Source organism: Mytilus californianus, unplaced genomic scaffold (assembly GCF_021869535.1).
Source record: "Mytilus californianus isolate M0D057914Y unplaced genomic scaffold, xbMytCali1.0.p SCAF_2, whole genome shotgun sequence".
Taxonomy (NCBI): domain Eukaryota; kingdom Metazoa; phylum Mollusca; class Bivalvia; order Mytilida; family Mytilidae; genus Mytilus; species Mytilus californianus.
This window is the reverse complement of record NW_026262668.1, coordinates 67,056,118-67,167,883: the sequence shown is the minus strand read 5'-3', so window position 1 is coordinate 67,167,883 and position 111,766 is coordinate 67,056,118. Positions and strand designations below refer to the sequence as shown.

General features: G+C 31.6%; 2 protein-coding genes across 9 annotated transcripts; both read right to left on the bottom strand.

Moving 5' to 3' along the window:
* Positions 1–4,263: 4,263 nt before the first annotated feature.
* LOC127728027 (transient receptor potential cation channel subfamily M member-like 2) lies at positions 4,264–98,832 on the bottom strand. 8 transcript variants are annotated; one of them, XR_007993980.1, is made up of 40 exons: positions 98,711–98,832; positions 87,700–87,902; positions 84,748–84,833; positions 81,452–81,496; positions 76,426–76,597; positions 75,425–75,605; positions 74,577–74,740; positions 73,198–73,393; positions 71,331–71,437; positions 67,825–67,922; positions 67,174–67,385; positions 65,254–65,354; positions 64,578–64,712; positions 61,210–61,266; positions 60,507–60,645; positions 58,905–58,999; positions 57,764–57,864; positions 57,019–57,244; positions 56,204–56,320; positions 54,352–54,366; positions 52,673–52,737; positions 48,285–48,378; positions 46,226–46,354; positions 43,821–43,910; positions 39,791–40,045; positions 37,287–37,461; positions 36,080–36,236; positions 34,653–34,846; positions 32,045–32,171; positions 31,398–31,542; positions 29,457–29,571; positions 25,861–26,018; positions 24,211–24,302; positions 23,636–23,833; positions 16,571–16,676; positions 13,775–13,918; positions 13,054–13,167; positions 11,670–11,684; positions 5,958–9,889; positions 4,264–5,790 (listed from the first exon to the last, which is right to left on the bottom strand). XR_007993980.1 is itself a non-coding variant. In XM_052235178.1 (39 exons), exons 2-39 carry the CDS (start codon positions 87,844–87,846, stop codon positions 9,773–9,775), a joined length of 4,884 nt encoding a protein of 1,627 aa, XP_052091138.1. In that variant the 5' UTR covers positions 87,847–87,902; positions 98,707–98,832; the 3' UTR covers positions 4,264–9,772. The 8 variants fall into 8 exon arrangements, 7 of the variants coding, with proteins under 7 accessions (XP_052091138.1, XP_052091136.1, XP_052091139.1 ...); XM_052235178.1 differs by having other exon boundaries at positions 4,264–9,889; positions 98,707–98,832; XM_052235176.1 differs by having other exon boundaries at positions 4,264–9,889.
* Positions 98,833–103,358: 4,526 nt separating this feature from the next.
* LOC127728073 (E3 ubiquitin-protein ligase TRIM71-like) lies at positions 103,359–107,545 on the bottom strand. The gene is made up of 2 exons (XM_052235267.1): positions 107,452–107,545; positions 103,359–105,145 (listed from the first exon to the last, which is right to left on the bottom strand). Exon 2 carries the CDS (start codon positions 105,084–105,086, stop codon positions 103,413–103,415), a length of 1,674 nt encoding a protein of 557 aa, XP_052091227.1. The 5' UTR covers positions 105,087–105,145; positions 107,452–107,545; the 3' UTR covers positions 103,359–103,412.
* Positions 107,546–111,766: the final 4,221 nt, after the last annotated feature.

Here is a 111,766-nt window from a genome sequence, read left to right as displayed (position 1 = left end):
CTTTATTATTGTGTATAATTTTCAAGTTTGACTATATAGATATATCTTCAGTGGTAAATTCAGTTTAATGAATGTGTGATTGCATCAATCCAATTGAACATAAAATGGACGATGCCACAAAGTCTGCTTCATGCTTTATATTACAACTTGATGAAAATTGTTAGTGAGTGTCGATTGGGAACTTTAATTTTCCGTTGTGACTTTACCAAAAAGTAAAATAACAAAAATACCGAACTCCAAGGAAAATTCAAAACGGACAGTCCCTTATCAAATGGCAAAATCAAAAGCTCAAACACATCAAACGTATGGAAAACAACTGTCATATTCCTGACCTTGGTACAGATATTTCCTTATGTAGAAAATGGTGGATTAAACCTGGTTATTTAGCTAGCTAAACCTCTCACTTGTATGACAGTCGCATAAAATTCCATGTGTGAACAAAACAAACAGACATAACAGGTAAAAAAGTAAACAAATAGTGGCACAGCAGTCAACACTGTGTTATAATCTTAATCACCATAAAAACAAACAAATATGTCACCAAAGAAAAACAAAATGGCATATAGACAAAGCACATAAGCAAAAATGAAAGACAGGAATACAAAAAATGACTATAGCACAATAACACAATTGCGGGATGTATAAGTACCGAATCACGCCAAAAGGATATTACCAAAAATGGACTAAACAGTAAAGGTTCATAATTTACAAAGACAAATAAAAGAACACTATAACACGTAATTAAGATGATAAACAACGTCAGTACTTAGAATCAGTACTTCAAGACCATCATGTATTATTTGTGAAGTTGATATGGAATATTTATCAACAAGGTCTTGGTATCTTCCGATGAATTTTTTCTAGAAAAAGGATGAGACGTTCTTTAACATTACCCTGGTTCATCAACTTTCTGCTCAGACACTGGTGACGTTTTATAAAGTCTGAGTAGCAGCTGCAAGCTCTTAAATACCGAATCAGTTGGGAAATGTATAGCCCATATGCAGGTGAAGTTGGTATATTGCTACTAAGGTGAGGAAAATTTATAATTTCAAAGTTAAATAGTCTCGTTTGTCATAGATACTAGTTCTGAGATGACCGCTTATGTCAAATTCGAGGTATAAGTCTAAAAAATGAGGCAGAGGAAGCCGTTTATGTTGTTTCTTAATTTCTAGTTCTGGAGGATATATTAATGGAACCCAATCAGAAAAGTTTGGATTGATAATCGAAAGATTGATTGATTGATTGACTGGTGTTCAACGCCACTTCCAACACTATTGTGCTATTTAATGGCGGTCAGTTTTTATGGGTCCCGGAGAAAACCACCGACCTTCGGTAGGAAAACTAACAATCCTCGTCAATTAAGATTAAGATTAATGGAAAGAACAACATCAATATATCTGAATGTGAAATTAAATTATCTGGCTTCTTTGATCTTCTTTTTGACAAGTGTCTGATGGAACTCGGACTCCTATGAAAATAAGAAGAGGTCGGCAAGGAGAGGCGCAGTTCGTTCCCATAGGAATGCCGACAATTTGTTGAAAAGTCTACCTCCAAATTCAACAAATATGTTGTCAATCAGAAACTCCAGCATACTGATCACGTGTTCCTCTGTGTAGCATGTTTTACCTTTCGTTCATTATTAACAAAATATGCCAGCTTTTATGTAACAACATTCCAACAGAACTTTTATATGGAGTTTGTATCTTATAGATGAAAAAATATTCTAGAGCGTATGTTTCATATAACAATTTCCTAGACGGGAAGATGCCACTGAAATAAGTAAACACTATTATATAAACTTGGTGCGTCAAAAGCACTTTTCTTAAAACAACTTCATCAGAAACAATCAAAACAAAAGCTAGAGGCTCTAAATAGCCTGTGTCGCTCACCTGTATCTTCAACAATAGCAATTTTTGGTAAAAATCATCATGAAAGGGCAATAACTCTATAAAGAGTTAACTGAAAATTTCAGTCATGTTGACATACTTGTAGATATCTCGTCTTGTTTATAATTGAGAGAAATCGTTATTCAAGCGCAATAACTTAAATGAGCAGTCAGTCAACTGACGATTTCGGTCATGTTTGACTTAGTTGTAGAAATTGACTTGTTGATCATTTTTGCAGTTTAAAGTTTCTTTCTATCTAGTATAGATTTAAGGCATAAACGCAAAAACATGGTAAAAATCGTCATTAAAGAGCAATAACTCCAATAAGGAGTCGTCTGATGATTTCAACCATGCGGACTTATTTGTAGATCCTGTATTGCTTATCCTTTTCCTAATAAAAATTTCTCTGTATCTATTATAGTTTCCAAAATAATAGACAACTAGAGGCTCTAAAGAGTATGTGTTGCTCACGTTGGTCTATGTGCATATTCAACAAAGGACACTCTCCAACATTGTAGACAAGAACAGAATTCATTACAAAAATCTCTGTTTTGTTGATCCTGTATTGCTGATCATTTAGTCTGTTTAGTTTCTCTCTTTATCTTCTTTAGTTTTTGCTCAAACACAAAAGAGGGTAAAAAAAATCATCATTTAAGGGCAATGATCCTATAAAGAGTGACAGTCTACTAACTATATCAACAAAATTTGACTTGTTAGTAGATCTTTCCTTGTTGATCATTTTTGTGGTTTAAAGTGTCTATTTATCTATTATAATTTTTATCATATAAGGCAGAATGCAAAAAAATGATAAAAATCGTCATTAAAGAGCAATAACTCCATTCCTCCATTCCTCTTTATTGAAGATCTTGTCTTGCTGATCATTCTTGCTTATTTAAGTTTCTATCGATCTATTATATTTTTTGAAATATAAGGCAAAAACAAAAAATTGATCAAAATCGTCATCAAAGGGCAGTAACTCTAATAATGAGTCGACTGACGATTTCGACAATGCTACTTGTTTGTAGAACTTGTCTTGTTGGTCATCTTTGCCGTTTAAAGTTACTCTCTATCTATTATAGTTTTCAAGATAATAGGCAAAAATGAAAAAAAAAATGGTAAAATTTGTCATTTAAGGTCAATAACTCCTATTAGAAGTCGTCTGACAGTTTTGACGTGTATGAACATTTTGTAGAGCTCAACATTAGGAACATTTTTGCTCCGTCTGATTTTCTCTATTTATAACGGTTTTCAAAATAATAGACAAAACTTGCATTACCCTTATATTCAATTTTGAGCCATGTCGGCCATCTTGGTTGTCAGGCGGGGTTATTGGACACATCTTTTAAACTAGATACCCCAATGATGATTATCACCAAATTTAGTTGAATTTGGCCCAGTAGTTTCAGAAGAGAAGATTTTTGTAAAAGTTAAGGACGATGATGAAGGACGCCAAGTAATGAGAAAAGCTCACTATCTGCCCCGTCAGATTTTCTCTATTCATTGCAGTTTTCAAGATAAAAGACAAAACTTGCATTTCACCCCATGCGACACTTCACCTTTTCGACAGGTGAGCTAAAAATGAAAGCCAAAGATGTATAAACACTTCAGGAGCTTTATGACTTAAAGAAACCTTTACAGATGAGATGATGGCTGGCTGTTTGGGGAGTTAAATCTTCCCCAATTGGCTTTCAACTTATTTTGCAGGATAAATTTTACAATTAGGGATATTTCATTTTACTACTTATGATTTGAATAGTTTTTATAAACTATAATTCCTATACTTCACTGTTTTGCCTAATTCAAAGTAGCATGAAAACAAGATATTTGTACTCTCGGTTTAACATTATTTTTGTAGAGATATCTAAGATGTACATACTGTCCCAATCACTTAACTTCTTGAACCACTGAACTATGAACATGAGATCATCATCAAGACCATGTGTTACTGTCAGAGAAACATATAATTCTATATACAATTTGCCTGTTAATTATAAAAATTCGATATCTATGACCACTTACTGCAAATGACCTACCAAACATGAATATTACCATGTGTAAGACTGACATGGGACCTACTGAAGCAATAATGGAGTACTAAACTGTAGAGAAGGTATAATATTTTGTTAAAAACGGTCAGTATGGACTTTATCATCATCACTTAACATTAGGATGTTACCAGAGCCATAAAATCTATGTTACCCAAAACGGACATTTGCAAGACAGAAATTTCAAAACATACAGCAATTTTCAAAGAATGCATTATTTAGGGCATCTGTCATTTGAAAAATAAATGTTTGCACAAACAATTAAAACTGCCATTACAGCAATACTATGGCTCATCTTCAACAACATTTTTGCAAGGCAAAACAAAAACAACTTATAATGTGTAAAACTTTAATTATTGTGATATGTCATACCTGACTGAATTGACTTACATGGATAAAGCCACAGATGTAGTTAAAGACTGAAGATTTCTAAGTGATTTATTTGATAAGAAAAATTGATTTTCATGAAATAAAGAAATACAAATATCTTTTAATTGAAAAAAAATACTAGTATCTATCCGTGTTTTGATTCAAAATCTAAAATTTATTTGTAATCCAAACATATAAATAGAAGTGTTCTTTTTAAAACAAATCAGAATTTGTTAAATTCTAAAAGTATTTCTATAAAAAAAACCACTTTCTTTACATCATTTTTATTGTATTACTACGTCTTTTATTATTACAAATTTAAATAGAAAAAATCACTGTACAGTTTTTTTTTTTATTTTGAAAAGTATATTAGTATGTGGAAACACATTGGCAGACTGAGCAACTGTACTTTTTAATTTTAAATTACAAATAAATTATTATAAAATAAATACTTGATGAAATATATAAAAACAAATAACAAATAAAAGTTTAAAAACAAATAAGAAAAAAAATTGGTCTTGCCTACTGGCAGATTCTCAAAATATTGGCAATTTAAGGAAAATAGATTGCTTTCACAATAAAGAAACATATATATATATATATATATGTATATGTTTGAAATGTATATGGAAATTTTATGTAAACAGCCAGAGCTTTAGAATTATAACATAAAAGCTATAAGTTTACTAGTAATACCTGTAAATCTGATAGTCCTAGTCCAAATCAATGAAGGAAATGTTCATGTTTAGCTATAGACAACCTTAAATCTATGCCAGAAGTGTGAAATTTTGATTTTTATATATAATATTTACACTGAGATTCAGAACTATAAATCTACTGTCTTAAAAATATCACAGCTTTCATACAATATTTCTAATTATAAACTATTGACACAGAGATATGTCTCGTCTGTATGTAGTTTTGGCCATATTATAAAATAAGTAAACTGTTAACACAGGGATATGTCTCGCCTTTTTGTAATTTTAATAATGCAAATGTTGAAATTAAAATAGCAATACTTTAACATGTAAGTTATGCAAATATTCAAAGTCAATGAACCATGACTGAAGATACAGGGCTAAACAATCTCCATCGAAATGAGATGTGCCAATGCTAATACCATTGACTTATCATAAGTCGTTCCCTTTAAACAAACCTAAACAGAAACATTAACTTGTAAAACTATGTAAAAGTTTCAAAGTCAATGAACCATGATGAGGGGGTGGGGCTATATAATCTCCATGGAAATGAGACTTGCAAATGCCAATAAATTTGCATACCAAATATCATTGACTGAACATAAGTGGTTCATCTTAAACTGATCTAAACACAAACTAAGACATGTAAACTAAGCAAAAGTTTCATAGTCAATAGACCATGACTGAGGGGGCAGGACCACATATTCTCAATGAAAATGAGATGTGCTTATGCTCAAATAACTGCATATCAATTAACATTGGCCTACCACTAATGGTTCTCCTTGAACTGACCTAATCACAAACAAATATATGTAAACTAGGCAAAAGTTTCAAAGTCAATAGACCATGACTGAGGGGGCAGAGCCAAATAATCTCCATGGAAATGAGATATGCCAATGCCTATACAACTGCATACCAAATATCATTGACCTACCACTAGTGGTTCCCCATAAACTGACCTAATCACAAACTAATACATGTAAATAAACTAAGCAAAAGTTTCAAAGTCAATAGACCATGACTGAGGGGGCAGGGCCAAGTAATATCACAAACTAATACATTGTTGACGCCCCCAACGCCATAAACAGCATACATGTCTTGCTTTTTGACTCCACCAAGGCGAGACAAAAATAACAACACTTTAGCATGCTTGTAAACTATTCCAACCTTTTAAAGTAATTAAGCCATGACCGAGGATGTAGAGCCAAATAATCTCCGTAAATTAAACATTTTCATGCTAATACAACTGCTTACCAAATGTCATTGACCTACAATAATTGGTTTCTTTTAAACCCATCTCATCACAAACTTTAACATGTAAACTATATGCAAATGAAAGTGTCCATGCTTAAACTACCCCATACTGAATATCTTTGACATACTATGAGTGGTTCCCCTTAAACTGACTTAATCCCAACTTTTAACAAACTGTTGACAAAGCTGATGCCTCCTTAAACAGCAAGCCTATGTCTCACCTTTGTGACTAAGTCAAAATATAAATATAAATTGAATAATACATTGTAAAACAATATATGTAAAGTTTTAAAATATAAAAACTCCTGTCATTCATAAATCATATTCATCTTATATATCATGTATAATTAAAATATATGTAATAAAGCGAATAAATTTTTTTCCATAAATAATAATAAAAACTTACAAAATGTACAAAGGAGTAAGTTCGGTAAGGGCCATATTTGGCCCCAATTATAAAGTTCAATGTTACAAGATAAAAAATGTTTTAAGTTGACTTAAAGACATGTGAGAAAGTTAAATAGAACTATTTGTGTCAAAATTTTATTCTAAAGCGTTGATTTTTACATCCCAAATAGGTCAAAATAAGAGATTTTGGCGAAATTTTACAAAATCAGCCTGATTTCAACCAAATTTATGACAAAGAAACATAGAGCGCAGGCGTCGACAAACTAAATATTCAAGTAAGACATTATAAACAATATTGTCAAAGATCTTTATTGTCGACATATGTGCTCTATGTTTCCTGTCCAATAATCAATGAAAATTTACTCAATTTCAGTGATTTTTCGTTGAAAATCAAAATGAGTACCATTTATGACCTCATGAATAAAACGCAGGAACATAAATTTTCAACAAAAGAATTATTTCCTATCTAGTCACTGTATTAGCTATGATTCATTGTGATATTAGTCAATAAATCCTAATTTGAAATTTAAGCTAAAAAAAGGGGCCATTTTAGGGCCTTATCAAATGTAACTTTCCTCAAGTACACAAGTCCCTATGTGAACAGATCTTAGCAATTCTACAAGATTTTGAAGTTTTCTTTCTTTCTAATAATTAATTTAAACATTATTCATATACTTCCTCCAGTTAAAATAAACTGTTAACATAGAGATATGTCTTGCCTGTCTACAGAAATTTCAGAAAAAGACAATCTGATGGACAGCAACATTGCTAATTAATTTAAAGTCGCTGGACCAACTAGTGGGCAGGGCCTTGAAATGGTTGACAAACTGATATGTACTGATAGTAAAGCAACTTTATACAAATTATCATTGATCTATCACAAGTAGTTCCTATCAAACTAACTTAAGCAGAAAACTTAACAATTGTCGTCAAATATTAATGAAAAATTTCTCCAGAAAAGCAATCCCCATCTCGCTTTCCACGACTTTCTTCGCAATTGAGACAAAAACACATCAACAGCATCTTTCACATATTTGAAAATCCACTGAAAATTTATCATCTGGATAAGACCAGAATATGCTACTGTATGCTCTCTAATTCTTAGCTGATTTATACTTGCCCCAAACATGTGATTGTTTATAATCAACATGCTTTTTGCTTGTTCACAGTTCTTCATTGGTCTAAACACAATTGACATAAACTTTTCTTTCTTTCAACTGATTTCCCTATTGTAACATCTCACAGAAAAAGCTTGATTGTTCTGTTGATCATTGAAAAATAAAAATAAAGTTTGCCTTCATATTGTCTAAATTTCATAAGAGAAATCAATTCCACCACCATAGATTGTGTAATACTATATTTCTCCACTCTTGACAATAAATATTTGACTGTCTTGTATTGGCAAATATAATGTTGCACTAAATCCACTGGTAGAATCTATATTTACGCCACTGGTGACGTAAAATAGAATCACTTTCTATTGTCTACATTTGATTGAAAGATATGTTAGATTAAATACTATTTCACACAGGTTAAAAGGACATCTGTCAGTAAATGATGGACAATGTAGAAATATATTTTTCCTATGAGACGAAGCATCCATATCTATATATGTTGATTGTTAAACTGAACAGCATAAAACAGTGCGATTTTTACACCTAAGATATCAATTGATTAAACTCAATAGTATAATTTTTCATATAGATATAACTGAAAAATCAAACAAGTTATCATATATTCAAACATTGTTTTTCTTCATATTTTTTGAGCAAATGGTGTATTTGAAAGCTTCATAAACATATTTAAAATTGGCTTGAAGCAATGTTCAAGTTTAATTACAGGCTAAAAAAATATTAGATTAAAAGTTGTCTTTTCAGTTCATGATTTCTGACCCTTATTTAAACAGTTTATCTTTATATTTGTAAATTTAAAAATAAAAATAACATTTTTGCTTTAACATCATCAAAACAGTAATAATCTTAATATACCATGGAGATTCTACACATCTTTGGAAAAAAAGACACAAAATGTCTTTAAATGACTAGAAAATGGTATTACGATAGCACTTTAATTTTGATTTAATATATATGAAAGCTAAACATTTATTACTTCCTATGTACAATTATCATGAAACTCTATTTTAGAAAGGGCTTGAATTATTCGAGTTATTTTAGAATTTGAAATCATTTCCAAATACAATGTATGTGCCCCTTTTTTGAAGAATATTCTAATAAATAATATAAAATTATACATAATAAATATACATGTATAATGTTCTACAATACATTAATGCTTTTCTATTATATTTTATGGTCTTTTGAAAGCACATGCATATGTTTCTTGTTTGGATGAAATTGTGAACTCCTGGTTTCTTACATAACAAATCAAATTTTTTTTAATTTTTTTTCTGGGATTTTTTTCTTTTTCAAAAGTTGGAAGCTGCCAAATTAATCCAATACACATTCAGTTACAAGACAACATGTTTTTAACTGATATATTTGCTGTCTTTGATAAATTAATATTTGACGAAAATGCTACTGCAACAGCACACACAATGTTCTTTAATAGTTTGTTCTTCAATACACTAATATAAAACTCATCTTTTTTTTATCATCATAAAAACATTTAGAAAAAAATGCCTTTTGGAACTCTTTTTAATATAAGGTATGTCTCAACATTTCTCACCTGAAAATTTGCCTATATGAGTAGCAGACCTCCATAATGTTTAAAATTACATTTGATATGCGTAATAATTATTCCTTTGTAATGTTGAAATCTATCCCTTCTGAAGTTCAAAAATGATAAGAATGCCATTTGGAAAGATTGGAAAATTGAGAAAAGGCGCCTTTTATGAAGAAAAACAATGTAACCAATGTTACATTTAAAAATAATTATTTCCTGAGCATAAACTGAACTAACTAAATCACAGTTAATTGCAAAAAGTAAAAAATAAATATCAATGTAAGTTTATAAAAAAACAAGTTCCTCTTTCATTCTTCTAATGAACATTTGGGTACAACATTATTATCAAAAGCATGAAAAATATGCTTTCAATAAGGACATATATACTTTCCATTCACATTTAGCTTTATTCTTAAACAATTTTAGAAATTTAAAAAGCAGCATTTAACTTGTCTGCCACCAGCTTGACATAGTAAGCATGGGCAGCATGTAATGTCATATTAGCTCTAGCTGTTAACCAAGTCACAGCATCTACACTTTCACCAGCCTGAAAATAAAAATTTAATAAATTATTAAAGGTTCACGAAACAAAAAGTTTTTTGTGACAACTAAATGTTAATAATGAAAACTTCTATCTTTGACAAACAAATTTATAGGAACAGGATATAAGAAAAATGCTTCATTCTAAAGCAATTTTAAAAGATCACTGCCAAAATAGAGAAAACTTGTTACATTAATGGTAAATGTACCAATTTTATTGCACCAGATGCACATTTCAATAATTTATGTCTCTTCAGGGTCTGCTCAAGACCAAAATATCTGAAAATTAAAAAAACCTAATAGACCTTTGAAGAGCTCATATAATCATAAAAAATAGTTGCAGTTGATGACCAAATCTTATATAAGAAAAACTGGTAACAATCCACACATCAGATGAGATCAAACACTGTCTAACACAAATAAAGAATTATCACTATCATCTCCTTTTACCAGAGATTTTACATCTTGAAGAAGTTTAGTTGACGGTTTAAGATATTGTTTCTTATTTCTCATATACAAATATTAGTTACCAAATTACAAAATATAGCCCAGTATTCCATTTTTGAAGTTGATAGATACCTAAATAAATGACTCAATAACATCAAATATTGGAAATCCAAAACTGGGCATACAATTAAATTAATACAATTTATAGTCAAGGCAGAAATGCTTAACAGAGTCCAATCATAGAAAAGAAGTGCATTGACTTCAAAAGATATATCAACATTAATTAAAGGTTACAACATTTTCCACCATACTGAGAAGCACAAATACTGACTTCAAGGGGTTTGTATTTTGGTACTGGCATGGTTAATAATATACTTTAACTTTAAATTCAATGTTTGAAAATGTCTACAAACCCTTAGGTTCCTGTTCCTAACAAAACATTTGATTTTCTGTAGCATGAGAAAGATATTTTCCTTAAACTATTGTTAAAGTCATCATTTAGTTTAGCAAGAATTGAAATTATCTACATCAAAATTAAAATGTTTCCTGATTTCAGGTCATAAAACTGCCATAGATAAGAATTATGCCAAATAATTGACACTATTCTCTTACAAACATATACATGTAGCAGGAAGTCAGTGATTGCTACCTGATAGTTAAAAGTTCAAATGTCTTAAGTCAAATGGTTTGAATGGATTGATGAATGTCATCTGTACTACAAAATTACATCATACAATAACAATGTATGTATCTTATTGAATATACAGGAAATAAAATAGATGTGCATGACAGAAGTACATATAGAGATCATCCTTATACTAACGAGTACATTCAACTACTATACAATATTAAATTATACAAATTTAAGGCAAAACCATTTTAGTATTAATAAGCTTTTTCTTTTCAAATAGCAATTAAAAATGTCTGCGGATAAATAGCCAAGCATCAAGTGAGCAATTATATGTTGTCAATTTCTTTTGTGTGCATTGTCATCTACTGTGAAATCACATATTTTCGTTGGTACCAACTTTCGTGGATAATTTGTGGATATTTGATATCATAGTTTAGCCAAAGTCTTCAAGTCTCTTGAAAATTTATACTTGGTTGAAAAATTAAATTTGTGGTCTTAACTAAACCCATGAAATCAACGAAAATTGGTATCCCACGAATAATGCTAAATCCACAGTAAAGATTATTATCCTGTTTATGCTAAAGAAATCATAGCCATTTAAATTATATCATATAAGGATGATGGGTTAATAATTTTTATTGAACTATGATTCCAACTGAGAGTAATTTATGATAGTTTTGTCGTGATTACAACAATTGCATGTACTTACACGTAGTCCTTGATTCTAATAACATATACCATATCAAAATTCAATGTTTAAAGCAATAACAGAAAAACATATCTTAAGCTAACTAGTAAAGGCCTTCTACTGATCAGCAGGATACAACAAAATTGACATGACAAGGGCTGTTAGAAAACATATAAGTTGAATTACCAAATATATCCATCCCTCTTAATTTGGCACAGAAGATCATTGTATTTAATACCAGAATAATGTCAACTTGACCAGAAAAAAGATATATACATAAACATGATAAAATAAATGGAGAATGTGTCCACAGGACACAGATGATGCCTCCCTTGCATATAATGTTATAAAGGGACATAACTAAAGAACAGTAAAAGTGTGGACACCAAAATTTGAACTTGATGTGAGTTTTGTGGTAATAAGCATTGTGTATAAGTTTCATAACATTTGGTTCAGGTAAATTTAAGTTAGAGAAAGGAAACGAAAAATTCAGCAATATTTCCATTTGTAAAGGGACATTTCTCTAAAACTGTAAAACTGATGCCACCCAAATTCAAACCTGATCTGTGTTTTGTGGTAATAAGCATTGTGTATAAGTTTTATAACATTTGGTTGAGGCAATCTAAAGTTAGAGAACAGAAACAACAGATTTAGCAATTTTTCCATTTGTAAAGGGGCATAACTCAAGAACAGTAAAAGTGATGCCACCCAATTTCAAACTTGATCTGTGTTTTGTGGTAACAAGCATTGTGTATAAGATTCATAACATTTGGTTGAGGCAAACTAGTTAAGAAAACGGAAACGAAAAATTCAGCAATTTTTATGTTTACAAAGGGGCATAACTCATGAACGGTAAAAGTGACACCACCCAAATTCAAACTTGATCTGTGTTTTGTGGTAACATAAATAAGCATTGAGTAAAAGTTTTATAACATTTGGTTGAGGCACACTAAAGTTAGAGAACGGAATCCAATTTTGTGGACGTACGGGACAGACGGATGGGACCAACAAGGGTAACACTTAATGCCCCCTTAGCCTAGCGGCGGGGGCATAAAAATTTGGATAGATGTTTAACATATAGTATTATAAAATTAATAAATCATCATCAGGTATGATTATATACAATCTAAGTCAATGGATAGACAGGTTGGGGCTTACATACACTGAAAGATCAAGTATATAAACAAACAAAATATAACTGTTGATTGAGATTAAATATGTTTCAAATGTTTCCCCGATTTTTTTTTTTAAGGGGGCTGCCTCAATAACATTCACCCAACATTTTCTTTTATTTATAATTATAGTTGTGAAATGCAAATTGTACTGTCAATGCTAAGTTAACACATTTAACAGAATTATGATATGTCTAAGATGTCAGGTTTGGCAAGATCCTGAAACTAATTACCTGGATTTGAAATGGGTGCAAGACTGTTCCTGTGTCATCATGGTAATTATACACCAGTGTTTCTAACCAAGCATTATCTGTATTTCTTGGATCATCAGCATAACCTTTATACATCTAAAATATTAAGTTGTATGTATACTTTATAAGTATGTTCAGGATGTGTGCCATTAAAACCGAAGTATTAACTGGCATACAACTGTATAGAGTACTAATTGACTGAGAGAAGTTTAACTATCATATGCAATGTACTGTTGGAATATTTAATTGAATGGAATCATGATAAAACAGGCAGCAATATGGCACTTAATTTATATGTACATACAATTTTATATGATGCAATTTAAACCCCCAAAAATGTAATAACATAGAATAATTATTGTTATACTATTACAGATTCTGATCATTTTTATTGACCCTCTACCCTTCAGAGTTTCAGGAGCAATTCCTCTAACCTTGAATCAATTAAGAATACAGTCAGTTAACAACACTATTCTTACAGAGAATTGGAGTTGTACAGATGGTAATACAACTTCAACTGGTACCAAAGATGAAGACTTTATTTCCTTCATTTGAGGTTTACAGATGGTAATACTTATTCAAATATCACAAACCAAATCCTAATCACAAAACTAACAAGCTAATACTAAATACTAATATCTAGTCAAGTGATATTGTTTAAGCCAAGACCGAGCAATTGAAAGAATACATTTTTTCTATTTACCAATTCTCCTTCCTCAAACATGATTTTTAATTTATCTTTAATTTCCTTTTTATGTTCTTCATTGTCCATCAGACTACCAAGAGCCTCTTCTTTAAATTCTGCTTTTAAGCATTCATAAACATTTTGTCCTGGATCAACCATACCCTATTAATACAGAAAACATATATAGTTGTATCAAAATATGCAAGATATATCTGATAACTTTCACAATAAAAAATAATTCTAACTTAAAGTGTTCCAATACATTAGATGTGAATCGGTCGATCAGGAGTTGTCTCCCATAGGCCTAGGTCTATAAATTGATTAAGAAACGTATTTTCTCCAGGTCACAGTGGCTTCTAAAATGACTGAATGTTTTGTCAATGACATTGTTTATAATTATGTTACTTTAAAAATCAAATTGAGAATGGAATTGGGAAATATGTCAAAGAGACAACAACCAGACCAAAGAGCAGACAACAGCCGAAGGCCACCAATGGGTCTCCAACGCAGCGAGAAAATCCCGCACCCCGAGGTGGTCCTCAGCTGGCCCCTAAATAAAATTGTGTACTAGTTCAGTGAAAATGGACGTCACACTATACTCCAAAACATATAAATGAACTAAAATTAAAAAACATACAAGACTAACAAAGGCCAGAGGCTCCTGACTTGGGACAGGCACAACAATGCAGCGGGGTTTAACATGTTTTATGAGATCTCAACCCTCCCCCTATAATGTGTATACAAGTTTTTGTTTAAATGTACTTTATTCACTCTAATTATTCTAATCATTTATTGTGCTTTATATTTGTATAGCTCAAATTTTGGGCACCATGATTGGTTAATAAAAATATCTTGTGAAAGCACAATCAATGACTTAATAGTAAGCTTTGGTAAACAACAATTTTTTTAATCGGGGCATTATCTTAAACAGCTGGTAATCCTGTATCATATAAAAAAAATCTTTTAAATATTCTTTCAAAATATATAAACATTTTCAGTTGGGAAAGTCCAAAAAAATATTAATCTCTAGTACATAGTGATGTAGGTAGAACAGTAACTTTTAAGCTTACAACCATTATCAAATTACTAAAACCTTACTATACATCTACACTGGTACAATCTATTTTCATATGAGAGTTTTTACAGAACATATCAATAAACACTAATTTGAACATTTTTGTTTACATACACTAGTATTTAGTTCAAGTAATATCATTATAACATCACATTGACATTTATTTTCTTATCTCTGCTTCCTGAAAATTAGATGTGATAATAGCCATTATTTGTCCCCAGAAATTGCAAAAATAGTAAAAAACTTCTAGTCTTTCAAAATTATGTTAATTTCTTTGATAAATGAATATGGAGACCTAATCTTGGATAACTAAGGGCACATTTTACATATGTGAAGACAAAATGGAACATATTAATCTAAACTTAATCACAGTTTTGGGAAAAATTAATATGAGCAAAAGGCCTTATCAAAAAGATATACACATTTACATCTTTGTATAAGATACCTTGTAGCAAAATATCTTTCTGGCTTAGGCTTTAGCTCATATTTAACAAGATCTCAAACTGAGCCTTTTTGAAACTTTTGCCGTTTTGCATTACATGAAGCCATAATAAAAATATCAGTGACAAAATTGAAACATAGTGAAACAGATATTTGACAAACTAAAGTCATGTGAACATCTGCAGGATGTTATTTACTAGATGCATAGTTCTTTTATATTTTCAAATTCAAGTGGCAATAAAAAACTACTTCGCTGAGCGCAGCTGGATACGCCCACAGAGGTCCAACCCTTAACAGTTGGGGCAAAAATGGACACAATATTCAAGCTTGATACAGGTCTGAATTTGGATTGTAATTAAATATTTGACATATTATAGGTTTCTGAATAATTGTAGTCAAAGAACTTGAAATTGGTTATATGAATTGAATTTATATTCAATTAAAGATTTCTTGCTGTTGTGCAATACACTGTGCTGTTGGGCAATACTTAGTAAATCTATTCTCAGACTATAAACAAATAAAGTTCAATTAATTCTAAATGTCATATTAGAAATTTATGAAAATCAAAAGGGATCTTACATCAATAAATATAAACAATTCACCAAAGTTTCATGAGAATTGCTGACAGCGTTTTTGAGTTACTGTCCAAAAACTGGAAAATCCCCCCTTTTTTAATGAATAAAACCCCATAACTCAGAAATGTAAAATGTAAAATTTATAAAATTCTAAAGGGAGCTTACATCAATAGATATAAACAATTCACCAAAGTTTCATAAGAACTGCTGAAAGCATTTTGGAGTTTTTGTCTGAAAACTGGAAATCCCCCTTTTTTTATGAATAAAACCCTGTAATTCGCAAGCGTAAAATCTAAAATTTATAAAAAATGAAAGGGAGCTCATGTCAATAGATATAAACAATTCACCACAATTTCTTGCAAGTTGGTGAAAGCATTCTTGAGTTATTGTCCGAAAACTGGAAAATCTCCCTTTTTTTAATGAATAAAACCCCATTACTCGGAAACGTAAAATCTAAAATTTATGAAAAACGAAAGGGAGCTCACGTCAATAAATATAAACCACTACCAAAGTTTTATGCAAATTGGTTAAAGCATTTTTGAGTAAATGTCCGACATGTTGACGACGGACGGACAGAGGTATACCATAATACGTCCTGTAAACGGGCGTATAAAAATGACTGTATTATATACCTTCTTATTTTGTGACAAATACAAACACATGAACTTTTATTGAATATACATGAAACCTAACAACATAAAAAATCTATTGACAAATACTTACGCCAGGTAAACTGCATAATTTGTTATCACTTCGAATAATGGCAATAAATTCAAACACATATTTTCCATTCTCCTGTATTTTTTCCCCATTGGCATTTCTCTTCCATCTTTAAAAAATAATGATAATTCCTGTGAGCTTACTACATGTACTTAAGGATGTAGTCAGGTTAAATTAAAAAATCTAGAATTTAAAATTGATACTATAAGTCCGAAGAGCATTAGTTAAGGAACAAAATAAGCTAAAATATTGATAGGTTATGGAACTCCTTTTTGAGATATTTGATTTTAAAACAATGGTGGAAAAAAGGCCGACTCTGACTTTTACCTTATATTTAGTATTGGCATTATTTGGGTCTAAAATCGTAAGAAAAGAAATCTAGAGTCTGCTTAAATTTTGTTAATGACCTTTTATTAGCTATTGAAGTCTTCTATGAAAAGAAAAGTGGGTGATATGGGGCAAAATATTGTACCCTGTATTGTAGGAAATTCCCAAGAAGTCCGAACATTTGAGAAAAATTAACAAACCTGACATGACTACATCCTTAATAACATTTTCAACATAAACAGTTATAAACTGTATCCTAATTTTCTGGTCTTTTTGAAAGTATCATGTTAAACAATCAAAGTGATCAACATCACTGATGTAAAGATTGGATGATTTGTGTACATAATCAAACTAGAGGCTCTAAAGAGCCAGTGTCGCTCACCTTGGTCTATATGCATATTCAACAAAGGACACTCTCCAACATTGTAGACAAGAATAGAATTCATGACATCTCTGTTTCGTTGATGTTGTATTGCTGATCATTTAGTCTGTTTAGTTTCTCTCTATCTTCTTTAGTTTTTGCTCAAAAGTGGGAACTAAAACAAATCCTAATTTAAGGGCAATCTCTCCTATAAAGAGTGACCTTCCACTAGCTATATATCAGCAAAATCTGACTTGTTAGTAGAAATTGTCTTGCTGATCATTTTTGCTTATTCAAGTTTCTATCTATCTATTATAATTTTTATCATATAAGGCAAAAAATGGTAAAAATTGTCATAAAAGAGCAATAACTCCAATAAGGAGTTGTCGGACGATTTCCACCATATAATTTTAATTTTAGATCTTGTCTTGCTGATAATTTTTGCTTATTTAATTTTCTATCTATCTATTATAATTTTTAAGATATAAGGCAAAAACTTTAAAAAAATGGTAAAAATCGTCATCAAAGGGCAATAACTCTAATAAGGAGTCGACTGTCTATTTCAATCATTAAATTAATTTGTAGAACTTGTCTTGCTGATCATTTTTGCCATTTAAAGTTTCTCTCTATCTATTATAGTTTTCAAGAATGTAGGCAAAAATGAAAAAAAAAATGGTAAAATTTAAAAGGAGTAGGCCCAGTAAGACCCCTTTTTGGCCCCAAAATATAGCAGTTCTACAAATTTGTTAAAGATGTAAACTTTTAGCTATTATTGAAAGTAGAATACTTCTATTACACAAATATGGGCTGTTTTTGACAATACAATGCACATGCATCAGGTACTAGCATCATTAATTCATGTAAAATTACTTCACAATTTTATCATTTGTGCTCATTTTTAGGCGGTATTTGTCTAAAACGGAAGTGGACGCATTTGTGTTCAGTCTCAATATTTAAATGTATGTTGTATTTGATGATAATACATAACATATATAAAGGTTTGAGACTGAACACGAATGCGGCCACTAAAATTTTTGACAAAAACCATCTGAAAAGTGACATTTTATGGCATATCTGTTAGATTTTTCACATTTAAGCTTGAAATTGAGAATCCTTAATGACCAAATCAGTTCAAATCTTTCACAGAAACTAATTGAATCGACTGAAGTAGACACTTAACTGTTTAAAAAATGTCAAAATCTTTCATCAGATGTACCTGACATTTTAGGCCAAAATTGGCCCTTACCGGACCTTCTCCTTTGTCATTTAACCTTGTCATTAAAGGCAATAACTCCTATAAGAAGTTTGTCTAACAGTTTTGAGGTAAAAAAGACAATTGATATAGCTCAACATTCCATACATTTTTGCCCCTGTCAGATTTTCTCTATTTATAACGGTTTTCAAAATAATAGACAAAACTTGCATTTTACCCCTATGTTCAATTTTTAGCCATGTCGGCCTTCTTGGTTAGCAGGCAGGGTCATCGGACACATTTTTTAAACTAGATACCCCAATGATGATTATGGCCAAGTTTGGTTAAATTTGGCCCATTAGTTTCAGACGAGAAGATTTTTGATAAAGGTAACAGATGACGACGGACGACAACGATGGATGATTGTCTCCAAGTGAATAGGAAAAGCTCACTTGGCCCTTTGGGCCAGGTCAGTTAAAAAGAAAAATGTGTCTGAGGACACGAATGCCCTGATCAAGCTTTGTAATTTTCCAAGTTAAAAAGCGCATAACTCTAGAACGGTTAATGACTTACTGGCAAAATTGGAACTCTGTCTGTGTGTTGTGGTTTTTAGCATCGTGTATGAGTTCATTAAATTTGCATGAGGCAAACTGAGTGTGAAAAAGAAAATGGGTCAGACAGAAAGACGGAAAGTCAGAAAGAAGGAATGACGGAAAGACCGAAGGACGGAAGATCAAGGGTAACACTTAATGCCCCGTTGCCTGAGGCAGGGGCATAAAAATATTCTTCCATTAAGGTTCGTGAAACAAAAAACATGATATAGCACTATATAGCAAATAGTTGCATTACTGCCATTCTTCAGAAAAAAGAGAATTTTTTTCAGTAGATAAAATGAGCTTAATATGTTTCAATCTCTGAAGGTTGCTAAATTTGCATAAAATTTTACCAAATAAAGAAATCTCTAAAAAAACAAGATTACATTAAATGTATGGGAAATAATGCATAACATGTAAATGTTCATTGTGACTTCTTTCAATTTTCCATAAATCAAATCAAATAAGTCTGCAAGTGAACTTTTGAAAACCAAGGTCTCAATAATGACCACTTGCATGCATTTTTTTTTAATCTTAAGTTGAAGTGCATATTTTTTTTTTCAAAAATATTGCTATCTGAGTCTTCAATCTTGTGCTTATACATAACTATTGGTCACAGTTCTAAAGGGGCATTAGCTACAATTTTGACAAACAAATAACTTACTATTCTATTTGTTTCATGTACACCATGTATTAATAATTACATTACATGTATGTTTCAGAAGAATCCGTTATTTTGATTGGATAACAACGCTTGCACGTCATACTAAAATTAACCTTCATATCCCAATGAAGTGTAACATTCATGATGACATGTGCCATCACAATAAAGTGCACAGGTTAATTAAAGAAATAAATGATAGAAATCGATTTTTCATGACCCTAGCATAAAAATGTAATTATAAGAATTGAATGCTTCTTTTAGTAATTTTATATGGTTGTAAAAGTGTTGATCGTGAACACATTTCTAGAATGAAGCGCTTCCGCGCTTCATACAAAATGTGCTTCGGTCAACACTTTTACACCCCAATAAAATTACAAAAAGAAGCATTCAATTCTGAAATAAAAGCGAAATTTTGAAATAATATTTCGTTATAAGCAGTCAGTTTGGCCTAAATTTGCTGATGTATTATTGACTTGCAAGTCAATAATTCAATCTCATTCAAACTGTATTCTAATGACCTTCAATTTAACCCCTTAACTGAAGATGAGTTACACATGTACAAGGCATGTTCAGCTATTAAAAGGAAAAGAATGCCAACAAAGAAAGTGAAACAATGGTGAACCATTTCATTGACTGATTCGATCCACAATGATTCTAAAACGATGATTCACCTATTTTTTAACCTATAACATGAAATTGTAGAGACCTAGAATAATCCAATTACAGGTGTTTGCTATCTCTTCATATTTATATTTATGTTTATATCAGGTTATATGACTGTCAGCAGTCTTCAGTGGTCATCTCGATGATTGATTAGATGTTGAGACCCTGTATATATAATATGGGGTTAGTAGGCATGGTTTATTTTAATACATGGTTAGTAGAGATGTTACGTCCCTTTATAAAAATAACATGGCGTTGAGGAAAAATCTGAAACATTTCACCTCGACAACAGACAAAGAAATTGATGATGAACGATTGAAATAAATGAAGAAAACATATTAAAAGCTATCAAGTTGTTATTGTTGGCATTTTTTTGGGGTACAGACCAATGGAAGTAGGTTCTTTATATTGAAGACTTGATCACTTTGATAGGCCACTAGTCTAAATGCCACATGTTAAGATAGTTGGTAAGATAAATTCTTTCCACAGTGCGCTAGGTGACCTAAAAGGATATATATGGGGTCAGTAAATTCCTGACTGAACTTAATGACCCCGTATATATCGTATAATGGTCCGAGTACACAGTTATCGTCCTTTGATTTTCGTTGTCCACGAATATAGTCCCTAGTGTGGACAGTGTGTTACTTGCTAATTTTTTTTATACCCCTTCCAAATTTATTTCTCCATGTTTTATGACTCAAATAGCAAGTAGGGGGGTGAAATGACACTGTAAAACAATTTGGGTCATGAATTTTAAAGTAAAGTAGTGATTTGGTCCAGCTGAAAAATGTCAAAAATTAGCACTTCGGAAGCTGTCAAAAGATTTGAAGACCCCCTTAACATAAAATTGTCCATATTTTGAGTTAGAGCCGATGAAGTTTTCTATAATTTTGATATAATTTGTCCCAAAAGTAGTACAACACACTGTAAAAATATTATTGAGAAAGCGCAGGTGGGATTTTTTTAATTTTCATTTATTGTCTAAAAGAAATGCACTACGAAATAACTGTGTACTCGGACCTAAGAGGTGAAATCAGGAAATATAGAATCTGTACTTTGGCAACTTCCCCGAATGATTTGATGGTGTCAATTTGTCAAATAGCATAAAACTAAAGTATTTAAACTTTTATTTCATAGAATTTCTGCAAAAATGACCGATTTGGGCATTTTATGGTCAAAATAAGCATTTCATAGCTTTTTCAATTTTGATGCATAAGTGGCATTCTGACTTTCTATCTGACAGGTTTTTATGTGTCAATATTTGTGTTTCTATGCTTCAATCCAGTTGTATTACTCATTTGTGAACTCTGAATCTACAGAAAAGAAGATTATCTCATACAATATGTGCAAAATGTGTTGTATATATGACCCTCGTCTAACGCCCTGTTTGGATCAAGTTAAATGTGAGGAGCTTGGAACATAAAAGTTGAAGTCCATAATAAAGACCTCACTAAATTTGTATAAAAAGCACTTAACAATGTCTTTTGTAGCTGTTTCATGTCACATAATATCTTTCTTTTCTTCTGTAGGATAGCAAGTGGTTCAAATATAAGCCTGTTGAGACTAAAATTGCAAGCATGTTTTTCACTAAAAAGTGAAAAATCTTTGTATCAGACCATACTGTCTGAAAAAAAAGTTGAATGCAAGAGTCTTTTTGTGCTCAGATTTATTGTATCATGTCACCTGAGTATAGAAATGATAGAAAAGACACAAATTTTTACTTCCTATAGCTTCAATATGCATTTTTAAATGTATATATGTGCTACGGCCTAAATTGACCCTAAATTATTTTCAGTCTTACTTGGCCTGAGACCCTTTTAAACTAATATGATATGTTATTTGTAAGTTTTCTTTCCATTTAAAGTACATTAAATACATATGTAAGGATTATTTATAGCCAAAAAGCTTTACAAATTTAAAATTGCTGGAAAATATTACATCTTCATGTAAGGCCCCCCTTCATTGGAAAACCTCCATTTTTAGGCACAGGCTCATATAAATTTGACTTTTTAATAATTATGTTAAGTCTGATAAATCAAATGAGTACTCTATTGCTTTTAATACATAATATATTATATATTAAGGCATTTCAAAAGTTTTTTTTTGCAATATTTTAATTTTTTAAGCCCTAAATGTTGATAGTTGAAATTTTTCAATTTTAACGTCTAAGTTTAACACACAAAGTGGAATATAGAATTAGTCATATTGTCTATAATATATATCCTATTGCCATGACACTTTGTAAGCAGTGTTATAATTTATTAAGCTTTGGTCATACCAAGTTTCATTAAGATTGGTCAACTTTTTCTACCCTATTAGGTCCGAGTACACAGTTATCGTCCTTTGATTTTCGTTGTCCACGAATATAGTCCCTAGTGTGGACAGTGTGTTACTTGCTAATTTTTTTTATACCCCTTCCAAATTTATTTCTCCATGTTTTATGACTCAAATAGCAAGTAGGGGGGTGAAATGACACTGTAAAACAATTTGGGTCATGAATTTTAAAGTAAAGTAGTGATTTGGTCCAGCTGAAAAATGTCAAAAATTAGCACTTCGGAAGCTGTCAAAAGATTTGAAGACCCCCTTAACATAAAATTGTCCATATTTTGAGTTAGAGCCGATGAAGTTTTCTATAATTTTGATATAATTTGTCCCAAAAGTAGTACAACACACTGTAAAAATATTATTGAGAAAGCGCAGGTGGGATTTTTTTAATTTTCATTTATTGTCTAAAAGAAATGCACTACGAAATAACTGTGTACTCGGACCTAATTCACTAGCACACTGTGTAACTAATAATATTAATGCAGGTTAAGTAACAAATTGCATATGACCCAATCAATCATCCAAAGAGATCTTTTTTTTAAAACAATATTTTCTATCCACACTGCAGATTCTACAGCCCCTAAGTTAAATTAAAAAAATGAACCATTTTCAACAACAATTAGTCCTAACAACATTTGTCATATGCAGAGAAGAAAAATCAACAGTGTAAAAAACATCTATGCTATGTTTGGTTTTCAATCATTTCAATTGCTTAGAAGAGACACAACATGAAATGCTAATAGTAATTAATGGAAAGACAGGCAGCAGAATAGGAAAAAACCTCTGAAATATACAAGATTTATAACATTTTTCAAGTGAGGAAGAACTGCTATATTTTTTCATTAGATGAAATACAGCAGAAACTTTTTAAATCTATTTTATTTTAAAGTACAAAGGTACATAACCATACGCAAAAAATAATCCTCTTTTTTATCATAATTACCTTGTAACTATAGGATCACCAGCATGGTTTGGTCCCCATCTACCAAGCAGACCCCTTCCTATCATTCCTGTTCTACCCATTGGGTTTCTGGGTACACCATCTATTATTTGATATTCACCAAGATAACTGGTTCTGTTGTATTTACAAGACTCATCATATTCATTAAACTTAATTTTCTTCAACCTCTTCTTTGGTGAACTACAATTAATTTATAAATTAATAGATTTTTAATCTTAATGTTTCCGTTTGATTAGAAAATAACATCTATATTGAGAAAATATCTAATGTGTCTAGTGGTTCAAATGAAACATGAATTTAATGCCTAACATAAAAAATACATATTTTCCATTGATTTCTAATGTTTCTGTAGAAAACATTTTCAATCTTTTGCTGTTTACGGAACAGTGAAGTTATACTTATTTGCAAAAAGGGGAACTGTAAAATGTGCTTTGTCTATGACCTTATAAGGAATGATTCTACTATATGATTTAGGAATGCCTAGTGGTTCCAAAATATGTTCACTAAAATTGAAATTAACAGCTATTATTTGTATAATATAGAATATCATTACTTACAGTTCTAACAGATTAACATGATCTGCCCAGGAAGGATTAGCTTTAACCTCAGGAGCCTCATAATACACAGGCTTGTACTCTGACCATGTGATCTACAAAACAATTCTTACACTTATGGTGTGCTTGCTTAATTAGTTTGTAGTGTGTTATTGGAACACTATCTTCAACATAAAATCATTCATTAGTAGTACAATTTATTTCATAATTGATCAATTATGTAATTATCATTTCAACATTTGCCTTTATTCTGACAGTTTCGACAAATAATTGTATGGGAGGTGATGCTCACCCAAAGGCACTTAAAATAAGATGTGATTGGTGGTGTTTGTTAAGACCCCTCAATCTGTCAAAAAGAAAATAATAGCTAACATGTAATACATTGCGAAATAAAATAAAAAATGGCTTTCAAGCCAATATTCTTATACATTGTAAATGTTCATGGTATTCATGACAACTAAAGGCAATAATTCAGAGCTTAAATTCAAATTAGCCACATGGTTTTAGAAAATAAATATTAATGTATTTTTCAATAACAACCTTCATAAAATTATAGTACTATTAACTATCATTGAAACCTTCATGTAACAACATACAATACAGTAGCAAGGGTAGATAATTAGGCATCTAAATTCCCAAAGTTGTTAATGATTTGCATAAAATTTTGTGGAAATTACTTTTGTCTTCAAATCTGTTACAAGCATTCAAAATCTACTGTGGAGGTAGAAAATTTGAGACAAATGAAAACTGTTTACTTTTCTATCACCAATAAATTCGCACATGGCAGTAATTAATAATAGTGTTTTGATATAGCTGGAATAGCTGCATGACAGTGAACTTGCATTTAGAATACACTGGGACATAAAGCGCCAAAAAAGGGAAATGTGATCTCCATTTTAAACACTAGGTTTTCTATTTCTAAGCTAAAAATGAGCACATGGACTCCCATATTTTTCTTTGGCAATCAACTATTTACTACTTCAAAAAATGTTATATCTAATTTGCCTTGAAAAAATCAATGGAAAATTGTTCCTGTATGCATTTGTATTGGCAAGAAAATTGTCTACAGATTTTTATTACCAATAATTGAAAGATTTCACAAAAAATAGTTGGAAATCAGAATATTTGTTTAGAAAAAAACCAGAACACCCATGATCGGCAATGACCACTTGCCAATACCAAACTAAGTAAAAGTTGGCAATAGCTTAAATGGGACCCATTTTTTAAACTAAGATACCCAAAGGATAATTGTAGCCAATTTTGGCCATGTAGTTTCAAAGCAGAAAATTTGGGAAAAATTAAAGAACGACTGAAAACTAACACTAAACACCAACTGATAGCAATAGCTCACAATGGACCTTTTCTTTCATTCATGTTACATTAAATTTGATTAAAGCATATTCTTTCTCACAGTCAAATCCAAATCTATCATGGGCTGTTAAGAAAAGTGGTTACGGAATACACACAAATTTGACATCAACCAAACAACACAATAAAACCAGAAAAAAATCACACTGCTTCTTCCTGAGCTATGTATGTATACTTTTGAACTCATTTTTTCCTCTTATGAAAGTAGTTTTTATTGTATAGTATGGTTTTATTTGTAAAGTGATTTTCTACTTTCAATTTATCATGTGTACACTATAAACTTACTTCCCAGGAAGCCATATCTTCTGGTACAGGGAATTTCTTTATTGAAGTACCACCATAATTAACAATACGAGACTTAGTCTGAGTCTCTGTCTGCTGGCTAATCATACTCTGTACATACATTGAATCTTGTTCTTTCTGCAGCTTTTCCATCTTCAACTCTGAAGAATAGATATTATTCAAATATTGTACAAATGTAACACCATTGTTGACATAAATAAAACAAAAAAGGTATTTTGATACAACTAAAAGCATAGAGGTAGAAAGTGTTCCATTGTCTTATGCAATGGGACACATTCAGGCTTTATTTTGAATTGGAGATCTTTCTTTGACCTTGAGCCTATTTTAGATCAGATAGGTTTTAATAAAATTATTTTCTTGACAAGTATGATCAAAGTTCAAACACATACACATCATTATGTTACTTGAATATCTGTGTATTTTATTATTAATAAATTGCTTGACATGGGCATGGATCAAGGCTTCCAAAACGGTCATATATTCCGGACATTTGTATAATGTCCGGTAAAAGTCCGGCTGGGAAAAGCATGAAACGGTCATCTACTTTTTAGTTTTCAAGGCTTTCTTAAGAGACGGTCATTTTAACATAGTTCGCGATCTTTTTGACCCAACCTTTTGCCTTTAACAGCCACACATTTCCGGTCATAAAAGTGACATGATCATTAAGTACTATCAAAACAACCCCTACTTTTAATACCTTCTCATTTTAATCAAGGCTAATTAGTTGTCAAACAGCTGAAATTTACCTGTTCAGGTGACAGGTAAACTATTTTGAACCGGACATTGATCGGTCTATTCAAAGTTATTTTCGGCGGTTTGCATCTAATTAATTTAGTCAAAAAGATTTAAATTATCAGAAATACGTTTACAAATATGATTTGATGAAAAAATTAAAAAGGTGAAAATGAAAGAGACATGTCTCTGTTTGAACTAGTACATGTGTGCGCATGTGCGCAGGTGTGAAATTTAATTATGCATCCTAATTTCTTCAAAAAATGCTTAAATTATCATTGATACCTTTATCTCACGTTTATTTCGAATATTTTCTTGAAGAAATAACGTAGAAAGAGCTACTTACACTCATTCATGCTTTGCAAAAGTACACAGAATTTACGTATCTGTCTCTGGTCCATGTTTTACCATTGTCAGGATAACATCAGGTTTTAGATTTAAAAACAAAAGTAAAGTTTTTGACAACATTATTTTGCACAAATAAAGAGTCTAAGGCAGATATAAGTACGCTGATGTTGCACACTTCGAAAGATGCACTGCCAATTAAACAGTTTACGTCAGAAATTCGAATTTGAATCAAAGGAAGTTTAATATCGTTTTTTTTTAAAGTCAATCATTCGAATGGCCAACTCGGCAACTGATTACCATAATTGCCTTTGGTTATTTAGTCTTTAGGGATTAAAATCGGGATAATATATAAAATGTCCAGCTGGCTGAAAATACTTTTGGAAGCCCTGGCATGGATAGGATCTGAAGAAAATTGCCACCTTGCTGTACCACGATGTTTGAACTCTCAAGGCCTGAAAAAATCACTATCAAGCCAGTGATTATAGGGTTACCAAAATAAAAGAAGAATGTGTCTGAGGACACAAATGCCCCTGCTCAAGTTTTGCAACGGGCGGAAAGACGAAAAGATGGACGGTCAAGTGTAACACTTAATGCCCCCGTCGCCTATGGCAGGGGCATAAAAAATTATGATTTCATAAATTTCATATTCAGGAGTAATTTTGAACTGATGATCATAAGTATAATGACCTGTAGGTAACACAAATATACACCTATACCTTGTGATAATATCTGTATCAGTATTAGAAATTCGATGAAAAAAGTGAGGTTTACAAATCTTTTTCTTTCCTACTTTATTACAGTAAAATGAACATACATGAGTTTTGGAAAAGATGCATTTTTCGACTCATTTTTAATCATAAGCTTGAAAACGTATGCATTGACCACTATTTTTTAAAATGATATTTGACTTGATATGTATGAAAATTGTTTGTATCAATTTTTTTTTAACAAATCACCTATGGAAATTTTTTAAATTAGATATATATACCACAAAAAATACTACTTTTTATCTTAAAGTATGAAAAGTAAATAAAAAAGAATTATTTTCAAAGAATTGTTGCTCAAATTTAGAGCATACTTATGTCTATAAGATATTCCCAATGTTTTTATAAAAATCCTTTTGTGTTTGTCTTTTAAAAAAAGTTAGGTATGGTATCCAATGGATAGAAATATCTGAAAAACCGAAATTTTGAGTAAATGTCTAAAATTTGGACCTCATTTATCTCTAAAAGTATCACATGAAGGTATATTTATATTATATATTTCAATTGACTAGGTGAAAAATTGCTGGTATGCAAATTTGCTTAAAAAATCACTGCAAGATCAAAACTGTATTGTATGCCCTTAATTCATTGTTAAGTTGAATAATCCACAATAACTCACAAAACTTCTATTGCAAACCAAATGATACTTTTCCACAGATTCACTTGAAGGTCACCTGTCGATTTAAACTTTTGCAAGTTCTTTTGTCCCATTGAATAAATACAATAGCTATTGTTATCTGTGTAGTTTATTCACTGGGACCTTTAAATTTCTTCTAGGAGAAATCTATCACTCATTGATTAATTTACCTGAGTAAAAAAATTATCTTATAAATAGACAAAATTACATGTTTTATACTCAAAAACTGCAAGTGATGTTGTGTTTATTCAATATTAATAATATATTTTCAATCTGTTCAATATAAACACTGATTTAATCATAAAAAGTTTATTTCTGACAAAATTTTTAGCATTGTTCCTATTGAAATTTTTATTTTTTGTTGTTATTTAGTAATAGTAAACTTTTAAGAAGGCCTTAATTTGAGCATCATAATTTTCCAGTTTTTATTTGTCAAACACAAAAAAAAACCAAATCTAAATAGGAACAATGTTGAAAGTTTTGTCAGAAATCAACTGAATCACTGTTTACATTCAACAGATTGAAAATATATTATTAATATTGAATAAATACGACATCACATGCAGCTTTTGAATATAAAACATGTAATTTTGTCTATTCATAAGATAATTTTTTTACTCAGGTAAATTAATAAATGAGTGTTAGATTTCTCTTAGAAGAAATTTAAAGGTCCCAGTGAATAAACTACACAGATAACAATAGCTATTGTATTTATTTAATGGGACAAAAGAACTTGCAAAAGTTTAAATCAACAGGTAACCTTCAAGTGAATCTGTGGAAAAGTATCATTTGGTTCGCAATAAACCTTTAGAAATGATTGTAATGGGAGGAAATGGTCTAGGAAGGTCCTTATAATGAAAAATAAGTGAGTGGTTCTAATACATGGTTTAAAAGTGTCTATCACATCATGTCAATAGGCAAAATTAGAAATTCATTTATTGAAGTATAGCAAAGTCTAAAAGGAAAATGGAAATTGGATGCAATAATGTGGTGGTATTTTTCTAAATGTAATTCTCTTGTGATTTATATTTAGGCAATTATTCGCTGCATTAACAATGCATGGCTTCATGAAAACTGCAACCAGCAATAAAACCTACTTTCCTTTTCCTTCTTGACAGGATCATAGGCCTCAGGAGCAGGATCATCCAGTGATAGTTTACTTTTCTTCATCGCATTTACAATCCATTGAAGTGATTCTGTTGTAGTCTGAACCTGTTAAATAATGTAGAAATAAAACTTGTTGTCTTTATTTATACCTTCAAGCTTTAATTATTATAATTAAAGTTTTGGTCATTTGCAATATTTGTATTTGTATATTTGCTTGCCTTGATGACCATTAAACTAGAGGCTCTCAAGAGCCTGTGTCGCTCACCTGTATTTACTGATGCTTTGGAAATCATGTAAAATAAGGTTAAAATCATAATTAATAGTATTAGATATTAGATATTATAATGATATCTAAGATAATAACAAAAAACTGCAAAATTTTTGTAAAATTACTAAATCAGGGGCAGCAACCCAACAACGGGTTGTCGGATTTGTCTGAAAATTTCAGGGCAGATAAATCTAAATCTGATGAACATTTTTGCCACCTGTCAGATTTGCTCTAAATGCTTTAGTTTCAGAGATATAAACCAAAAACTGCATTTTACCACTATGTTCTATTTTTAACCAAGTCGGCCATGATGGTTGGAAGGCGGGGTCATCGGACAAATTTTTTAAACTAGATACCCTAATAATGATTATGGCCAAGTATGGTTAAATTTGTCTCAGTAGTTTCAGAGAAGAAGATTTTTGTAAAAGATTACAAAAATTTACAAAAAATTGTTAAAAATTGACTATTAAGGGCAATAACTCCTAAAGGGGTCGACTGACAATTTTGGTCATGACAACTTATTTGTAGATCTTACTTTGCTGAACATTATTGCTGTTTACAGTTTATCTCTATCTATAATAATATTCAAGATAATAACCAAAAACTGCAAAATTTCCTTAAAATTACCAATTCAGGGGCAGCAACCCAACAACAGGTTGTCAGATTTGTCTGAAAATTTATGGGCAGATAGATCTTGACCTGATAATCAGTTTTACCCTATGTCAGATTTACTCTAAATGCTTTGGTTTCAGAGATATAAACCAAAATCTACATTTTACCCCCATGTTCTATTTTTAGCCATGGCAGCCATCTTGGTTGGTTGGCGGGGTCATCGGACACATTTTTTAAACTAGATACCCTAATGATGATTGTGGCCAAGTTTGGTTAAATTTGGCCCAGTGGTTTCAGCGAAGAAGATTTTTGTAAAAAGCTAACGACGACAGACGACGAAGATGACGGATGACGGACGCCAAGTGATGAGAAAAGCTCACTTGGCCCTACGGGCCAGGTGAGCTAAAAAGAGCAAACAGATGTTTCCCCAAATTCATATGGATTACATATTCAACAAAATTGACCATTTAGCAGAAATTCTACAATAATCTTTTTTAAAGGAGCAAAACTTGTGGATGTAACATGTCTTAAATTCTATGCAGTTAAACAAAATATTCTGCATGTTATTCTTTCGCTCTTGAAGATAAACTGGTATTTTAATATTGGAAAATCAATTTTTGTGTGTAAATTTTCATTTATTAAAAGCACATGAATTAGTTGAAGCAATCATGGTGAAATCTTAATTCCAACTATAATTGATGATAATTTATACAAGTAATGTCCAAAAATATCAAGGATAATTATCAGAGACCTATTATATGAGGAAAAATAAATCAAATGTGTAATCTGGAAAACAAAAGTGAAGTTTGGAACAATTCAACATATGGATGAGAAGGCAAACAGACAAAGCAATGACTTTCTTATCCACCAATCATTTTTTCAGAGAACTAGTTACATTTCAAAGAACTATTTCAAAACCAAAAAAAGAGAGTAACACTGATGAATGAACCTAAACATTGCTTCAAACCAAATGAAAACTTAAAAGATCAAACAGCATTATTGTCAATTCCTCCCATATTTGCAGTATTAAAATTACTGAAATATTTTATACCTGTTCTTCTAAACTTCTGAGTCTTTTATCAAGTTGTTCAGGCATTTTAACAATAGGCTGAATATCATAATTTCTAGCTACTGGTACATGAGATGGTTGACTGGTTTCATGAACCTCATCCATCCTTACAAGTAGCTGGTCTAATCTGGGATACAAAATTATTAAAAAATAGTTAAAACAAGTGTGGAGACACAGAAAAGTCTTGCATGCTGACACAAGCAACTGTCAGACTGTTATTATTCTAAAGAACTTAAGTCTTTAAATAAAGTAATACCTTATTGCATGTATGTGTATATGTATGCATTCTGTTAAAATCCAAAGTTCTTTAACTCATAATTGTAATTGTATTAAATATGTAACATTGAGTTAATATATATATATATATATATATATGAGATATAATAAATATAATTTTTATCATAAATATATAATTATTAAACTTTTACAGAATATATATATCTGAATATCATTTATTAGGGGTTTATATGTTAAATCTGCACCATAAATCTCAATATCATTCTTTAAAGTGTTTACATATTGTCATCGAAATTTAATTTTAAATGGACTGGATACAATTGTAAGTGTATATGCTAGAGACTTTGCCTATGACACCCACCAGGTAAGATTCACTAAACAATAGTTGATACCTTTCATGTGTTAACTGCATTTTTATTTCGAGTCTTTCTAAATCCATCATTTCTAGTTTGTGCAGATATGCATCTGCAATCACATTTTCCCACTGTATCAACTGACGTTCATTTGGAAATCTCTTTACTGTAAAATAAAGATTGAATGTGAAAAATAAGGAATTCAAATACTTCATAGAAATGTTGGAAATTTTACATCTGTCTTTGACTCTTCATTTTGTAGAATTTGCAATTTCTTGCAAGAACAATTCATGTCATAAATTTCATATCAAAATTACGTATTATACAACTCTTATGCAGAGTTTAAAATATTTTGCTGTTTTTTGTAGTCTTATTTTATCCTATTCAACATTAAAAAAATAAATTCATACTAGGAAACATAAACAAAACCTTATTTTTTGTATCTGTAAATTTATTGCAAGTGTTATGTTATATTTTTTTAGGTTATGATTCTCTCAAACTGTTAAATTATTTGGCATTCCAAACATAGAGGGTAGGAATGCACTTTACCGTCAGGCATTAAACGGTAATTTTTTGGCTACCATTAGTGTCAAATTGGTTAAAATTTTATCCTGATTCATCAAAGTATCCTTATCATGATTCATCAGAGGTCTCAAAAAATTCTTTGGAAATAAAATATAATTATAAGGAGATGTCCAAGAAAACAAGATGTTTAACCCCTACTGTAGGTCTAGTAAAGCCCAAGATTTGTTAAAGGAAAACTCAAAAATTATTTGAATAACAAATAAGTCAAGTAAACAATGTCATGAGATATCAAAGATTCTGTGGAAGTTTCGGACATTGAAATCTAACATCTGATTAAGGAAGACTTGTGGATAATCAGTGTTCTCCCCAGGATTTTTTTAAGGCGCAAAATTCAAGGGCGCGTAACTCTTTTTTTAGAGTGAACGTTTGTGATCTGAAGCAATAAGTCATAAATCAAGACATGCAATATGAATTATAATGCTTTGTGTTATGTGTTTAATAATGCAGAGTATTAATGAATTACAAGAACATATATATGAAATAAATTGATTTTAAACACAAAAGTTATTTATATTCAGTCAATTAAAGAAGTCAAAATATAAATATTCATCTCTACTCTCTGCTCCTTCTAGGGATATTGTTTCAAGATAGTGTTATTTTGTTGGACAGTCTGTTCCTCAACTTTGTCTTTATCCTCTTCAGGGTTAAAAATTAAACCCCCACTCACAATAATTTTTGTTCTGCTTATACCCCCTTTAACATTTCTAAGGCATGAAAACTCAGTCAGCCACTTGTCATTGAAACCAGAAACATGGTGCTTGCTTTTATCAATTGCTAAAACTTGAGCGTGGTTGGGATTAGGAGAAGCAATGAAATCTGCTTATACTGACAGTGTAGATGGAGGTGTATTCCCCTTTTCATTAGAAGTCATTGGTCTGAAAAAAACTTCTACTTCCATCATCTACCTTTTGCTTATAATTCACCCCTTTGTTATTTGCAGAGAACATGTTCATTCAGAATTAATAAAATCGAATATGGTTAAGATATTTGGTATACAACTTTTTAAAACAAATTTTTTTTATAAATGAACAGCTGACCAGTTTCCGTAGTTTCACATTACGCTTCCGTGCCTAATATTGTTTAATCCTATCTTTGGCAGATAGATATAAACGAAACTTTACAAATTCGTTAAGTTAAAATCATTGAAATTATTTACCAGTGACATTTTACAGAAGCTGTGGCGATTCTGTACCCGTGTTGATTGTCACATATTTCCTGACGCACGGATTCACGATCGATGTTCAATGATCATTTTATTTCTAAAAATATGACAGTTTCAGACGAATTTACCTTGCAAGCAACAATTTTTTCACTTTCTATTAAAATAAATCACTCATCCTTATTTTTAATCAAACTTTATTTTAATTTTTTCAACTACTAATACTTTCATTCATAGTTTTCATCGTAAATATCTTTAGCAATGTGTATTCAAATTTATCATGTGTATTCAACACGTTCATTGGTCGTGTTTAAATAGATTCTTCTTCTCGACCAATGAAAAAATTTGTTATATAAATGGTCAAGTGATCACACACACGATGCGTAAATACAATGTATTTGCGATCTATTTCTTCAATTTCTGCACTGAAGTTTTTAAAACTTTTAGTTTTCTTCAAAAAATATCTATCTTCTTGATGATCATTTACGCTATTACCTGATAACATAGTCCGATAAGGCTGAGATAAGCGTGGCTCAGGTAAAACTAATTATCAGTTATTGCATAAAACACTGACCGACCCATCAGCAGTGATCAGTAACATGACAATTTTAACCAACATTTATAATGAAAATGTGACAATTAACACGCTGCGGGATCAAGTATTAAGGAACAGCGGCCAATTAAGACGCTGCGGGATCTACAAAAATATTATGAAGGCGCTGCGGCACGGCAGCGTCATATCAGCCTGGGGAGAACACTGTAATAAGTAGACTAACAAACAAACACGCAAACAGACAAACTCAACAATCTACTGCTGCTTACCGTAAATATGCTGTGGTATAATAAAGACCACATAATTAAATATAAACCTTTAGGAAACACCATATCTACAGAGGAACTTACTGAGGTCTGATTGATTAGTTGATAAGCATCTTTTACAACATTTTCGTGCACACCAACGGATGAATAAAAACATGTGACTTATCAATATCAATGGTGAAGGCAATGGTGGCTTGGAGTAATATTCATAAATTAGAATATAACGTTGGAAGTTCCAGTGCTGGTCAGTACTGTCTTGTATCCTCTGTATGGTGTAACTGAAATTAAGATAAATGTTGAGAGGTTCCTTCATTAAAGAGTGAAAATATGTATATACATTTAAAAAGTAAAATAACAAAAATACCGAACTCCAAGAAAAATTCAAATTGGAAAGTACCTTATCAATTGAATGTTCATCTCTGCTGTGAATAATGTATGATGTTTATTTTCAATACTTTGGTGAGAAGAAAAATAACATGAATATAAATAGTTGCTAAATATGTCAAAGTAAAGTTTAACCCACCATTTTCTTCAGAAAATGCCTGTATGAAGTCAGGAATATGATAATTATTTTCTGTTTGTTCCATTGGTTGTTATCGTCTTACATTTGATTTTGTCAGCTTTTATGGACCTCCCCCTTTTTTAATTTAACTTGGAGTTCTGTATATGTGTTAATGTTATTTTGGATCTTCTCTTATGAATAAGAATACACAAACAAAGTTAGAAAATCTGGAACTGTTACATAAATTGCAGCGAAAAACAGCTGAAAAATCTAACTTAATAAAAGTATCTACAATAAGTTGGTTTACAGTACATTTTTGGCTGAAATCACAGACAAATTACAGTATTCTCTGGTATTCTAAATCTTTGTTGATCAACAAATGACAAATAAAACAAGTGAAACTGCGAGCTACTGCTCACTGATAATACCCCTGCCCAAATACTTGAGGGTAAACAGGAAGTTGTTGAGTGATGAATCTGAAAACACATCACACGGTATAGCTGACTTATATAAACCCTGAAACCAAATTTCAGAAATCCTTTTAATGTAGTTCCCGAGGAAAATGTGACGAAAATTTTCAACTTGGATGTCATGTGTAAAATGATGTAAGTGTTCGGTAAACAGGAAGTTGTTGAGTGATGAATCTGAAAACGCATCACACAGTATAGCTGACTTATCAAAACCCCGAAACCAAATTTCAAAAATCCTTGTAATATAGTTCCTGAGAAAGATGGGACGAAAAATATTCATGGGACGGACGGACGGACTAACGGATGGACTGACGGATGGATGGACGGACAGACAGGGGTAAAACAGTATACCCCACTTTTTTAAAGCGGGGGTATAATTATTAGAGTATTGATTTGACTTATAATGAGTATAAGAGTGTATTGTAAATATTAGCTTAAAGTGATGTAATTCTTTTCTTTAAAACTTTATATATGTTACATTTGTCCTTTGTGTTTAAGGTGACATGTTTACAATAAAATCATATAAATATTATATTAACCTGAACATAGCAATAAGTAGATTGAGCAATAGTATATTGACAAATAGGACATATATTCCCATTAATACTGGTGTAGCATATCTTCCTACTTCTGTTGGACATCTTGGCATTCCATTGTTGTATGATGCCGGATCAAAACTACAGTCAGGCTCCTCTACTATAAATAAAATACAAATTTTGAACTTCATCATATTTCTTTGAGTGGGTGACGGCATGCTCACATTACGTAAATATACCATTAAAACCACAACTCAAACATGTAACCCTCTCATTTGAAGGCATTAATCTTGTATGTTTAGAATGTTCTCCCAATGAAAGGAATTGGTTAACAAAGGGTTTATAATGACCCTGAAAATCAAAGGTATTCCAAACTTGCACTATTTTGACAGAAAAATAATTAAACATATCAAATTGAATCAAAGATTGATTGAATGTTGATTGCTTAATGTCCAGTGGCAAATATTTCATGCATGTTCAGGACGAATAAGAATCAAAGTGAAACAACTCAGCTAATGCCATGCTTAAGACATCACAAATATGTACTCTCTACTAAGAAAATGTTATTTGTTATAAATCTTGGATTATTTATCTTTATAGTTTTTTATTTATGATACACTGGCTGTCAGATCTCACCAAAATGATTTGTGCGGTGAAATATATCATGATAAAAGTTAATTCCTACCATTTGAAAAGATATAAGAAATATTCAATAATGTGGTAAAAATGTAAATAAATACTAATATTGTATAATTATAATTATATGAAGTAATCCTTTCACCCATATTAGTTCATGGAGAAATTTATTTCCTGGGAATGCCAAATGATACCTCATAGAGTTATTTTGTATTGTTTTCCAAATCGGTATAGCAACAAAATGACAGGGCATATATTCTTGGAATATGATGCAAGTCATTTCTAGATGTCATATTGTACAATTATAGTATTGATAAAATGAAACAAATGAAATGGATTCTTTGTAGCAGCTATGTGAAAATTCATAGCTTCGTACATGGAGCAATATGGGACTATAAATGCTTCTTTTCGTGTTCTCCTTGCCATAAAAAATGTTTATTATGTAAATAAATGCATACAAAAATAAAAATAAATAAATACTCTTTCCCCTATAAAGTATAGAAACACAAAAAGAATTGCGAAAAAAAGATACAAACAAAAGTTTTCTACTTTGAATACCAAAGACTTGACTTACATTCTATATCCTCTATAAATAGTTCCCCGTATAAGTTCCAGTAACTCATTCTCAACACCTTCAATACTATATCCCATGACCAACTAATGTTTGGATACAAAATGGAGTAGGAAGCAACAGCATAAGATGTCACAAATACCATCAATATTACCATAAAATACGACAAATCTTTCACCTGAAATTACAAATAGAGTGAAACCTGTAAAATCAAAAACTTGTCTCAAGTGAACTTTTGTATCAAGAAAAATTTTCTTCAATCTAAAATTCTTTAATTATTTGACCTGAGTAAAGCAGATACTGTTGATTCATTGATTTTTGTTGATTGAGGAAAGATTGTACTTCTCTGGATAATTGAATTCGTGGTATTCAATGCAAATTCTGCATACACACCTTTTTGCATTTATATTTTATTGAAAACTTCATGGTTCACCTAAACCCTAAAATAATGTTGAATCCACAGTACTGGTCTAACTTGAGCTAAACCTTAAGCCATATATTATTTCTAAAATAATGTATATTTAATGAAATCTTAAAAAAAAAATCCTTCACCAAATATACTTATAAGATTTTGAAATTAAGATAAGTTCATTACATTTTTTTTTTCCAGCTAATTCTGAGAACTAAAAAATAATTATTGTTCTTAACGATCAGTTTATAATTTGTAATCGAAACAAAATGTTTTACATGAAATATGTGTTCACTCACAAACCCTTTTGACATGATAAAAGTAACAAGAGTGCACACACTGAAATGTCTCGCCTTCTTTACTAATCATTGATATTATGTTGATAGTCCTAAATATAAAGCTTTATTACAACTGTCACATAAACTTAACATTAACCAAGAAAACTAAACATTGACCAATGAACCATGAAAATGAGGTCAAGGTCAGATGAACCATGCCAGGCAGACATGTACAGTTAACAATTCTTCCATATAACAAATATAGTTGACCTATTGCTTATAGTTTAAGACCAAAACACAAAAACTTAACACTGAGCAATGAACTGTGAAAATGAGGTCAAGGTCATATAAAACCTGCGCGACTGACATAAAGATCATAAAATATTTCCTTACACCAAATATAGTTGACCTATTGGATATAGTATTAGAAAAAAAGACCAAAACTCAAAAACTTACCTTTGACAACTGAACCATGAAAACGAGGTCAAGGTCAGATGACACCTGCCAGCTAGACATGTACACCTTACAATCATTCCATACACCAAATATAGTAGACCTATTGCATACAGTATAAGAAAAACAGACCAAAACACAAAAACTTAACTATAACCACTGAACCATGAAAACGAGGTCAAGGTCAGATGACACCTGCCAGCTAGACATGTACACCTTACAATCATTCCATACACCAAATATAGTAGACCTATTGCATACAGTATAAGAAAAACAGACCAAAACACAAAAACTTAACTATAACCACTGAACCATGAAAACGAGGTCAAGGTCAGATGACACCTGCCAGCTAGACATGTACACCTTACAATCATTCCATACACCAAATATAGTAGACCTATTGCATACAGTATAAGAAAAACAGACCAAAACACAAAAACTTAACTATAACCACTGAACCATGAAAACGAGGTCAAGGTCAGATGACACCTGCCAGCTAGACATGTACACCTTACAATCATTCCATACACCAAATATAGTAGACCTATTGCATACAGTATAAGAAAAACAGACCAAAACACAAAAACTTAACTATAACCACTGAACCATGAAAACGAGGTCAAGGTCAGATGACACCTGCCAGCTAGACATGTACACCTTACAATCATTCCATACACCAAATATAGTAGACCTATTGCATACAGTATAAGAAAAACAGACCAAAACACAAAAACTTAACTATAACCACTGAACCATGAAAATGAGGTCAAGGTCAGATGACACCTGCCAGTTGGACATGTACACCTTACAGTCCTTCCATACACCGAATATACTAGACCTATTGCTTATAGTATCTGAGATATGGACTTGACCACCAAAACTTAACCTTGTTCACTGATCCATGAAATGAGGTCGAGGTCAAGTGAAAACTGTCTGACGGGCATGAGGACCTTGCAAGGTACGCACATACCAAATATAGTTATCCTACTACTTATAATAAGAGAGAATTTAACATTACATAAATTGTTAACTTTTTTTTCAAGTAGTCACTGAACCATGAAAATGAGGTCAAGGACATTGGACATGTGACTGACGGAAACTTCGTAACATGAGGCATCCATATACAAAGTATGAAGCCTCCAGGTCTTCCACCTTTTAAAATATAAAGCTTTTAAGAAGTGAGCTAACGCCGCCGCCGCCGCCGCCGGATCACTATCCCTATGTCAAGCTTTCTGCGACAAAAGTCGCAGGCTCGACAAAAACACAAAATAACAGAAATATTTCATGGAAGTTTCTTCAATAACAAATCTTTGTTCAACATTCATATTTCAAATCCATCATTTATTTTGACAAAAAAGTTAACTTACCATATTTCCTATCATAACAAGCTTTGGTCCTAATTCTCTGTGTACGGAAAAAATATGCAGGATACGGAAGAAAAATACTATAAAATTTATAGCATAAACTACTCTAGCTGCTTCAAATGTATCATCGTCGGGTATAAATCGTAAAACTAATGCACATATAAATAGAATGATTGTCAGTACATCTACCAAATTCCAACTGTCTGATAAATAACTTTTTAACTTTGCATTTATAGTTGCTGAGGAACCAGTAACAAGCTGTAAATAAAAAATAAAATAATAAATAAAACATGCATTTTTTTGTAAATATTTGAATTATCTTCAATATTCAATAAAGAAATTTAAACTATTGCATGTCATTCTTACTTCAGAGAGTGATTTTTTTAATGAAAATTTAATATTTAAGTATGCTGACATATATTGCAGCCTCAGCCATATTTTAGTTTAGAAATTGTGTATTCAATTAAAAAGATGAAATAACTTTCAATTATTTGAGCAATAGTTTGTACTAATGCGTTAAACATCATCTGCATATGAAAGAATGAAGATATTGGTTTTCAGGTCAATAAGACAGCTATCAAACAACACAAAAATAAAACACAAACACAACAGAGGTCAATAAACAGTTGTCAATAATCGACAAGTGTCAGTGCTATCAGTGCAGTTGTCAAATTTTTTCCACACACAAAAAAATACAATTAAAACATTTACATACTGAGAATGAATTTTTTTAAAGGATTTTAAACATCTATGCTTTCAATTTAAGTGGATAATTATAGGTTATTAACTTGATGAAAATAAAATGTAAATATGAGTTCATATTTTTTTTTGTTAGGTATAAAGTTTTTACTGTGACTTGATTGTAAGTGTTTCTCTCCATCTGTTGCAGTTTATTTAAAATTCTGACCAAATTGCTATTTATTTTATCAAACCAAACTGTTCAACTGGTCAGAAATTTTATCAAACTGCTGTAGAAAAACACAGTGAAGTGGTGAAAGTGCAAGGTGATAAAATAAAGCATACTTATAATCCTATAAGACTTTAATTCCATTTCATTGATATTATGAAAAATCGGTTTGACAATTTCTATGCAAATTTTATTGTAATTGTCATGCTAAAGGTGATAGGTAGTAATTTTTAAATTGCTATAAAAATGTCCAAACTAAGCTTTCAAACAATTTTTCTTTCGAAAAGTCTTCTATATTCATAAGAATCAGACATCATTTGAATTAAAACATCTTATATTCAGTAAAATATATGTGAAATTACAATACGTTGTTAATAAGTTTCCATGGGAGATAATCTTTTGAAATAATGATCTTATCTCCCTTTAAAACTTTAAGAGAATATATTAAACTTTGAGTATATTTCACCAAGCATTTTAGAGATTAATTAAAAAAAATCTTTGTAGCATGCATAGAAAAACACCATTTTATTAGAAATAATTCAAAACTTAAATTTGGACATTTTTTTTTTTTTGCAATTAAAAAATTACTAATTTACTATCTATCCCTTTTTGCATGACAATTACAATAAAATTTGTATAGAAATTGTTAGACTGATTTTTCATAATATCATTGAAGTGGAATTAAAGTCTTATAGGATTGTAAGTATGCTTTAGTTTATCACCTTGCCCTTTCACCAATTGACTATGTTTTTCTACAACAGTTTATTTAAATTTCTGACCAGTTGAACAGTTTGGTTTGATAAAACAAATTGCAATTTGGTCAGAATTTTGAATAAACTGCAATAGGTGGAGAGCAACACATACAGTCAAGTCACAGTAAGTTAAAAAAAAACTTTTTGGAGACCATTCAACACACAATAAAAAGAAATTCAAATATTACACATATTATTGTCATTTGATTTTCAATTGCACAAACAAAAATGTGCTGGTAAATATAGTAAGTCATCCATTTTAATTTTTACATTAAGAAAACAAACAAAATTAAACAAATCTGTTAAAAGGTGATAATTGGTTAAATTTAAAAACATAGAGCTGAAAACAAAATAAAAATATGACATCAGTCATGTAAAATAATATCACTCATTATTATCTATTTTTAATGAAAACAAAATAAAATATAATATGAGACAATACGATAAAAAGGCATCTTCAATTTGATACATCAAATGATATGTCAAACCCCATACAGTATTATCGTTCGGGTCGAGAAACATAAAATTATGTCACTACTGTTTCAGAGTCTGATGATAAGTACGTATTAAGGCCTCAGAAATGTATCATAAGATATTTTTAAATCCCCCTTTCAAAACGTTATAGATGGGGGATGGGGTGTATTCACCTTAAAATAATATTAGAACGTAAACTGATATTTTGATTTTAAAATAAACATTTTACACAATTTGGCAATTATAAATAAAAGAAGATATGGAGTGTATGTCAACAAGTCAGTTTTTTCCATTCTCTTGGTTCTTAAAATAACAGAAAAGGGATTATCAAATTTCATAAAAAATTGCAGGTGGTCCCGTCCTTATGCCATCTGTCCAATAAAGCTTCTGGTAAAAACTGGACAAGATTTTAATATCAAAAAACATAAAATTCAGTTTAAAAAAATAACCAAATGCCTACTTATTTATTAAGTAAAACTACATATATTTAAACTAAAAAAACTGCAAAACAACAATGTAAATAAGGCATAGAACAAAAAGTACATGCAATATTTGTTATGACAAAAGACATTTTAAAAGATTATAGAATAACTGTACATATAAAACAATGTTGATACATTTATAAATAAATTAAGGAAAAGGAAATTTGAAGAGGATTACAAGTATCAGACTTCAGTTACGACTTTTCTTCACAATTGAGGTTACTTCCCCTGTTTTTGTTTTTTTCATGAAGTAAGGCTAAAGGCCTATCATAAAATTCATAATGCTAGCAGATTTTGTATTACCCAAGATCTATATGTTTTTTCCAAACAAAACCATACACTCATCAAAACATTCCACTGAATTTCGTAATTTGCATCAAAGTATATCTGTGTGTTCACTTTTTAAATTTATGGACTCCTTATTTTGTTTTTAAACCTTTTCAAACATTATGATCATGAATTTGTGACAACAAGACTTAGTAATACATAGTAAACCCTAAATAGATGAAAAGACTGTTGCCCTAATCAAACATGAAAATAAGATAGCCCAAGAAAAAATCCAACAAGAAGTTTTTTTTAAATAATTTATATTGCTTCCACTTAACAAATGCTTATCATTATATTTTTTAATATAATTCTAACATACATAATAAATTGCTATATTGTATACCAAATTAAATCATTGGGAACATGGTACAATGTAGTGCATAGTTTCTGTTGAAAAACTATCTCAAATGGTTCATTTTAGTAATTACAAATGAAATTCCCTCTCTTATTTTTTTTATATCACAGTTGATTGAACCTTATTTCATTCAAATTTCAGCAAAAACTATAAAGAAACATCCCATCAGGTGATAAATATTTGTTTCAATACACCAATTTTTCTTTTAAACAAGAATGTGTCCATAGTACACGGATGTCCCACTTGCACTTTCATTTTCTATGTTAAGTGGACCGTGAAATTGGGGTCAAAACTCTAATTTGGAATTAAAATTAGAAAGATCATATCATAGGGAACATGTGTACTAAGTTTCAAGTTGATTGGACTTCAACTTCATCAAAAACTACCTTGACCAAAAACTTTAACCTGAAGCAGGACAAACAGACGCACAGACCGAAAAACATAATGCCTATAAATGGGGCATAAAAAAAGAATGATATGAAACAGATTTATATTATCTCTTATTCTATAATGTTCCACAATGATAATCTGTTATACATTTACTCATTTACTGGTATTTTGACTTCAGTCAAGACAATTTCTAATACAAAATTTAAAAACAGAACTGATGATTTCTTTCTGATATGAATAATGAATAATTATTATAATAACTAAAAACATCAATTCTAAGCCAGTCATATTAAATGCAAAAAAAAATGAAAAAAAATCCACTCTACATTACTAAAACTTTATTTACATATCTAGTGTCTTTTGAGTAAGTTGACATCTTAAATGATCCTTCCTGACTAGTTGCTTTCATCCGTAAAGCAAAGTGTGGATTCAAAAACTAGATTGTTTTCAAAAGAAAATGTAATAAATTTTTATCCATTGTTTCTATAGCAAAAACAAATTTGACATTTTGGTAAGAAACAGTTTTAGAACATGTGATGAATTACAAATATTAGTACCTTGTGACTTTTTATTAGAATGCAATAAACAAATGACTTAGAGTCAAGTGTTGATTATACAGCCTAACTGTTTGCATCAATGTCCGGCTAAACCCTTTTTAGCAAGTCAATTCAGAAACTATACTTTGGTATGAGCTATTTTTGTCCTTTTTTTCCCTTAAAAGGAAACAATACCAGTTAGATGAAATGAAGAGCAATGAGAAGTAACCTACTTCTTATAAAAATTCTAACATACGGTAATTATTTGAAGAGTGGAAAATTTTACATCGTGTAGTAAAGAACAATTTTATATGAAAAATACAATCTATTTCTCACAAAGCCTGTACATTCAGTGAACTCTTCACTAGAATGAGAGAAACTTGTATCAAATCTTAATATTAGAGTAAAACTAAAGCTATATTAGAAATAGCTATCAATACGAAGTTGAATAGACAAGATGACTTTCAAGCTGAATAAACAGTGAGGCAGGAATGATGTAAAAACTTTTTTTTCACAGTTATTCAATCTGTATCAACAAGGGGTTAACAAGTGAAAATGTGAAATAATTCAGGTGAAAGTCAGATCTGCTATTCATCTGTAAGAGCATGCTTTATATGTTTAGAGGCTAATTGTTTAGTTAAATCATTTACACAATAAAAGTTTAAATCTGGCAAAATCACATAATGTCTGCAACCCCTAAAACAATGCATGAAAATTGCATAACTGAAAATGATCATTTTTTTATCAATTTGTGGTATATGAAAAAAATTTAAGTTTTTATACACAATTGGATGCAATATTTGATTCGAAAAATCATATATATTTCCAGAGCAGATCTTACATTTGACAACTTCTGAACACATAGTATATGTAACACATAATTAGAGGAAAAAAAGGGACCATCAGTCAAAAAGTCAGTTAGCATGCTTATACAAAAATCTTACAGAATTTCTTCTTGGCTATGTAAGAGTTATAAATACATGATATATTGGCCAAAGCATTCCAGAAGTTAAATTTTATTTCCATATGAAATGCAACATCTATGACTGCACATGCTATCTGTGACAACATTAAAACAATGCATAGAAAAACAAGCTAAAGGCTTGATTTAACTCAGGATTTCATGGATATAGCATAAAATGTGATTATATGAATTGAATGCTTCTTTTTGTAGTTTAATAATAGGCCTGTAAAATCGTTGAATTTTCACACATTTTTAGTATGAAGTGCTTCTGCGCTTTATACAAAATGTACTTCAGTCAATACTTTCACACCCTATAAAGTTACAAAAAGAAACATTCGATTATAAATTAAATAAAGAGGTCTCCATTCCTTTTTTATACATATATATTTTTCCCACCTAATAAAGCTAAATTTTCATTAAACAACAAATGCAAAATATTATATTTAACCAGTTAAAGTCTATCATTAAACACTTATTTGATTTTTAACCAAAAATGTCTGAAGTGATCTATACATGTACTTATTACTGAATACTAGTTACATGATGATTACACAAAGGCTATAAATACATTTCCTATGTGAAAATTTGACTCTAACAGGTGGCAAATAGTTCAAGAATATCACTCACTAGTGGATGACTTTTTGATTTTAACTAATTAAGAGAGAGATAAAATTAATTATATTTATAAAACAAATGTTTTCAAACTAAAAAATCTCACCTGCTTACAAAATTATCTGGATATACACAAACAATAGTTTGGAAAGTTAGTTAGCCATATAATACTGAGGTCAAATTATACATCTTTTTACAACGAATATTGTGACCTAAAATCTATACACAATTTGGTTGACCAATGTAAAAAAAAAGGGATATTAAAGAAACTCATTTGTAGCTATTGATGCCACATGCCAGAAAAGTAATACCAAGGTGAGCATAACTGTTTTTATAACTACAAAAATTTCATCATTAATCTTAGAAACTTTATTGTATGTATGAAAATGTGGCCAATAAGGTCTTGTATCAGCTAAATACTCTGGTTTTTATTTTATTTATCTGATGAGTATTACTGTAAATTTTCAGGGTACTATTTGAACCTGATAGAAAATTCTAACCTTACAAATGAAGCTGCACTTTAGTCTGTATTTTTAATGCTAAGAGTTTTATAGTACTATGCCAAATCATAAGTGTTTTGTCTGTGTTTTAACTGTTTAAATTGTCCTCGCTTGTAGTCAGTTTGTCTTGCATAATTACCTGTCGCACTTCCTCGGCAAATATACTAAATACCCAAATCATCAGGATGATCTCAATCACAGATACATTGGTGGATAGGTCTATCAATAACATAATACTGAACAATGCTAAAAATATCAGGTAAGACAACTGAAAATAAAACCATGTCATTGTTGTAAGTATGTTTATGTAACAGACCTTCACAAAAACTTTCTTGATTTGATAGACAAAAGAGAAAAAAAATGTTCATAGTCTAACTCAAAGGCTTCCAAAACAGTCATATTTGCCGGACAAATTTAAATTTATCCGACATTTCCGACCGGGCCAAGCATGAAACGGACATCCTACGTAGGTTTGCCATTTCAACGTTCATGTGATTCTGAAAAATCAACCATTTTGACTTGACCTTGTGCCTTAAACAGCCACACTTTTCCGGTCATTAAAGTGACAGTACTCTATAAACAAGCCCTACTATAATCCCCTCTCATTACAATCAAGGTTAATTAAGTGTCTAACAGGTGAGATTTACCTGTCATCAAATAGTTTCAGGTAAACTATTTGTGCCAGACATCAATCGATCTTTTTGGAAGTTATTTTTTTATTTAAATTAAAAACATTCCTGGTGTAAATCGAACTACTTTTTTAGGAAAACAGATTGAGACTATCAGAAAAACGTATTTAAGACGATAAGATCATAATTTACACGCAACAGGTAAACTATTTTGTACCAGACATTGATCAGTCTATTTATTTAAAAGTTTTTTTTTGTGGTTTGCATCTAATCAATTTAGTCAAAAAGATTTAGATTATCGGAAATACGTAAATGAACATGATTTGATGAAAAAATTAAAACGGAAGTAATAAAGGTTGTAAGCAAAAAATCTTCAGAACCACGTTGTTTGAACTAGTACACGTGTGCACATGTGCACAGGTGTGAGGTTTAATTATGCATCCGAATTTTTCAAAAATACTAAAATTATCATTAATACCTTTATCTAACCTTCATTTTGAGTATTTTCCACTCAATCGTGCTTTGTAAACGTACACGGAGTTTACGCATCCATCTCTGGTCCATGTCTTACCATTGTCAATAGATATAGGAAGATAAGTGCCAATGAGACAACTCTCCATCAAGTCAACATCCGGTATTAGAAAAAAGCTAAGTTTTTGACAGCTTAATTTTCCAGAAATAAAGAGTCTAAGGTAGATATTAGTACGCTGATGTTGCACACTTCGAATGATGCACCATCAATTGAACAGTTTACGTCAGAGCATCGAATTATATCAAAATGTCCATCATTGTTTATATGATCCCCAACTGATTAAAATGCTTGTCTTTTGTTACTAAGTCTTAAGGGACTTAAATCGGGATAAGACAAAAAATGTCCGGCTGGCTCAAATATTTTTTGGAAGCCCTGGTCTAACTAGAAATTTCTATTTTGCAATAAAATTTACTTTCCCAATGGCAGCATTTTGATATAAGTATGGGCTGTACCCTTGACCTTTTTTATATCAAAAATGTAGAAAACATAAGACTGAGCAACACGTACCCCATAAAAACCTAGGGGTGGTCTCGGGTACTCTGGAACAGTAAGCAGATCCTGCTCCACATGTTTTATCTTTTATAGAGTAGCTCTTGCCACCACACCTTGATACTTGTTAAATAATTCATAATAATTGATCAATGTGCTGGTTATTACTGTAAATTCAGAAATTATTGCGAGGTTTTTATTAATATGAATAATGCAACTTGGTATGGCAATAATCATAACTCGCATTCTGATATCCGATACATATATCTGTATGTAGCTTTTAAAAATATAGCAATAATTAAACTAACATTTTTCTTAATTCTTCAAAAATCCCAATAATAAATGCACGCAATAATTTCTGAATTTACAGTATTACAAAACTGATATTTCCCAATATATATTTCCTTGGTCAATGTAATAAAGACAATAATTAGGTATAGTCGGTTTTCCTTCAACTTATGATTTTTGATTGTGCCTTTGTAATTTTCTGCTGATTTCTGCAACTGTTTCTAAATTGTATAAATGTTCTATATTGCAATGATACTGACCACATTGTGACAAAATATTATGACAGGTGCTGTGTAGAAATGATATAATTTCTGTAACATTGAAAGACTAGTTGGCTGTTCTTTCTCATCTTGCCTACAATGTAAGAAAAGAACATAAAGAATTATTTTTACATTATCATTGTAATGTAAACAGTATACAATACCTTTTGAATAGGTTCGATTGACACAAATATTTAAGCAAGAGTTACTTCCCTTTTGTCGCCATGTTGGAGGTCTATGTGCACATATTCCTTCATAAAACAATCAAATTAAACTTGTTATACTGACCGCTCGACTTAAGAAAAAGTTATTTTTGAACAATTTTAATATATTTTAGCTTTGCTTGATTCATCACTACGGTCTAGTAAGGATCTCTTATCAGACTTGCTTGTATCACATGTTTCAGTTTGGTTAGTTAAATAAGAAAATCAAGCATTACCCCTCCAAAACGGCAGCCATGGGAAATAGCTCAATCTCAAATTATGTCATATTGAAACCTAACTATTTTTACAAAGCACAATGAATATGTACTGTTTAAAGTAATCTATTTTGAAATCTGTTTATTAGAAAACTATAATCTTCATCTCTATTGAATTGTTTCTAACTGACCACAACAATTTACAGCTTATTATCAGGTTCTCAGCAAAATGGAATTTAATTTAAGAATTTTACAGAAAAAAAAAACATTTTGCATTGAAAAGATTAATTGTGAAACTATAATACAATGTTCCAGAAGAAATGTTTTGTTATAAAATTACATGCACAGTTAAACTAATGATTTTGTTTGGATTAGACAGTGGTTCATATAACACTGTTTCACAGGTGAAATTACTAAATGCTATTCAATTTTGAGTCAGATACAGGACTATAAGTTTGAAAAGTCTTTAGATTAACAAGAGTGCACACGCTGAAATGTCTCGCCTTCTTTACTAATCATTGATATTATGTTAATATTCCTAAATATAAATCTTTACTACAACTATCACATAATCTTAGCATATTCCAAGAAAATGAGGTCAAGGTCATATCAACCAAACAAGAAATATCTGTACACCTTACAACCATTCAATACACTAAATATAGTTGACCTATTGCTTATAGTTTCTAAGAAACAGACTTAACCAAGAAAACTAAACATTGACCAATGAACCATGAACCATGAAAATGACCAAATATAGTTAACCTATTCATATAGTATTTGAAAACTAGAGGCTCTAAAGAGCCTGTGTCGCTCACCTTGGTCTATGTGCATATTAAACAAAGGACACAGATGGATTCATGACAAAATTGTGTTTTGGTAATGGTGATGTGTTTGTAGATCTTACTTTACTGAACATTCTTGCTCCTTACTATTATCCCTATCTATAATGAACTTTGCCTGGTAGTTACAGTGGAAAATACTTTGTAAAAATTTACAAAAATTTACAAAATTTATGAAAATTGTAAAAAATTGACTATAAAGGGCAATAACTCCTTAAGAGGTCAATTGACAATTTTGGTCATGTTGACTTATTTGTAGATCTAGCATTGCTGTACATTATTGCTGTTTACAGTTTATCTCTATCTATAATAATATTCAAGATAATTACCAAAAGCTGCAAAATTTTCTTAAAATTACCAATTCAGGGGCAGCATCCAACAACGTGTTGCCCGATTGGTCTGAAAATTTCAGGGCAGATAGATCTTGACCTAATGAACAGTTTTATCCTCATCAGTTTTGCTCTAAATGCTTTGGTTTCAGAGATATGAGCCAAAAACTGCATTTTACCCTATGTACTATTTTTTAGCCATGTCGGCCATCTTGGTTCGCGGGCGGGGTCATCGGACACATTTTTTAAACTAAATACCCTAATGATGATTGTGGACAAGTTTGGTTAAATTTGTCTTAGTAGTTTCAGAGGAGAAGATTTTTGTAAAAAATTACAAAAATTTACGAAAAATGGTTAAAAATTGACTATAAAGGGCAATAACTCCTTAAGGGGTCAACTGACCATTTTGGTCATGTTGACTTATTTGTAGATCTTACTTTGCTGAACATTATTGCTGTTTACAGTTTATCTCTATCTATAATAATATTCAAGATAATAACCAAAAACGGCAAAATTTCCTTAAAATTACCAATTCAGGGGCAGCAACCCAACAACGGGTTGCCTGATTGGTCTGAAAATTTCAGGTCAGATAGATCTTGACCTAATGAACAATTTTATCCTCCTCAGATTTGCTCTTAATGCTTTGGTTTCAGAGATATGAGCCAAAAACTGCATTTTACCCTATGTACTATTTTTTAGCCATGTCGGCCATCTTGGTTCATGGGCGGGGTCATCGGACACATTTTTAAAACTAAATACCCTAATGATGATTGTGGACAAGTTTGGTTAAAGGAGTATGTCCAGTAAGACCCCTTTTTGGCCCCAAAATATAGCAGTTTTACAAAATTTTTAAAATGTAAACTTTAAGTTATTTATTGGAAAGAAGAATACTTCTGTTACATAAATATGAGCTGTTTTTGACAATACAGTCCACATATATCGGGTACTAGCATCATTAAGTCAAGCTAAATTTCTGAAATCTTCAAAATTTTAGCATTTGAGTTAAATTTTAGACGGTTTCCGTCTTAAATGGAAGTGGCCGCATTTGTGTTCATTCTTAATATTTAAATGTAAGTTGTATTTGATGATAATACATAACATATATAAAGGTTGAGAGTGAACACGGATGCGGCCACTTTCATTTTTGACAAAAACCATCTGAAAAGTGACATATTATGGCATATTTGATAGATTTTCCATATCTAAGCTTGAATTTGGGCGTTTTTAATGACTAAATCAGTTCAAATCTTTCACATAAACTAATTGAATCGACTGAAGTAGACACTTAAGTGTTTAAAAAGTGTCAAAAATCTCTCATCAGATGAACCTGAAATTTGAGGCAAAAATCGGCCCTTACCGGACCTACTCCTTTGTCTTAGTAGTTTCAGAGGAGAAGATTTTTGTAAAAAATTACAAAAATTTACGAAAAATGGTTAAAAATTGACTATAAAGGGCAATAACTCCTTAAGGGGTCAACTGACCATTTTGGTCATGTTGACTTATTTGTAGATCTCACTTTGCTGAACATTATTGCTGTTTACAGTTTATCTCTATCTATAATAATATTCAAGATAATAACCAAAAACGGCAAAATTTCCTTAAAATTACCAATTCAGGGGCAGCAACCCAACAACGGGTTGTCTGATTCATCTGAAAATTTCAGGGCAGATAGATCTTGACCTGATAAACAATTTTATCCCATGTCAGATTTGCTCTAAATGCTTTGGTTTCAGAGATATGAGCCAAAAACTGCATTTTACCCTATGTACTATTTTTTAGCCATGTCGGCCATCTTGGTTCGCGGGCGGGGTCACCGGACACATTTTTTAAACTATATACACTAATGATGATTGTGGCCAAGTTTGGTCAAATTTGGCCCAGTAGTTTCAGAGGAGAAGATTTTTGTAAAAGTTAACGACGACGACGACTGAAGACGACTACGACGACGGCGGACGCCAAGTGATGAGAAAAGCTCACTTGGCCCTTTGGGCCAGGTGAGCTAAAAAGACCAAAACTCAAAACTTAACTTTGACCACTGAACCATGAAAATGAGGTCAAGGTCAGATTTCACCTGCCAGCTAGACATGTTCACCTTACAATCATTCCATACACCAAATATAGTAGACCTATTGCATACAGTATAAGAAAAACAGTCCAAAACACAAAAACTTAACTATAACCACTGAACCATGAAAATGAGGTCAAGGTCAGATGACACCTGCCAGTTGGACATGTACACCTTACAGTCCTTCCATACACCAAATATACAAGACCTGTTGCTTATAGTATCTGAGATATGGACTTGACAACCAAAACTTAACCTTGTTCACTGATCCATGAAATGAGGTCGATGTCAAGTGAAAACTGTGTGACCTTGCAAGGTATGCACATACCAACATACCAAATATAGTTATCCTATTACTCATAATAAGAGAGAAATCAACATTACAAAAAATCTTAACTTTTTTTTCAAGTAGTCACTGAACCATGAAAATGAGGTCAAGGACAATGGACATGTGACAGACAGAAACTTCGTAACATGAGGCATCTATATACAAATTATGAAACATCCAGGTCTTCCACCTTCTAAAATATAAAAAATTTAAGAAGTTAGCTAACCCACGCCGCCGCTGCGGGATCACTATCCCTATGTCGTAAAAGTATACATTTTGTTTAAATGATTTTATGCCCCAAAAATGATGTTTTTTCTGATCAAAGGGGTGAACGTCCTCTAGGCCCTGCTGATTCTGCCACTGGTAAGGTTAAGACACATTACACTGTATTTCTATCTGTACTTACTGGTAGTTTGTCTGAATTGATAACTGTGTCTGTTGTCTTATCATACCAGGTTTGTTTCCATCTTCCTGTTTAATAAACAATTACTGTCGAAGATGAAATCTTAAAACATTAAAATAAAAATCTTAGAATTAATAAAAAATCTGACAATCTAAAATAATGGGTCCTTAGTAACTGATGACACTGTTATTGAAGTCAGGAGACAAACTGCTTCAACATGTACGTGTCAGTTTAGTCACTGTATAATAAAAAAGGTTCACTTTTTAAGCCCTCACTTTTGAGGATCAATCATATTTTTGTGGATAATTGATTTTGTGTTATTTAAGCCAAAGTTTGCTTACAAACCTATAGAAAATTTGTACTCCCTTGAACATTTGAATTCTTAGTTTATCCACATGTATACGCAAGAAATGCATAAAAATTGGTACCCCAGAAATAATAATGAATCCAAAGTCATACAAACATGAAATTATTTTTGTCTTAAAAAATGTTATGAAAGATTTATACTAGCAGCACAACAATATTAAATATTATTCATATAAAATATTATGATCTATAGAAGTCAACTGCAAGCAAAACACAATATTCAGGCTTGGAACAAATAGCTTATCTAATATACATGAAGCATGCATATACGTTTTTAAAATTGAGTATGTACAAAAGACATCTCACAAGAAAGTTTCCATTCATTATATCAATTATCATTTATTTACATAATCAGGTGGTTTTGATTATTAAGTTCCATTTTGAAACTTGAGGCTCTAAAGAGCCTGTGTCGCTCACCTAGGTCTATGTGCATCTTCGACAATGGACACTCTCAAACATTGTAGACTAGAATATAATTTATGACTAAATTCTCTGTTTTGTTGATTGTATTGCTGATCATTTTAAGTTTTCAGTTTCTCTTTATCTTCTATAGTTTTTGCCCTTAACACAAAAAAGGGTAAAAATTGTCATGTATGGGTAATAACTCCTATAAAAAGACAACTGACAAATTCATCTGACCTATTTGCAGATCGTGTTTTGCTAATCATTTTCGCTTTTAAAGTTTTTATCTATCAGACTTTTTGTAGATCTTGCTTTGTGTATCATTTAAGCAATCTAAAGTTTTTCTCCATCTATGATAGTTTTCAAGATAAATGGCAAAAACGTAAAAAATTGTCAAGTTGGGGCAATAATTCCAATAAAGAATAAAGAGTTAGGGCAATAATTCCAATAAAGAGTTAGGGCAATAATTCCAATAAAGTGTTGACTGAAGATCTTATCTTGCTGCTCATAATTGCTGTTTAAAGTTTCTATATTCCTATTAATATATTTTTCTAGATAATAGCAAAATCGCAAAAAAATTGTAAAAAAGAAATTGAAAGTAATCACATAAATTGACAGCACTTTGGGGTTCTCAGGACATTTATTAACAAATTCATTCGAGTTTGGAAAACCTATTATTTTGACCAAATATAATAATGACAAGCTAAATTAACCTTAAAAATCTCTCGTCAGTGGATTATTAACACAAAAAGACACACCATTAGGACAAAAACATTATATATTGTTTAAAAAAATCCAAACCAAACAGTTACTAATATGCAAGAATGACTTTTATGAATGATTATATTAGATAAAATGAATGGTATGAAGTTAGTGTAGCTTTTACTAATCAATCATCTCATTTCAATTCTTACTTGTCTTGGCAAGGTCTGAAAGCAAAACAGATAAATCTTCCTTGTTAATTTTGGTATTTTCAAAGTGTACATGGAATAGATAGATGTTTTATTTCTGAATACATTTAGATATATGTACGGTATGTTCTGATTTGTATTCTATCAGTTGAAACTTGAAAGAGCATGCATGGCATAATATTGACTTTTGTATTGTCAGATTTGAAAAGCATTATCCGTTAATTGAAAGGTCAATATAAAAGCAGGAAAACTCCTTTTTGAACCAAAAGCAGAATAAAAGTAAGCAGGGATTATCTATATTCATTCTAAATTTACCCAGATGGTCTAGGAGAAGTTAATATAAAACATTCTCCAAATTATACAATCGAGAAAACAATATTTGTACCATGAATTTACAATTATGTTATTTTACAGTCACAAGTAAATAAAGTTAGAATGAAACTAATATGTGATGTCCAATACAGTCATAATAAGGTCAATAATTGGTCTAACCAGAACTCATATATGATACGTAACTACCGATACTTATTATACTGTTGTATACCAATTGTCAGTTCATCAACTGTAAGGACGGTAGAATACAAAGGAGAAATGTGTAATGTCAAGTCCAATGGCTGTAATTAGGTCAAAAGTAAGTCAAAGTGTAATAAAAAGTAAAATAACAAAAAATTCCAAGGAAAATTCAAAACGGTAAGTCCTTTATCAAATGGTAAAATCAAAAGCTCAAACACATCAAACGTATGAAAAATAAGAGAGTTCCAATGCACCCAGCTATGCACATTATTTATCTGTCCAAGGGCAATAACTAAAAATAAAAATGTTATTGGTTCTTTTAAATTTTCGTTTATTTATCTTAGAGAAATGTAAGCTTTATTACTTATATCCATGTCATTTAAACTCTGGCAGATAGGTGTCTCATTGGCTATCATTTCATATCTCCTAATTTTTATATTGAGAGCACTTACAATGCAATTTTACATGTACATGTAACCTGTAGCTACTTATTACATAAATATAAACTAAAAATTACGAAAATATTCAAAAGAAAAGTCATTAAAAATACCAGTTTGCTTGTTTTCTCCAGATTTTTTAATCAAAGTAATGACAACTGATCAGTATTATATGAGAAATATTTGTCCCAGTCACCTTCAGTTATAACATATATTTGGCTTGGTAGTATTAGAGTAGAAATTTGAAAAATTATCGATCAGTTGTTTTTTTTTTTTTATCCAAACAGAATGATAATGAAAAAAAACGGAGAAAACATTTTTTTTTTAAAGTTAACGGACAACTGCAGCTAATGGACTGAGTGATGGCAATAGTCAATTGAGCTTAAATGTGTATACAAACATTTTTTTGAAAATATAATTAATCTAAGTGCAGAAATTCTGTAAACAGGAGGTCTAACGGGACAAAATATAAACCTGACACCTAATATAATAACAACCAAAATAAGCTAAAATCTTCATCCACCTGAAATGTGAAAATTTCTGATTCTGGTTGTTTCAGACAGTTCATGATGAACCATATTTAGAGACTTCTTGAGTTGAAAATCTAAGCTATATATAAAGAAGTTGATAAATTTCTTTTAATTAATATATGTCTGATTTCAAATGAGTGTTTTTTTCTAATTCATAACAACATTTTATCATTTCATCTCACTTTTTTCTTTAAATTTTTACCTTTCTGTTTCTTCAGAGAACAGACAGACAGACTGATCACTATAGGGCGTCCCCCATTCGGCGGGGCCCTCATAAATTCATAGACTGAACAATTCATTTACTTTAATCTAATTGCAAAAATGATATGCAATCTAAGGATAGAGAATGTTAAGTAGCTTTTAAACAATACTGACCTTTCCAACCCTAGGTTTGTCATCACTGACATTATCAATCTGTCCAGCATCTATATCTTCTGCTTGATATTTTATTAAAGTGAACATAAGGGGAGGTAACAAAGCACAAATCAATAACTGAAATAAAAGTAGCCATGTTATTGTAAGATTATACAGAAATTAGGAAAAAAAGCACTGAAGATCATAGAAATAAAAGTTCATCTAAATATAAACAAGTTGTCAATGAGCATTTAAATGTAACTTTCAATCTTCAATATTTCTTTAAAACATATCTCAGATATTTAAAGCATTAAAATCTATAATACTATTTGGTAAAGTAAATTCAAACTCATCAAAGAGCAACCAAAATATGAATATCTAAGCTAGGGTGAGGGTTGAGAGCTCACAAACGTGTTTAACTCAACCACATTCTTGCCTGTCCAAAGTCAGGAGTACAGTGATTGTCTTTTGTTCATGTCTGTCACATTTGTTTTTCTAAATGTTTTTGTTATAAATTAGGCTGTTAGTTTTCTTGTTTGAATTAGTGTACATTTTTCAAGTCGGGGACTTTATAGATGACTATAGGGTATAGGTTTTTCTATTGTTGAAGGCCGTACAGTGGCCTTTCATTGATTACTACCACTTCATTTTAACTCTGGTGAATAGTTGTCTCATTGGCATTCATACCAAATCTCTTCATTTTTATATAAATGCAGTTGATAAATGTCTTTGAAAATTATATGTCTGAATTAAAATGGGTGTTTTTTTCCCTGGAAAAATTTTATTATATTTCTGTCCTGCATTATAATACCTACAAATGTACGAAAATAACCTACCTTGAGAGCCCCGTTTTCAGGTGATAAACGACCCATCCACACCCTGTTCAAAAGAGATTGGCATGCTGTTTGTGATATAAAATGTTTGTTCTGAGTTTCTACGGCAATAAGAACACATGTGGCTCCACCCCAATTGTCCAATTGACGAATGAGTAGATTTTGTGCTTTTCTTTCATCAGTTTCATGACATTCATTTAAAACTTTAATAGCTAAATCTGAAAAATCTCTGAAAAATAAAAAATCATCCAATATGAATCAACAACAGTTTAAATAGTTTTAGTAAAAACAATTATTAGGAGATATATATATATATATATATTTTAATGGTATAACATCAAAATGAAAGAACACAATAGAAGAATTGTTTCTTTACATTATATCACTGTAATATTGTGCATAATGTTGGGGTTTTCAATTAAATAATTAAAACAGTTCTTTTTAAGTGCATATTTTAAACAAAGAGTACTTTTATGATTTAGAATTATATGATTGTAGGTCACTTTGATCTTCAAACTAATCTTATAAATTAAAACGCTAAAAAAGTTTTATAATCAAAGTCCGTGAAGTGTGAAGTATGTGTCCTGCAATCTTCATTTCATAACATGATCAAGACCCTCAAAGATGCATCTGAACACAAATTTTACAATGTGTATGCATGTTTTCAGTTTAAAATAAACATGGGAATGGGTAGTGTAGGAAAAGCAAATTGTTCTCTCAACTTTTTAACCAAAATAAAAGCTCTTACATAGCATTTCTGTCAAGAGATTTCTTTAATTCTGTGTCTTCAGTTCTCTTCGCTAGTTTTTTCAGCAATCCATAAGCAACAAGAGCACCAGCAATAGCATCCTATAAAGCAATAGACAGTCCAGCTCTATTCAAATATTTAAATTTTATATTTATACATAGTACATGTCTGTCAACCTCTGATAATGACCTGCATAGAGGAAAAATATTTAAGGTCATAATGCTAATGTTTGGGCAGAGACTAACCTCCAGTATTAGGGGTATATCTTTACCCCTTTTTAAATATTGTATAACTGTTATGTACATACAATGTGACATTAAAGTCATGATGAAAACCTTAATGTCTAAAATAATCTTTTTTCACAACAAAATAGAAATGTTTAAACATTAATATTATTATATCTGAGATTATGAATTTGAATGCTTTAAGAAATTATATCTTTCAAAAATGTGGAAAAAATGGAAAAATATCTTTGAAAGTACCTGAGGCAATACAAATCAATGTATTGTAAAATGTTCCTTCATTTTTGCATAAAAATAACAAAAAAGTTGAATTTGTAATCAGACTTGTAAGGGTAGAGATTTAAAAAACTTGTTTAACCCAGTCACAGTTTCATGCGACTGTCCAAAGTAATGAACCTGCACAGTAATTGTTGTATGGCATATCTGATAGTTTTGCGTCATTTGCAGAACTAGGTATTATCATTATGGCAGACCTTTATAAAAATAAGGAGATGTGGTATGATTGCCAATGAGACAACTATCCACCATTGTTCAAATGAAGTGGATGTAAAGAATTTGATTGTTTCTGTTAAATTTATTAACAACTTTTAAAGACTCAGGATGATTTGACCATTGACATATTGTATAGACAACTTCTATTGTTAAAGACAGTAAGTTGTCTTTGGTTATTTTTGTCCTTGAGTTGCTATCGTATAAATGTGTTTCCAACTTCTCTCTTTTTTTTCATATTGTCAAAAAAAAAAAAAATGAAAATTGATATAAACACGTAAAAATGAATTTATAGCTGGTAAAATCAATTTTAGGGCAACTTCAAAACTCTCTCACATTTGGTTCTTCTGTAAATAATTAAAACTGTTGTGATACATATCTTTTTTAGTATGCAATGCATGTAAACAAACCTTTCCCTGCTTCCAGAAAATTTTAGCTAATTCCTGTCTGTTCATCAAGACTGACCAGAAAAATAATTCTTGTACAGCGTTAAAACTACCAGGCCCTAGAATAATATAAAAAGGAAATACAATGTATGTTTCCTACTGTGGCAAACATTGTGTGAACTGATTATTGTTAACTACACTGAAAAACCTCCCTTGAATATGTAATTGAACAAAACATAAATGTGGAGGGCCAAATAATCTCTGTGGAAATGAGAAAATCTTATACAACTGCATATCAAATACAATTGACTTATCATACTTCTCTTTAAACTGACCAAAACAGAAACTTTAACATGTAAACTATGCAAAGTTTCAAAATCATTGAACCACGATGACTGTGGTGATAGCATATCTTGAGTAGTCGTGGATTGACATATTGCATAGGCACTTGACTGTTAAAAGATCTTATGTTAACCTCTAAATGTGTTATCTGTTTTTTTGTATGTTTGTTGCTGTCTTATAAGTGCATATCAATAAAATGAGATGTAGGAATATCTAAAAATATATGTATCTATCTATCTACTGTAAATTCAGAAATTATTGTGTGCATTTATTATTACAATTTCGACATGACAGACCAAAATGTGAGAATAAATTTTACGATTACAGGAAAAGCTGTGTCAGATTTTAGAATGTGAGTTCTTATTATTGCGATAGTTACCCAGGCACATCATTTGCAATAATAATCAAAGTACTGAAGTACTGAACATCGGATGACCACAAGTTCTTGAGGATGGTCAAAAGCACTTGTCTCAGAAAAAAACAACATGTCTCTTTACCTAAAACTGAGGTTAATGTACAGAGATATATTTTTTTCTGAGACAAGTTCGTGCGTGGATGATGAATAAATGACAGGAAATTCAACTTCACCGTAATAACTATTATATTGTAGTGATACAAATCAGTATACACTGAGTTGTTGTTTATATTATATTAAAATAACAGTTACATATATATATGATTTGAATCCATTTGTATATCATTCTATTCTACTATTCTAAAAATAGTGCAATGCAAGTGCATGGTCGACACTTTTCTGTAAAAATTCGATTTTTCTAAGATTGGATACGAGTAGGCATTCATATTTTCCCGCAAAATCAATTACAGAGTTACCGGTCCTTGACGGTATTTTCACAAAACGTTCTTTGAGATATTCTTCCGCATGCTTTAACACAATTTTTCGGTACATGTCCATTGATATTATCAATGATTTTTTACTTATATATATATATCTAACTACAAAACATTTTCATATTATTAATTTATGTTGTAAACAAAAATATTTTTATCAGTATTCATTGAAGAGATGTATTTATATCAAACGATAAGGAATGTTATGTTGCACTCGTTTATGTGCACGTATTTATCATGTTTATAGATCGGTTACAAACCCAAAACTAATTTACATAATGGAAATCTAGGCGATAGCAATACATCGGGATGACCTCAAGGTCATCGCGATGTAAAAATCTTACAATAATTTCTGGATTTACAGTACAAGAAATGCTTTTTTTACACTAAATTACATATCTAATACTATTACTTGAAATTTTGTGAAAAGTTTACCTTTCTGATTACTACTTGCATTAGCATTCGTAAACATTTCAACTCCCATTGAAACATCAGTATCATGTAAATGGTGTGAGGCATAGAAATCTCCTATCAATTCTTGTATCAAATATCCTACATCACTCATTGTCACATCCTGAAACAATAATCAGTACTAAGGTTCCTTTAATTAAAATGCAAACGTACTATAGAAATGGATGTTACCGTGCTGTTCAAGAGCCTTTGAGTTTTATACTAATAGGATAAAGTACTTTTTCAAGTTTTAGTGTGAATTCATTCCTATTAACTGACCAATGCAACTAAATTCCCAATGTTGAAAAAATAAAATGTACATTATAATTTTTTATGTTGTTTTTTAATCACATTTATAACCACGACAAAGAATAAAAATAATTTCTTGTGACTGTTTTTTCATGGGCATGTTCAAAAAAGTGAAAAGGAGTCAAAAATGTGAACATAAAATAAAATTTTGATATCAACAAAATATGATATGATTAATGAGGAAATAAAGCACTCATTCTAAAATTCAGATGGAACTTTTGGACAGTTTAACTTTCATGATAGAAAGTCAAATTAGAAAATGAAGATTACTTATATACAAAATCTTCCATTTTCTGAGCCATGTTAGTATTAATTTCTGATGATTGTGAGGTAGAGGAAATATTTTTAACAAGATTAAATAAAAATGTAGAGTACTTACAGAATTGTACTGTTTTGTTCTTCTAAGCAACAAACTTAACTGACATTTGGGCGGAATCTGTAATAAAAAAGTTTAATAACTGAAAATCAAGTAATCTGATAATAGATCGCTAGAATAGAGAATGGAAACCAGGAATGTGTCACAGAGACAACCTGACCATAGAGCAAAAAACAGCTCAAGGCCACAATGGGTCTTCAACACAGCGAGAAAATTCCACACCTGGTGCACATGCTGAAATGTCGCCTGTTTTACTGACCATTGATCTTATGTTGAAAGTCTTAAAGATAAAGGTTTTACTACAAGTATCACATAAACTTAACATTCTTAAAGATCCATGACAATGAGGTCAAGGTCAGATAAAAACTGTCACACAGACATGTACACCTTACAATTATTATTCAATACACCAAATATAGTTGACCCATTGCTTATGGTAATCGAAAAACAGACCAAAACACAAAAACTTAATGTTAACCAATGAACCATGGAAATGAGGTCAAGGTCAGATGATACTGGCTAGACATACATGTACACCTTACAATCATTCCATACACCTATTATAGTTGACCTATTGCTATTAGTATTTGAAAAACAGACCAAAACACAAAAACTTAACATTGACCAATGAACCATGAAAATGAGGTCAAGGTCAGATGACATCAGCTAGACAGACATATACACATTACAATTATTCCATACACCAAATATAGTTGACCTATTGCTTACAGTACTTGAAAAAAGACCAAAACACAAAAAATTAACAATGACCAATGAACCATGGAAATGAGGTCAAGGTCAGATGACACCGGCTAGACAGACATGTACACTAAACAATCATTCCATAAACCAAATATAGTTGACGTATTGTTTATAGTACTTGAAAAACAGACCAAAACACAAAAACTTAACATTGACCAATGAACCATGAAAATGAGGTCAAGGTCAGATGACATCAGCTAGACAGACATATACACATTACAATTATTCCATACACCAAATATAGTTGACCTATTGCTTACAGTACTTGAAAAAAGACCAAAACACAAAAAATTAACAATGACCAATGAACCATGGAAATGAGGTCAAGGTCAGATGACACCGGCTAGACAGACATGTACACTAAACAATCATTCCATAAACCAAATATAGTTGACGTATTGTTTATAGTACTTGAAAAACAGACCAAAACACAAAAACTTAACATTGACCAATGAACCATTAAAATGAGGTTGAGGTCAGATGACACCAGCTAGACAGACATGTACACCTTACAATCATTCCATACGCCAAATAAAGTTGACCTATTGCTTACAGTACTTGAAAAACAGACCAAAACACAAAAAATTAACAATATTCAATGAACCATGAAAATGAGGTCAAGGTCAAATGAAACCTGCCAGTCTGACATGTACCCCTTACAATCATTCCATACACCACATATAGTTGACCTGCTGCTTGTAGTATCTGAGAAATGGACCTAATTACGTAACTTTAACCTTGATCACTGATCCATAAATTGAGGTCGAGGTCAGGTTAACCCTGTCTGACGGACATGTAGACGTTGCAAAAAACCCATATACCAAATATAGTTATCCTTTTACTCATAATAAGTGAGAAATTCACATGACAATAAACTGATATTTTTTTTCAAGCAGTCACTGAACCATGAAAATGAGGTCAAGGACAATGGGAATATGACAGACGGAAACTTCGTAACATAAGGTATCTGCATGCAAGGTATGAAGCATCCAGGTCTTCTACCTTCTGAAATATAAAGCTTTATACAAATAGTTTATGCCACCGCCGGATAGTAATATCTATGTCTCGCATACTGCGACTTTCGTCGTAGGCAAGACAAAAAGCACAAAGTATAAGTATAGATTATTGGCTTTTCAGTGTACAGATGTAGTTAAATATCAGCCGTGAGCCATAATGTGAACCTTTTTGCAAGTGAGGGCAGCAAACGAGCTAAAAAGCTTCACATTGTCTCCAGCAACTGCTATTTTACTATATCTATACACAGAAAAGCCCATAACCTGTTCATTCTGCTATTTCTGGTCTTTTTCTCCCTCCCTTAATCAGTTTTACCCTTGATGAAAGTTAGCTTTTTAAAATCCCCTCACACACAGTGACATCGCTTATAAATTCTCCTCAGACATTGTGAAGTTGCTGATAAGTTCTGCTCATATCTCAAAGAAAGGATAAGATAATTATTAAGAGTCTGAGTAGGCTGACATAGGCAAAGGGAAGGAGGATAAAGGTATAAAACCACTAATTTGAGCCCCAGTTGGAATGAACATACCAGAAAGTAGTACATATTTTAATCAAAACATTTCTAATGCATAGCTGTAACTTTGTCAATAATCAAAATATTTGGTTAATTTTGGTATAAAATGAAAGATCACTGTAGAACCCTTGTTGAAACTTTCTTATGAATAACCAAAAAAAATATACAAAATTATAAGGATCGAGGGCATATTTGCCCTGTTGTTCAGATCAGAAGTACCTGTTTTTATACTACCATACTTCCGGGAACCAGTGTGCTCCAATATGCAATTAAAGGTATGTTGAATTTTTCTGCACAAGTCAGGATAAGGTATAATTTTGTCATGAATGATTGTCACTTTATGTGAACTTAAGACAAAATAGCTATAAATGCTTGAAATTGCAGATTTTAACAAAGCAGGCAATGGGACTTTGAGTTAGAGGTTTTAATTCTAAATAAGATTACTCATTCATAGGACACCATACCCTACTCACACTATCACATTTTAAATCTTGGTCAAAACCCTACTTTGGCAAATATTTTAAGAAGGTATTGTAAGCTATTGCCAACTAACAATAACCTCACTACAAGTCTTCATCTAAATGGAAGTTGATGACAGATCGATGTGAAAACCCATCACACAATTATAGTATTCTCCCATGAGGCTTGATACAAAATTTTAGGAAGCTCTGATTTCTAGTTTTTGACAGAAAATGTGAAGAAAATTTCACTGTACAGACAGACAAGTGTAAACTAGTATAAACTCTCATTTATTTGGAGCAGGGGTATAAAATTTTCTTTTTGTATCTGAAAAAAATTACAGTTTTATGTCTGATAGAATATTGGTTTTTGTTAAAAAAAAATGTCTTGTTACATTTTTGAATAAATATTCAATATTTGCAAAAATCAATCACAATTGCAGTTCTGAGTCATATATTTTAAAAATTGACAGGTTTAGAGAAAATGCAGAAAGGAATATTTTAGATGTATAACTGATGGTACGATATAAAAAAACGTTTATGTTTACACAGCTATAACACAACTATCTTTAACTGATTATACATATTAAATACACTTCTTTGTGAGATAATGAAAGCTTTACCTGGTTATATAACTGTCTCAGCCTTGTCACACTTAAAAAATCTTTCAGACTAACACTATGGTCTAGAAACAATTCGATGAAGTCTTTTCTATTAAGCATTATAGCTGACTGCAGAATATCATCCAAGCTACCAGGCTGTAAAGAAAGAAGAAAAATATTCAAACTACCATGCTGTAAACAACACAGTGAACTTGTTTATTCCTATATGCAAGATATTTCCCAATATAAAACTTTTCAGAAATCCTAGACATTATATCCAAGCTTACTTGATATCATAATAATCTTCTTTTTTCCCCCCAATTTTGATTTTGAAGGGGATAGAGGGGCTGAAAATAAATTTCTTTTGAAATTACATCTGAACACTGTTCCGGAACCTCAGGCAAAGTTGACCTTAAATGGATTTGACTATTATTCTAAGGTCCTTTTTGATCATAAAGCTCTTTTACTGTTTCGACTCTTATACATCCTGGCTGTCAAATTGTTGGCTTTGAACATTCCTGATGAAGGTAAATCCAGAAAAGCGCTTTAGATGCATGAAATTTATAACGTGTTGTTTCCATCTTTTAGAATACTTCCAAAGACAAAGATATAATCAACTTATTTTGAACTTAACCATGCACTTACTGTAATATGCTAAAAAATTGTAAAACCACAATAAAAACCAATTTAAACCTACCTCCCATGTTCTGTCATCAACAAAGATTTCACTTTTGGCAATATCAATCCTGTTCCAGGCTAATGCCAACTTCAACTGGTCATAAACTTGGTCTTTGTTGGCTAAAAGTAGAAAAGCATGAAATAAATATATATCACAGTGGTAAGAACTTAACATAAAAAACTTTTAGTTGCCTGTAAATCTGTATATACAGGTATTTTGTACAAAAATTCTGATTTTCCCTAGTGCATGACTTCATTTGATTTTAATATATAATGAAAAACAAGACAGGTACCACTAGTCAAGCATATTTGACAGTAAAATGCAAATGTTGAAATTATAAAAGTAATACTTTAGCATGTAAGTTATGCAAAATATTCAAAGTCAATGAACCATGACTGAAGGTGCAGGGCCATGGAAATGAGATGTGCAATGCTATTACAACTGCATACCAAATATCATTGACCTACCACTAGTGCTTCCCCATAAACTGAACTAATCACAAACTAATACATGTAAACTAAGCAAAAAGTTTCAAAGTCACTAGACTATGACTGAGGGGACCGGGCCAAATATCTCCATAGAAATGAGATATGCCAATGCTAATACAATTACATACCAAACATCATTGACCTACCACTAGTAGTTCCCCATAAACTCACCTAATCACAAACTAATACATGATAACAAAGCAAAAGTTTCAAAGTCAAAAGACCATGACTGAGGGGGCAGGGCCAAATAATCTCCATGGAAATGAGATGTGCCAATGCTTATACAACTGCATACCAAATATCCTTGACCTACCACTAGTGGTTCCCAATAAAATTACCTAATCACAAATTAATACATTGTACATTGTGTTGACGACTCCGCCGCTGCTGACACAGAAGCCTGAAACAGCATACCTATGTCTCACATTTTGACTTCGTCAAGGCAAGATAAAAACTATTGTTTATATTTTTGTTTATTGCTTTTTATCCACTGTGCTATACAATTTTTGTTGATGCCCCTCGTTAGTTTCTTTATATTTCTTATATTGTAGTGTCTGATGAGTGAAAATAAACAAGAGTGCTTTAATTTCTAAATTGCTTTACTGACTATGACAGAATCTAACGTTAAACGTCTTTGAGACAAGGTCTTACCAATAAAATAATTTAACACAGCAAATACAGTTAAAACTAGATATCATTGAGATGGGAGCTATCTCTGTGGGCCCCGCTGTGAATAATGTGTGGAAAAAAATTTGTATCTTTATCATTGGACATGGTGTTGTCAACTGAAACCAAAGTTTTTGACCTTGACCTTTGACCTAGGAAGTTGTACATAAATTATGACACACCCTCTGGTGTTGGTTTATATACATATCAAGTATAAACTTTGAAATCATAACGGTTCTCAAGATATAGAGCGGACATGATCTTTACCATAGGACATGGGGGTTGTCAACTAAAACCAAAGTTTTTGACCTTGACCTATGACCTAGGAAGTTGTACATAATGACACACCCTCTGGTTTTGGTAAATATACATGTCAAGTATAAACTTTGAAATCATAACGGTTCTCTAGATATAGAACAGACACAATTTGTTACAGACAGACGGACGGAAGGATGGACAGACTGATCACTATAGGGCGTCCGCCATTCGGCTGGGCCTTATTAAAACTTATAGTATATCTTTTTTGTTATTTTGATAGTAAAATGCAAATGTTGAAATTTTTCAAAGTCCAGCATACATATGTCTCGCTTTTTGACTCCATCAAGGGGAGACAAAAAACAAGGACACGCACATGCATTTTTTTCTACTTTTTATGTTCTGTTAATTATATACTTTCATTTTATAAGTTTTTTAAAAAGCTTGTCATTTTTATACAGAGGAGCGAACATCCTTAAACATATAATGCAGCTATTAATTATGATTGAATATTTTCAAAAGAGGTTACCTTTGAGCAATGCCTTTAATATTGCATAGTCTATATCCTTAGATGCCTGGTTTGTGGATGAAGGACTTAAGTTGAATACTGTTACCAAGTCTCTATTCACCAGACTTTCTTTTACCATCTGCCAGTTTTTAACTAAATTTTTGTCACCAAATACATCCTTTATCATGTCTATTATTTTAGCTTCTTGTGTACTGTCAAACTCTGTCTCTGATCTATAAATAAGAAAAGATACATGTATATTAAATATCAATATGACGGTAACATCATCCTCATAAATAAGTATATCTGCAATTTTTTTTTTTGGTTGGTGCTTTTTTGGAGCAGAAAAGAAACCTAATTTATGTTAATACAAGCAAAATATAACACTGAAATCACTGATAGCAGACATCTTGAGTTTGAAGCGTAGTGATAACTTTTGATCTTGTAGAGGTTGAAGGCATCACGGTGACTTTAGGATGAAGAATAGCAATAAAACGGCCTTTCCTATGCTTTGGTTTTCAAGTGGGGTGTGTGGTGATTTTCTGCCATGAATTAATACAGCAGAACAACCATATATATGAGCACCAAAGTGGTGAGAATGGATTAGATATTTTATATATTAACTCTAACTTCCACACATTCTTCAGCTTTAAGAGATTTAACGCCTTTTACCTCCATGTTTTCTTGCCATATTTATCAACATATTCTTTTTCACTTTCTTTTGAAAACTCATAAGCTGCAGCTAATATGTCAGCAGCTCTTCCAGAACCCTGAAAAAGACAAGACTTATTTTAATTCCTACATCTTGTTAAATTACCAGAGATGAAAGATCTACACCATATCTAAATTCAATGATTAATCTGTGTTGCCTCTATACTGAATAAGTCTGCAGACAAACATAAATTTAATATTAGCCATGCTGATTTCCTTGAGAAATTTACTGGAAAATAGGTACAAAAAAGTGGCATAACCAAATACATCAGTGAATTGCCAGGAGTGATATCAAAAAATCAAAAACTTAGTATTTTAGGTTGCTAGAATATCAATTATGGATTTTTAATTTATTACCAGGTATACTGCAAAACTCCTTCATGTTAAAAACTTAAAAGTTTAAATTCTTATCAATTGGGTTTGTTTTGTTTTTTTTGGTGGACAGTTGTCTCTTGGAAAAATTTTATTTTTCGCGGATATTCAATTTTTCCGGTTTGGCCAAAGTCTGCATACCAGCTTATAGTACTTGTTGAATATTAAAATTTTTGGTTCTCCTTTACCAAAGAAATCCATGAAAATTGGTTTTCAACAAATAATATTATTATACTTCACGATAAAATGCCAGATTTTGATTGGCCCAATACAAGGGAGACAATTTACTCTATCCCATGGCTGAGCGGGAGACAATTTTTTTGAATGTCACCCTCTTGTCCAGACCAATCAAAAATCGATAATTTGAAAATAAAAAAATAAAACATCTGGCTTAACTTCTGTTGTTTTTTTCTAATACCCGTAACGTTGTTATGTACGTGAGGTCATAGAAAATACTTTTATATAAAATTCATCTGTAAAAGAAAATAATGATAGGACATTTAGTATAATAAATTAAATAACACATAGCTGAGAGGGTGATAGAGCAGATTGGTACCCCTCGAAAAAGCATTGTCAACCTTGGCTTCGCCGCGGATGACAATGTTTTCTCGGGGTAACAATCTGCTCTATCACCCCTCTTTAATGAATGATAATTTCCAGATATTTCTCAAAAGCAAAAAAAAATTATATCAACTAGGAACCATTAAATCCATTGTATGTTCCTGTTGTCAAAGGAAATAAATCTTTATTATTTATAAAAAAAAGTCATGTAGTGAAAGTTGACCTCAATATGTATCTTATGGTTCATATTAAACTGCTGACACAGAGATATGTCTCGCCTGTATGTAATTTTGATAGTATACAGTAATGCAAATATTGAAATTAAAATGGCCATCTAACATGCAAACTATGCAAAATATTCAAAGTCGATCATGCTGACTGAAAAAGAGGGACGAAAGATATCAGAGGGACAGTCAAACTCACAGATCGAAAACAAACTGGCAATGCCATGGCCAAAAATAAAAGACTAACAGACAAATAATAGTACAGATGACACAACATAGAAAACTAAAGACTAAGCAACACGAACCCCACCAAAAACTGGGGGTGATCTCAGGTGCTCAAGAAGGGTAAGCAGATCCTGCTCCACATGTGGCACCTGTCGTGTTGCTTATGTTATTACAAATCCGGTAAATAGCCTAATTCGGTAGGTCACATTCGTGAAAAGGGAAGGGTATTGAAGTTACGACATAAGGAACATATCCGATATCATCTGTGAAACGGTTATTCCACAACGGTCAACCAACTCGTGATGGCGTCCGTAAAATTTACAAAGGAATGATTTCAACTTCACCATTTGGAACTCTTGGTTTAATAGCTTCCTTGTGAGCAGCAATCCTCTATCAAGGAAATCATGATAGGAAATACAAGCCCGAGAATATCCTATCAACTGGGAGATATATATTCTCCGTAGGTGAAGGTGAAGGTGTGCGGCAAAATAAACTCAGTTGAACAGAAAAATTCCAAAGCTAATACAACTGCAAACCAAGTACCATTGACTTCTCATAAGTTGTTGACCTTCAACTTTTAAACCTGTAAAGTTTGCAAAAATTTAGGTCAATAAACTATGACTGAGGTAGCAGGGCCATATAATCTCAATGGAAATGACACTTGCAAATGATAATACAACTGCATACCAAATACAAGAGTGCACACGCTGAAATGTCTCGCCTTCTTTACTAATCACTGATATTATGTTGATAGTCCTAAATATAAAGCTTTATTACAACTGTCACATAAACTTAACATTAACCAAGAAAACTAAACATTGACCAATGAACCATGAAAATGAGGTCAAGGTCAGATGAACCATGCCAGGCAGGCATGTACAGCTAACAATTCTTCCATACAACAAATATAGTTGACCTATTGCTTATAGTTTAAGAAAAACAGACCAAAACACAAAACTTAAAACTGAGCAATGAACTGTGAAAATGAGGTCAAGGTCAAATAAAACATGTGCGACTGACATATAGATCATAAAATATTTCCATACACCAAATATAGTTGACCTATTGCATATAGTATTAGAAAAAAAAGACCAAAACTCAAAATCTTAACTTTGACCACTGAACCATGAAAATGAGGTCAAGGTCAAATGACACCTGCCAGCTAGACATGTACACCTTACAATCATTCCATACACCAAATATAGTGGACCTATTGCATACAGTATAAGAAAAACAGACCAAAACACAAAAACTTAACTATAACCACTGAACCATGAAAATGAGGTCAAGGTTAGATGACACCTGCCAGTTGGACATGTACACCTTACAGTCCTTCCATACACCGAATATACTTGACCTATTGCTTATAGTATCTGAGATATGGACTTGACCACGAAAACTTAACCTTGTTCACTGATCCATGAAATGAGGTCGAGGTCAAGTGAAAACTGTCTGACGGGCATGAGGACCTTGCAAGGTACGCACATACCAAATATAGTTATCCTACTCCTTATAATAAGAGAGAATTTAACATTACAAAAAATGTTAACTTTTTTTTCAAGTAGTCACTGAACCATGAAAATGAGGTCAAGGACATTGGACATGTGACTGACAGAAACTTCGTAACATGAGGCATCCATATACAAAGTATGAAGCATCCAGGTCTTCCACCTTCTAAAATATAAAGCTTTTAAGAAGTTAGCTAACGCCGCCGCCGCTGGATCACTATCCCTATGTCGAGCTTTCTGCGACAAAAGTCGCAGGCTCGACAATAATTGACTAACCATAAGAAGTTGCCTTAAACTGACTTAATCAGTTAACTATGCAAAAGTTTCAAATTATTGCCATGGAAATAAGATGTGCCAATGTTTATACAAATGCCTGCAGATAATCATGGGCCTACCAATAGTGGTTTTCCTTAAACTGACCTTATCACAAACTGATTTGTTTGATGCCACAGGAAACAATACACCTAAGTCTTCCCTTCAAATTTTCATTTAGGCGAAACAATAATCCTTTTCATTTTTAGTAAAACTAAATTTAAATTTAGCATAAAAATGTTAATATAGAAATAAGTAGGTTTACCTGGACTATTATAATAGGAATATTATTAAGAATGGACTGATGAACAGTTTCTAAAGTCCCTGGACCTCCTTCAGCAACCAGACAACAAACTGGTACCTTCACAGCATCTGAAAATAAACAAATTAAAGCTTGCTATCATCAGTTTTAAATCTACTGCATTGAAAACAAGTGAAACTGCGAGCTACTGCTCACTGATGATACCCCCGCCCAAATATAATTTTAATAGTGTAAAAATCTGTAAGTGTTTGGTAAACAGGAAGTTGTTGATTGATGAATCTGAAAACGCATCACACAGTATAGCTGACTTATATAAACCCTGAAACCAAATTTCAGAAATCCTTATGATGTAGTTCCTGAGAAAGATGAGATGTAAAATATGCATGGGACGGATGGATGGACTGGCGGATGGACAGATCAGACAGACAGAGGTAAAACAGTATACCCCTACTTTTTTAAAGCTGGGTATAATTAAGAAATAATTCATGGAAGCCATAGATTTGTTGGAAATTTACACATGGCCCAGGTCATGTGTAAATTTACAACAAATCTATAGCTTCCGTGAATTATTTCGATTCTTATAGGACAAATACTATCATTTAAAAAACTGAAGTGAGGGTGGGTATGCCGTGTGTGGGGCTGTTCTGTTTTACCCCGTTAGATAAAGCTAAAAAATTCCAACAAAACTATAGCTTGCATGAATTATTTCTTAAATAATCGCTAGAAAAAATGTGTTTGATTCTTTTAATTCTTAACCCGTACATTTACCATTTTTAATTTACATTTTTTCTAGTAAGCTACCGTCAAATCCACATGGTTGACATTTCATAACTAAGGAGCCGCCATGTTGACCTGCTGAAATCAGTAAATGTGCAAATAATGCAACAGAATAGAAAATAAAACAACACCTACATCAAAACTCCATTTTAATGCAATTTTATTCGAATTTGGAGGTTCACGCAACGGAAAAACCTTCAGCTTTGGCGTTTTCATTTGTATGACATTATGTTTTGAAATGACTTTAATGCGCCAAAAGCATTAATGGAATTTCACAGAATTTTATTTTATTTTGATTTTGTACAGTTTCCGAGCTCTAATGCATTAATTCTTTTTATTATGCATCAGAATAAGAATAAAGGTTCTGCAGTTTTTTTTTCAAATGCAATTTTTAACACAGCAAAATCGGAATAGCATTTGCACCTGGGACTATTATGCTAATCCCAGTTTGCACATAGGTTACGATACATGTGGATTTACGCAGGAGGTATATTGTAACAGCCATTGTTATGTTCATCTCTGAGTCTGTGCTAAGTATAGATATATCGAAAATTTTATCATGGTGTTGTCTACAAAGCGAAAGAAGCACATCATATTAAAATTGTTGATATCTATATATTGTAAATTTAGAAATTTTTCAAGGTTTTTATTAATGCCAATAATGCAACTTTGGTGAGTATCCCAATAATAAGAACTCGCAATCTGACATAGGATACATTATCAGTAAGCAGATTTTAAAGAAATCGCAATAATCAATCTTGCATTTTTGTTCGTTCTTCAAACATTGCATTAATAGATGCACGCAATAATTTCTGAATTTACAGTAAATGATTTTAATGAATCTTATCCACTGTAACTCTCTTCTTTGTAGCTGTGTTGTACTTGTTGGATTTTGTTTTTGATAAACTATATTGCCATAACCTTTTCTTGTAAATGTGTTAGTGCTAATAAAATATTTCTGTCTTATGCCACATTAAAATTTATTATTAATCTTGAATAATGGAGCAATGTTGATACATAGTGGAGAAATATTTTTTAACTCAATGATAAATACAATTAAATTTTCCAAAGAAAAAAATTCACTTGATCTGACCTTTGCCAGTGTCAGTTGTCATGTTGGCCACAGCATTCTCAAGCTTAGCTCTGAATGGAATTTCTACAGCAAATGAATGTTCTGTTCCATTATCTACCAGTATAAAATGGGTATGGTTAGGATCAAGGTATGCCTCCTTCCTAACTTTGATCTTCTCTGTCCCTATTCTGTATTGTGCAGGATAAAGTCCATTACCCTGTAATTTACTTGAACAATTAGTGTTTATTATAGACTTATTAACTTTGATTTCTGTTGTTAATGTTTTACCTTTTGGTTATACTTCTTCACCACGTGAAATATGAAGGACACAATCAATGTCAAACAAAAAGCTTGAACCACATACTGTAATCTGTGTTAACCAGAATAATAGTATAAGCTTTAAAGCGCCCCTCCTTCTTCTGACCACTTGATAACTGCTAATTTGCCTCACAGAATGAGATTTGTCACCAGAGTTGTACTTGCCATGAGCAAAATGACAAGAGGAAGTGTTTATCCTTACAGAGCATCCAACTTCATTCCCAATTCTGATAAGGGTTCATGTTGCTCAATCTTTGTTTTCAGTGAAGTGGTTCCATGTTGCTCAATCTAAGTTTTCAGTGAAGTGGTTCCATGTTGCTCAATCTTAGTTTTCAGTGAAGTGGTTCCATGTTGCTCAATCTTAGTTTTCAGTGAAGTGGTTCCATGTTGCTCAATCTAAGTTTTCAGTGAAGTGGTTCCATGTTGCTCAATCTTAGTTTTCAGTGAAGTGGTTCCATGTTGATCAATCTTAGTTTTCAGTGAAGTGGTTCCATGTTGCTCAATCTTAGTTTTCAGTGCATGAAGTGGTTCCATGTTGCTCAATCTAAGTTTTCAGTGAAATGGTTATATGTTGCTCGATGTTATTTTTCAGTGAAGTGATTCAAATGTTTTTGGTCTTTTCTTATTGCTACAGTGTTTTCTATTTTACAACTAATTTTTTTTTATTTCCCCCTTGGTATCTTCTAAAATAATAGGCACACACAGCCTGTTTTCTGTGTTTTTTTACTGCATGATGACATCAAATGTTGTTACCTTCAGCAAACTACAGGCAGTTACTGTGTATTCATTATTATACATGGGATACCAATTCTCCAGGATTCTAAGGGTATAGGTGATTTTTTTTCTGTAAGCTTGTTTTAGCAAAACTATGAAATTGCAATTTCCCCTCAATCCATAAAAATTGGTACACACATTAATAATTGAATCCACAGTGTTTAAACAATGTATTTAATAGCAAAGATTAACAAATATACAATTCAAAGTGAATTTTCAAAAGTAAATTTTCTTAGACCAGTTGAAATTATAATCTGTTTGTTCTGATGTCAGTGTAAGATCTATAAGAACACTATACAAAAGCTTACATCTCGACTGATTAAATCTTTCTTTTTATGTATACATCCCCAAGTTGCAACACCTATAGCAACAACTGGTGCCCCTGTGGTAGATGTGAGACCATAATCTCTTACAGCCTCTCCTACATGTTTCATGACACCAGTATTAGTTCCTCCTGTCACAATCCATGCACCTTGAGATAAGCAAGAAAATGGCTTGTTAGTTCATCATTTTTACAGTATTCTTTTTTTTCATTTCTTTCCATTATGACTTTTATACATCAAATCTTAAGCTCAAAACTGAAAATCATTTTTTAATGTAATCATTCTAGAAAACAAATATACACCAAAACTTAATTTACAAATATAGCTTGCCCATCTATTGTGTGGCTTTACAAAGATAATGGTGGTATTATAAAGTCAAATGGAATTACAAACATCAAAATATGTAACAACTCGATATTGAAAGGTTGCGAAAAAAAACAACAAGGATGTTTAAACTGTAATCAACTGTATCTTCCAAAAGAGAGAATGGAGAATATTAAGTATACTATTCACTGGCGTCAAAAACTTATTTATCAATATATCATTTGTAACATGCTAATAGAGGTATCAAGACTTTGAACTAACTTAATACTTTATCACTTAATGAGAATTTTGCAGTATTAATACATAAATACATAATTGAAATAAACATAAGCTGCCACTTTTTGACATTAAGAATGTCTTTTATTGAAATAAGAAGACCCGTAACTTTATTTTTATGTTGGTTTAGATACCTATGTGGAAAAAAACCTAGGACAGAAAACTTAGTGACAGCTTTCAAATTCCCCATCTAGAAAGAGACTGAGAGCAATAAAATGTTTTGTCTGTTCTACCTGTACTTCTGGCAGCTTTCATAAGACCAAATCGGAAAGCCTGTTTCAGTTTAGTCTTCATATTGAAGAAGTTAGCTCCGCCTGTTACGGATATCAGAAGATTTGGTTTCTGTAAACCCCATACATTCATCATCAGTTGTTCCATCTTTTCCATGCTTGTATTCACATCAACTCTAACAAACTGAAATTATATAAGGTTCTTTGGAAAGAAAAGGTACAAATCAACAGAAATTGCAAAATTAAAAGCATAAATTGTGTTGAAGTTTAATGTGTTAGTTGAATCTAAATATGTTCAAAAATAACATTTGATATTATGCCTTATAACCATATCCAAATTAACTGCTAGTTCAGTTCTTAACTAATTTTTAAAAATCTATGTAGTTTTTTATGCCCCTACTGTCACTGGAGGGGGCATTAAGTTTTACCCTAGTCGGTCCGTACATCCGTCCGTACCGACGTCCAAAAATTGGTTTCCATTCTCTAACTTAAGTTTTCCTCAACCAAATGTTATGAAACTTATACAGATTGCTTATTACCACAAAATACAGATCAATTTAGAATTTGGGTGACGTCACTTTTGCTGTTCTTGAGTTATGCCCCTTTTAACGTTATATGCAAGCAGGGGCATCATCTTTGTCCCATGGACACATTCTCCATTTATTTATAGATGTATTTAGTTATTTCAGAATTGAAGCTGTTTGCAAATATATAAAGGTTATGCCCCCATCAAACAATTACCCAAATGCATAAACCATTCAGCACACAATAATGTAAAATTCGAACTAGAAATTGTTGTGTCTGCAATATGCATGATATCTCTGCAATGCACATTTGTAAAATCAAAGCAATCACCTAAGATTTCAACAATTTGCTTCAATAAATATTTGAAACTGCAAGTATTCTAACCATAAAGGGATAATAAAAACTAATGAAGGCAATATCATACTGGAAAGATAAGTAATAACTAACTGTTTTATCCTTATTTCTAAATTTTCAAATACCTTCCTTTCATTGTCTCCATGACCTATGAACTCTATTTCTCCAAATGTATTGGTTGGTGAAGTTGTTGTATTTTTGTCTACACTCCACTCATTATCATGGCTGAATTTTAAGGGTAACATATGATCTACCTTCTTGTAGCCACATTCACATAGGCAGTCATTGGTGAGGGTTCTGTAAAATATCAATCATTTCTACATTTATATGTAACTATAATACCATTTAAAAACTATATAAAAACTTTTTACATTAAATCAATGGTTTGTATTTTTCACAGAAGCAACCGAGAACCTTTTAGCATGTCTAAATTCATATGTCATACGATTCTGACAATCTGATTAAGAAATGTCAGAATTTCTTTTGATTTTGTTGAAATCTTCCAACGTCATCTAAAACGTCCACAAAAAAATTTAGAGGCTGAAATCAAGCTACTGGCATGAAATAATAATTGTCCTGGTTTGACTTTACCATTTCCAAGTTATCAGTTTCAGTCAAAATTATAATTGTTAACAAAAACACAATGGACACAATTTTCTTCAAAATCAACATGTATATTTAATTTGGCTTGACTAAAGTGAATGTATCTAGCATCTGATGAATGAAAATGTACTTCTAAATGAAGTGTAAAATATAGGTCAGCCCAGGTGACACATTTTTGTGGAATACTGCTATATTTCTCTACATCCATCTATCAGCAAAAGTTATGATTGTCGTCCACTAATATTTGTGATATAAAACCAATCTTTATTATTTTTAAATATGCCAAGTTTTCAATTGTAGATATCTTAATATTTGAGACATAAAACTTATAAAAAGTCAGTAAATCGCAGAATATAGGCTATTGACCTTCATTTTGTAAGATGCCTGGCGAACTCCCCTACCTGCTGTCTAACACGAAGTAGTTATATTACTGCAGGTCACTTATTTTTTGAGATGGGAAGTTAGATACAAAATTTAATATAAGTCTCTAAACCATTAAATGTTATAAGATGCTGCTATACTCTCCAACACACATCCATACATTCATTGATATGACTGTTGGTCACATAGTATCAGAGATCTGATCCAGAATGTAAAACCTTAATATAGGTCAGTAACGTGTAAGTCAATATAGCAGGGAAAGTAGCCTACTTTTGATTAGAAGCTGTTATACTCCCCAAGACGCATTAATGGTAGGTAATATGGTTTAGGCCACTCAGTATCTGATTTATACTGAACTCATATGTTAACTAAGATGTAAAACTTAGTCACTGAATCAACCATTTTTTTAGAATTGGCTTGTGGATTGCTTGCAGTTGAAGACATCAAGAGTACTCCAAAAGGCATCCTTAACTAAAATTCAGTTAAATGGGAGATAACTGTCTTTATTTGATCCTTTGTTTAACAAGATACATGTAGTATTTATCATATCTATTAGCTAAGTACAACTATGTAGTAAGAATCAGGAATACAGATGTTCTGTTTACCATGCATATATGCCATTCAAAAATTTTAAATATCTATATACATAGAATGGCATCTTGAGAAAATTATTAAACGCAGAAAGAAATGAAAATGACTATTTTAGTTCAAATTGGATGTACACATTAATTATAAACTAGAGGCTCTCAAGAGCCTGTGTCGCTCACCTGTATTTACTGATGCTTTGGAAATCATGTAAAATAAGGTTAAAATCATAATTAATAGTATTAGATATTAGATATTATAATGATATCTAAGATAATAACAAAAAACTGCAAATTTTTTGTAAAATTACTAACTCAGGGGCAGCAACCCAACAACAGGTTATCGGATTCGTCTGAAAATTTCAGGGCAGATAAATCTAAATCTGATGAACATTTTTGCCACCTGTCAAATTTGCCCTTAATGCTTTAGTTTCAGAGATATAAACCAAAAACTGCATTTCACCCCTATGTTCTATTTTTAACCAAGTCGGCCATGATGGTTGGAAGGCGGGGTCATCGGACAAATTTTTTAAACTAGATACCCTAATAATGATTATGGCCAAGTATGGTTAAATTTGTCTAAGTAGTTTCAGAGAAGAAGATTTTTGTAAAAGATTACTAAAATTTACAAAAAATTGTTAAAAATTGTCTATTAAGGGCTATAACTCCTAAAGGGGTCGACTGACAATTTTGATCATGACAACTTATTTGTAGGTCTTACTTTGCTGAAAATTATTGCTGTTTACATTTATCTCTATTTACAAAATGTATAATAATATTCAAGATAATAAACAAAAACTGCAAAATTTCCTTAAAATTACCAATTCAGGGGCAGCAACCCATCAACAGGTTGTCAGATTTGTCCGAAAATTTCAGGGCAGATAGATCTTGACCTGATAATCAGTTTTACCCATGTCAGATTTACTCTAAATGCTTTGGTTTCAGAGATATAAGCCAAAATCTACATTTTACCCCTATGTTCTATTTTTAGCCATGGCGGCCATCTTGGTTGGTTGGCGGGGTCATCGGACACATTTTTTAAACTAGATACCCTAATGATGATTGTGGCCAAGTTTGGTTAAATTTGGCTCAGTGGTTTCAGAGGAGAAGATTTTTGTAAAAAGCTAACGACGACAGACGACGGACGACGGACGCCAAGTGATGAGAAAAGCTCACTTGGCCCTTCAGGCCAGGTGAGCTAAAAAACAAAAACCATCGCCTTTGTATTTTTTCACCCATGAAAAGTATCAAGGATATATACAAAACTTGCAATAACTATCATATGCGTGCATTCAATGCATCTCACCGGGCTACAGAATTGAATTTCAGCAAATTCCACTTTCCATATATTCTAATTATATAGCTAAATGTCTAATTCATTTATTAAAGCAATAACTTACAAGGAATACTATACAGATATTAAACAATAACACTATAGATACTGTAAACCAACTTATTTTTGCGGAAACTTTATTTTCGTGTTTCTAGCTGAATTTGTGGCAATGAATTTTACTTATTTTCTATTTGCTTGATGTATTTATATAAGAGATGATTGAAGTATTACATATTCACAATGTTTTATATTCACATTCTTTTTCATCTTAGAGATAGTCATGAAAATAAATCTTTCACAAAAATTTTGTTGGTTTACAGTAATTAAATGAACAAAATTGGTTTTAACAAATGAAAGAATCATGTGTTTTCCAGTTTACATATTTATAAAGCCAACCCAAAAACTGAATTAACAGAACTTATATAGACAAAAACATATATGTGACCTCTTTCATGCATAAACCCTATAGGATAAGCTTTTACTGAAACTTAAGTGAGTGCTACCAATAAGCCTAGTATTGATACATATTACAGCTCAATATAGATACATTTTTTTTTTAATTCCAACCCTATGTGTTACTATGGGGTACTGCAGCAAAGAGGTACAATAAGATTCATGTCTAAAAGTAAATAAAAAGAGTTCTGACAGATAAGTTGTACATGCACAACCTATATAAATTTGGAATATTATATGAGCATTCCTTCAGTAAATCCAATCAATCATAAACTAGCAAGAAGTAGATGAAAGCATATTTTACACACTAAGTATGCAACAATAATCAAAGCATTACAGTGACATGGTTGAATGGTAGGCATTCAAGAATATAGATTTACCAACCACATTAATGGATTTTGATTTCTAAAATTCCAGTAAGAAAGCTAAACAAATTAGATTGACTGAGTTACATGTGTGATGTATTTTTAAAAAATAACTGCATTGAAGAATTTGCGTTCACTGTTTCATTAAACATACATGTATAATTTCAATGTCAGAGATGGTTTGTTAAGTGTCAGTAACTTGTTTTAATGTCAAGGAATAGTAAATGGGCTATTTCACAGATTTTGGTAAAATTTGGCAAACAACTTTGGTTCGCTAAATTATATCAGAAAATCAAAAAAAATAATGCCTTTATCTTTTTTTTTTCTGAAATATTACTATTCAATTCTTTGAAATAGGTGAACATTTATATAGAAAGCACATAAAAATCGGCAAATGTTCATAAATTTTTATTAAAATCATCAAATCTCCAATTTCAAATCCATAGATTTTTCTTAAATAACTATATGTTGCTGATACATAAATTTCCTTTTTAATGATATAAAATAATCATATGATCACCTACTTTGTTTTTGGTGTATTAACCCATTTGTCACCTTTTTAGAAGTGAAAAACATCAAAAATCTACTTTTTCGCCTACAATGGGATGAGGTTACAATTACTTCAACTTTTTGTGGTATTTTTTCACCTAGTACACCACTTTCAAGTTTGAATGATGTATACCATTAAATTCAGTGACCCAATTATTATTTTACATCATTAAAATGGAAATTTTTGTACCAACAACATATAGTTTTTTAAGAAAAATCTATGGATTGAAAATAGGAAATTTGATGATTTTAAATCAAATTTAATAATGTTTTTCGGCCGTTCTATCTGCCTTTATACAAATGTTCACCTATTTTGAAAGAATTCGGTCGGTAATATTCCAGAAAATAAAAGAGATAAATGCGTTATCTTAGATTTTCAGTTAAAGTTCAAGGAGCCAAAATCTGTGACATAACCCATTCAATGTAACTTGATCTTGAATGACAAATAGGGTTTAACAAGTTTTACTCCTGTATAAATGTTTTTTTTAAATTGTATAATATGGCTAGTTAAAGATTTTCTTAATATTATTTTCTGAAAAAGCAGTTTGAGAAATTTTAAACCATGGTTAAGATTTCTGAAGAAAAATTACTTCAAATAACTTTTTTTCTCAATCACAAATGAAGAAAACTCTTTTATATTACCAACATCTCATATAGAATTTTTTAAATGAGTTGTGAGTTTCACTGGTTTATTGTTTATCTTCAAAAAATTAATGTGGAAAGACTTCCCTTTGAACACCCTTCTGTTGATGGAATAAGCATAGACATACTTGAGGGGGTTCAAAAGGAAGTCTTGCCTAAAATGATAAAAGATTTTATTTAGAAGTGGATAAATCTTGTTATCGCCAAAAAAAAGCCTCTCGTGTGGTTTCAAAAATCTTACCTCCCATCAATTTGTCTGCCCTGAGGTTTAACTGGAGGAAGTGTCCTTTATAAATTAATTTATCAAACATTGAATTAATTTGTATCTATTGTAAAGTTTGTTGTTTTACAATTAAAATATCTAACTACAAAAAAAAAATGATAATTCAATACTTACTTTAGACAAGAATATACATTAAATAAACTGTTAACACAGAGATATGTCTCGCCTTTTTGTACATTTGATAAGGCAAATGTTGAAATTAAAATAGCAATACTTTAACATGTAAGTTATGCAAATATTCAAAGTCAAAGAACATACTGAAGGTACATGGCAAAACAATCTCCATGGAAATGAGATGTGCCAATGCTAATACAACTGTATTCCAAATACCATAGACTCATCATAAGTCGTTCCCTTTCAACAAACCTAAACACAAACATTGCCTTGTAAACTATGTAAAAGTTTCAAAGTCAATGAACGATGATGAGGGGTTGGGGCTATATAATCCATGGAAACGAGACTTGCAAATGCCAATATATTTGCATACCAAATATCATTGACTTAACATTAGCGGTTCATCTTAAACTGATGTAATCACAAACTAATACATGTAAACTAAGCAAAAGTTTCAAAGTCAATCGACCATGACTGAGGGGGCTGGACCAAATATTCTCCATGGAAATGAGATGTGCTAATGCTTATACAACTGCATACCAATTATCATTGACCTACCACTAAAGGTTCCCCTTGAACTGACCTAATCACAAACTAATACATGAAAACAAAGCAAAAGTTTCAAAGTCAATAGACCTTGACTGAGGGGGCGGGGCCAAATAATCTCCATTGTAATGAGATGTGCCAATGCTAATACAACTGCATACCAAATATCATTGACCTACCACTTGTGGTTCACCATGAACTAGACCTAATCACAAACTAATACATTGTTGATGCCGCCGCCGACGTCGCCGCCGCCACTGCCGACAACAGTATACCTATGTCTTGCTTTTTGACTCCGTCAAGGCGAGACAAAAATGGGATGTTCTACCAGTTGAAAATACAACAACAACAAAAAACAAGCATAACATAAAAGACAAATTTCTGTTTTTAGAAATCACATGGTTCCTTTATCATGTTTCTAATGAAGATAGTTAACAAGAGTGCACATGATAGAATATCTCACCTCTTTCATCAATCATGATTGAAATTATGGTGAAAGTCTTGCAAGTATAACATAAAATTAATATTCTCTTATGGTTGTGGCCTGTTATCTATTTCTTGCACGAAGAGATATTTCTCATATCAAATTGCACAGACTGTGACACGTAAAAGTAATACAAAAGTGTATTAATTTGATTGGCTTACACAGTATCATGAGATGATATTACAACATTTACACTGGCCATTCTTTAGGTCATTGATGACTTTCCAAGGTAACAACAATGTACAGTTTGTCCATGGCAATGGACATATGTGATTTTTTTAATAATATACAAAATACACTTTTCACCATAAAATTTTCTTTTCATCAAATTTTATTACATTCTGAAGCGTACAGAAAGTTTTAAAATGTCTGATGTTAAAAGTTTTGCCGGAACAGGACATATGACATCATACTGGTATTTGTAAAAGACTAGATCAACAGTTCACTGAATTTTTTGATTAACACAATGAAAGCATAAGACCATAAGAGAAATAGGTTTAACAACTCGTGGGAAATGAATATCACTTGATATCAACTCTCGTTATTTCATAGACTCATCTATTATTATATTGAAATTAAATAACTCAAGTTGATATCAAGAGATATCCAATTCTCAATCATTATGAAACCTATAAATATCATTGATTCATGTTTACAAATGAGGTCAATTTACATTTACACTTCACAATTATTCCATATGACAAATGGTTAACATATTGCTTATAGTATCTGAGAAACAGACTTTACTTAAACCAATTAACCATTAAAATGAAGTTAAGGTCAGATTAAACCTGCCAGACAAAAATGTACACTGTACATTCATTCCATACACCAAAATCAATATATTTTTTTGTCTAAGTGCCTAACAGTTAAGATCTTTTGTCTAAGTGCCTGACAGTTTAGATCTTTCTTCTAATAAGTATCTGACAGTTTAGATCTTTTGTCTTAGTGCCTGACAGTTTAGAGCTTTTGTCTAAGTGCCTGACAGTTTAAATCTTTGGTTAAAGTGCCTGACAGTTGAAATCTTTTGTCTTAGTGTCTGACAGTTAAGATCTTTCATCTTAGTGCCTGACAGTTTAGATCTTTAATCTAAATGTCTGACAATTTTGATCTTTCATATAAGTGCAGACATTTTAGATCTTTCATCCAAGTGCCTGACAGTTAAGATCTTTCATCTTAGTGCGTGACAGTTTAGATCTTTTGTCTAAGTGCCTGACAGTTTAAATCTTTGGTTTTAGTGCCTGACAGTGTAGATCTTTCTTCTCAGTGCCTGACAATTTGGATCTTTTTTCTTAGTGTCTGGCAGTTTAGATCTTTTGTCTAAGTGTCTGATAATTAAGATCTTTCATCTTAGTGCCTGACAGTGTAGATCTTTCATCTAAGTGCCTGACAGTCTAGATCTTTCGTCTTAGTGTCTGACAATTTAGATCTTTCATCTAAGTGCTTGACAGTTTAGATCTTTCGCCTTAGTGCCTGACAGTTTTGATTTTTGTCTTAGTGACTGACAGTTTAGATCTTTGGTCTAAGTGCCTGACAGTTTAAATCTTTGGTCTAAGTGCCTGACAGTGTAGATCTTTCTTCTAAGTGCCTGACAGTTTGGATCTCACCTCTTAGTGTCTGACAGTTAAGATCTTTTGTCTAAGTGCCTGACAGTTTGGATCTTTCATCTAAATGCCTGATAGTTTAGATCTTTCATCTAAGTGCCTGATAGTTTAGATCCTTCATCCAAATGCCTGACAGTTTAGATCTGTCATCTTAGTGTTTGACAGTTTAGATCTTTTGTCTTAGTGCCTGCCAGTTTAGATCTTTTGTCTTAAGTGCCTGACAGTTTAGATCTTTCGTCTGAGTGCCTGACAGTTAAGATCTTTTGTCTTAATGACTGACAGATTAGATCTTTCGTCTTAGTGCCTATGTGTTTAGAGTCTTTAGACCTTTCATTTTAGTGTCTGACAGTTTAGATCTTTTGTCTTAGTGTCTGACAGTTTAGATCTTTCTTACTTTTTGTAATCATTGTGAGTTGTAAGCAACTATAAAATTATCAGTTGCTCTTCAGCTAGTTGAAATGAATGAGTTTATATACGGTAAAAGAAAAAATAGTCTTTGTACTTACGACTCTGGATCTTTTTTTACAAAGCAACGACAATTTCTCATTTTCATGTTACTTTTGATCCACCTGGCCTCTGGACTAATATCATCCTGTTAATTAAAGCCTATAGTTAAAATGTCTCACATTTGAAGGCAAATAAATTTACAGAATATTACAATGTGTAAATTATTGTTTTTGTTATGGTCCAAAGTATTAATAATCCAGAATTCATTATCTTCCCTTGGTGATATTTTCCTGCATAAATAAGACCAACTTTCTTTTAAGTGACATGATTACTGGCATGGACCATCTTGAAAATTCTGTTAGTGGTACAATACTTAATCCTCCTTTAAAACATTTCAATGACATTCAAGATTTTTTGGGTGGGGAGAAGGGCTACATGAAAGTTTGTAATATTTACTCTTTTTAATATATAGAGTTACTTCAGGTTGATGCTTTCTATTAAGCATAACCCCATTTCCTTTTTTCAGGTAGAATTATTTTATAATAAGAAAATTTTTCCTTATAAATATGTTCTTTAAATGTGCAGTAGACTTGGGAATTTCTAGATGTGTTTAGTGTTGTTGGGTTGCATGCAGTTACATTTATGTACCCCATATATCTCAGATCTCTTATGCTCATATTTCTTTATTAATGTTAACATTTCTAATATAGAAATAAGATGTAACCAGGTTGCAAAAGACAATTTTTCGTTAAATAACACATACATGTATGTGACATTCAAAAAAATTAAACAGGCAGTAAATGTAAGTTGATAAGAATAAAGATCTAGAAACATTTTTTCTCTGGCCAAATCTTACTCAAGTAAGTTTTAGCTAAAGAATATATTGATATGATTGTGTTATCTAAAAAACTTTGAAAATCAAGTGTAAAGTTGTATGGTTAGGAAAAGTTCCATTAAAACATATCTTCTACCCTAGGACAACAAAAGTTTTTTCTAGTTAACCACTTAAAATAGTAATATTCAGCTAAAAATCTACTTCTGCTATAGAAAAGCAATTTTAAAAGGATCCTAGCATAAGAGTCTTTCTATTGTGGATGTGTTATATAAATGACATCTCAATCATTTCCCTTTTTTGTGTCCTGGTATTCCTTATTTGCCATTATTTTCCCTTTAATTCCAACAAACCAATCATGTGGTCACACATGATTTCCCCCTTAGTTTTGTAACATGTATGATAAAATATTCTATATTAATTTGATTATACATGTATAATAATAATTGGTATTTTCTCAATACATTCTCAAAACAAATGTTTAACAGGTGATAGATAACAAATGATCAAAGAATATAATCTATGGTTCAGTAATATTAATGATTTTCTAAAAAATATCAGTTTTTTTTTATAATTACAGTTGTGGGAACATGTATTGATTTTGAAAAGGTAACAATACATATGCACTTACTTAACCATAAAGGTAAATATGTCATATTCAATTTTTCTGAACAAAAGATACTGAGTAGACAGTTCATTTAACCATTTTTCATAAATATGCTCAATTACTTTCTGGAATTTATGTGGGAAATCATACAATCTATATGATAGTCTGTTTTTTTGTTTTTTTTCTCAATACATTCTCAGAGGTGCATATCTGTTATCAATATAAATAAAAGATTTTGTTGAGTCTAGTCAATTAAATAGCAACTAAATGACACAAAGGTCAACATAAATATTTGTGCATATCCAAATGTCAAGCTCAATTAAATAGATTTTATGCTTTTGACCATGGTAATCAAAATATCAATTTTCATACTTATTCTGGTTGACTTTTTAGATGATATCTTAATTCAATATTTTTACTTTTGAAGCAGCGCATGCATACTTATTACTGTAAATTCAGAAATGTTTGCCTGTGGTAATCATTGTGATTGTTGAACATATGACAAAAATGAGAGATTAATTATTGTGATTTAAGGAAATGCTGCATACAAATAATGCTATCAAAATTTATAATGCAATTTTTTATTTTTGTAAAACCTATCCTGTTGCCACTTAGCAACAATAAAGACATTGCAAAAATTATAAACAGTAGTGTGTCTGTTTTCTGTTTGTTTGTCCACACTTTATAATTTATAGCATTAGCTCCTCCTCACCAGGCATCCCACATGGAATTTTCACTTGGTTCATGTGGGATAACTCATTACATTGGTTGAAATGAACTACTGTGATTTCCGGATCCCAGTTAAATAAAAACTGATAATTTAACACGTGAATTAATCCGATAATTTCACTACTCTGATGTCATACAACAAAAGGTGTTGTCAAGACATTGCGATGACGTTGCATCAAAACTAATTGAGAATGCGTAAAAAAATTAATATAGTTCCTTTTATTATCTATTTAATTTCCCTTAAAACACCCAGACAATGTAATAAAAAGAATAACTAATCAAAGAATTCAAATATCGAAACTATTCAATTTGTGACAACACTGATAATTAACTCATGTCCGTATCATGATTTATTGAGTTGTTCAGTCACTGAATTTTTCTATATTTGAATTCTTTTATAAATTATTCTTAGCTGATTTATACTTTCTAAAAACTGTTGATTTTTTTTCTTTAATCTATTTGTGGTTCGCTTGATCCCTGTTCTTAATTGGTCAAAATTACAATTATGACGTCAAACTTTCTTGTCTCCCTTTTTTTTGCTATTGTGACATCACTCAAAATGGTGAACATGTCTGATAATGTGACATAGAAAGTGCACTAGAACACAATCTTTTGGAAAGGAAAGATTCCATTTCCAATATGTTGTTTATAATTCATTTACGAAACAGATTTCAACATCATATTTCTTGTAATAGGATATTTCTCCAATCTCAACATTTAAAATTCTAAATATTTAAAAGTTGGGTACACCTCTCGTTTTTAAGTTGGAAAATTTCACTTTCTGAAGAAAAGGAATATTGTTTCACATTTGATACAGTAGAAGAATCTATATTTGTCACTTACTTGTGGTACAGCAGATCCAACATCCTCGGCTACCTCTGCTACCTCTGCATAGTGTAGACTTGCCACACTGTCAGGCCGCTCCATCAGTTCATCAGGAGGTTCATCCATTGGACGTACTTTAATTGTACTCATCTTACTCCTTGTCATCAACTACTTCATCTTGGTTCTGTCATGAATAGATATCTTCAAAACTTTTATTGATACTGGAATAAAAATCAATGATACAAATTTATACCTCATTGAAAGTATATTGATAAGCCTGATAGCTTTATGTATTTATTATCTTAGTTTTCATAGAGTTTTACCCTTATCTGTGATGATGCTTTGGTGACTTACTTTTTTTTCGCTGTATATATAGTGCAAAACAACATATCATGTGTATTGTGTATTCCTATATTTGTTAAAAACAACTCATGTGCTACATCATTGGCAGTGTTGCTGTGGGTACAAACAGCAATATCCAGATCTGGATTTATAGACTGAGTTCCTATATATTCAACTGTTTCTTAATTTTATGTTTTACAAATAATTACTGCACACCTGGTCCGTGCAAGATGTAGACTTTGTCCTGTACTGAACTGTCCTTTAAATAAACTTATTCTAAAAGGTTACCAATTCAACACTATAATTAGATCATTAAATATTGTTTTTATTGATACTAATATTGATTTTGTTATCAGTAAATTAAAAGCAAACTAAATATTATTGCTAAATACAAATACACATTCATGGCTCTACAATCTGTCGATACCTGTATCTTGGCATTGCACAAGCATGTGACAAGGTCATGTTTTTTCTCTGACTGTTTATGACGTCTTTACACTAAATCCATTGGATGTTGGATGTGTACGGATTGATAATTTAGTCTTAGATGCATGATTTTTTTTTATTAGTTGTTAATTAAGTGGCTTTGAACTAGCTGTCAGTAACTGCGAGTACTCTCAGATCTGTACTTAGTGTCTTTTTGTTGTTTGGATGTACAAGTACCCGGCCACGTCCACTTGTACTTGTATTATTATCCATCTGATGAGGTTAGGGGGAGGGTTGGGATCCCGTTAACATGTTTAACCCCGCCACATACTGTATGTATGTGCCTGTCCCAAGTCAGGAGCCTGTAATTCAGTGAATGTCGTTTGTTTATGTGTTACATATTTGTTTTTCGTTCATTTTTTGTACATAAATTAGGCCGTTAGTTTTCTCGTTTGAATTGTTTTACATTGTCATTTCAGGGCCTTTTATAGCTGACTGTGCGGTATGAGCTTTGCTCATTGTTGAAGGCCGTATGGTGACCTATAGTTGTTAATTTCTGTGTCATTTGGTCTCTTGTGGAGAGTTGTCTCATTGGCAATCATACCACATCTTTCTTTTACAAAGATTGGACTATATATCTATGCCTTTTTCGTTAGTAGTTTTATCATTTTCTTTTTCAAAATTATTTAAAAAATTCAGTAATTCAAGTCCTCCCCATTATCAATCTCTTACTTTATTTTACTATCGTTTGCAAATACTGTAAATTCAGTTGTTATCATGTCACATTGTGTGCTATCAAATTAAAGGACAAAAATGGAAGAATTGATAAAACACAAATAAATTTAAAATTATTGGGTAACTAGTCTTGTTTCAATTGATATCATTAAAACATTGCAAAAAATTTTCAATAAACATTAAAACATGTTGAACAGGTGGGTCAAATTACCATAGAGGATACAATAATCAACTGGGATAAAATATTCCAAATTGATATAAACAGAGATTTGCTCTGATCAAATGTAGCAATGTCTCCATTAAAGCGGGACAGAAGGACCTTTTTTCGAGATGTTGGGATTAATTGGGCCTTTATTTTTGCAGGAATTCAGGATTGGGCTTTTATTTTCATGGGAATTCAGGATTTACACCTATTGGGACTCAGGAATAAAAGATGAATTTTTCAGGATTCAAGAATGTTTTATTTCTCTAGGAATTTGGGATGACATCCCCTCCTACTGCCCCTCATTAAACTTTAATAATGCCATAAATATTTGCAAGATTAATTCCTTTCAAAATCTAAACCTTCCAAGGGATCAACTCATAGAAAAAAGACAATTAATTTGTGAATCAAAATTGGTACCTTTTTAAAAGTCTTATTTGATTTGTCTAATTAGTTGTTCTTTAATACCTACCCCTCTGTAAGTAACATATTGGCCATACCTTCATTTATAATGAACAACATTTCTCCTTTTAATTTTACACAATGCCTTTTGATATGATTAATTATTCCACACTGACAAGCCTTCATTATTATAAAAAAAATTATGTATACATATTAGCTAATCAAATATGTAATATCATATACATGCTCTCATATTGCTGAAATAGGATTTAATTAAAATCTATATTTTCTAATATATCCTTCTTGCTAATGCATTTTTGATTAAACTTCAAATATTTATTTTTCAATCATGCATTATTAATTCAAAGAAAATATATACATGTATCTATTGTCTGCGACAACATTTTAGTATTAAATTGATCATAAGTTTTATAAATACTGTGTAGAAAAGGTTACAGTTTTATGCACAATAAAATTATTCAATACTTTCAGTGATCATTGCATGATTTATTGGTCTTAACATGATATTGCTTATATCATGCAATTACTTGAAATCTTAACACTTACATAAGAAATATAACCTGAAAATATTTTATGTGGAATGTGATTACAAAAAGTACTGGTTTTAAAGAAACACTCTAAACTTTCAATGACCATAAAAGGGGCAATCAATGACTTAAAAGTTATTAAATAAACTGTTAACACAGAGATATGTCTCGCCTTTTTGTTATTTTGATAGTAAAATGCAAATGTTGAAATTAAAACATGTAAGTTATGCAAAATATTCAAAGTCAATGAACCATGACTGATGGTACAGGGCAAAATAATCCCCATGGAAATGAGATGTGCCATTGCTAATACAACTGCATACCAAATATCATTGATCTTCCACTAAATGTTCCTTATAAACTGACCTAATCACAAACTAAAACATGTAAACTAAGCAAAAGTTTTAAAGTCAATAAACCGTGACTGAGGGAGTGGGGCCAAATAATCGCCATGGAAATGATATGTGCCAATGTTTATAAACTGCATACCAAATATCATTGATCTACCACTAGTACACTGGTTCCCCATAAAACTGACCTAATCACAAACTAAAACATTGTTGACAACGCTGCCACCACCAACGCTGCTGCCGCCCGAAACAGCATACCTATGTTTCGCTTTTTGACTCCATCAAGACAAGACAAAAATGAATCAATTTCAAAATCATCTTACAATAAAATGCCTTGGCATGCCATAAATGACCTTGTGAACAGCAAGTAATCTGTTGACAATGGCAATAATTCGAACAATAGGGAACAACCATAAAGAAACAAAAACTAAATCTATAACTATAGCATTATATAGACATATTACTGATGCATTTTTTTAATATCTGAAAAACAAACCTATTCTGACATGAAAACTTATGATCAATGAAAATAGGGTCAGGATCAGATGAACTCTGTCAGACTGACATAAACACCTTTCAATAATTTTATATACCAAATATACCTGTCATATTACTTAAACAATTCTATTATCTTAAAAAAAGAGTGCACATGATGAAATGTTTCACCTGGTTTACTTATATCCATGATTGAAGTTATCTTGAAAGTCTGTAATATGAAGGTTTTACTACAAGTATCACATAAACTTAACATTATCAATGATCCATAAAAATGGGGTCAACCTGCCAGACAGACATGTACACCTTACAATCATTCCATACACTAAATATAGAGGCCAAACTGCTTTTAGTATCTGAGAAATAAACCATACCACATTGACCAATGAACCATGAAAATGAGGTCAATGTGGTATAAACCCTGCCACACTGCCATGTACACCTTACAATCATTCCATTCACCAAATGTACTTGAATTATTGCTTATATACTAATAGTATCTTATAAACTGACAAAACCCTGAAAAATTAACATTGAACAATGAGCCATGAAACTGAGGTCAAGGTCAAATGAAACATGCCAGATAGACATGTCACATGTACATCTTACAATCATTCAATACACCAAATATATTAACCCTATTGCTAATCATTAGTATAGATTTGAGAAATAGACTAGAACAGAACTTGATTGTATATGCTGATCATGTTGATATCCAACATCAGGATATATAAGGCAGCATGTAGTAGTCATGTACCATCAACAAGTGCAAACCTAAATGTTTGACTAAAGTACAAAACATATAGAATATGTTCCTGTTTGGACTTCTCTTATCAAGGAGTAAAGACCCATGCTAAAAGGCTTTCATTTGGTTCTACAGAATAGAATAATTATACAGCCTGACTGGTTGGAATGCGGAAGGTTAAATCCAACGGCTTGTACACTACTTGTAAGTCTTTATGGTTTCTGCATGTGATTAAGCCATGGCTACATGTATACCTCTCTGAGGGGACAGTATAAGTAAATGACTTTTACTAATAAACTTTCTGCCCATTCTCAAAAATTTCCAACTTCTGGCATGATCTTGGTTGACATGTACTTAGCAAAAATCTTTTTAATTGGCTTTCCATCTAATTTGTTCTTGACACATGAATTTGCATCAGAAAATGCCATAAGACATTTAACCAACAAAAATTCCACAAACAGCAGCAATAACATAGAAGTAGTTTAAATATATGCATCTTCACAAAATAAATACATAGACATTGTTAAAAACAGTTTCACAGAATAAATATATTGTACAATGTATATTACCTGATATCTAAAAGCTTTCTTTAAAAATCCTTGTAAAATTTATGCTTTAACTTATGAGATTATTTTTAAAGTAAATAAACTTTTATCCCACGGCCAAGGTGTCATTCATGATATAAATGTAATAAACTGAATTATTATTATCTATCATGGTATGTTTATATTAACCTTATTTACCATCCAAGAAAAATAGAAAAACGTGTAGGAATTTAAAGTAAGCAAATTTTTCAGAAATAACACAAATTTCTCATTAAATTATTCTACAAATTTATATACCCATCAAGAAACTGAAATTTTTACATTCAGTTAAAATACAATTGTTTTGTTATAAATAAGGCCGTTAATTTTCTCAATTGAATATATTGTTTCATATTTTTCATGATGGGGCCTTTTATAGCCGACTATACGGTATGGATTTTTCTCATTGTTGAAGGCTGTACGGTTGCCTATAATTGCTTACATCCACTTTATTTTAACTTTGGTGGATAGTTGTCTTATTGGCAATCATACCTCGTCTCCTTATTTTTATAATGAAACTACAATTGCTAATACATTTACATATTTCATTTATAAATGTTTCCTACATTAAATAGTTCCTCAAATAGGAATAAAAGATGAAAGCCAACAATAAACTTACATAATGCACCCTGAAGGTGAGACTGTATCCCTTAATAATAATCATAAACAATTTTTAAGCTCATATTAGAGCCTCATCATAACTCTCATATAAATTGTATTAGCATATAAATTGATATTATCACAAACTTTAACATGCAAACTATGAAAAAGTTTCAAAGTCAATGGTGCATGACTGAGGTGATTGATAGGATCAAATAATCTCTTATAGAAATAAGATGAGCCAATGCTAATACAGCTGCATACCAAATATCACTGAATTTTCACAAGTGGTTACCCTTAAACTAACCTACATGTACTGGTAATCACAAACTTTAACCCTACAGACACCTGAAAATAGCATGCTTATGTCTTGCCTCCCTGACTTCTTCAAGGCAAGATAAAAATATAAAACCAGAATTTTTTTTACATATAAAATTGATTATCTGGACACAAATTACATTGTTTCTATGCAGTGTATGCACACATTTGTTGAAAATATTATAGAAAAGGCATATGCTGACTTAACTACTAAAATGTAACATGTTATGAGTTAGATACATGTTTGTAATCAGAGCCATGTAATGACCATGAAAATTTGCATTACATGTATATTCTTTTATTAATTTTAAATCCAACGGATTTCACTGTCCTAATTTTAATTCAATTTGATCCATATGTTCATGTATCTTACATGCTTATGTAATAATTTAATTCAAAAAGTTTGAGCATGCCAATATAAACTGGTACCAGAGTCTATTCCCCCTAAAACATATGATTTTTCGGTACTTATTTTACATTGATTGTCAATGAAAACAAGTACAATTATTGAATAAATGATTTTTCTTTTACATGCTATTTTAGAAAATTTGTCTCATGACCTCAATTTTTATATGTAGCTTTTCACTGTCCTGACGTTTGTTCTGTTATATATATCCATTAAATAATTTTACAGCTATTGACAGTAGGAATCAACAGTACTCAAATCCTCAGGAAATGGTGTACTCAAATCCTCAGGAAATGGGTATCATATTAAACCATGATTTTAAAAATATAAACATAAACAAAAATAGAAAAAGAAAAAGACATACAAAGCAATAATACATGTAATAACAAAAAAGGGAGAAGATACCAACCAAAAATCACGTCAAAAAAGAGAGACACCTCCTTAGCCAACATGAACTTAGAAATTAGAAGTGAACTTGACAGCACTTGATACAATTTGCTGTTGACACACGTCTTTTTAAATTATAAAACCCTCCTGAATCAATTGAAATATTTATCTTGTATAAATTACAGTGAGCCATCTTGTTTTCCAAAGTTAGAATAGGGAATGGAAACAGGGATTGTGTCAAAGAGACAACAACCCACCAAAGAGCAGAATACAGCTCATGTCCATCAATGGGTCTTCAACGCATGGAGAAAATCTTACACCTAGAGGCGAGCTTCAGCTGGCCCCTGAACAATAATGTATACTATAAAAAAGAAGATGTGGCAGTATTCTCCCCAGAATTTTTGGATAGCTCTGCGGTAAGCGCGCAATATTAGATTGATTCACCACAGTGGTATGATTGCCAATGAGACAACTCTCCACAAGAGACCAAATGACACAGAAATTAACAACTATAGGTCACTGTACGGCCTTCAACAATGAGCAAAGCCCATACAGCACAGTCAGCTATAAAAGGCCCCGAAATGACAATGTAAAACAATTCAAACGAGAAAACTAACTAGTTCAGCCAAATGAACGCCACACTACACTTGGAAACATACAAACAAACAAAAATTAATAAAAAATACAAGAGTAACAAAGGTAGACGCTCTATACTTGGGACATGTGCAAAAATGTTGTGTGGTTAAACAAGTTTTGTGAGATCTCAACCCTCCCCTATACCTTCAACTAATGTGGAGTAAACAAAATCACAGCAATACGCACAGTTAAACTCAGTTTAAAAGAAGTCAAAGTCCGATGTTAGAATAGTCAACAGATTAACTAAGCAAAATGAAAATGATAACATAAATTAACAAAGGACTACTAGCAATTACTAACATGCCAGCTCCAAACATCAATTATACTGAGTGAAAGATTATGTCTTCATCATATAAAAATCAACCACTATACATTTTTGTACCTCCCATTAGGGGTTTAGTATCATGCCATCATAAATTATATGAGAACATAACCCATATCATGCCAACAACTGGTTTCAGAATTAATGTGTTTATTTCCAATGCAAAGACCCTGAGTGAATCAATATTAATTCCAAAAAATGCCATATTTAATGACTTGACAACAGTATCATAACTATATCCCTTGTGAATAAGTCTTGTAAAGTTTCGGTAAGCTTGTGTGGTGAATGATGACATTTTTGCGCTTTGTATAGAATAATACCATAAAAGATGGTATGTGAAATACCTGAACGTATGAGATGTCTGCACGTTGATTTATATTTACAAATTATGTCCTTGTACCAATGATAAAATTTAGTAAAAGTTTTGACAAATTTGAGATATTGAAAACCCTGGTAAAATAATTTTTCTGTAATACAAAGATTTAGTTTATTTTGGCACCTTCTGTGGGAACAAAAACTAGAAACTATAAAGAGCCTGTGCCGTTCATCTAGGTCTATATGCATCATCAACATCATGTACATAAAAGTTGAAGTCCATTATAAAGAGTTCACTAAATCTGTATAACAAGCAGTTTCCTTTCATATGACACCTTTTTTTCTTCTGTAGGATAGTAAGTGGTTCAAATATATGCCTATTGAGACTAAAATTACACGCAAGTTTTCCACTAAAAAGTGAAAAAAACTTTGCATCAGACTATAATGTCTGCAAAAAAAGTTGAATGCAAGAGTCCTATTGTATTCAGACTTCTTGCATCATGTCACCTTAGAATAGAAAGGACCAAAAAGAAACAAATTTCTATTTACTATAGCTTCTATATGCATTTTTATATGTAATTATGTGTAACGGCCTAAATTGACCCTACATTATTTTTAGTTTTACATGGCCTAGGACCATTTTATACTCATGTGGTATGCTATTTGTAACTTTTCTTTCCATTTAAAGTACATTGAATATATATGAAAGAATTATTTATTCTAGCAAAATTACTTCACAAATTTTAATTTGGTGGACAAAATTACAAATTTTATATACATGTAAGCCACCCCCCACCCCCCCCCCCCCCCCCCCCCCCCCCCCTTCATTGGAAAATCTCTATTTTCAGACACAGGCTCATATAAATTTGACTTTTGAAGAATTGTTATAAATCTGATACATCAAATGAGTGTTCAGCTGCTTTATATACATGCTACATAATATATTAAGGCATTTAAAAAGTAATTTTTTTCAATATTTAAATTTTGTAGGCCCAAATCTTGATAGTTGAAATTGTTTGATTTAAACATAAAAAATAAACACCCAAAGTTCAAATATAAGAATGACCATATGATCTCTAATATATATTCTATTGCCATGAAACTTGGTAAACTGTCTTATAATTCCCTAATCTTAAATCATGCCAAGTTTTATTAAAATTGGTCAATTCTTTCTATCCTATTAGGTCCGGGGACACAGTTATCGTCCTTTGATTTTCGTTGCCTACGAATAGAGTCCCTAGTGTGGACAGTGTATAACTTGCAAATTTTTTTCATACACCTTCCAAATTTACTTCTTTATTTTTTATGCCTCAAATAGTAAGTAGGGGGATGAAATTACATGTAAAAAAAATTTGGGGCATAAATTTTTAGGTAAAGTAGTGATTTGGTCCAGTTTGAAAAGGTCATAAATTAGTATGTCTGAAGCTGTCAAACTGGATTACAGACCCCCTTAACATAAAATTATCCATATTTTGAGTTACAGCCGATTGACTTTTCTATAATTGATCCCAAAAGTAGTACACAACACTGTAAAAATCGTTTTGGATAGAGCAGGTGCGATTTTTTTAATTTGCGTTTTTTGTCTACAAGAAATGCACTACCAACTAACTGTGTTCTCGGGCCAATAGAATGCAACAGAATTAACTAAAAACGTAACATGTCTGTCATGTCTATTTTACAACCAAACATATAAGCATATAGAAAATGGTGAACTTTCAGTAGGAGAGTGTAAAACACAGGAATCAGACTCAGTGAACACACAATTTATTTCCAGATTTTGACATACCCCAAAAAAAAATGTTTTTTTTAAAAATTGCCTACCTACCGACCATATTTGTTTTCAGGATGTAACTGGAACCACACATATATTTTTATTTGGCCTTAGGACATGTAGGAATTGAAGATTTCGGCCAATTTTCAAAAATTGTATTTAATAACAGGTTTCTAGTCTAGTGATAAAAAAATTAGTTTTTATTGACAAACATGGCTATGTTTCAAATGGAGCTTAAAAAATAAGAACAACACTTATTAAATTACATGAATTACATGTGTCCGAAGCGAAGCGCTTTTCTGGATTAACCTTCATCAGGAACTTGCGAAGCCAAATATTTGAAAGCCAAAGGATGTATAAGAATAGAAACAGTTGTTAAAAGAGCTATATACATGTAGTACTAAATAGGACCTAAAAATATTAATTCCTTTGATTGTGAAGCTGAGACTACTATAACACATGTGTTATAGTAGTCTCAGTGTGAAGTAATGAATTCACCAGTTTTTTTCTTGTTAGCCTGTTAAATGACACATACAGCACATCATCTTCGTCTTGAAATCTGCAGGGAATTTTGTAAAATTTATTTTTTGACTGATTGTGTGGCATATCTATTCAGAAATTTATGTTTTTGTGAACCTATCTCTGTTTTTTATTTAATAAACCCCAATCTAATCAGTTTGTAGGTCCACCATATAATGATCACTAAATTGTATATATATATAATATATAAATATAATTTCAAATCAGCATATCTCTTCTTTCTTTTATTTTGTTTAAAATCTTACATGAGGGTAGTAATGCCCTTTACCGTCAGTCGTCAAACGGTCATTTTCGGCTACCGTTAGCGTCAAATTGGTTAAAATTTTACCATGAATTGTCAAAATATCATTGTCCTGATTCGTCAGAGGTCTCAAATAATTATCGTTAGCGTCATTTTTGGAATAAAATTAACGTGATGCGTCAAAATCAGTCGATTTTTTTATCGTCTAAAAGAAAGTGTACACTTTATCGTTATGCACCAAAAATTATCGTTAGCGTCATTTGGCAAGAATTTTTACCGTTATTCGTCATGAAGGTACCCCCATTACTACCCTCTTACATGACAGAAAATAGCTACTATATATACTGCATATGAATACTTTCTAAAAATTGAATAAAAGTTGGTAAGCATCTTGTACGAGTTGACATAGATTCTTTATTATGAACTGTAAACGTCAAATTGTATAAATTGCTTTAATGCTGTTATTAGGGTAGCTGCGGAACCGTAGCTCTTATATAGTCCTTGTGATAGCAAATTAAAGTCAAAAAAAAAATCATAAGGACCATAACATGCTTAAAAACTGCGTTCTAGGTCTTTATCGGGAAATACAATGTTTATATTAATCCCTTTTCGTATTCTGTTTATATATCTTTAATAACAAACATTATTACACCTTCTTACCTACCGCTAGTAATAATCCTTCACTTTTTCATTCCAGTAATTGCCTCCAAATTTACGAAGATTTATCGAATGGGTGTTTGATATTCAATTATTTTTTCGATAGCTCCTAAACATTTTAAAGACAAGTCCTTCTCACGAACCGGAAGTAATATAATGACCTAGCAACACAGTAAACAGACAGGTGCCCCTTTTGAATTTTGTCTGAGACAAGAACAATAAAAAAATGTGCATGGCTATATATTAGTCTGTTTTTTGTTAAGTTTGAGTATGCTACAAAGTGACTTGAAAATCGACTGGTTTCGTGTAGACAAGAAATATGTCCAGGGTTGAAAATAATAATAACAACTCGTCCCATTGCCGTCGTCCGATCGACCTGCGCGCCCCAACTCTTTACACACTTGCCCACTTTCCCCCTTCAAGCCTCTCAACAAACTCGTATCACTGGTGAAAAGTAGACAAATATAACTATGATTATTGTTAATTGATAAGATCAAAAGAGGGGTCTACTCATAATCAGTCATCGTAATATTTCGAATAGACATGCCAACGACTGGTGTGTGTGTGTCATGTTACAATAATCATATGGATATTCCTCTATCCCCCCTAACAGTTTCGCATACGGTCATCATGGTCATACAAAGCAAAATATGCTAATGAACAAGGATTTGTATAGTACTATATATACACATCCTTGTAATGGAAAATGAATTTATTCAATAAAAAGAAGCATTTTCTCTTATATGTTTAAACGATTGTAAATAAATTAATTGTTGCTTTTTGTACTATCAATTTTGTGACTTGAATTTCTGTTCGGCGTTGAATTACCAACCGACAGCCGTAGCGGCATACTTTTACAAATTGTGACTTAGATGGAGAGTTGTCTCATTGGCACTCATACCACATCTTCTTATATCTATATTCATTAGTCTAAGATATTTATTTGTGCAAACATATTTACATTAAATGGCATGGCATGAAATACAAATAATAAAACTGACAATTGTTTCTGAGAATGACAGTGGCTTTCATAAGAAAAATTTAATAACAATTTTTTGTGTATTCTTGAAAAAAAATAATTTAGATTTAAAATGCAAAATAAATCGAAAAATGTACACATATGTTTAATAACATTAAGTGGAGGGTTATTTCGTTGTAGCCTCGGATTTCTTCCAAGGTACTATTTGCTGTAAGATCCTGTAAGACGAGGAGAAAGTGTATCACCTAGGCCTGTTCTTATTTTCACCCTACGACGCAGTACACTTTTTATTCACAAGAAAGAAATCTCACTGAAACCTTAGAAACAGATTGTTCTATATATTTTAAACTGTTTGTATAAGTGTACGCGTATGATTCTGTACTGACTGGCCAATACAAGCATGACAAAAGAGGATCTACAAATGCAACTCAATTATGTTAACGAGTTCTGTACAGCATGATTGATGGACAATGACATGCAGTTAAAAGACAAAAATGCTGGTCTTTGCAAAAGGAAGACAATCAAATAACTGGTACTTAACTTAAACAACGACAAAAATAGAAGTAGTTAAGGAATTCAGCTATCTTACATTATATATTACATATGTTTAAATTGTACTTAACAATATGCTTATTTTTTCAGAATACGTATATGGCACCTTACTCATTCATTGCATATTTAATACATTGTATTTATCTCAGTATACTTTGTTATTGCTTTTAAATAATAAATCATATATACTATTGCATATATATATTTATATATTGTTATTATTTAAACATGCTTCAACATTTAGATAGCTTTTTTTAATAAGAGACAATCATATATAAACTTTACAGTGACTTTTATAATGACTGGCGAACCGCTGCTCAACAGTGTGGAGCCTCAACAATATTAATGAACGCAATTTCATAAAATTTAAACATGTATTTATTTTATGTATTTAGGTTTCTCTCAATAAGGCATAGCATTAAATAACAGACTGATTTTTTTTTATTTATCCCCAATCCTTCCCCTGTTGCATAAATGATCTACCAGACTCCTAATCATTATAGCAAACTATGGTAGTCTGTTTTGCACACTCTTCATTCGGCACAACTATATAGAATAACATTAACGGTACCGATTTTTCTGCACCAGATGCGCATTTCGAAAATAAACGTCTCTTCAGTGATGCTCGAGGCCAAACTATTTGAAAATCTAAAACTTATAAAAAAATGATTAGTTTATTAACCAAAGGGAAGTTTGGTTTTCAGCGCGTTTGTCTTGAACTTTCCTATTGATTTGGCCTTCGACTTGAATTGGTTGATTCGCTGTTATTTCGAATCTGGCATACTAAGTTATAAGCTTTGTATCTTTGATGAGGTTTTGTTAGAATGTATATCAAAGATTGATTCAGAAATGGTCAAGAGATCTTCTGTGAATGGTTGTAACAGGTAACACAATCTTTATATGAGATGCTGAACACATTAAATTGGTCACCACTACATGTATCGTAGAGTAGAAATAAAAGAGTCGTCAAAGATAGGCTAGCCGGTGCTAGGGGCCGTCTTAAACTTGCAGTGAGGTGAGAGGTTTTTTTTTTGCTCCGTGTTGAAGGCATCATTGTGACTTTGAGATGAAGAACAGCAAACAATACGCTGTTCCTTTGCTTATTGTGTGTGGTTTTTTTTTGCTCTGCATGTACTGATTTTGTGTTATGTATGGATAACCCATATCCTTTGTTTTTCTATTAGACTTGTCATAAAGTATAAGATCACGAAGATCCAAGAACTACAGTCTCCTTTAGTTGACATCTTGAGAGATCACTGCTGCTGTTCTCTGTACACTAATTGAAAATAAATTCTCTTGTACATTGCATCTATAACCCATTTGGTTCTATGTACATAATAATAAAACCCGAATTTGTCCTTCATCTGCACTCATCTATCCAATTGTAAAATATGGCACCGAATTTACTAGTCTTATCAATTTTCCCCGTTGATCAATGCATTTCATAAGACCACGTATACATGCAATAGGAAAAAATCATAATAGCGGCCTGTTTGATGGATAATTGAAAACAATGACCAAAAAATTCAAGCAATATATCGTCCAAGAAAAAGAGACTTTCAGTAATGAAAATATTGCTATCAACCGAGATTTTGTGCTTCTTGACTACAAACAAATTCATGTGATAAATCAAATCCGTTGAGATATACAAACCCTGCGATAGTCTCTGTAGCAGTTTAAACCATTCACAAATCAGGGCGTTTGGGCTTGAGATATGGTAAATATAATATATATTTATTTGTTAATACCGTAATTTGACATAACGACATTTTATTCTGTGGGTGTGTGTGTGTGTGTGTGTTCGGATTTCACAGTGGTCTGCTGTCTCATTTACATTTACCCCATATAAAAAGTATGGGATCGTCATCAAGAAAAGGAAAATTAACAAAAGGAAAGCGTCGACCGTGCCCTGTTTGTAATGAAATTGTCATATACTATGAATAGATTTGTGTTTATTTATCTTTCAACACCATGCGTGACTGCGCTACAGCAGAATCTTGCTTTATGTTTTCCGACTTAAGTTATAGTGACTAACGTTGGCGCGAAATCTCTGCATTCTAAACAATCATACAAAATGCTATCACCTTGTCGTTTCCATGCACTATGTGCAGATTGTCCAGTCATGTTGTTAAACGGTTTAACATAAAATCTGTAGTAATCCTAGTAAAAGATACAGACATCATAGACACTATAAGTACCTGCAAAATGGCCTACGTAACCTATTGGCGAATTATCATTATTTATTCACTTAGCATTCTCACTAGACAAGGGATTTTAAAAAGCATTATGGCTGTCATCATTACTTAATGTTTTCTTTGTCTCAATTAAACACCGGATATGAAACAGATATAACAAAGAAAACTCTTCTATCTCTCTAGTTGTCGAATCCATCTTGCATCCGAATTCATAATTGAAATAAAATAACTAAAGATTTATATCGTTATAATAGACTACCATATATAAATAAGGAGATGGTGCATGACTGCAAATGATACAACTATCCACCAAAGTTCAAATGAAGTGGTTTAAAGCAATTATAGGCAACCGTACAGCCTTTCACAATGACAAAAACATACACCGTATAGTCGGCTATAAAAGGCCTCAACATAAAAAATATGAAACAATTCAATTGAGAAAACTAACGGGTTAATTTTGAACAAAACAACTTTAATATACGAAAACAAATATGACAGACATGAACCAACGACAACCACTGAACTATAGGCTCTCGATTTGGGACAGGCTTATAAATAATGTGGCGGGATTAAACATGTTTGAAGGCGCCAACCCTCCCCTAACATGAGACAGTGGTGTAATAGTAAAACATAAGAACAAATTATTAAAATCAGTTGAAAAGGGCTTAACTCATCAGATTGATACAAAGCAGAAAAACATCAATCAAAAACACAGACCGGACGTGGAAGGGTATTTATACATCCCTCACAACAAAAAAGAAACCAAGTGCAGATCTGAGAGTATATACTCGCAGTTACTGACAGCAAGTTCAAAGCCAATTACAACTAATAAAAAATCGTGTATCTAAGACTAAACTTCATTGAGACAAGGGACCGGCATGCAGCTGATAATTTTGGGAACTAAGAAAAAATATCAACATCTGAATACATATTTTAAGTAGGAATTCTAAAACTTTATTTCAAATTTAAAGATGATGAGTCATCTATGTCAATGTGAATACAACAACATGTTTGTTACTGTAAGTAACGAACATTCTACGGCTACCATGATGAGATGATATTACCCGAGGATAGGTGAGGTCATGTTGTTTTCCCAAAATAACTTCCCTCTGGTGACCGTCTGCTGACACGTGTAAAACATTGTGTGAATCCCGTCCAACGACGAAGACCGTTCCATCTCTGTTTAGGGTTATACCCAAAGGATACTTCATCTTGTTATACTTCAGCCTGAATATTTCTTCACCAGTCATGTCAATGCAGTGCACGGATTTTCTGTACCAGTCAGTGTAATAGATTCTCCCAGGCCCAACACACACGTATTCAACAAAGGTCACGTCAATCGGTAACGCAGTATCAACTTGACCCTCCTCGTCTAAAATTAGCATACCGGACCCTCTGCATACTACGACCGTCCTGCCTCCATAGCTTGATAAACCATAAATACGACCTTTCACATTTGTTTCTTGCGTCACACGCATGGTCTTTATGTCGAAGAATTGTACCATTCTATCACTGGGTAACGTGAGCGCTGCTTTATTCAAACCGACTTCTGTGACGTCCCACGGTTTACCATTAAGCTTCACCTCTACGAAGACGGTTCCATTTTCATTGTAAATAAGTAAACGCTTATTGTTGTTGTCAGCTAGAACGATTCTTCCATCAGAAAGAAAAACTCCACCAGTTATTGCTGCATTCCTATCTGAACGTGGTACAATGAAATCGTGTTTTATCTCGGTTCGTGTTTCGTGAAGTATACCTTTAACATATAGGGGAGCGTGTTTAACTCTTTCCGTCGTTGTAAAAACATAACATGGTGAAATCTTCGTTTGTATAAAACCCAACGGTTTTGCAAGAGTTGGAATTTCAACAGCATTCTGGTTAAACTCTAGATTGATGTCAACACGGCTTAGTCTGTCGCTGATCGTTTCCAGATACTCTTCCTGTGACAGCTGAAGGTTTTCAAGCTCTCGCATAGCAAGGAGCAGGTGGACATTTGTGGCTTGGTTTTTTATCTTTTTTGATGATTGTTGATAATCCCTGATAGTATGTATGCGATTATCTAGTTCTTGGGCTTGCAACTGCAAGTCTTCGACGTGTTTCTGGTGCATTTCTGTAACCTCTGTATTAAGCTCCTTTTCCAACATATCAAGATGTCTAGTTATATTCTCTCGAAATCGTTTAATTTCAAGTAGCATATGGGTTTTCTGTTTGTCCAGTACTTGTATGTTTAGGACTCGGTCTTGCTTAAGTTTTTCCAATAGGTTAACCACATAATACATTCTGTCCTCAAGGTCGGCAAGCGCTGGCGAAAATTTAGCGTTTTCTGCTGCCTTTTCTATTGTAACGATTGCATCGCAATTCTTATGTTCATTTGCAACACATATTGCACACATAGGCTCTTCATGTAAAGTGCAATAAAATTCGTTTCTTTTAAGTGCATGACGTTCACAAAAGGCTTTGATTTTAACTAATGAAGTAGGAAACTGGTCATTTTCTACTACTGGAATCAGCCTGTGATCTCTGCTTACTTTGAATGTTTGATGGTATGCTTCGCACTCTTTACACAAGGCTTCTTGACACTCTGTACACCAGACACGTGCAAGTTTTATAGAACTTCTCTGATTGCATGGGTCACAGTATCGGCTACCACTTGTCATTTTACTGGTTAAGATATTTAGCCATATTAATAGATTTATTTTCCCTTCTCGGTTCAACTCTAGAAATAAAACGTTTTAGATATTAATGAATAAGTAAATTCTTATTATAGATATGAATGTCAAAAATGGTTTTCCAATGCTTACGGTCCTACGCCCTGTCAATGCTTATATTTTGGGATTGCACACAATCATTTTACACTACATCCATTGAAGGTGTACTAGTCGATTTTTTTGTCTGGAAAACATGATTTATTTATTATAGTTGTAATGAGCTTTGAACTAACTTTCAGTAACTGCGAGTACTTAGTCTATTAAGTGTTTCTCGTTTCTCGTTTTTTATATATAATTAGACCGTTGGTTTTCCCGTTTGAATGGTTTTACACTAGTAATTTTTGGGGCCCTTTATAGCTTGCTGTTCGGTGTGAGCCAAAGCTCCGTGTTGAAGACCGTACTTTGACATATATATAATGGTTTACTTTTATAAATTTTGACTTGGATGGAGAGTTGTCTCATTGGCACTCATACCACATCTTCTTATATCTATTAGATTGGTGGTTTGTGTCTTTAGTCTATTATAAGGGTTTTAAGTTTGTGCTTTGTGATGATTCAAATCTTTTTCAACTGCATGATTTTTATAGTTTGTTCTTATGTTGTGCTGTTACACCACTGTCCCAGCTGCAGGTTAGGGGGAGGGTTGAGTGATCGCAAACATGTTTAACCCCGCCACATTCAGTATGTGCTTGTCCCAAGTCAGGAGCCTGTAAATCAGTGCATGTAGTTGGTTTCTGTATATTATATTTTTTTTATTTTTTGTTTATTGTTTTATAAATCAAACCTTTGGTTTTCTCGTTTGAACAGTTTTACATTGTGTCATGTCGGGGTTTTTATAGCGCAAAAGATGACCTGTAATTTTTTTTACGTCTCTGGTGGATAGTTGTCTCGTTGACAATCCTATCAAGCTTCTTATTTTTGTAGAGCAGTAAAACAATAACATCATTTGGAATGTCAATAAATAAGTTTTAGTACAAGTTAACTCATGAACAGCACTAATCAGTCTGTCACAGATAGAATTTTATCTGAAGTTTGTGACTTTGCAGGTTCATATATATAATACCCCTGTTATTTTTTATATCCCACTTTGCTCGGTTTTCATAACTTCACACATTTACAATGTCAGACACTTGTAGATACGGTTAAACATTGTTTTGCTTAAACTTCAACTGAACAACACACGAGCAAGTCAGTTTGGTGTAACAAAACTTGAGTGATTGATTGGTGATTGCTTTACGCCGCATCAGCATAAAAAGGCTATGTCGCGGCGAGAGCTATTTAAATAATTTAGCAAGAGACAGTTTAAAAAGTAGACAAAGCATATCTTGAGGTGATGTTTTTTATATACTTATGTTGATTATTTCTTTATTTGCGAATTACATATACAAGTTTTAAATTATTAACAAACAGAACAGCAAAAAATATATGGTAATAATTCTAATTGAAATGAACACACAAAAACCTGGTAAAACTGGTACAGTTTAAAATTTGAGCAAAGTGTATTGTGCTTGTTTGTCTCTTTTATTCTGGTTATTCCCTCTCAGCTGATTTGTCAACCGAATCAAAAGAATTTGTCAAAGACCAGTGAACCTTGATTGTTAAATGAAGTTTAACAGTAAGAAGTAACTAATACACATGTAACAAATTTTAGTGATTTTAAACAATTGGAGAGAAACTTGACACTCGTCAGCAAATGAAATATTACAAGATAGGACAATTGTATATATATATCTCAATCGCAATTTATTTTAAATTGTTTAATTGAAATAATAGTTTCCATCCATTTCACGTCAGTGCAGAGGGAGTTATCATAATATAATACACACAGATAAAAACAACTATATACCGTCAGCACAAAATTCAAGCACTTTCATTTATAAAATTTTAGTCATTGGAGGAAGACGAGTCCTGACGCAGCTGTTCACAAAATTATAAAAAATATAAGATTACAAATGAATTCGAGTTTGATGAGGAAAAAAAAAAGAAATATCGAATACAAAAATGTGACCGACGGAAACGAGACCGCCTATGATTAGGTAGAAGCACAACTTTAACAGGTTTTGCAACATAGACACCTTCATCCCGTTCTTAATCGGGATGAAAAGGGCTCGGGGTGGGTGTGTATCAGCTTACAAAAAGGCCAAGAATTACTTCGAAATGTTAAAAGAATAACGCCTCATGCAGTCACTCATGTTGTTCATAATAGATCTGCCTCCAACAGTTACAAAGAAGAGTATAGCATCGAATAAAGCGATTCTCTAGAATTTAAAGATTTAATTTTATAAAAGATTTATACAATATCTCATCAACTTACCACTAAATTAATATCCAACATTTCAACTTTCATATTTTTGAAGAAATTGAAACTAAAAGAATTCTAATGTGGTTCGTTAACGGCATACAAAGGGTTGAAATATGACCTGTAAATATATGTCAGATAATAATTCAAAACCAATATAGAATATTTTGTTGTAAAATTATGCATGTGTAGGAAACAGTCTCGACCAACCTGGTTCAAGGGACCTTGCATGTTGGCGATCTGTAACGTTTATATCTGCTAATTAATATAAGTTTATGGTGAAGAAAATTGCTCGCTGATTATATTTTTTTATTTTGTAAACAACGGCAATTTTCGTATGTACTCAAAAAATATGCAGAGAAAAATATATCTTTATAGCCTATACTTTTCTATAAATATTTTAGTCTATTTTTTCATATATTAGCGAAAACATGAAATGTTATACTAATGATAAGGTGTGATTTCGTCCTGATTTGAGTGAAACATCTCTTTCATGATAGCTAAAGCTTATGAATTCTTTAGTAATTGAAAGGACACACAGTTGATTAAAAATAAATAACTTTAAAATAATGGAATTCCTAGCGATCTAAAGAAAATTTAACATAAAAATAAGAAGATATGGTATGATTGCCAATGAGACTACTATCCATCAGAGACCAAAGGTCATAGAAGTAAGCAACAATAGGTCACCATACGGCCTTCTTACTTACGCAAAATAATCAAAGACCGATTTTTGTTGTTGAACATTTTGAAATGATGTTCTTAATTGAATATTTGGCACTGTCCGGTTTTAGGTAATTAGAGTGGGGTTTTCCGCCATATTGGATTGTAAAATAGGAGAGAACAATTTGTCTAGATCTGACATTAAATAATCAAATTTTGAGACAGGAATAAAATTAATTTGTAAGACTTTTTATCTAAATGGAGAAAATCATGTGATTGATCTTACTATATATGAAGGTTTTTTTTTCAAATACAGAACATTTTTTGTTTGAGTCAGGTTTTTTTTAACTTGGCATTATAAGAGGAAATAACTCAGATAATTCAATTTTATAAAGGAATGTACAATAAACTTATCTACTTTGATTTGTAGCAAGAAAAGAGAAAACGATGATCTCAAGTTTTATTGAAAGTCCATTATAAGAGTTATTTTCTCATGTCTCATTTCATATTTCTAACGTTTATTTTTCTTTCTATTCAAACAAGTGGATTTTTTTTCTTCATGTAAATTCTTTACTAAATCTTACAATTTTGCACAACCAGTAGCTTGCAAACGATTTAAAATGTTTTAATTTAGAACCCGTTTTACTTTGATTATATCGTTATTGTAAATTTTCAGTTTGTAAAAGAGACGTTTTGACAAACCATGTTTTGCTCATTCAATCGTAAATCACAGAATTTGTTAATGTACGTGCCTGTCTTTAGCCAGGATCCGGTAGTCTTGTAATTGTCGTTTGTTGCCGGCATACATATTAAAAACAGCAATGAAATTATTTTAACAAAAAGGATTTTATCAAGAAGTACCTGATCGTTGTTCAACATAATGCCTCACAGAGTAAATAAAAGATTTAAATCATATTTTAACATGCAAAAACATCAACAGAATTTGTAACTTGCATTATAGTTAATTCATAGTTTTAAAAGTGTGCTTTCCAGTGGGTGATAATTTACTGTTGAAAATACACTATGTCATTCATGTAGTCATGTCAATCAATAAATAAAAGACGTTTTGGATTTTTCGGTCAAGCCTGCAGATATTGATATGATTTTTTGTACTTTTGTACATGAGCAAAGGGCCCAACGCATGTAATCTTGACAGTTATACATCTATTTCCAAATGTTTATATGTGCTATTATCATCACACAGCGTAGTAAACACACATTCCATATCTTGACAATGGTCACATGCATTTTATACATTCTTGTACACTGTTTCAGCTTACATATAGCTTTTCATCTTTTTTTTTAAATACTCTAGATAGTTTCCATCATCATCAAGGTTGCAATTGGTTTCCACTGCAAATATTACAATCGTTTTGAGAAAATGTCCAGGGATTTGAAAAGATTGTTTCCTGGTCTGGTAGCTTCGTCTTGAGAGCCTTGTGCCAAAATTAAGCGGTTTTTGTACATCTATCTAAACGCTTGGTCATCAGAGTTTAAAGTTAGGGCCGAATACTATGTTCTGTAACTTTTGCTAGTATCATAATTACATTAAGGTAGCTGGTGTGTCTAAATATTCGACGACATAATTTTCCTTAAACTTCTGTAAAAGACTTCTAGGTCAATGTTCTTTCAAATTACAATATAAAACTAAAAACTGTGGGTCATTAAAATACATCAAATCGGGGCTATTTTATGTTGGTAATATAGGGGAGAAAATTCAATGCTAGAATTCCTTTATATTGATAATTCTGAAATATCAAATAAAAAACGGGGTCACAGGCCTTATTTTCTCGAAAAAAAAACAAAACAAATTGTCCTATCAAATTCAGTTTAATTATCTGTCCTTGATTTTAAAAGGATTTGTTCTAAGAATTTTAAATCCACTTTTCGACACTTAATTTTTAGATAGTTTGATATTTTTGTTGTATATTGAATGATGCTTGGTAAAAAAAATTTAAAACAATAAAGTATTTTTGCAACATGCCCAGAAGGGATGCTCAGAACAAGACACCTGATCTACTTTAAGTTCATCTTCTAAGATTGATATTACAAATGTATATTAGACATTCAAAACCTAAAATATCTTTAAACTTATTGCCATTCACAGTCAGCATCAGTCAAGAAGACAATATTCTTGTTGTAAAATTGAAAATCTGTTTGTTTGTGTGTGTGTGTGTGTGTGTGTGTGATTAAAACTATTTTTGTTATTTTCAGGGTGAAGTTGATTATGAAAATGATGACAAGTCACAGCAAATTATTGGATAGATTTGCTTTCGTATTAGCTTTAATAATTCTTAGATCTATAAGAAAAAGAATCTGTAATCAATACTGCCAGAGTGCTTCTGGTGCAAATGTACAAAGACTCAACATTAGTATCACCTGATCATGATGCTTTTAATTAGGTTTTACACATTTGATATTTGTTAACTGCATAACAAATATCATTTAAGAAATGAATGCTACTTTTTGTAATCTTATTGGGGTGTAAAAGTACATTTTGTATGAAGCGCGGAAGTGCTTCATTCTAGAAATGTGTGCACGATCAACACTTTTACACCCCAATAAAATTAAAAAAGAGGCATTCGTTTCTTATAATTACATTTTTATGCTAATAAGACCATGAACAAAAGTTTTATCAAGTTTTTCTTTTATTTACCGGTGCACTTTTTTGTGGAAACACGTGTCATCACGACAAACATTTCATTTTGACATGAAGGTTAATTTTTGAATTACGCGCAATTGTTGTTAGCCAATCAAACTAACGGATTATCGTGAAACATACAGGTACATGTGATGTAATTATCATGTATATTGCATAGCAAGGATTTGTAAATCCTTGGGCATAGTAATAATTTAAAAAATACAGTGTATCTTTCAGAAGATATTTTTATAACTTTCCTTCTGAACATTGTTGGCTTTAACCACAGGTTGAGAGGCTTATTTTTCTAAAATTTACTTGCTTATATAAATATGATATGTACTTACACTAAAGAAATAGAATCAGTAAAATTAAAAAAAAAAAAAAGCACATCAAAATTGTTTTTGTCTGATGTAATCAGCTTAAATTATGTCGTTAGTTTTCTCTGTTGTATTGTTGTACATGTTGTCCGTATCCTTTTATAGCTAAATACTATACGATATGAAGTTTGCTCATTGTTGAAAGCCATACGGTGACACATAGTTGCTATGTTACATCCTTGAACCGTAGCATTCTGACATGGTTAGTGAAGCAAATTCAAGACATACCCGTCTTAAAAATGCGCGTTTTTTCGTATTTATGTAGCAGTATGACCAGTATGTACCTTAATAAAACATAATAATTCTAACCCTCCCAGTATTAAAGCATACTAGTCAGTGAATCATCTTACAAGACATTTTACAAAAGAAGACTGCCGAGTTTTGCCCCTGGTTCGTTACCATACTCTCAAGGTATCTAGTGCATATTCAAGTTCGGTGTCAAATATGTCATGTCTATTAAATCAGTAAGGTTACTAGTTCTGTGTGATAGTAATATCTGGTAAAATGATAGAACTTAAATATGTTTTCATACTACACAGTAAGTAACATTGATCATGCACCATTTCCCTTTTTGGGGTTGAATCAAGGATCTGAATAGTTATAGATACTTTAAAATTCCTTGATTAAATTTTAAATTTGTATAATTATT

What these genes read in the sequence shown, in the direction of transcription:
- LOC127728027 (XM_052235178.1), bottom strand. Translation starts at nt 87,846, where the DNA reads ATGACAAGGAGTAAGATGAGTACAATTAAAGTACGTCCAATGGATGAA. An exon ending in TCTCTTGACAGAAATGCTAT is followed by an intron (nt 57,245 to 57,763) that starts GTAAGAGCTTTT and finishes TTTATTTTTCAG; the next exon opens with AGATTTTTCAGATTTAGCTA. An exon ending in CTGAAAACGGGGCTCTCAAG is followed by an intron (nt 56,321 to 57,018) that starts GTAGGTTATTTT and finishes CTTTTATTTCAG; the next exon opens with TTATTGATTTGTGCTTTGTT.
- LOC127728073 (XM_052235267.1), bottom strand. Translation starts at nt 105,086, where the DNA reads ATGACAAGTGGTAGCCGATACTGTGACCCATGCAATCAGAGAAGTTCT.